The sequence below is a fragment of the Ipomoea nil genome, unplaced genomic scaffold, assembly GCF_001879475.1.
Source record: "Ipomoea nil cultivar Tokyo-kokei standard unplaced genomic scaffold, Asagao_1.1 scaffold0317, whole genome shotgun sequence".
Taxonomy (NCBI): Eukaryota; Viridiplantae; Streptophyta; class Magnoliopsida; order Solanales; family Convolvulaceae; genus Ipomoea; species Ipomoea nil.
The window spans coordinates 3,319,362-3,438,566 of NW_017616745.1; the positions used below are offsets into that span (position 1 = coordinate 3,319,362).

The following is a 119,205-nucleotide window of genomic DNA, read 5'->3' on the forward strand; positions in this document are numbered from 1 at the left end:
TACACGGGATCGGAAGGTCCATTTCCCGAGCATATCTGATCACCTTGTGTTTTGACCGACCCGGGCCTAGTCAGAAGATGGCCCCTTTAGGTTAGTAGAAGGCGCGCTTTGCACCCAGGATAAGATTCCTGATCTCATATGATCTGGAAGACTATCTCGAGCACCGAACCCTTATTACTAAAGGATCAATATAACCCGATTGTTTGCTCGATCACATCATGATAATGCAGGTGTCAGGAATCTCATAGCACATGGAACTATTACGATCGCCCTCATCGTGACCGGTGCATGGAGGACACGTGGTTAACATGCCGGACGTTCGGCATGTATCTCCCTAGACTAGACTTCTATATAAAGTGCATTAAATGCCTGGGAAAAGGATTTTTGGCACTTTACACAATACTAGTTAGATCTGAACTCAGGAACGTCTGATCACATATTTAGCTACTCAAGTCTCCATTTTGTGATCGAGTACAACATATATATACCTGTGTATTTGTCACATCATTTTGACGCCATCTATCTTTTTCTTATATAGAGTGGAGAATTCATGTGAGAATTGAACATGCTCTAAGGTAAAAAGTGAATGGTGATATGATAAATCCATTTAGGTAGATTAACGGTTGAGGGTTGCTGAAAAATAAAGAGAAAATGAGCATGTTTAGTTTTATAAATATTGCGAACTTGAAAGTTTATATTAATGTATAATTGTATAAAAATTATGATGACAATAGGTCATGTAATATCGGGTACCTAATCTTCCTGAACCCTAATAAGATCGGTTTAGATAGTTGGTCGGGTTTAGGACAAGTTCGAGTATGAGAAAGAAAATACTCACAATAAGTTCGGGATAGTAGAAAATACATGTATCTAGTAATATATATAGTATAAAATAATTCAGTCTATATAAGTTTAGCTCATTTATTCACTAGACAGTATTTGAGAGAAAAGAATAAAGTTTAAACTTTGATAATGACCATGTGTAGATTATACCTGTATTGGCAATTTTGAGTTCGTGAATAGTTCAATGGATGGTATCCTATCCGTTACCATCTGTAATAAAAATATCCATTGCTCAAAAGTGTACCTACTTTGAGAATACTTTCCATTTTACTTTTGTTATTAGAACACCTATTTAATTGTCTGCCGCAATTTACCAATTGATGTTCATCTAAATGGATGAGGGTGATGCCACCCACCTACCATACTCACGCAGTATATAATTAGCTTCTACGCATGGGCGTAGCTTAATAATTCAGTAGTAGTATTTAGGAAAATAGATCAAAGTTCAAATCTCAGCGATAACAGTGTGATAATTATATTTAAAATGGACAGATTTCTTGTGCGTATCAGCATTGGCTCTGTCTGTTGAGCCATTGAGTTACTGTGATTTAATTCTCCCGAAGCTCTGTTGAGCCGGGATGTGGAAGCGCTTGGGGTTGGAGATTCAACCTTTTGAGAAAAATATATAATTAGCTTTAAAATTTAAAAGTAGGTGAAAGTTCAGCAGTTTAATTACATTGTAAATTGATAATAATTATTAATTAATAAGTTACACTTGTTTAAAGTAAACTTATATATATCAATTCAATTTAGTCTAATATATATAAGTTTCAACTTTAAATTTAAGACACTTTAATCGTTTTTGCTCTAGAAACTAATAAAGGGACAAGATATGCTTTAACGAGCTGACAAGTCTCAATAATTATATCGTATATCAGGGCGCACAATGCACATTTCCAAAACGACGTCGTTTTGTTAAGTTGTGTGGGGAGTTGACACGACGGAGTTTATGTGTATTCTGTTAAACAATTATGCACATTTTATTATACAATTATGTACATTCGAAACATGAGTTTTTTTTTAAGAGTTAAAGAATTTATGTGTATTTTGTTAAGAGTTTATGTGTATTATGTTAGATAATGTGTATTATCTTTTCAAAAAAAGATTATGTGTATTCTGTTATACAATTATGTACATTCGAAACATGAGAATTTTTTTTAAAGAAGTTAACAGCAGACACGGGAAACAAAATTTCCAAAAACAAAAAGGTACAAAACGATGTCGTTTTGGGTTAGGACGCACAATGCATTATGCATCCTGGTGCACGATATAATTTGCGGACAAGTCCATACACTAGTGCCCACAAGTAAATCATGGGATGTGCTGGGTCGTTATGCTGTGCATCCGTATGCAAAAACAACGTTGTTTTGACCTCTAACTTTAAAAAAAAAAAAAAAAAAAAAAAAAAACAGAATTGCATAACTACACATCCATAATTTCATAACTATACATCCAGAATTACATAACTACACATTCATAATTTCATAACTATAAATCCAAAATTGCATAACTACACATCCATAACTTCATAACTATACATCCAGAATTGCATAACTACACATCCATAACTTCATAACTATAAATCCAGAATTCATAACTACACATCCATAACTTCATAACTACACATCCAGAATTGCATAACTAAACATCCAGAATTTCATTACTAAAAATCCAGAATGAATGAACTAAAAAATGAATAACATAATGTTGTTGCTGGGAATCGAAATTGATTTTTTTTTAAAAAGTAGGACGCGCGTTTTGATGCAAAACGACAAGTCCATACACTAGTGCCCACAATAAGCCAAATCTATACATCATTTGTTTTTAAAAAAAATTCTAGGTAAGATTTGAACTCTACACCTTACAGGTACTAGCAAAGTTAAATTTATGGTCTTATTTTAAATTTGTTGATCAGTACCAATATATATATATATATATATATATATATATATATATATATATATATATATATATATATATATATATATCCATGTACTAATTGATCCCTAACACCCGAGTTAATTAATTAACTAAACCCGTCACAATTTTTATTATTTGCAAGAAGAAAAAGAAAAAAAAAAGAAACTTGAAACAAAAAAGTGTTAACTTAGTTTGTTACACACAAATTAAAGTGATAAGTTGTACTTAGAAAAATGCAGGCAGGGATGATTATTGTGTCGTCGCAAAAGGCTATTAGCATTGAGAGCTGTGAAAAGCAAGATGCAGACGAAGACGATGATGGAGAGAGCAGAGAGTAGAAGCATCAAGGCTGAGGCCGCCATGGATTTCACTTGACGAGCATAGTGTGCTGAAGCTAACGCCAGGAATGTGAGTGGAAATGAATATGCCCACCATGCTATGTTGAATCTTCTCATCGACTTCTTGAATAATGTTGGCCTGCAAACCTGCATGTCCCGAGTTTGCGACAATATGGAGTAAAAGCGAGAAACTAATACTTTAGTAGAATAACTCAGAGTGAAAATATTGTCAATTACAAAAGTCATCGGGCCAAAGTAGAAAAAAAGAGTTAGTACTCAAAATTGTCCTCAATTTTGTCCTAAACAACTTTGGTGAATTAGTGTAGTCTCAGAGTTTTATATTTTTACTTAATTTAGTCCCAGACTTTTGTGTTTTTGCTCAATTTAGTCCCCCATTTGTTTTTCCGTCTATTTGTTGTTAAATAAATAGACAATTCAATAATTTTAATATTGTCATCTCTTTACTAATAGACATGTGAAGTGCAAAGTCTCTTTTTTTTTTACAAATTACTCTCAGAATCACTCCTAAACCTGCGAATATAAAATTTGATTCATAGGTTTGAGAGTAATTCTGGGTGTAATTCGTACAAGAAAGAAGGATTTCTCACTTCGCAGGTTGAAAGTAAAGAGAGATCAATAGTGATATTATTGAATTGCCCCTTTATTTAACACCAATTTGACGGAATAACAAACGGAGGACTAAATTGAGCAAAACACAAAAGTCTGGGACTATATTGAGTCACAAAAGTCGTTTAGGACGAAATTGGGAAAAACCACTATAGTCAAGGACCATTTTGGGTATTAACTCTAGAAAAAAATTATGAATAGTATTAAGGCGATAATCACATATATATAGTCTGTTGACTTTTGTGGCATTTTTACTTGTAATCTTTGACTATCAATTTTTTTTTTTAAATTTTTTTTATCACTAGTTATCCATTGATTTGAAACTTTTTACTATTTAACTCCTTTTGACGAGTTTTCAACCAAACATTACTTGAATTAATTGTTCTATGATGAGTTTTTCACCTATAATCTTTGACTATCATTTTTTTTTATACTATATATTAGTATTTTGACTTTGAGTTTATTATTACTTTTAATTAGTCTTTTGGTGAGCTTTCTAGCCAAACACTACATGTTGATTTTAAGTGATATTTAGCTGACAAATTTGCCAAAAAGATTAGAAGTCATAAGAAATTTAAATTTAAATAAATATTGACAATGAAAAATTAGGGTGTGTTTGGAAAGCAGGAAAATAGCATTTGTAAAATGTTTTCTAGAAAATGAGTCATTTTTCAAAAAACATTTTTCCCGTGTTTGGTTGCATTCAAGAAAACTATCTTAGTGTGTTTGGTTTATTTTATGGAAAATGAGCAAAATTACTTTTAATTTTAAATATTTAAAATATATAATGATGGTTGTGGTGTGGGGGAGGGGGGGGGGGGGGGGGGGGGGGGTCGCGGCAGCGGCCGACGCTGATTGGCTACTCCACTACTGCAGTCTACAAACGGGAAATGACTTCCCCCTCATTTTCTAGCAAATCCCCTCTATTTTCTATTGATAACACATATTTTTCATTTACTTCCATTTTTCTCATCTTTTTTTTTTTTTTTTTTTTGGTGAGTTAAGACCCGTTTACAACGGGATAAGAGGAGCTCCACTACTAGACCCTTGCAGCACTTGCTCCATTTTTTCCCTCTATCCAAACATGGGAAACCCAAAAATTAATTTTCAGAAATGATTTTTCAGATTTTCAAACGTACCCTTAATAATAACCGAAAATTGTAAGTGAAAATTTCACAAAATCGAGACGTTAAAAGTGGGAAAAAAAAAATAATCCTAATGGTATTATTGAAGTTTTAACTTACCAAAGATGTGAAGAGGAACATGGAGAGAAAAAACAGCATTTTGGAAGGCATATCGAAGTTGCCAGAAATGGAGCTCCAAGCCAGGCTACCCATGCTGGGAGCGGTGACGAACAAGAAGAACACCGGCCGGAGAGTGGCCGGAATGCGGTTGCCGCCGGAGAGTCGCTGGTAAAGGGTAATGAAAACCACCAAGTAGTGACATATGCCCAAGGTAAACATACAGACAGCACTCTCTTTCCAACCCATATGACTCGCCGCCCACGCGCCGGTCAAGTTCCCGATCACAGACATCTGAGTCGTCGGATTAGCCACCATCGACAGAAACCGCTTCTCCGTTGTGAACCACTGGCCGTAGATTTTCAGATCAAGAATCACCACCGGCATTGCCATCAACCACCACAATACCTGAAAAACTAAACCCTCGTCATGAATTTGGCAATGATATAATGTTGATTACTTCTTCTTCTTCTGTCTCATTTTACATGTCATCGGCCACCACAATAATCACAATTGCATGCATGCCATATGTTATTATAACATAATAAAACTAATTATGAATTGTATATAGTAGCTAGCTCGTGAGAACTTGTGGATTAATGTCATTCATCTAGCTAGGATGATCATTGACTAGGAATTAATAAAAAATGAGGGAAAATATAGTAACATTTACGTAATTATTACAATATATTTGGAAATGCTTGATAGTACATTGATTTACCGTTACTAATAGTGCACACACGTGAGCACACTATTATAAATATTGAGTCAACTGTCAGTTATCCGCGTATGCACTATCAAATGTTTTGAAAGGCACCAGCGTAATTATAAAAGTGTCATCACATTTTTTCCTCATTTTAGATGAACATATGAGATTAGATTGCACATTCTCACAAGGCTACTAGTTCTTATTTGATACTGACAATATATATATATATATATATATATATATATATATATATATATATATGTGTGTGTGTGTGTGTGTGTGTGTGTGTGTGTGTGTGTGTGTACGCGCGCGGAGGGTTGGGGTTAGGTGAAAGAGCGTGTGTATAACCTAGAAATTCAAATCCAACATAGCCCATCAATCATGTAAAATTTGTAAACACACATCTGATTCACAATCCACCAATGCTCAAAACACTTGCCCAACACTCATCAAAGTTGAAGTGATCAATACCTATATGCTAGGGTAATAGGTTGGCATATACTTAGGGCACCTCAAATAGCTTAGAGGTTTTGGGATGGTTTTTGATATATAGTGTTAAAAACTTTTTTCATGGTTTTTCACAAATGGGGATATGATTCTTGGTTTTTCTTTGTTTGATTCTTTTACAAAGATTTTGGTTTTTGCTGGAGAAAAAAATGGTAAACAATGTGCGCGTCAGCCGGTGGCTACTATGAAATTTTGACTGTTGCATATATATATTTTTTAATTGTCATAATTTTTTTCATTTTCTTTTTCTCTATCTCCTACTTAGCTTCCTAAAAACCAACAAAAAATTATGACAATTAGAGATGCTTCTATAATTGGAACTTATACAATTTAGAATCTTACTATATTGACGTAATTGTTTTTTTTATTTATTTTCTTCACACGCAAGAAATAATAGCAATATATATGAAAAAGCAAAACAAAATTAAAATTCAATACTAGCGTAGCTAGCTATAAAAGGTACACTTGTAACCAGCGATTTGCTGGTGAAAAAATTTGACCTGACGTGAGAATCTTGTATTAATGAGTATCGAATTATTTATATGTAATTTATTTTTATTTTATTCACACACAATAGATGATAATATGAGGAAAAAAAGGGTCAATATATACTAGCTCTAAAATGTAGAGTTGTAATTGGGTGCCATGTTGACAGAAGAATCCCACCTAACATTATAATCTTGTAGTAATGAGTATCTAATTTTTTATATTTAATTTAATTTTTATTTTATTCACACAAGAATTGGAAATATTAAACAAAAATAAACAAAGAAAACAAAACAAAAAATTCTATACTAGCTCCCAAAAGTTGGGTAGTAATTGGTAGTACACAGAAGAATTCTCCCATTTAACATGCTACTGCTACCACAGGTAGATGATCAAACTTTTAATATTGTATCCAAAAGTCAAAGATCGGTACTACTTGACCATAAAGTCTTAGGCATTTGTTGCGATTCTTTGTTTATCTACTTTTTTTTTTTCTTTAATGATGAAGGAAACTCGCAATCACTACTTCATATTCAATAGTGTCTTGTAACCATAGTCAGCAAAGACCATATAAAGTGAAAAACTACTTAATCTGTCATAAATGGCCGTTTCAAATCAAGAAAGTCCATGCAATCTTAAGTGGTGCACTTAGCATGCTTATTACCTCTATTCATTATATTTAATTTCAACCCGGGCCCATGCACTCAACCACCGCAAATTATGCCTGGAAACGTGGTGAACACGGGCCCAAACGGCGCCATTTTTATAGGGAAAAAAAATTTAGTTAATGTACTGTTAATGGCGTTTTGCATTTTATGTTCAGATTATGAATTTACATTTATTAAAATATGAATTTTCTGTTATGAGATTATGAATTTACAGTATGTAATTATGAATTTTCTGTAAATTCATAATCTCATAACAAAAAATTCATAATCTCTGTCATAATCTCATAACAGAGATTATGAATTTTCTGTTATGAGATTATGAATTTACATTTATTAAATTATGAATTTTCTGTTATGAGATTATGAATTTACAATTATGTAATTATGAATTTTATGTAAATTCATAATCTCATAACAGAAAATTCATAATCTCATAAAAGAATATTTATAATTTCATAACTGTACATTCATAAATCTACGCCTACACATTCATATTTTATGAGTGTTGAAGAAGCTTGCGCGAAGAGGAAGTGAAACCGCGAAATGTGAAAATGGAGAAGAAAAGTCGCGCAGTTAATTAAGAGAGAGAGAGAAAAAAAAGAGAAAAAGATAATGGTGTCGTTATTGTTGGGACCGTGTTCACCATAGATGGTAAACACGGTTCCATAGCATAACGATTGCTCAACTACAAAATTTTCATGAAATATGGGCAAAATATAATCCCAAAAATCACAAGATAATCAAAACATGCATACAAAATCGTCGCCATAAATTACCTGGTAATAAGAGGTTGTTCTGAAGACTGCAAATGGGAAGGATTGCAGCAAGAGCAGCCATGAAACCCAGGGAGCAAAGAAGTAGTTGATGCCGACATAGTTACAAAACTCTGCTTTCACCAAGGAGAAGTGGAAAAAACACCTCAGAGCGTAGAGGAATGAGAGCAGAAGGAGGGTGCAGAGAGTGAGGCACCATAGAAGGATAAACGTGGTTGAAGTGAGACTATGGTAGATGTGATAATGAGGACTTGCGGCGGCGGTGGTGGTGGGGGGTTTGTAGAAATGGTCGGTGAGGGTTTTCCATAGAATTGCTTGGCCGCCAAGGGAGATGCTGATTCTGAAATAGCCTGCGTGAAGGTTTGTCAAGATGGAAGGCTTCGTCGCTGTTTCTTCTTTGTCGTCTTCAGTGACGATAATCTTGATTGCGGATTCCGATATTTTGTCGCCCATTTGGTCGAATCGTCTGTCAATTATGATAGGTGACGATTTTTTTTTGGGACGATTCGATGCGACGAATTGAAGTTGATGAATACTTGGTATTCTTATGTTTCGTTTTGGCTCATTGGGTTGCATGCACGATCCTTTGAATTTATAGAGGCTCAAGAAGAATAGTAATTTGTCCATACGATGGAGGGAGGAGTCAACTACTAGTCAAGGTCAAGGAAATGACAAAAGAATAATACTATATCTTAAGAATTTTACTATATGTACTCCCAAATCTTACTCATCAAATTTACTCCCCGATGTGGCGGGATCTGATAGGTCATTTTCTTCATGTGGGCCATTGTAAAAGTGTCTACACCATTATTTTAAATGTTGGAGTAAAATTTAGGAGTACATAATGGGAATACATATAGTAATTTCCCTATCTTAATAACTTCTAGATTGGAATACGTGTACATCGTATAATTCTCATACCTAATCCTCCTAAACCCTAATAAGACCGGTTCAGATAGTTTATAACTGGTCGGGTTTAGGACAAGTTTGAGTACGAGAAAAATAAATACCGGCCATAAGTTCAGATAGTAGAAAATACATGTACCTAGTAATATATATAGTATAAAGTAATTCAGCCTGCATGGATTGAGCTCATTGTTCAGTACGTAGTCAGTATTTAAAAAAAGAGATCAAAGTTTGAACTTCAAACATATCGAATTATGCCCATATCCATTGTGCGCCCGTACTGACACCGACATTTGGTTCCATTTGTCCTATTTGCTGAGCCATTGAGTCACCATGATTCAAAATAATTCAGTTATATATTAGTTCGTGAATAATTTAATGGATGGTATCCTATCCGTTATCATCTTTAATAAAAATATCCATTGAACTGATTGAAGTGTACCTACTTTGAGAAGACTTTCCATTTTACTTTTATTATTAGAACACCTATTAAATTGTCTGCCGCAATTTACCAATTGATGTTCATCTAAATGGATGAGGGTGATGCCACCCACCTACCATACTCACGCGGTATATAATTAGCTCTACGAGTAGGTAAGAGTTCAGCAGTTCAATTACATTGTAAATTGATAATAATTAATAAGTTACACTTATTTAAAGTAAACTTATATCAATTTAGTCTAATATAAGTTCCAACTTTAAATTTAAGAGACTTTAATCGTTTTTGCTCTAGAAACTAATGAAAGGGATAAATCACAAGGTGTGCTTCAATGAGCTGACAAGTTTATATACACTAGTGCCCACAAGTAAATCACGGGATGTGCTTCAAAGGGCTAACAAGTCCATACACTAGCTAGTGTCCACAACAGGACAAATCTATACCTCATTTAAAAAAAAATAAAAAATTCTAGGTAAGATTTGAACTTTAAAAATTCTAAGTAAGATTTGAACTCTATACCTTAGCTTACAGCCTGCTAGCAAAGTAAAGTTTATGGTCGGCCTAAAGAAAGTCTGATCCAATGCTCGGGAACCCACCAGACGGATCCCGGGAGGCCATTTTATTGGGAAAGTATTGGTTCAAGTGGGGTGTCCATTTTTATTGTCAAGGAGCAAAGTAAAAAATGTAGTCACCATAAAGAATCAAACCCAAAACCTCTAGTTTAACATAACAACACAAGTTTAATCCAAACCACCAAACTACCATGCAATATTTTATGTATGAAAAGGTGGGAAGCTCTATTTAACTGTGTGGAGATCGTTGACATCGTCCAAATAGTGGGGGACACGTGTACGGTCAAGATTGAAGGCAATCTGATGCCGTACATTTGTCAATCATTTGGAATGCCCTCTACACTATATAAGACACTCTTGCCACTATTTAAATCATCATCCCTTGAATCATAACATCCTTCTTGGTCCATTAGCTTGTAGTTGGTCTTAACCTTTAACTTATACGGGCTATACACTAGGGTTTGATTCCTAGTAACAATATTATTATTTTTAGTATTCTTTGGGTCGCCGTTTTGGATCAGTATATTAGGCTTTGTACGTACTATTTTGAGCCTAGCGCACAAGCCAATAATACTATTATTTTCCTACCTCGTTCTGTACTTCAATACACGGTTTATTATTATTTTTAGTATTCTTTGGGTCGCCATTTTAGATCAGTATATCGGGCTTTGTACGTACTATTTAAGCCTAGCGCCCAAGCCAATAATACTATTATTTTCCTACCCCGTTCTGTACTTCAATACACGGTTTATGATGGACATGGTCCTGACAAAACCATCGGTATATACCTGCATCAAATTATGACATTTGTACTATTATTATGTTATATTTCAACTCCATGCATTCATACTCACAAATTATATTTGACTTCTGTTAAATATTATGGTCTTGTTTGGTAAAATAGTTAGCTTATCAGTAAATTTTGATTTATTTGACCACTATTAGCTATTTAACTTAGTTAAATAATCAATATAAGTGTTTGGTTAATAAGTTTTTTGTAATTCCAAAATGTTAAAATTAAAAAAGCTGCTCAAATCAACCTTTTCAATTAGTTTTTTTTGAGAAAAGAAATTATGCAAAACAACTATCATCTAACAACTAATTTACCAAACACATTTCTACAATCAGCTAATGTTATCAACTAATTAATTATACCCTCTAACCCAATTAGCTAACAACTAATAATCATTTACCAAACAGTGCCTATATATATATATATATATATATATATATATATATATATATATATATAGGCGAGTTCAGGTGCGACAGTGTCTTACGGTGCGGCGGTGCGGCAACACCAATAGTTCAACAAATATGCACCATCAACGTTAGGAAAATACACCACAAAAAACAGAGTAAACAGAGCCCCGCATCACCAAACACACACCATTAGGTGTGAGTAAAAACACCATACGCTGTTCGTAAATACACCATTGGGGGTAGTGAGTTATATGGTGTATTTTTTTGAGTCTGTTTTGTATTTTGTGATGTTTTATTGCATTTCATTGTGTGTGTTTTTCTTACACTGTTGGTGCATATTGTTAACATTGTTGGTGTATTCTGGAATTCCGCCGCACCGCCGCACGAGAAGACCCCGCCGCATTTGAACTTTATTCTATATATATATATATATATATATATATATATATATATATTGTGAAGGGATCAGGTGCATTTGTTGCTTCCCGTGCGGTTGTGCGGTGGATTAATGTGTGTGATGTTAATATGCGTGAGTTTTGTACTTAATGTGCCTGAGCGTTGTGCTTAATATGCGTGAGATTTGTGCTTAATGTGCGTGAGTAGTTCAGAATTACGAACTCAAAAAGAAGCAGAACAGAAAATCACCATATAACTATGCTACTGAAAAGAGAAGCACCCATATAGTCATGATAAAATGTTTGCACCAGCACCCTTTTCGCACCTTCATTCTTAAGAATCTGAGCTATGCTACTGAAAAGAGAAGCACCCATATAGTCATGATAAAATGTTTGCACCAGCACCCTTTTCACACCTTCATTCTTAAGAATCTGAGCAAAAGCATCAAGGGAGCACTTGTACTTGACGGCTTCACCAGATGTCATCATCATTGGGTAAGAAGCAATATCAGCACCATTTGTGATAACCCATCCGAGAACAAAGCTAGCGAAGAAACTATCCTGTAGGTCTCCACTTTTCTGCTGCATTTTACACCTAGACCTGACAATTCGTGTATACGGGTTTGTTAACGGGTCGACACGATTACGACACAAACACGATAAGACTAAACACGGCCGACACGACACTTTAAGGTTAACAGGTTCAAAATTTTAACACGAACACGATTTGTTAACGGGTTAAACAAGTTGACACGATAGACACATTTTGTTAATGAGTTTCGAGTCGTATTGACAAGATATAACACGAAACCCGTTTAAACCCGCTAACGTAACACCCGATCGAGTTAATTAACTAAACCCGTCACAATTTTTATTATTTGTAAGAAAAAAAAAAAAAGAAACTCGAAACAAAAAAGTGTTAACTTAGATTGTTACACACAAATTAAAGTGATAAGTTGTGCTTAGAAAAATGCAGGCAGGGATGATTATTTTGTCGTCGCAAGAGGCTATTAGCATTGAGAGCTGTGAAAAGCAAGAGGCAGACGAAGACGATGATGGAGAGAGCAGAGAGTAGAAGCATCAAGGCTGAGGCCGCCATGGATTTCACTTGACGAGCATAGTGTGCTGAAGCTAACGCCAGGAATGTGAGTGGAAATGAATAAGCCCACCATGCTATGTTGAATCTTCGCATCGACTTTTTGAATAATGTTGGCCTGCAAACCTGCATGTTTCGAATTTATCACATCATGAAGTAAAAGTGAGAGAATAGAATTTAGTAGAACTCGAGTGAAAATGTTAATTACAAAAGTCAACGGGCTAAAGTAGAAAAAACTATGAATAGTATTAGGAAGTCAACGGGCTAAAGTAGAAAAAACTATGAATAGTATTTATCCCTTGACTTGAAAATTTTTACTATTTAACTTCTTTTGACGAGTTTTTCAACCACACATTACTTAAATTAATTGTTGTCAGATGAGTTTTTCACCTATAATCTTTAATTTGACATTTTTTTTAAAAAAACTATATACTAGTATTTTGGCTTTGAGTTTCAATTCTTATTATGTTAGGGGTGTTTGATTGGAAATTATGAAATTTTCGACTACCTGAAAGTGATTTTAAATCGAGTCGAAAGTAAAAAGTGGTCAGAAATAGCAACAAAGGTTTTTCTGGATACCAAAAGTGGTCGGAACAAGACTTTTGACTTATTTAAAATCACTTCAGGTGGTCGAAAATTCTATAATTTCCAGCCGTGAATAGCTGTTAACTGATTGGGTTAGTGTGTTTGACTAGTTGATACTGCAGAGCCGGTCCGGCCCAGGTCCTAGCCATGTCTGGAAGGGCCGATCCGGGGTCTGACTAGGGCGACTGCACAGGGCCTCAATTTTTTATTTTTTTTTTTGTGGATATAATCTATTATTTTTTATAGTTAATAATTATTATTATTATTTTTGAATTCATAGACTGGTCTTAATTGTAATTGAAAATAAAATTTTAGAAGGAATTGACATCTAAATTTTGGTGAATAATTTTGTATTTAAATATAAACGAAAAATGGTACTTTTAAATTAACTTTTGAATTGTATTCTTTCTTTGTTTAATTTTGATGCATTATACACTACTGGAAATTCTGAAATTTCCGACCACCTGAAAATGATCTTAAATTAAGTTGATACCAAAAAGTTCAAAAAGTGGTCGGAAATAGCAACAAAGGTTTTTACGGATACCAAAAGTGGTCGGAACAAGACTTTCAACTTGATTTATGATCACTTTCAAGTGGTCGGAAATTTCAGAATTTCCAGTAGTGATGTTTGGACAAAAAATTTTAATTACATTTTTATTTTTGTCATAGAGAACAATATGGTATTAAAGGAAAAATTCACAAAATCGAGAGGTTAAAAGTTAAAAATAATAATAATAGTAATCCTAATGGTATTGTTGAACTTTAATTTAACTTACCAAAGATGTGAAGAGGAACATGGAGAGAAAAAACAGCATTTTGGAAGGCATGTCGAAGTTGCCAGAAATGGAGCTCCAAGCCAGGCTACCCATGCTGGGAGCGGCGACGAACAAGAAGAACACCGGCCGGAGAGTGGCCGGAATGCGGTTGCCGCCGGAGAGACGCTGGTAAAGGGTGATGAAAACCACCAAGTAGTGACACATGCCCAGGGTAAACATGCAGACACCACTCTCTTTCCAGCCCATATGACTCGCTGCCCACGCGCCGGTCAAGTTCCCAAACACCGACATCTGAGTCGTCGGATTAGCCACCATCGACAGAAACCGCTTCTCCGTCGTGAACCACTGCCCGTAGATTTTTAGATCAAGAATCACCACCGGCACCGCCATCAGCCACCACAATACCTGAAAAACTAAACCCTCGTCATGAATTTGGCAATGAAATGATGTTGATTACTTCTTCTGTCTCATTTTACATATCATTGGCCACTACAATAATCACAATTGCATGCATACCCTTACCCTATGTTATTATAATAAAACTAATTATGAATTATATATATATATATATATATATATATATATATATATATCTAAGATGTCATCGATCTAGCTAAGATGATCATTGTCTAGGAATTAAGAAAAAATGAGGAAAAACACAGTAGCATTTACGTAATTACTACGGTGTATTTAGAAACGCTTGATACTACATCGATCTACCGTTACTAATAGTGCACACACGTGAGGGCACTGTTATAGATATTGAGTCAACAGTCAGTTCCGTGTATGCACTATCAAATGTTTTCAAATGCACCCTTGATCATTTTAGATGAATATATGAGATTAGATTGCACATTCTCACAAGGCTACTAGTTCAATTCTTATCCGATCCTGACAATATATATATATATATATATATATATATATATATATATATATATATATATATATATATATATATATATATATATATATATATATATCTGTGTGTGTGTGTAAAGGGTGGGTTAGGTGAAAGAGTGTGTATAACCTAGAAATTCAAATCCAACATAACCCATCAATCATGTAAATTTTGTACACACACATCTGATTCACAATCCACCAATGCTCAAAACACTTATACGTCCAACACTCATCAAAGTTGAAGTGAATACCAATATGCTAGGGTAATAGGTTGGCATATACTTAGGGCACCTCAAATAGCTTAGAGGTTTTGGGATGATTTTTAATTTGATAGTGCTAAAAACTTTTTTCATGATTTTTCACAAATGGGGATATGATGCTTGGTGTTTCCTTATTTGATTCTCCTGTAAAGACCTTGATTTTTGCACGAGAAAAAAAAAATGATAGGCAATGTGGGCGTCAGCTGATGGCCACTATAAAATTTTGACTGTTGTATTTTTTTTTAATTGTCAGAATTTTTTTCTTTTTTCTTTATCTCTTGATTAGCTCCCTAAAAACCAACAAAAAGTCTTGACAATTGGAGATGCTTTTATAATGGTAACTTATACAATTTAGAATCTTACTATATTTGAAGTAATTGTTTTTCCTTTTCTTCACACACAAGAAATAATAGCAATATTAAAAAGAAAAACAAAATTAAAATTCAATACTAACTAGCTCCAAAAGGTACACTTGTAATCATTGATTTGCTGGTGAAAGAATTTGACCTGACGTGAGAATCTTGTATTTATGAATATCAAATTATTTATATGTAATTTGTTTTTTATTTTATTCACACACAAGAAATGATAATATGAGTAAAAAAAAGTCAATATATACTAGCTCTAAAATGTAGAGTTGTAATTGGGTGCCATGTTGACAGAATCCCACCTAACATTAGAATCTTGTAGTAATGAATATCTAATTATTTATATTTAATTTATTTTTTATTTATTCACAGAAGAATGGAAAATATTAAACAAAAACAAACAAACAAACAAAACAAACAAAAATTCTATACTAGCTCCTGTGGTAGGGTAGTAAGTGGTGGTACAGAGACGAGAGACGAATTCTGCCACCTAACATGCTACTGCTACCATGGGTAGATGATCAAACTTTTAACATTCTAACCAAAAGTCAAATATCGATACAACTTGACCACAAAGCCTTAAGCAGTTGCTGTGATTCTTTGTTTATTTACCTTTTTTTTAAATGACAAAGAAAATTCGCAATCACTACTACTACGCATTCGATAGTGTCTTGTAACCCTAGCCAACAAAGACCATATAAAGTAAAAAACTACTTAAGTTGTCATAATTAACCATTTCAAATCAAGAAAACCAATCTGTCTGACTAAGTAAAGAATAATAGTAAATATTTGCATATCTTAAGTGGTGCACTTAGCATGCTTATTACCTCTATTCATTATTTTCATGAAATATGGGCAAAATATATATAATCCCAAAAATCACAAGATAATCAAAACATGCATACAAAATCGTCGCAATAAATTACCTGGTAATAAGAGCTTGTTCTGAAGACTGCAAATGGGAAGGATTGCAGCAAGAGCAGCCATGAAACCCAGGGAGCAAAGAAGTAGTTGATGCCGACATAGTTACAGAACTCTGCTTTCACCAAGGAGAAGTGGAAAAAGCACCTCAGAGCGTAGAGGAATGAGAGCAGAAGGAGGGCGCAGAGAGTGAGGCACCACAGCAGCATAAACGTGGTTGAAGTGAGAGTATGGTAGATGTGATAATGGAGACTTGCGGCGGCGGCGGTGGGGGGTTTGTAGAAATGGTCGGTGAGGGTTTTCCATAGAATTGCTTGGCCGCCGAGGGAGAGGCTGATTCTGAAATAGCCTGCGTGAAGGTTTGTCAAGATGGAAGGTGGCGTCGCTGTTTCTTCTACTTCGTCTTCAGTGACGATCTTGATGGCGGATTCCGATATTTCGTCGCCCATTTCGTCGAATCGCCGAGCTAGGAGCAGTGTCGTCTGTCAATTATGATAAGGTGACGACTTTATTTTTTTTTGGGACGATTCGATGCGACGAATTGAAGTTGATGAATACTTGATTACTTGGTATTCTTATGTTTCGTTTTGCTCATTGGGTTGCATGCACGATCCTTTTAATTTATAGAGGCTCAAGATGAATACTAATTTGTCCATACGATTGAGGGAGGAGTCTTAATAGCTTCTTATTTTCGTACCTAACCACCCAATAATCTCCTTCCACTAATTAACTATCAGGATAAAGCCAAAAGTTATAACTAGAAACAAATATAAAACTTTAAGGTATAATATTATACATTAGGGTCATAATGTGGTACAAATTAACTTGAATTGTTAAGTAGTCCAGTTAGATTGAATAACTAGGAGTAGTTGTTCTATTGGGCCTTGTGCCTAATATAAAGACTGTATTGATAGGATACAAGATACTATATATATGTTATCTTAAGCTATGGTACTCATGTTGCTCAGATTAACATTGATATACCATCTAGGATTCTGAGTCAAGTATGAGACGAAATGACTAACACTATGCAGGTCTTCCATTAACTATACCATCTAGGATTTTGCTTCCATTTCCGCTATTAGGTTTCTTGTAGATTTTATTCTATTGTTAGACTATATTTAGATTTAACAATAAATGCATAACTTTATTTTCTTATACTTTATATAGCAATAAGTGTCACGTTTAGATGGCAGGATGCTAGACTGGACTCTCCATGTCGCTGCCCAACACTCGCACAACCTCTCCTTAGGGTTTGCGGGCTATTAAAAATGAAATTTTTATGAAGTTTTTAATTTGTATTTTTTTTGGAGGAAATTAAACATTTCTGAACTTTGAAAATACTCATCCATGAAAGTTTCTGTACATCAAAACTCATAATAAAATTAACTCATTTTTAAACAAATAATGAATATAGAGAGTTTTTTTAGCGAAAAAAATGTTGCCAAAAAAGAGGGGTCACATTGTGTGTGCATGCGTAGATGCTATCCCTGCCAAATATGGACTACAATACACCGCTATAAGTATGATACTTAATGTCCTTTTCGTGACTACAGCAGATCATTGAGAAATCCAATTTTCATCTTATTTTATTCTTTAAAAAAAATAGCTTTCTTCTTCTTTAAAAAAAAAAAAACTTTCACTACACAAATTTTTATTTTTATTTTTTATATGAGAAATTTGCAATCATCACTCAAAAGTGTGCATTATAGAGTAAACTTAACTCGCTCCTGTATAATAGCTTGCAAACTACACATAAGAAATAAATTACACTAGGCAATGCTGATCTCTAAAAAATAAGGGCCTTGCCTAATTGTTTAATTTGGACCATCTTTTTAAAAAGAGTAAAAGACATTTTTGGTCCTAGACTTATAATGGCACAGACAATTTTAGTCATCTTCAAAAAAATCAGACAATTTGTGGACACTCTTATTGTGACGAGGACAATTTTGGTCCTCCGCCAATATTCCTGTTAGATGGCCTGTTAGATATGGGGTAATTTCGTCTTTTTAGACCTCCTTCCTCCTTCCTTCTTCCTTCTTCCTTCTTTTTCCCTCTTACTGAGTACTGACTACTGACCAAACGAAAAAAAAAAATTCATCGTAGAATTGGAGATCTTAGCGACTCACCATTCAATTTCGTTTGTTTTGGTAGGGGTTTAACTTCCAATTAGATTTCTTCCCCAAGCTAGGGTTTTGATTATGGCCAAGTTTTTTGGGTGGAGGAGGCGGGCGAGCGGACGAGAGTGGTGGCGGTGGCGGCAGTCGCAAAGATTGGTCATGCGGAGGAAGGGATGAGAAGGGTGGAGAGAGAGAGAGGAGGTGGCGTCGGCGGAGGCTCAAATCTGTTCAGATCTGGGATTTGAAACGCATCTGCTCGGATCTGGGATTTTTCGCACGTTGAAGCTGACCGTAAACTCCATGGGAGAGGATCTGTTCTGGGCAATCATCGGCGGCAGCGGTGAGAGCTTTGGGGTGATTTTAGCCTACAAAGTTGAACAAGAATGTCAGCATCGGAAACAGAGGTCGTCATTGCCGGATCTGGAGCGCCCCACGTCTACTACGCGCTGGAAAGGACCAAAGGTCGCCAGATCTCGTCGAGGAAGACCGTCGTTGCTGCTGTCGACGAGAAGAAGAGAAAGAGAGGGGAAACGGAGCTCGTCACTGCTAGAGGGACTTCTCTCGTTGCCACTACCGCACCATGTCGCTGCTTCACCGGAAAACCAGAGGACGCCGCCGGTGGGGTGTTGGTGAGCTGTGCTACTGTCGATTTGCCATTGAGAAGAGGGAGAGACGAGAGAGAGAGAGAGAGAGAGAGAGAGAGAGAGATGGGAAGAGAGGAGGAGATGGGGGTTGTTGGTGGATTAAACTTGTTTGTTGTTGGCAAGGAAGAAGAAGGTTGAGGATGGGTGGTTTTGTGGCTGCCATTGTTGTTGTTGTTTTCATGAATAGAAAGAAACAGAGAGAAAATGGGTCTGTTGTTGAAAAGACGCAATTATCCCTGCTAAAACGGGGCATCTAACGGAAATATTGAAAAAGGACCAAAATTGTCCTCGTTACAATAATAGTGTCCATAAATTGTCTGATTTTTTTAAAGAGGACTGAAATTGTCCGTGCCACTATAAGTCTATGACAAAAAATGTCTTTTACTCTTTTAAAAATTATTATATAAGATAATAAGTACAAATATAAAATAAAAACATAATAATTTTTTGTCAAAATATAGTGCATAAAAATTCAACCAAAAAAAATATATAATTCAAAATTTAATTTAAAAGTGGCTACCAGGACTATGTGGTCTAATGGTATCCGCGTTGGACTTCCATTTGGAAGATTGTGATTTCGAGCCTCAGTGGAGGCGTTATTGGCTCTTTGTGTTTCAGTAGGTTGAGAAAGTATGAACAGATACTACATTGTAATAGAGCTAGTAACATTCAAAAAAAAAATTTAAAAGTGGCAATTTTCATACATAATTTTTTTGAAACACTTTTTTTTTTTTCATGCATATTTAGATACAAAATTATTCACTAAAATTTCAATGTCTATTTCTTTTAAAATTTTATTTACAATTATAATTAACATCAATCTGATCTCTAGATTCTAAAAACATAATTATCAATTATAGAAATAATATATTATATATAAAATAAAAAAAATTGAGAATCACGATCTGTACACCACTTTCATTGAGGCTCAATCTCATGACTTCTTATATGGAAAAGTTACTACATATCATCTAAACACAAAGTACTTGACTATATGTAATAAGTTTAATCAAATAAATATTAACAAAAATTAAAGTCGAAGTATTAAAATATTTATGGACTCTTTCAGACCACTACAGTGGGGAGGAGATAATGGGATCCTCAAATGAAATGTCGAGTCAGAGAATGTTGTGTCCAAGAAGGGGGAAAAAGATAAGCCGATAAGGTGGTAGGTTTAGTTAATGTACGACCTAATATTTGCATTGGAGGACAATGTATATATAAAATAATGTATTATATAATATAAGAAGTATATGCAATTGGCTTCTTTCATTATCCTTCAATTATATCTTATTAGTCATTTTACTTTATAAATTTTATCAGAATTTATTCGCAAAACAGAGAATTGAAAACCTAGCTTCTTAATTCTTTGAATTATTTTTCCTCATTAAAGAAAATTTTGACAGTTAGATGAAATTTAAAATATAAAAATATTCGTAACATTTTAATTCTCCTATATTGAAGAAAGAGGAGAAAAGATGGAAACTAGAAGATAGATGAGGAGAAGAAGCATTTCTTTATGGTACTCAGTGGGTAACGATAAAAACTCATACATAGTTTGGATTGTTTCTAAAAAAATGAAAAATCATTATTTTTTAAAAATATTTAGTTTCAAACCACAAGTGGTCAGAAATTAGGGATGGGGAATGCATTGGTAGTCTAACCAATCAATTTTTACAATTACCTTTGTTGACGGTCAATGTTATCAATCATTTTTAACTAGTGGTTAATAATAACTATCAATAATTTTTCAAATTTTTAAAGTAGTTAAAAAGAACATTTTCAATCACTTTACAAAACTTTCAGCTATGTTTATTTTTGTTTTTTTGTTTTTTTTTTTCTTCAATAGGGTCATCAAATCCCTCATGTGCTAATATTTAATATTATATGGAAAGGGTTTTCCTATCCCCAACCCCCCACCTCAATCTCTATTCTGATCTCTGCTAGTGGCTTTTGATTAAAAAAAAAAAAAAAAAAAAGTGTACGTTCTTTTATCATAGAGTGCATACTTGATATATATATATATATATATATATATATATATATATATATATATATATATATATATATATATTGGATCAGATCAAGTGCGAAACTTCTCCCAAGTGAAACATGCGGATTAATCACAGCCTTTGGTCTTGCAAAAATCAACAGCCCAGAATGAAGAACAATTAAAAAAAAAAAAAAAAAAATGCAGTGACATTATGGTCACTTAATTCTGCGTAAGGTCATAGCTTAAGGTGCGTAAATTTAAAGTTTAAGGTGCGTAACTTCAAAGCTTAAGGTACATAAGTTTATAGTTTAAGGTGTGTAAGTTTAATTTATGCGTTAGGTGCGTAAGGTCAAAGCTTAAGGTCCGTAAGTCTAAAACTTTAAGGTGCGTACGTAATTTTATAACTTAAGGGACGTAAGTTTATAGCTTAAGGTGTGTATGTTTAAAGCTTAAGGTGCGTCACTTTATAGTTTAAGGTGCATCAGTTTAACTCTTAAGGTGCGTAAGTTTATAGCTTAAAGTGCGTAAATTTATAGCTTACGGTGCGTATGTTTAAAGCTTAGGTGCATAAGTTTATAGCTTAAGGTGCGTATGCTTAAATCTTAAGGTGCGTAAGTTTATAGCTTAAGGTGTGTATGTTTAAAGTTTAAGGTGCGTCACTCTCTAGTTTAAGGTGTATCAGTTTATAAACTCTTAAGGTGCGTATGTTTAAAGTTTAAGGTGCGTATGTTTAAAGTTTAGGTGCGTAGGTTTATAGCTCAAAGTACGTAAGTTTATAACTTCAGGTGTGTCAGTTCGAGACACTTGATCATTTCCATCCATGTTGCCCGGAAGCTTGTTTTTTTTTTTTTTTTTTTTTTAAATTCCTTCAATTTGAGTCATTGATCTAGATTAAATCAACGGCTCAAATCTCACCCCATTTTTCACCTGGGAGAAATTTCGCACGTGAACCATCCCGATATATATATATATATATATATATATATATATATATATATATATATATATATATATATATATATATATATATATATAAAGATTGTACTCTTTAAGTCTTTATATACCAAACACGCAGACGTAATATGGTTTAATTAAGATAATGTGTACAAAGCCATGCCATTAAGGTTGATGCACAAGTAGTGTAAGACCTAAAAACACCAATTTTGTCTTCATCATTCTCCATTATGGTTTCTTTAATTTTGCATCTTCTCTCCATCAGTCTTCATTTATTATAACTTTAATTTATCTCTGATCTCTCTTGTTGTTATTGTTTTTGTTTTTTTTTTTTTTTTTTTTTTTTTGGTGTGATGAGGGAAACATGTGGGCACTAGATAATGATATGCAATAGATAAACTCATTTCTTGTATAATAGTCCAAAAATCACACATGAGAAGTAAACTACATTACACAAATTAAATTTTGTGCGACAAGTTTGACTAAGAGGGTGTTGGGAAGCATTGAGCTTATAATCTTTGAGTATATATGAGAATCATGCTCCACCCATTTGGTCATCCTTTTCATGGCAACTTTATTTCTTTATTATACCATTTAAAGGAAAATATATATTAGCTAGGGAAGATTATTGGATTGTGATGATGATAATGGAGGATGATTGTGAATAAAGGTACAACTTGGTGTATTTTGCTCACTATTTGTGTGGGCTATGAGTTTCATGAATTTTCAAATGGGAAAATATTATTTTTCGTCTCTCAACTACTTTTTATCATATCCCTTTGAGGTTTGTGAAGTGACTTTTTTGGTCATTGACTTTGTGTGAAAAATAATTGAAAAAATATAGGTCATGTTTGGTAAATGGTTGTTAATTGTTAGCTGATTAGGCTAATTAGAAGATATATTGGTTGATAATATTAGTTGATTGTAGAAATGTGTTTGATAAATTAATTGTTAGCTGATAGTTGGTTAGTATAATTTTTTTCTCAAAAATTTAATTAAAAAAGTTGTTTTGAGCAGCTTTTTGAATTTTAGCATTTTAAAGTTACAGAAAGCTAATTAACTAAATACTTATATTAATTTTTTAACTAAGTCAAATAATTAATAGTGATCAAATAACTCAAAATTAACTAATAAATTAAATATTTTACCAAGAAAAGAGAGAAAAAGTGAATAGTAATTTGAGCAAATACTAGCCCAGTTTATACTATGCTATGGGTGGGCTCACGCCACCCCATATATAGAGATGGGTTAAGTCAATCCTAATACTTTAACATGTGAGTAAAGACCGACCCTTATGGCCTTGTATTAGTTTAGCTGCAAATTATGTTTGCATGGTACACACGGTTATAAAAATAACATATTTTGATAAAACTCGTATCTCACTTTAAATAAAATTCAGAATTGATTCTCGGTAATAGCATTTTTTTGTGTATAATTTAAATTATATATCCATAAATTCATAACTATATATCCACAGTGAATAAATAACACAAAATCTAAAATGAATGAACAAAATATCCACAAATTCAACGTTTTTAGTCAAAACGACGTCGTTTTGCAACCGTATGCACCATGCATAGTGCACAGCATAACTATTGTAGTTTAACCAATCGTTCTTCCAAAGGTGGACACACTTTCACAACATTATTTGCCTAGTTTAGCACATTGTTGCCTCTCCAAGGATTATATGAGCTCTACTAATCTAATAATCTAATAATTACTATATTGCCACCAACGTTAACGTCGGTGTCAAATTCCATGGTAAGTAAATATACTATGCTATACAATTAACAAGTCTCTAAAAGGCTCTTTTATATATATATATATATATATATATATATATATATATATATATATATATATATATATAGTGATGCAAACCTACTTCCCAAATCAATGTGGAAAAATGTTTTTACAAATTTTTTTCACCTTTATTTCCAACTCAAATGAGTCTATTTTAAGAATTAATTTCTCATTCACCTATTATCTGATTGAAGCTTACAATATATCAATCTCTTCGTCTTACTACAAAAATCCGAATTCATTTTGGCTGACCCAAATTGAAAATGGAGCCTGCATATATTTATATTACAAAATAGCCACTTTCTATGTCATCTTATGCTAAAAATTCTAACACATGTCGTGTCCGTGTTTAGCCTTATCGGATTTGTGCGTTTTCGTGTTGACCCATTAACGAACTCGTATACACAAATTGTCAAGTAGGCATATACAATACCAAATTAATTCAATTAATTGATGTATAAGCTCAAATAATATGCAGTCCAATATTATTAGTCAATTTTTTTTTGAAAATTTTCTGCGGTGCTTCATTAGAAAAATGCTGAAATAATGTCTGGTGGGTGAGTATCCCAGTACATAGTATCAGGTTGCTGATAAGCCGTAGTGGCTAAAGCATGAGCTAAATAATTGTCCGATCTAGAAATATAATTAAAAGAACATGAGTGAAAATAAACGGCAATTTGCCTGCAGCTATCAATGGCATAGCCAACGTAAGAGCGAAACGCAGTGGTTGATGATGTAAGGTAGCGTTGTAGTGTCAAACAATCCGTGTAGATCTCAATATTCTGTTCACCTCGATCCTTTAGCCATGATAAAACTTCCTTACACGCCAAAGCCTCAGCCATAAGTGGTGACGTACAGGCCGGTAGCGGCGCGGTTAGTGCCGAGATATAGGCTCCATCTCCATCTAATAAAACGGCCCCTACAGTTGCATTCCCTGTCTCGTGTAGATATCCCGCATCGACCCTGCATCTTCTCACTGGCGGCACAGAGGATCCGGCGGCGTCGGCAGCACCGCGACCGGCGGTGGGACTCGCCTGGGCAGCGTGGCGGTTTTCTGTCGGCAGCGTAGCAGTGGCAGTGGCAGCCACGGCTGGGCGGGACTGAGTCCATGCGGTCTTGGCTGCCGCTGCGGCTCTGAGTAGGGACCCCGGGCGTGGTAAAAATGCCTCCCAAACTGCACCATTTCGAGCTTTCCAAATATTGTATAGAATTGATGCTGCATATAACATTCCATCAGAATCTAAAATATTTAGAAGTTCCCCAAACCAAACATGAAAAATATCCGTGACAATATTGGGGATTGTAAGGTTGGATTGATCCCAAATGTTTCTTGCAAAATCACACAAGACTAATGCATGCATTGTATTCTCATGTGATATCCCACACATAGCACAATATGGGTTCACCTCCACCCTCTTTAAAAGCAAGTTCGTAGTTGTAGGCAAAATATCACAAATAGCTCTCCAGAGGAACATTTTCCACTTTGGTGGAATTTTTAGTCTCCATAAAGCTAACCAATTAATAAAGGGGCCTTGATTATTCTCATAATCTCCCACCAATCGTCTGTACCCGCTTTTCACAGAATATAATCCTCTCGGGTCCCCGTACCAATACCATGCATCATTATAATCCCGGGATACAGGTACTCTCATAATTCTCTCGACATCCGTAGGTTGAAATAAATCTGATAAAATTTCATTATCCCATGTACCAGTTTGTTGATCTATTAGCCCCACTACTCTGGCCTCTCGTAACTGTATAGGCATCTCTGTTTGTATCATAGGGTCCTGGTCATCCAGTAACCATGGATGGGTCCATATAGATGTAGTTTCCCCATTCCCAATTCTTCGTCTGACCCCACTACAAATTATGCTCTTTGATGCCATTATACTCCGCCAACAAAAACTGGGATTATTTCCTACCTGCGCATCAAAGAAAGTATCCCTGGGAAAATATCGGCTTTTGTAAACACGAGCTACTAAGGAATCAGGCTTAGTGAGCATTCGCCATGCCTGTTTCCCCAACATAGCTAGATTAAATGCACGTAGGTCCTTAAAACTCAATCCACCATACTTCTTAGGAACACATAGCTTGTCCCAAGCCTTCCAGTGAACTCGGTTGTCCGTCCCAGAACCCCACCAATATCTATTCATCGTTCTTTCTATAGCCGTGCATACTGATATAGGTAGCAAAAAAACACTCATTGAGAAGGTAGGCATAGATTGTGCCACACTTTTCAACAGTATTTCTTTTCCTGCCTGAGACAATAGCCTTTTATTCCACGACCCAATTCTTTGGCGTATTTTATCCTCAATATATGCAAAAGCTGCCTTTTTATTCCTACCCACAAACGAAGGTAGACCCAAATACTTGCCAAAGTTTGGTGCCTGCTCCACCCCCAAAACTTGGGCCACACTTTCCCTATCCACATTACTCGTATTCCTTCTATAACAAATACTCGACTTGTGGTAGTTAACCACCTGTCCCGATAGATCCTCATATACAGTCAGGCATTTCTTTATCTCATTAGCCTCCTCCACATTAGCCTTAAAGAATAAAAGGCTATCGTCCGCAAAAAACAAATGAGAAATCTGAGGGGCACCTCTTGCTACCCTACATCCATGAATTAATCCCGCTCTGTTAGCCTGTTGTAGTAACAACGAGAGTCCCTCCGCACAGATAATAAACAAATATGGGGATAGCGGGTCTCCCTGTCTCAAACCACGCGTGGGTATTATTGGGTCACTCCTTGAGCCATTTATCAGAATACTATAGGAGACTGTGGTCACACATTTCATAATCAAATCAACCCATCTATCATGGAAACCCAATGCCATCATCATATTACGGAGAAAATGCCACTCCATTCGATCATACGCCTTAGCCATATCCAGCTTAAGTGCACCCCAGCCCCTCAATCCACACTGTTTTCGATTCAGAAAGTGCCCCACTTCTGCAGCTAATAGAATATTATCTGTTATCAATCTATCTGGGATAAAAGCACTCTGTGTCTCAGATATTATTCCTTCCATCAAAGGCTTCATTCTATTAGCCATCATTTTAGCTATTATTCTGTAAATGACATTGCTAAGTGCTATAGGGCGCAAATCAGTTACTAACTCTGGATTACTCTTTTTAGGGATCAACACAATATCTGTCTCATTCAAGCCAGACGGGAGGTCACCTGATTCAAGACAGTTCAGCACAAAACTCGCAACATCCCCTCCTACCACATCCCAGAAATGCTGATAAAAACCCGGATTCATTCCATCCGGTCCTGGTGCTTTATCCGGATACATTGCAAACAATGCATCCTTTACTTCCTCCAGATTAAATGGCCGTAATAGTGAGTCATTCTGCGCCTGTGATACCCTGGGTTCTATCCCCCCAAAAAAATCATCTCCAGTTCCCGGACCCCCAGAGCTGAAAATATTCTTAAAATAGTCCAGAATGCTATCTCTCATGGGATCCCCCTCCAACCAATCCCCATTGTCATTCATTAATCTAAGTAAAGTATTCTTTTTCTTTCGGTGAGAGGCATACCTGTGAAAGAATTTGGTATTGGCGTCAGCTTCCTTGAGCCAGTGCTGATTGGCCCTCTGCCTCCAGTATGCATCCTCCTGGGCCTCAGTGCGACTCAGAAGTTGCTCTATTCGCTGAAACTCGACAAGAGAGGCCGAGTCAGTGCATCCTCTCAAACGTTGTTGATCCCGTTTCAGCTGCACAATCTGTTTCCCATACTTATGGAACCGATCCCCACCCCATCGTGTTAACCGGTTTCCACAGTATTGAACACAACCCTGTAAACCCTGCCCTCTCCCTTCCTGCCACGCCTGCTCCACCACACCCCTACATCCCTCATCATATAACCATGCCATCTCAAACCTAAAACCCCTTCTTCTAACCCCATCCCTCCCTACCTCCTCATGAACTGTGAAAAAAATGGCTGAATGATCTGACTTCCTGGTTCTCAAATTCATAACCTTTACATGGGGAATTATATTGCGCCACTCGTTCGTTACTAGGACCTTATCAAGTCTCTCCTCAATCCAGTTTGCAGTCCCTTTCCCCTTCTCCCAGGTATATGGGTATCCAATCATTGGCAACTGGGCCAATCCACAATCCTCAATCGTCTCCCCAAAACCTCGAAGAAGGCTATTCGGATGTGGATTTCCCCCTCTCTTCTCATACTGGTATAGCAAATCATTAAAATCCCCCACCACCACCCACGGGAGATTCGATTTTGCCGCCAACATTCTCAACAAATCCCATGATTCAGCACGCCTATTACGGTCCGAATAACCATAGTAACACGTCATTCTCCAGGCCGGATGACCTGTCATAGTTACCTCAATATCAACGTAGTTTCTTGAGTAACTAAGGAGTCTCGCCGTATTATTCTTCTTCCACAATAACGCTAATCCACCACTCAAACCATCATTGTCAACATAAAATAAGCCTTCGAAACCAATCGTAACACGAAGACGCTCAGCATGATCTCGCGCTACCTTAGTTTCTATTAGAAATACAAAGTCGGGTTGCTTTTTGGACACCATGTCCACCACCTCTCGAACTGTCCGTGGATTACCCAAGCCACGGCAGTTCCAACTCAGCGTACTCATTGGGTTGGGCGGGTCTGTGATCCAGAACCCGCCGTAAACAAGTTTTTTGAGCCATCCACCATCGTCACATCTGTACCATCCCCTCCATTCTCACGGCGGCGCTTGGCCACTGCCACCACCACCTCTTCGGTCTCGGACCTCTCGGCCTCCTCAACCGGGCTACTCCGTACCACCGGTCGGCGGCTCGGATTCCCATGCATCGGAAAGTCCTTCGGCTTTCCACCGAGAGGAACCAACCAAGGGTCCCCTATCTCCCGTGGCCCTCGGTTTCCTCCCACTCGTAGTTCCGCAGAGTACGGATACTGTTCCACCGGTATTCTTGCTTCCCGAGCCTTTATACAAAACTTATAGGAGTGACCCAGCATACCACAACAGAAACAGAAAGTGTGCAGCCTCTCATACCTGAAGTTAACCCAACATGTTGTCCTATCCCTCTTCAGCAATTTCATCCTTCTCTTAATCGGTTTATCAACCGGTATAGACACCCGAATACGATAATACGTGATCCAAGGCTCCCCAATAAACCTCTCGTCCAGTTTGACAAAAGTTCCAATAAAATTCCCAACCTGCTCAAGAATCGGGATCCCCGTGTATCCCATCGGTAAATCATGCACTTGTACCCAGAGATCAATCGTATCCAGCACAACATCAATCGGCATCACACCATCCGGAACCCTCTTGCAAACTAACGAATGATTGTTAAACGACCACGGCCCCTCTTCCAGCACATACTCCACATCCGTCTCATGATAGAAAACAAAGAGGAACAGATTCGGTTGAATTTCCGAAACCTGAACCCCTCGTACCGGTTGCCAAACGGATGCCATGACTTGCCGCATATACTCTGCCTTAATGATTTTGTTCGTCAGAAAACGGCCCACAACGCCCCACGTCTGCTCCGTCACCGCCTGGCCACCGCCTTCGGCCATCCCTGCCGGCGCAAACACGGCATCCTCCTCCTCGTCTAGAACAATGTCCGCCCACCGTCGTGTCAGCGCCGCTACACCGTCCCCCTCCGTCGCTGCCATACGCACTTGCCCGCTGCGACTAGCGTCGCCAAACAGTGATGATCACCGGAAAAAACGTAGGAAACCGTCGGAAACCTAGCAAACCCTAGGGGAGGAGAAAACTCTAGCAAACCCTAGAGAGGAAACTATATTTCGAATGCTTCAACTTGTTTATTAGTCAATTTAATTCCGTTAAAATTTCTATGTTTACACCAACAACTTTCATTTTCAAGAATATCAAAATTATTTGATCACTCTTAGCTTTATCGTAGGTGTCGCCGGCCGGAGTTGTTGACTACGGCAATCTACAATTCAAGAATTAGATAATTCTTGTCATCATCTTCATGGATCTTAATTAATAGCTACCTCTTTTCTTCTCTCTTGCATGCTTTTGACCAATGCCTTTAACCAAATTAATTACAATGTTGTAACTTATGCCTCTTCATCTTTATTCATTTTAAATTATTATTGAAATACCACGCCAATCATATTTTTTTAATAATATAATTGAGTCTCGATTATATCTGATCTTTTATTTGAAATTCAGTGGCACTAATTTTACGATTTTCAAGTCCTTAAGAGGAGGGAAAAAAATTCTAATTTACAGCAAGTATTAAATAGGAGTGTTATAAGCAATAGAGACAAAGGTGTAACACATTACTTAAATTAAATTCCAATATTATTTCGCCGGCAAAAAACTGCTAGTCAGCTGGTTGCTATTGCTTGAAGGGTTGCTGTGGGTATTGGTGGTGATAATGTGCTGTGAACCATTGATGATGGAGGAGATGGCGGCTGCGAGGGCGGCGGTGAAGTGGGGATCGGCGGCGATGGCGGCCGTGGTGGCGCCATGATGAGCAAAGGAAGGGTGTTGAGGGATATTAGAAACTTGTAGCCCTGAAAACTTTGACTGGTTATTATACAAAGCTGCCTGGCCAAAAACTTGAGGGGTTGAAACATAATGTTGAGGATTTTGAGGGGTATTAGAGAAAGGGAATTGGGGTCTTGGGTAATTAGGCAAGGAATTGAGGGGTTGATGGGTAAGATCCAATGTGATAGTAGGAAAAGGTGCAGAAGCAGAAATTGTAGCAATGCTACCAGATGGAAAGATGGCTCTTCCCATGAAATTAGGGTTCATCATCATATCACCGCCACTCGGCACGGCGCCGGAGAGAAGCATACTCGCGGCGGCCGAGGTGGTCGACGCCATTGCCATGGCGGCCGGCGGTAGGGGATGGCTGTGTGTGCCTTCGTAGGTTGTCTTCAAAACCGCCCGGTCATCGGAACATCTTTGCACTTGTTTGCGAACCGGACAACCAACGGCCATGGTACACCGGTAATAAGCTCGTGGGCATGGGTTTCCTTTCGCCATTTTTTGCCCATATTTTCTCCATTGACATCCATCACTAATCTGCACACACCACCAAGTAGACCAATAAGTTATTTACATATATATAGTTTCAATGTATATGTGTATAATAAGAGTAAATAATAGCAATCATAGGTTGGCTCAATAACACAAAAAGATAGTCGGGTCAAGTTTGGTTAATCACAAGTTTACAAATTGACTCTCAGTAGGGTGATCGATAGACCTTCATGATTTGGACAGGTCAAGACAATTTAACTCTTTATGGTCCTTTGATGAACCATAGGTTTTACCCAACTCACCAATCTAGGCTGATTTACCTTGAAATTTTACTTTATACCACCTTTAAGTAGGTTGATTTTTTAAACTGTCCTCATAAGTACTTGGCGGTTGGCCTGGGAACCTCTAATAATGGGTGATATCGCACACCATTGTCACCACATTTAAGCCAAGGCATAGGCAATGTCGTGACCAACTTAGGCACCTATCGTGCCATGTTGACACTTAACTTAGCTAAGGCATAGCGTTGTTTCCAACGTAGGCACTGTCATGCCCAACCTATGCACCGTCGTGCCCAATGTAGGCACTGTTAAAATTATATATAGATTGATTTACCTTCTTATGGTCTTTTGTTGAGGGTGGATTTTAGTTAATTTACACCATCTATAGTTTAATTTGATGAAACCATTTGAGAATAGCATGCATAAGTTGACAAGTCTTAACATGCCATTGACTACTTATTAGATGAGTTTAGAGAAAAGTATCCTTCTTACTTGCCATATATCTTTATGCACCAAAAGAATAGTAATAATAAGCTGCGTATAGTACCATGGAGGCTTCCGACCGGGCACGGACGGAGACACGGGCTTTCCTCATCGTCACGGCGGCAGAACCAGCAGCAGCTTGATCATCATCATCAACAACATCAACAGGTTTCGAAGGATTATTCAATCTGGGAACTTTGTTACCCCGCCATGTTTCAGAATCTTCGCTTTCTTCCCTACGACGACGACCAACAGACCCTTCATGCGACCTCGACGGCGCCGGTTCTACGTTGTTGTTCCCAGGCGATTCAGATTCCGTTCTCTCTCCCGTCGAGGTACGAGAATTGTGGGATAATGGCTCGTCTGTTCCCTTTCCATCCGCCACCTGAACGTACAACAACGATAAATATCATTCAATCTTTAACCAAATACGAAAATCTCACTTTTTATCTCTAAATTATTGTCCCTTATGAAATGAAATGTAACCCTTCGTTCTCAATATCAAGAAATATTTATCAGACTAAATTGCATAACTAACAATATATTATCCCAATGATTAACATAATTAAGCAGTTAATCAATCAAATCAGCAATTAATTAATTACCTGGTATGTTGTTGAGGTGTTTTGTTGTTGTTGTTGTTGGTGAACCAGTGTAAGAAAATACATATGCAAGGCGCCATAGCTATCAGTTGCTTGAGAAAGCATCCCTTTCAATTTCTGGTTTTCATCCTTCATTCTTTCTACCTCTCCTTGCAATCTTGCCACCTACAGATACAAAATCCTCAAAATAAACGAAATAAGCTATTATTTTAAGCTCTTATGTTTTATTGACACCCCTGTTTAGATTCCGCTCTGTTTTAGGTATTAATGATAGATTCATAATTGTTTTCGCAAGCTTTAAATGTTTTAAAATGATCTTAAAATTAGGAGTGTTACAGTTGATATCAGGAGTGGTGACAGGGATGTTCTATAGCCCAAACAAAAATGGTAACTTATTTCTAGTTAAAATAAGTTATAAGCTCTAAAATAAACTCTACCAGACATATATACCATATTATGACTATTCACTATTCTTGAAAGAAACATTTATATATATATATATATATATGTGTGTGTGTGTGAGAGAGAGAGATCATTCTTACCTCACTCTTAGCTCGCCGTTCCACATCCGCCGCCGCACTGCCATCTACAGTTGATTGGTTCTCGTTTTCACCATTATTAGCAATCACAAGTTCTAACCCAGTCTATATATATATATAAATAAGTAAAAAATAAGAACAATCAAATATTATTCAGGTAAAAAAAAAAAACATTTTTTTTCCAGCTTAAGAACTCACGTTTACGTTCAAATCCGGCCGGGTGTTATGTTCATCATTGAAACCCATCTCCTTCTTCACAAGGACCGCCGGAGCCTCCGCCGCCGGCAACTTCTTCACGGGGAAGAAGTCAACTTCATTTACTGCCACTGCCCGTTTCTCGCTAGCCGCCGAGGGAGCGGCGGCGGAATGATCATCCTTCCGGTTAAGGTTCACCGGAAACATACTAGCACCACCGCCGCCGCCACTCTTGATAGGGTTCAACCAGCTCGGAGTCGAGGTAAAACCAAAAACCGTCGGTTTTTCGATGCTTTCTGAGCTCTTAAGGGTTAGCCCCCACCCTCCTTTCTCCATTAATGGAGATAACAGAAAGCTATCTGAGAATGGAAGAAAGAGAGAAAAAATTTGTATGAAGTGGTTGGGAAGTCTTTCAAAGGAGATATGGGTTGAGGTATAAAAAGGGGAGAGAGGGTGATGGGTTACGTAAAAACAGAGTGAACCGAACTAACACGGGTTGGTAAGTGTACTGCTAATGTAATTATATGAAAATGAGTTTTTGATGCGGATTATGCGAATGCGATAATGCTCAATGTTTAGATCAGATTTTTTTCCGTGTAAAAGTCAAACTTTAGTAAATGAGTTTTTGATGCGGATTGTGCGAATGCAATAATGCTCAATATTTAAATCAGATTTTTTTCTGTAAAAGTCAAATTTTAGTAAATGAGTTTTTCATGCGGATTGTGCGAATGCGATAATGCTCAATGTTTAGATCAGACTTTTTCCCGTATAAAAGTCAAACTTTAGTAACAGAAATATCACATGCTCTGCGTAAAAAATTTTAAAAATAAAAATCAAACTCAAACTCTGTAGAGGGTTGTTTGGTTCAAGTTATATAAGATAACTAAAGTTATATTTGCTTGGTAATATATGTTTGGTTCAGGTTATGTAATTTTTTCTGAGAATATCACATAACTTCCGCATTAAGTTTTTAGCTATTGGAAGGAAATGTAAGATAATCCTCCAATTTCTTAGGTAATTAGTTTTGAACCAAACCCAACAATCTAACATTCCCTAAGGTAAACTAATATTCCGTGAATCAAAGGCTCCCGAAATTAATCTAGATAATAGAGATATTTGAGTGTTAATATAAATTAATTTGATTCTTGCCCACAAAAGAATAAATTTGGATACATCTAATTCAAATAATAAAGATATTTTTGAATGCATTATGAAAATATTAAAAGAAAAATGCTATGGAGAGAAGGTGAGGGAGTTACGTAGAGCAGAGGACTAGAGGAGCGAGGGTGACGGTGGGTTTTGATAAAGTTACGTGAGGTGGTGCGTCACGGTTAGAAACAGGTGGCGGTGGGTCCCAGTGGTGGCCGGTCAAGACTGAGTTTGACTGGAAGGATCGAACGGTGAGAAGCGCATCTGGGAAATCCACTGGCCCGAACGGTGCGGCGCGGCACACGTGATTAAAATGATAAAGACACGGGAAAGTTCGGAGTCAACGATTGTGTTGAACAAGTAATTAGGGTGTAATTTTCAGCTACATGCCACCACAACAATCATATTATGTACCATCATTTTTAGGTTAAACGTGCACCATTATATTTTTCCTTTGAGTTAATTCTAGCAATGGTCCTCCGACTATATTGATTTTTCAAAATTAGTCCTCGATTTTTAATTTGGACACTTTAGGTCCCTTGACTTTCAATTTCTTTCCAATTGAGGTCCTTTCGTTAGAATACGGTTCATTGGACTTTAAATGAAGGGGTAAACACGTCATTTCACCTTCCTATGTATTATTCTTCGTATTTCTCCCTTCGTATTTCGCTGCTATACCTTGTAAACATCTCAATAATGGAGGAACACACACACGAGCAGCTAGCAAATGGGGAACGACGATGAACATTCTAGGGTTTCGACTAAGATTATCTTCATATATATCACGTATACAAGGGAGAAATATGAAGAATAATACATTGGCAGGTGAAAGGATGAGTTTACTCCTTCATTTAAAATCCAATTAACCGTATTCTGACGAAAGGACCTCAATTGGAAAGAAATTGAAAGTCAAGGGACCTAAAGTGTCCAAATTAAAAGTCAAGGACTAATTTTGGAAAATTAATATAGTCGGAGGACCATTGCTGGAATTAACTCTTTTTCCTTTTATGTACTTAAAAATTACATAATCCACTACATTAAAAATAGAGAAAATACCCTTTTTTTTTTTTTGGAAAGGCTGAAAATAGGACTCCAAAATCGAGTAGCTTCCGGTTCTTAAACTGCTCCTGAGTTGCATAGCATCAATCCTATCCTACTCAAGAATTCCACAAATATCACTCAAAAGACTCTTGAACTCGATCCAATCGCATATCTTTCTAACCATAATCTTAGCTAACACATTGACCACATCATTCTTCTTACGAGGAACATGGGTAATCTTGACCTCTTAAGTCCTTTTAAAAATAGAGAAAATATGTTTTTAGTATATAAAGAAAATGTATTTTTATTTAATGCAATCACAATTGTCATCCCTAATTATTTGTGGTCTATATAGTTCTTAATAATCCATGGTAGATTATATACCAACCAAATTTGGTCTCAAAATCCAACTCTTTCATTTTCCATTTGCAATCTATAATTCACTATATCATTCTTGGGATACAATTCAACTAACCAAGTAATCTAAAATATGTTCATAAGTTTTACTTTGCTAATAGCAGCCACATAGGGACAGGGCTTTCCATGCGGTCGGTGCAGATTGTACTATTAAGTATGTATAAATACACTACACAATTATTAAAAATGTATCACAAAACGCACTACACAACAACAACAACAACAAAAAATGCAACACCTAATAATGCATTATCGGACACTTTATGGTGAATTTATGCGAACTTAATGGTGCAAGACTACACGCCCACACAGAAAGCACTGTCTGCACGAGAACCTGAATATATATATATATATATATATATATATATATATATATATATATATATATATATATATATATATATATATATATATATATAGAGAGAGAGAGAGAGAGAGAGAGAGAGAGAGACTGCTACGCCTTACCGACGCCCAAAGTCCACACGATGACCTTCTAGCTGCTATCTCTTATATCTCAATAAAGGGAAATGGTCAAACCAAAACGTAAGCGTGAGCTAATGATGATGCAATGGGTTTCGGGGCTCGGCCCTCAGCACCTTCAATCCTAGGGACTTTACTAAGCTAAAAGGATTTTACTCAAAAAAAAAAAAAAAAAAAAAAAAAAAAAAAAAAAAAAAAAGTAAGCTAAAAGGATTTCTCAATTAAATTAAAATTTTCGTTACAAGCTAGTTTAGCATGTTATGTCAATTCATTTCATCACATAATAAGGCAAGGAGCAAATCAGTAACTTAGAAATCAATTAAGGGATAAGTTGGTCTTGCAAGCTTTGACAAGCCTCTGATGGCCCGATTCAAAACTACTAATCATAATTTTAAAATTATTACTCGGGCTAGTTCTTGAATTTTAGTGAAAATTGTAAGTTACATATACAATATGTCTTAACGACATATAGGCTTCTTAAAGTACTTAAACATTAGAAAATCAAATTTTACACTTTACAATTGCCATCAAAATAAAATTACCAACCTTATTTGAATTAATCAATTAATTGAGTTATATCTAAACCCTAGTTTCTAAGGGCTTTACTAATTGACTTCAAACCAAAATTTTTCGTCTTAGAGATATCATGGCTTGAACCTTCTAGGTAGCTAGCAATGGCTGAGTTCATATATATTCACATTTCACATGCAAAACTTATGATATATAGTCAACAGATGCAGGTAATACGTTGTCAGGTTGTGGGAAAATTTTAAGGATATGATTAAGGTGGCTCTATTTTCCATATATTGTCAAAAATCAAATACACACTTTTTCTTCCGCTCCAACTCACTCTTCAATTCAAGAAATGACCCACCAGATAGATATACGATGCAACCATACAAATAAAAGATTCTCAAAGTTCACATTCGAATAACAGTACAATTACAATATTTTCACTTTTAATTTTTAAATAAAATGATAGACCAATATTAGTGATTCAATTATTTTGTTGTTGCCATCTGAATGGTAAATCGCACTAGCAAGACCCACTCAAAGATGTGCGTTAGAAGAAATTGTACTTGTGATTTTCTAGTACAAAAATCGTACTTTTCACCAACTCAATCACTCTACAAGGGCTCCAATCTTGTTATTTAATTAAATGGAAATATATATATATATATATATATATATATATATATATATATATATATATATATATATATATGGAAGGGTTCAGGTGCGGGTATAGCTTCTCGTGTGGTTGACGCACCTTAAAAAGGAAAATCACGCACCTTAAGTTTCAACAACTACTCACATTAGCACAAAATCCACGCACCTTAAGCACAAAACCCACGCACCTTTAGCACAAAAATCACGCACCCAAAACAAAAAAAATCACGCACCTTAAATTTCAACAACTACTCACATTAAGCACACAACTCACACACCTTAAGCACAAAAATCACACACCTTAAGCACAAAAACCATGCACTTTAAATTTGACCTAGATGCAAAAATTACTAAATTGCCACCGCGTTTTTTTTTTTTAAATTTTTAGTAATCCTAGACATTAATTTAAGAACGATCAATAGCTCAGATTTAACTGTACAATCACACGGGAAACACTCAAACGCACGCTAACTGAATTTTATATATATATATATATATATATATATATATATATATATATATATATATATATATATATATATATAACATGATTACATGAAACGTGGAAGCAAGAAATAACGATAATGTCAAGAGAGCGGCGGATTATTGTCCCTTTTTGAAGGCCAAAATTAGACAAAGAAAAAAACAAAAGGATGTTGGTTTAAGGATGGAGAGAAAGTTGACTGAGATTTCTTTGACTCTATACTCATCCCCACGTGGCACACTGCATTGACGAAGAAAATTAGGGTTTGGTTAGGTTTGATGATTTGATATTCACATGATTTAATAAATAGTTTATAAATATTAATATTAATATCAATACTATCTAGTCTAGAATATATATAAGTGAATTATTTGAAGAGATGGGTTAGAAAATCTTCTGACATTTCACACGATATATACATATATATATATATATATATATATATATATATATATATATATATATATATATATATATATTACATACATACATACATATAACGGATCATTTGAGAACCACATACCTAGGAGAGGAATGAGAACTCATGGCATGCAGCTGTTCATCTGGATAGATATAACATATCAAAAACACTGTTTTTTTAAAAATAATGTGGCATTTTTTTGTAAATAATTGAACTTTAATTTGAAATGTAAGTAAATTATGTTAAAGTGCAAGTAACAGTTTTATAGAGTGCACCTAATAAGTACAAGTAAAATGTATTAAAAGTGCAATACCATCGAATAACATTATTAAGTTCGCATTCAAAAAAAAAAAACATTATTAAGTTCACATAACGTTATCATTAATTGCACCAAATGTTATCATTAAGTGCATCAATGTGAAAGACGTTATTATTAAGAGCATCAATGTGAAAATGTAAATTAGTTGCACTATTAAGAGTAAAATGATTGCATTTTTAAATGATTTTACTTACACACATCGCACTTTCACACTTGAATCTTGTTATGAAATATATAAATATGAATCACTTGCACTATTAAGAGTAAATGATTGCATTTTTAAATAATTTTACTTACACAAATCTTACTTTCACACTTGAATGTTGTTATGAAATATACAAATATGAATCTTTTACATATTGGGAAGCCTAAAGATTAGGGATTTGAGTGGGTATATGTATATGGAAACTTATTTACATATCATAAGTCTTCTAGCTTCAATTCATAGAAGGAAGAGGCTCTATCAAATTATATCTTGGACATTCAATTCCGGATAGTTATGCCATGGACCCGAGTCATCTTGCAAAGTGAACTCTGATCAAAATATACAATTTATATACTGAATGTTTACAATTTAAATTGAGAATATTCAGTATGTAAATTGTGAACATTTAATATATAAAATTATGAACATTCAGTATGTAAATTGTGAACATTTAGTATGTAAATTGTGAATATTCAGCATGTAAATTGTGAACATCTAATATTAAAAATTATGAACATTCAATATATAAATTGTATAATTTTAGACCCAAGTAGAGTCCCGAGTCCAGCATAATTTGCCTTCAATTCCTGGCTAGATTGTGTTTTTTGAAGTCGCCCCCCACCCCTGACCAATTGATTAAAAAAAAAAATAAAAATAAAAAAATCCACTGCTCTCATTTGAATTTACTTATATCTATATATAGCCAAATTAAATGCAATGTCTATTAAGTTCTTGGATAGTATTAAAATAAATAAAATAAAGAATTCTACTTCTTGAATTTGATACAAGAACAATAATATTAAACCAAAATTTCAAACCCTAGCAACCTTATCATCTTATCTTCATTAATTGCCTAATAAATAAATGTAGACTCATTCATTTGTAAAAGATGTTAAATACTTTTGATAAATAAATCCGACCTAACATGCATAGGGCTTTGATTAAAGATCCGTTTAGAAAGCAGGAAAATGTTTTCTTGGAAATGAGTTATTTTTTAGAAAACATTTTTTCTTTCTCGTGTTTGGCTGCACAACAGAAAATTATCTTTGTCTGTTTGGTTCATTTTTTAGAAAACTATAATAGTAGAATTGTATAATTAAACATTTTAAATATTTTATTTAGAATATAAAATTGTTGCGAGGTTCTTGGAAGATTTGCGAAGAGCCACCAAAATGACTACATTTGTCCCCCGTCAACGAAAAAAATTTCCATTAACTGAATTTTTCAATTGCATCCAAATACTGGAATTCCGAAAATCCGAGTTTCCAAACACCGCCTAAATAATTATTATTAAATCAAAAACTCTATAATTTAATAATTAATAACCAATAAATCAAAATATGATACATCATATCATACAAAACTTTTCTTGTGCAAATAGATTTCTTTGTTACAGCTACATAATTTGAAAAAAAGCAACATGCGTGCAGAAATTAATTTTCTTATTTGGAGTAGTAATTAATTAAAGCTAAAATGGGAAAGTAATCCAATTAGGTTAAAGCAAGACAGCATTACCTAACCCTAGTTAATCTTAGTCAGCACAAAGTCTCTCGATGTTTCCAAGATAAGAAATCATTCACATCATCATGAATACATACATGCATGCAATATATAGGTGCAGGTTCCAATAAGAATCATGTTTCTTGTGAAAATTATTCTGTGTAAATATGCATTACGTAATAACAATAATTATAAGTATACTCGATTATATATAAATATGAACTCAAAAGTAGAATTTTACAAGTGTATAGTGCCAACATTACAAGTGCAATTGTTAATACATAATGATACATTGCATGGTAATATATCAACGATTGCACTGTTTTGTTACATGACACATTTAAGTTTGAAATATATATATATATATATATATATATATATATATATATATATATATATATATATATATATATATATATATATATATATATATATTGGCCCGTTAAGGTGAGAATAGATGCCCAGAGGAGGAATGAGAACCAATCACAGCCGTCCATCTGTCCAGATCTAACGGATCAGATGTAATATTAAAAAATATGGTGACTTTTTCGTAAATAACTCAAACTTTGGTATAAGTAATATGTATTGTTAAAAGTGCAAGTAACTACTCCAAGTGAACGAGTAATATTAGGCTAAAGTGTCAAATCGCACCATGAACCAATTGCGATATGTCATGCCGTATTCTGATCTTTCATAACTGCCGATTCGATGCATAAACCAAAATTTTTTTGTCGCTTAGCATTTTTTACAGGTTACTATTAAGTTTCCGGTTATAAATTGCTGATGTGGATATGTTTTTTTATTGACTTGTTCATCACCTCCACCACCGGCTCCTTACTCGGGTCCGCCGTGCATACGAACACGTCCACCTCGGGAAACTCCTCGCTCCGTGCAGGCAGATTCACCGGCCTCACGAACTGCGCCACCGGAACGCCTGCGTGAAAACCCATACTGAGGTGAAGATGAACTCTGAGAAGGTGACGAGCGTCCATGAAAGCCGCGGAACGCCGCCATTGGAGAAGGTTGAGAATCTGTAGTAGAGCAAAGCGAGAATGGCGGCGAAGTGGAAACATGCGTGGATTCTACTGAGTATAGCTCGAGGTTGTTGAACTGTGCAGGTATGGAGGAGGGAAGGGGCGGCAGCGGCGGCCATGGCCATTTCAAATTTACTTTCATCTTTGGCTATTAAGCACTTAGAGGAATCAGATTAAAATCCATGGCTAAATCAACAACTGGACCAATGATGAGCAGAACAGAATATAATTCACGGTATCACTGGTTTTGCTGCCAATGAACTCCTTGTGACCAGAGACGAGGCTTTCTGGAGACAACCGGTTCAGATGAGAGGAGAGGGGAAAAGGGCGGAGCTCATCCCATCGCTGCTTCTAGACGCCGCCAACCACCGCCATCCACTGCTATCATCGGCCCCGTGCTACCATTAACGGGGAAGAGGGGGCGAAGATAAAGAGAGAAGCACGAGAAGGGAGGGGAGCTGGCCATTGTCGCTGGCTACTTGCTTCGCCGGAAAGGAACGCCCGACAACGAGAGAGAAAGAGAGCAAAAGGGATGACAGAGGCGAAGGCTACGATGGTGTCAGTTTTTTTTTTTTTTTAAATAAAAATAAAAATGCTTACATGTCAATACTACCGGCTCATGTCATTAGGTTTACCTGGAAACCTGTAAAAAATGTTAGACGACAAAAAAATTTTAGTTTGTGCATCGAATTGGCAGTTATGAAAGGTCATGGTGCGGCATGACAAATCGCTATTGGTTCATGGTGCGGAATGGCACTTGAGCCGTAATATTACTTAATAGTGCAAACAATTTATCTTTTCACATTGGTGCACCTTATGATATCGTTATGTGCACTTAATATTGTTGTTCAGTGTATATTATATATTTGTACTTGTAATACATTTTAGTTGGCTTTTAATACATTTTACTTGCACTTCGGTGCACTTTATAAAATTGTTACTTGTCATTTTAATACAATTTACTTGCCCTTCAAAATTATAATTATTTACAACACTAAATTTTTTAATTAAAAAAGTGTATTTGATCAGTTAAATATACAAATGGATGGCTGCGATGGATTCTCATTTTTTTTCCGGGGCATATGATTCTATCAGGTGCGAACTGCCCGCCCAGAAAAGAAATGAGAACGCATGTCATCCGTCCACATGTCCATATATAACGGATGAGAAACACTGATTTTTTTTTTAAAAAAATGCGGTAGCATTTTCATAAATAATTGTCCATCGAAATGATAAGTAAAATGTATTACTTGCACTTTTTACTTGCAAAGGTGCACCAACTACTTGCACTCATAACACATTTACTTGCATCAAAGTTTGAGTTATTTACGAAAATGTCACCGCGTTTTTTAAAAATTACATCTGATTCATTGATCTGGACACGTGGACAGCTGTAAATGGTTCTTATTTCTCTCCTGAACAGTCGTTCGCATTAGAGCATGCCCCTATATAAATTGAGCGAAACACAAAAGTCTGGGACGATATTAGGTCACTAAAATCGTTTAGGACGAAATTAAGAAAAACCACTATAGTCGAGGACCATTTTGAGTGTTAAATCATTTAGATTTGTTCACAGATTTTCACGTGAACCTAATTTTGTGTGCGCGTGAGAGAGAAATTGGAAGGTCGTCGTCCATGCAGAATTTTGCGTTCACTTTTCGACACCCGTCCGTGTGCGCTAAATATAATGTTTGACGAGACAAAGAGTGGCTACGTTAGCGTCCAAAACTAGGTTTTCAATTACCTAATCTTCATTAATTAATATTTAAGAATATAATAATGCCAGCTTTCAATTTTCCATGTCTGAAATCACCTTCTTGACTTTACAACTTACACATCACTAAAAGTCTAAAACTTAACCCACTCTTGCATAGTTGCATATTATGATTTTTACTACAGTAAAATTAATATTTCAAAAAAAAATAATGATGTCTAGTATCAATTTATAAAGGTGTCTAGTTAGTGTCACTTAGTACTTGGTTATAATTCTCACTAATTACCTTTGTAGTGATTTAGAGAACTGACGCTAAGGTCTATTTTCAAAATTGATTGGAATAACCAATGATACTATGTACTTAGAATATGTAGCTAGTGTTTAATTTGTTATACCTGTCCATACTAAACCAGTATTTTTTTTGGAGTAATTCAGATTTTTCATTGTCGAACAAAGTGACTAATCCACATACCCAAAACTAATGATAGAACCCTTGATTTTTTTATTTTATTTTATTTTTTTTTGGTGAGGAGAACCCTTGATCTTTGATTAAGGATGGATGATCCCCTTCCCCTCAATCGCACCCTAAGGTTATACTAAACCATTATTAACTGATCACAATTAATGCATGTGTAGTAGAAATAGGCTGAAGTCATTTTTTCACATTTTTAAGTGTTTGGCTAGTAGAAAATGAAGTCCATGAAATTATATATATATATATATATATATATATATATATATATATAGGGTAATGATGGAAAATAGGTTAAAATCTACAATCACTGATAAATTTTAATGATGGACGGTTGAGATCAATCCTATTTTTTATAAGAATTGTTTTCTTTTAATTTGATCATGCGGCCCCTATATATATTGAAGGGTTTGGAAGCTAAAGAGGTTGCAAATTATGCTGTGGAACTGTGTTCACCTTATAAGGTGGACACGATTCTATATTCATAATTACTGAACTCTATGTTCATAATTATAAAAGTCTATGTTCATAATTTTTTAACTTCATATTCACAATTATTGAACTCTATATTCATAATTATTCATAATTACTGAACTCTATATTCATAATTATAAAACTATATGTTCATAATTTTTTAACTTCATATTCACAGTTATTGAACTCTATATTCACAATTATAGAACTCTATGTTCATAACTCTATGTTCATAATTTTTGAACTCTATATTTACAATTATAACAATTTTGTAAGGTGGACACGGTTGCACAGCATAATTTGTCGGTGGCATTGAGTAGTTATGTTGTGCATCCGTATGCACCATGCATGGTGCATACGGTTGCAAAAACGACGTCGTTTTATTAAAAACGCGCGTCCCCCCTTAAAAAAAAAAAAATTCAGGTTCGATTCCCAGCAACAGCATTATGGAATTTTAGTTCATAGATTATGGAATTATAGTCATCAATTCTGGAATTGTAGTTCATCGATTCTGAAATTTTAGTTCATAGATTCTGAAATTTTAGTTCATTCATTCTGGAATTTTTAGTTCATAGATTAGATTCTGGAATTATAGTTCATCGATTCTGAAATTATAGTTCATATGTTGTTGCTGGTAATCGAACATGAATTTTTTTTTTTTAAGGAGAGAGGCGCGTTTGTAATAAAACGACATCGTTTTTGCATCCGTGTACCATGGGTATGGTGCATACGGATGCAGAGCATAATTTGCCGGTGGCATTGGCGTACAAAAACAATTCGACTTGGTTGGGTGATGCGGCCCAATTCAATATACAGACGTTTTTCAACTTAATTATTAGCCCAAATTATAAGTTAAATAGGATGGACCCCATATTGTTTACTAAGTATTCGATTATGTCCTTTGGCAAATTTGCTGGCAAGTTCGATTGTTTCTTGCAAATGTACGTTGAGATGACAATAGGTTATGGGATTTGCACATATTTATAGAGAGCAAACGTAATAAAAGACTTTCTTACTATATTTTTATCATACAAGCTAAGCACGAGAATTTAAGGTGATTGGTACCCTTCAACATATATATTTTCTAGATAAATTTTTAGAATTTTAGCATCCCTTGGTCTAGCTAGGCATGTTGCCTGTTTTGTGTAATTTTAAATCATTTAAACATGATTTCCAGTGGGACAGAATGACTCTTTATGCTTCAGTAGGTTGAAAAAGTAGCTATGAATAGATACTACATTATAACGGAGTCAGTAATACTAAAAAATACAAAAATAAAAATAAAAAAAATAAAAATAAATAAAAAACCCAAAACCCCAAAAACCCTACAACCACAATGCTATTTGGGAGTGTATATATATATATATATATATATATATATATATATATATATATATGTGTGTGTGTGTGTGTGTGTGTGTGTGTGTGTGTGTGTGTGCGCGCATGTGTGTGGCGACAACAGTAGCAGCAACAACGACAACAAGAGTATGCGTTTAGTTAACGTAGTCACTATCTAGGTTAGCGCATATTTGGAAAAATATTTCACAAGTAAATCGCACTATAAAAATCATGTGCGAATTGAACTAGTGACTCTTTAATACAAGAACTATACAAAAATACTTCACACATTTAACCACCCTTTTCTGGACTCATTTTAACTCTTTTATGATAAAACACTATTGTTTTAATCAAATCAAACCGTTGAATTAATCGATCAAATCGTGATTTACCAAATAACACCCCTATAAAATTTCTCAAACTATATATATAATACTTCATTGCTCGCTGCAAACCTGAAATCTCTAAAGCAAAATAAAGAAAAAGCAAAAGAATCAAACCCCCATCATAAGTACTACACATACTTCTCAAAAGAAAAAGCAAGAAAAAAAGTGAAAACTTATTTGTTATTATTACCCTAAAAATTTAAATGAAAAATAAAGATTCTTTTCTTATCAATTATGGCAACCTTTTCTTCAACTATACACATCTTCTTCTCTATCTATTACTATATCATATCAGTCCTCAGTCTTCATCTTCACCTTCCGGCCTTAACCATTATCTATGGCTTCTTCCCCATCTTTCATCGCCGCCATTTTTCTGTTCTTCTCCCCATTTCTGCAGCTCGCAAAATCTCACGAAAATGTCTGCAGAAAATGGTGTGGAGACATTCCTATTCAGTACCCTTTGGGCATCGACGACGGCTGCGGCAGCCCATACTACCGCCACATTATCACCTGCACCGCCGGCGACCTGCAGCTCCGGACACCGTCCGGGAGGTACGCTTGGACCGACATAATTTTGATTTTATTTATTACTGTTCAATGTTAGAACTAAATAATCTAACCATACTGAATAATAGTATACGAGAACTTGATCTCGTATTACTGGAAGCGGTAGCCGTGTTGATCTCCCGTCACAGTTAATGTTTCTGTTGTGTTGCTAGACCGTTAGCCATTATTTGCTTTGTGTTTTCTGGTAATATGACTACAGTAACTGAATGTGTTGTATATTGTAAATCTTCTATCTCATTAATCCAATTTATAATTGGCACAAAATTTGACTAACAATTTCTAGTTATTACACTACTGGAAATTATGGAATTTTCGATCACCTAAAAGTGATTTTAAATCAAATCGAAAGCAACCACTTTTGGTATCCGGAAAACATTTGTTGCTATTTCCGACCACTTTTTGTATCCGAAAAAACATTTGTTGCTATTTCCGATCACTTTTTGCTTTCGACTTAATTTAAGATTACTTTTAGGTGGTCCGAAATTCAATAATTTCCAGCAGTGTTAAGTCTAACCAAACTAGTCTAGTCAACTTGCACTACTGGCCCTAATATTTTATATATATATATATATATATATATATATATATATATATATATATATATATATATATATATATATATATATATATATTAGGGAAATTCTTATCTTCAATAGTTTTTTTATTTAATTAAGCTGATATTATGTCAATTTTGTGCAGGTACCCGATAAAGAACGTGAGCTATTCCGACCCGCACATTCTGGTAACTGATCCGTTCATGTGGAGCTGCGAGGACGGCGAGGATTTCAGGCCGACGAGGCCGTTCAGCCTGGACACGAGCACCCACTTGAGCCTCTCGCCGCAGAACGATTATCTGTTCTTCAACTGCAGCGGCGAGAAGGTGATCGTGGAGCCGAAGCCGGCGTTCTGCGAGCGCTTCCCGGAGCAGTGCGACTCGACGTGCGACAGCGCCAGTTTCCTGTGCCGCCACCTGCCGGAGTGCCCCTCCGCCCTGCGCGGCGGCAGCTCCTGCTGCTCGTACTACCCCAAGGCGGCGGAGTCGCTGAGGCTGATGCTGCGCCACTGCGCGTCGTACACGGGGGTGTACTGGCGGAACCTGGACGCCACGCCGGCGTTTAACCAGGTGCCGGAGTACGGCGTCCGGGTGGACTTCGATATTCCGGTGACGGCGAAGTGCTTGGAGTGCCAAGATGTTACTAAGGGCGGCGGGACGTGTGGGTTTGATATTGAGACGCAGGATTTCTTGTGTATTTGTGACAAAGGCAACAGCACCACTAATTGCTTTGGTATGTGGCCTTACTAAACTTTTTTTTTTTTTTTTTTTATTAATCATGAAAAATCTTATAATTTTGAAAATATGCAAAAAGGGATCTAAAATTCAATTTACAAAAATATTACCATTAAAAGGAATAAAGTAAGAATTCAAATTATATTGTTTGGTATGTCTGCCTTAGGTTCGTGGTTCTTTGTGCCACCGACCTGTATTTCTTCGTTGGTTGATAATTAATGAAACTCCGATCCTATGCTTTTCTCAAAAAAAAAATAAATAAATAAAGTAGGAATTCAAATTATATTGTTTGGTAGGAAAGAATAAAATTATTAGGAAAGAGAAGAGAAGAAGTGATATAAAAACTAAAATGTCCTTCTGTAATAATAATAGTATAATACTAATAGAGGTGAAACTTTGGAATAATGACCAGGGATCGAGTCTCACCAGCGGCAGTGTGGGAGCAACCTCTCAAAGTGAGGGGGGGCTTCTTGTGCGCAGTGAGCACCGGTCTAGCCTCTATGGTTCATGTTCAGTTGAGTCACCATGATTTACATCCTCCCAAATGCTCTGTCGGGCCGGGGTGTGGGGGGCCCTTAGGGTTGGGGTTCAGCCTTTGGAATAATAGTATAATACTAACAATAATCAAGGTAAAAAAGTCATTTTCTCCCATTGAATTGCAATTCATATGGGAGGGTATGAATTGCAATTCTCTCAACCAAACACTGTAATTCGGGTGGCCAAAGAATTATGTTGTAATTGAATTGCATCTACATCCAACCAAATAGCCATAGATTTTGATCACAAGTTAAATTGAGATTCAAGAAAATCAAAATTTAACTCTTTATTCTTCTAATTTTTTACATTTCACATTGATTTGGTACCCTACAATTTTGCAGATACTCGGCACAAGATGTCCAAAGTAGTAGCAGGTGAGGCATGTTGTTTTCATTTTATGTATTAGGATGCATGCTTTAGTATAAGATTAAAATGGTGCATATATGCCCCGAAATGGCAGCTCAACTAGTGGATTATGGTATGAGTGGAGTATAATTCTCATACCATAATCTCTCCTATGTGCGAGGTTTATATAATATACACTCTCTGAGTAATGACTGCAGACCGATTTTCCATGTCATACCGAAAAAAAAAAAATTGCATTTATAGTTTAGAAGTTGTAATTTTTTTGTAACTAAAAGTGAGGTTGGTGGTGCAGCTACAGCAGTATCAGTGGCAGGGGCAATTGGATTAGGAGCAGGAGTTTGGTACCTAAGAAGAGTGAGAGCAAAAGCTCCCGTCACACATGGTGTTCAGACAAACGATAATCGACTTTTTTAATATGGACTTTTTTTCTTTAACTTCCTTTTTAAGGTATCAAGTCTCTTACGCTCGTGAACATTGTTGAGGTTGACAAGCCGTCAATCCCGGAGTGGTTTAGTTCTTCTCTTGTAGTTATTTTTTACTCTTTTCTTGTATCAATAAAATAAAAAAAAAAATTAAAAAAAATTAAAAAAAAAAAAAAAAAAAAACTTTTGCCCAATTAATGGGATTACACTATTTTGTAATCTTATTTTGTCCCCCTACTTTTTACTCTCTTTTTTTACATTTTATTTTTATTGATAATATATAGACCACATTTTGCACTTCAGTTAGATATATGCATTGCTTGCATGACACTCCAGAAATCTTCCTTTTTCTCAATTTTAATGTATATATAACAGTGGTTTCTTAAAAAATGTATATATAACAGTTTTTTTTTTTTAAATGATGCAATATATAAACATTAAAGACAAGATTAAGTGGAATTAATTAGTATATGCAAATATAAATTCTATATATGTATGCAGTAATACCCAAAGGAGAACCGTCCCAAAATATGACCCAACTAATACTCGACTGAATTAAATTGTTAAAATTGAGTATATATATATATATATATATATATATATATATATATATATATGCAGCAAAACCTTAGGGGAACTGTCCCAACCAATATTCACCTGAATTAGTCTCATCTCGAAGAGTGCAGATACAAGTACAATATGAAAAATAAATAAATAAATAAATAAATTGTTTTGTATATATTTTTAATACTTAAAGAATCCCTTAGTAATTAAGTGAATGTATGCACAGAAGGGGAGAGATGAAAGCAAAAGTAATTCCCAGTGAATACCAATGGAAGATCAGAAAAACTGAAAATGCATTGTTTCATTTTCTGTGGGTATAAAACTATCCAAGAGACTACAATTCCTTCCTAATACACAAGAAAGAACCTATGGAGTAAAAGATGCTTGCCACAGCTTGAACATACAAGCTGCGCGATTCTACGATTTCCTAACACCAACTAATTCAAACTGTGTCAAGCTAAACATTAAACATCGGTTCGATTACCTCTAACTCGAATGTTGAACGGGCATTCACACCTCGGGGTCGTGCACGATCAAAACATTACCTTTGATCTATGTTGCCCATTTGGCGTGCAGCGCTGAAGAGCATTGCAAGCAGGCTTCGGGAGATGTCTCGAGAGTGTTAGTAGCGAGGAGTCACTGGCGGATATTAGTGCATTATGGTGGAGGGATCAAACTGGCTAACTACTTCATCACTCAAAAGGCGCATCGCAGCAGCTGGTGAAAACTTTCTCCCGAACAAAAAGCAAGGGACAAATGTATGGTTATTACGGCACCACTCTGTTCTGAACTCGGTGTCATAGTATACGTTGGTGATGTCCTGTTGAATAACGGGAGGGTGTAAGCTATACTAGATGATTAATATGTTGATGGAAAGAATAAAAAATGGTCAAAACACGAAGGATGGTCAGAAATATGTAACATAGACGCACCTTAATTTTTTTAATATTCTCAGATCTTGCATCTCTATAGGAAAACGTTACAGGATGCCAATTTTTTTCTGTTTTGGTTTCAGAATAGTTCCAAACTGTGTATGTTACCGTTCTGCGTTCAAGTTCACCTACAAGTCCAAGCATCTGTATAACAAGGAAGAATAAACGAAATAAAGTATTTGTGGGGAAAATGTAAAGAAAATAGTAAAATGTGGGATTGTAAATTAGAAACGGTCCCTGCATTGGCCTGTTTAAGGATTACTTTTGTCCAGTTTTCAATAGTTGGGGAGCGAAAAGTGGATGTAGTGCTCATCTGGGATACAATTACTCAAATAAATATATCGGTATTACTTACTTCAAGTAACGTCGGCACGTAGTGTTCATCCGAGATACAATTGTGCTGCTTTTGAAGTTTCTGCAACATTTATCATAGGTTAGACGAGATGATTCAAGGTAGTGAAAGTTACCAGCAGTTATGCAAGATACATAAAGATATTTGTATGCTTTTGCAGACCAATCGGAAATGTTTAGAAGGAAAGTTCTTATGTTTACTGCGTAGAATAGTCAGCAAATCAACTTACAAGATTCAGTTTCCCCTTACTGGCCTCCATTGGCGGGCGTCTCTGCATGGCGGCAATAGAATGTAATGCCAGATAGTCAGTTACCTCATTATACACACACACATACAATTCAAGCTGGAAAACCATTATTTCCAAGAGAGTGTGTGTGGATGCCAGGTACCTTACAAAACTTCTCGAAAACTGGGAATATAGCTTCATCATCTGCAACAACTTTGGCATGCTTTCGGATTAAAGTGATCCACTAGAGTAAAACAGTATTACATTGGTTAGTTAGCCGATACGATGTGAATAGCAATAATGATGACGTTGTTTACAAACTATATGTGTGTGTATAATGATGTGATAAGCACATGTCAATTACATGGCTGAAACTACTAGTTACACCTAATAACAGTACAGGTTGCTTCTATTACATCTCAGATCTAGGCAATAGGAAAGTCGGGACTTTTAGAACAAGTTCCTGACCTAAAGACAAAGTTGAATGTAGAAGAAACGGTTTTTGAAATTCCCTATTGTTTGCATTGATCAGGATGTATTTTCACTTTCATCAAGGCAGCCAATAGGGTGATAGATATCAGATTGGTGTTCCAACAGACATTTAAGATTAAAAATTGCTCAAAGAACGGTTATGAGATCATATTCACATTTGTACAACAAGACTGAGATAGTTTACCTGTGATCCTTTCCGCCATTTACTCTTCGGTATAAATGGTGTCATCCATGGGTTGTAGCGACCATCATTCTTATCAATAAAACTAGAAAGACAAGTAGCACTTCTATCAATACAAGATCATTAACACGTAAAAACCCCTGGGTGCAAAGAGTACAATATCCATTCTACCTGTCCACAAAACTCCTGGGAGAATTCACCAAATATTTGTATATATAGCTGAACTTGTGTAAAGGGACACAGCTGCAAAATTTAGTATGCCTTTAAAATCGTTTCACGTTTCAAGTCATAAGCAGCTATAGAGAGCAGAGTCCACGGAAACGAAGGTCATGAATTGATAAACATACATTGCCCCATTTAGTGTTTGCCATCCATACTCTTTGAGGAACGTTTGATATAAGAAGTATTTTAACAAGTTCAAGTCAGCACGCATTGAGGTTAATTACTTCATAAGTTGGACAATACAATCATGGGACATGCATAAACCACAGCACATACAAGTACAAGCCAAAGCACCAACCTGTCTGATAAGAGAACAAATCTTTGATTCCTCGGATCACCAAGAGCTGCCGCAAATAATAACTTCTCCGCTTCTATCATGCTTGATTCTCCCCAAGCTACCTGCATCCACCCTCAATACCAATCAAACAACAAAACTCGGCAGTTTCCATGAAACCAAGCCAGCCATCATCTTAATCGCAAATAATTTACATAACCTCCACAAGACCCAAAAAAACAAAAAACAAAAAAAAAAACAGAGAGAGAGAGATATATATAGCTATTATCTAACTGCATCTAGTTGTATTGAAGCAAAACAAGAAGCACTTTTATAACAATGGTCAAGTAGCATATTTTTCTCAGTTCTAATATATTCCAAAAACCATGTAAAAGGTTAACATTTCTACCTAATCATATTCAAGCTGGGAGCTTTGTAACTTGGTTCCCCGAACTATTAAGCAATCAATAATCACAAAGAATTACCTTAATGCTATTCTTCAACTGCCGATTATAAAAGAAAGCCGATCTTGTAGTAGACTTATCAAACACAAATCCAGGCTCCGTATGTATATAAATTGAAAAGTTAGCAATATCAGCATTCTGCAAAGAGAAAAAAAATGGAAGCATACAATTTGTGAGCTTGACAATTCCTCACTCAAAATTATTCAATTTCAATTGAAATGAAACGAGAAAGTAAAATCTATAGCCATGATCATAAGATTCATAACCATGCTTTTTACCAAGAACCAAACTTTATCGAGATGCTGGCTACTTAGAAAGTTGAAATCAGAATTAACCAACAGCAGATACAAGAAATTTATATTACATTAAAACAAATTCTTCAAGTCCCAAGTTGGTCTCAATATTACAAGTTCTACTCTCAACGAAGCAACCTATTTGTCTTTTTAATTTGAGTCAGTCAATTATGGACAAACTAAACAGGTTTACCTCTTGTGTTCCTTTGTAGCTAAGATCACTATGCCGAGATTTACCCTGTAACCATAAATTACAAGTTTGACTCTCAAAAGAGAGTCCTATTAACTTTTTAGTTTAAACTAGTCAGCTATAAACGACCTGGCTGGTTCAGTTAAGATTACTAGACATGATTTAATCATTCACGCTCTAGTGACTGCGAGTTTCATCGTCACTCAAAAAATAAATTAATTAATTTAATAAAAATAATAATTATTATTATAATAATAATAATAACTGTAACGAAAATCGTCTCACCTCGAAGAAACTTCCCCAGAGAAAATCAAGCGGCAAATTCGTCTTGGCTAGAAAGAGGAAAGCAATCTTAGGATTGCCGCGTAAATCCCCGTCGGGAGTTCGAGATCTACCGGAAGCAAAGGCGAGCTCGGAATCGGACGGGGAGTAGCGCTGCAGCCTAAGGAAAGCTAACACACAGAGAGCGAGTGACAACGTGATCACCAATTTCCACCACACCCACAACACCTGCCGCACCGGTAAAAATTCCGTCGCCGCCGCCTTCGCCGGCGATTTCTTCGTCATAGATCAAAGCTCCTCCGCCTCTTCCTCTTCCTCCTCCGCCTCCTCCTCCGACCGTGAACACTGAATACATCAACAATTCACGCGCAGACGCACTTATTATGCGCGTTACATCATCTATAGTCATAGAGAGAGAAAGAGAATCTGTGCATTGATGCGATGATTCAGATGGCAGGCAAGCTTTCGTTTAAACTCCCAGCTCATATAAACTGTTGTATTGTCTTTTAGGAGGAAGGAGAAGATCAATACGGCGCCGTTTCGATGAGGGTTTATAAGTTTATTGTTTCCTTTTTACCATTCTCCTTGAAACAAATACTGCATGATTAAACTAATCATCAATTTGAATTTTAACTTTTCCTTTGCCAAATTTGGCCCTACTTATTATCTTAAAATTTAAATTTTAAAAACAAAACAAAACAAAAAACAAAATGCAAAATATTTACATTCCGTGATATAAGATTAATACAGTTGAGTTGCTCGATCAGACGTCACACGAGGCACCTCTCTCCAAAGGTGTTGCTCCATTTTGGTATCAAAGTGTTATCATCGTCACTTATTTTCATAATAATGTGTGCTAATTTTGTTTCGAATAGTAAAATCTTACCTAGCTTAGAGAACATTCAAAAATCATAATTACATGCCTCAAATACACAATTTTTTGGATGACGAAAGAAACTCACAATAACTATTGGAAGATGTGTATAGAATAAATCTCGCTCATATGTAATAATTCGCAAACCACATCAGTGAAGTAAATTGCACTAAGAATATCTCCAATTGCATAAATTTTTTGTTAGGTTTTTTGTGCCACATAGGAGGGGAAAAGAGGAAAAAAAATTGCTTGTCAAAAAAAAAATAAAAGAAATGTGTAAATATTAACCTTCGTTGTGCGAAAAGAAGTGAATAAAACATTACTTTCGTACTTAAAAGTTCACTAACTTGATTGTTATTAACACTTCTCAATTAAATTCGTCACATATGATCTTTCTAGTGTTAATTTATCTCTCTTATATAATTTATAATTATAACACAATAATAAAGTTTACAACACCTCTCGATTGATTCGCACATGACCTTTCTAGTGTCAATTTGTCTCTCATATGTGATCTATAACTAATACGGCAAATTATGCCGTACAACCATGAATTGGATTCATAATTTCTATACTATAGATTCATAATTTCTACACTATATATTTATAATTATTGAACTCTATATTCACAATTACAAAACTCTATGTTCATAATTTTCAATCTTCATATTCTCAATTGTTCTCTTATACACAAATCTCTGAACTATATGTTCATAATTTGATAACTATACAGTTTAGAAATTACGAATCTATACTTCTATAATATAGAAATTATGAATCTACAGTATAAAAATTATGAATCTATAGTATAGAAATTATGAATTCAATTGCACCTTGCATGATGCACACGGTTACACAGCATAACGCTCCAACTAATACACAAGAATGAAATTTACATAGTATACAAGAATGAAATTTATACTATATACACTCTTAAATAGTAATTGTAAGTTATCCTCGCCAACCCCCTCCCCCAAATTAAAAAAAATAATAAAAAAATAAAAACACACACACACACAATTTATCCTACCAAAAAATAGGAACCAAGTCATTTCACAATCCATGTATTAAAAGGGCAGACCAACTTCTAGTTTACATCAAAATGGTTCTATGAATACTTTAGTAACAAGGAAGCAAATTAATGAACAGAGTAAAAGAATGAATCACACACTTCCCATTGATGAATTATGCCTTTCCAGTTGGTGAACCAGTAGGGAAAAAAGTCTCCACATGGTGAACCTGCAACTACATGATTATACACACAAAATTTTGAAAGAAAAGCTCTTGCTATAATTTACATGGCGGTGGTACCTAGTATATCACATTTTGCAGTGTATATAAAAAGATCAAGGTTTTTCCTTTTCATGAATCACCTCCACCCGAAACGATGGCGAGGAGCCACCGCTGCCTTTGCTGGGAGCTGGGGTGTTTTTCCGAGACTGACGTTTCGTTTGGACCAGCACGTTCTCTTCGTCCGCCTTTTCGCTGATGCCGTCGTAGTCATACTCGTCCTCGTTGCCTTTGAAAACGGGATGGATATATGCGTCTTGAAGGTACGGTTTTAGGTTGAAGTTCGGTTCCCTTGCTTGTTCTAAAGTGTCTTTCATCTTGGCTTCCTGGAAGAGCCCAAAAAGCGTTGTCATTTTATATGACGTTTGGTTGGCAGGAGGGAATTAGGGGGAAGGAATTGTAATTCCCGAATGAATAAGGTGGAATAGAGTAGGAATTCAAATTCAATTGTTTAGTAGTCAGGAATAGAATTACTGAGAATTGAAAGGCAAGAAGTGAATAAAGACTAAAATGCCCTTATGTAATAATAATAATAATAAGGGCAAAGTTGTCATTTGTTGTGGAATTCCAATTCCGGGGGACCCTAGGAATTGCAATTCAAATTCCATTGTTTGGTAGTCAGGAATAGAATTACTGAGAATTGAAAGAGAAGTGAATAAAGACTAAAATGCCCTTGTGTAATAATAATAATAAGGGCAAAGTAGTCATTTGCTGTAGAATTCCAATTCCGGGGGCCCTAGGAATTGCAATTCCCTCCGACCAAATAATGGAATTGTAAATTCCATGAAATTTGCTAGTAATGGAATTGCCATTCCATCCTACCAAACACCCCGATCACGGAAAAGAGCTTAGAACAAAGGCAAAACCGAGCTCATCAAGTTTAAGTTTTAGTGAATACCTGTAGTGGATGTTTGGTAAAAGCAGATTCGTAGCGCCCTTTGCAGTACAAATGGAACGTGATGGTTAATACCGGAAGGACGATGAGGAATGGAGCAGACTGAGCAGCGTGTTTTGTGCTTAACAATCCCAATGTCGAGACCTGCGAGAAGATTAACGCGAATATGATCCTTCCGTGGACATCAGGCCAGAACGCTGCCGCACTTTCATACTCTTGGTTGTATACATTTATAATCTGCAACGTAAGACAGAAATCGGTAAACGATATTTGAACCCTACATACACAGTTACGAAAGTAAAGAGAGAGTTTCTAAATGTGCTGTCGTATATTGTCTCAAACTGTCATATAGAAAAGAGAATACAAAGCCCTATAAATAGGTGCTAGAAAATTGAAGCATGTACTCCATCTCAACTAAAAGCCTAAGCTAATTGCACATTAATGGTTATATGCTCAACACGCCCCCTCACGTGTGCGGTGGGTTCCAAGCAACACGTGGACCGTAGTCGCTTATCGGCCTTTGGTCTGGCTCTGATACCAAATTGAAGCATGTGCTCCATCTCAACTAAAAGCCTAAGCTAATAGTTGGATTGCACATTAATGGTTATATGCTCAACATAGAATACTACAAATAGGAAACAAGTTTCCATATACCTTACGCCCTTACCTACCTAAATCCCTAAGACTGCCTAATCTATAGAGATTCCATATATCAAATATATATTCCATAACATTAATTATGTCGAGAAACGCAGTACCTGATGCCGAAACACGACGTATGCGAAGGCAAAGAATACGAGAATGAAGGGAAGAAGGATAGGCGTGACAGCAGCATAGACGAGGCCTAATAGGAAGTATAATTGTATTCGAGGTTCGTTAAAATTGAAACAAAGGCTCCCGGGATTCATCGCATCCTCCCGATCCTTTTCGGTCTTAACCAAAAAACTATTCTTCAGATGGAAGAGTATCAACGCTTTCAACCTCAAGACCTCCCCGGCAATTCCAGTCCACCCGTCAACCATTATATAGGTTATGAAAAAAGTCGCTTTCATCGGGATCGCAGCACCAATGGTTTTAGGGATCCTGCAAAATAAAAACTACTGATTTATCGAAACAATTCCACAAATAAAACCAATTAATGGACCGAAATCGAAAGCGTTTATGTTGGAATAACATACTCGTCTGCGGATTGATGGATGAAACTGTTTAATTGTTCAAACGCAGCTCCAGCAATTACGCTACCAAGAAAAACATTCACGAAGTTGAAAATATAATATCGGGACGCGGATCTTCGCTCTAAAGATGATTTGCTCGTAAAGCCTTCAAATTTGGACATCAGCATCAATATAGTCGGTAGAAGTATGAGGAAAATCTTTAAAATAATCCCGGGGAGAAAACCTTGAATGAATGACTTGACGAAAGGTCTGCACGGAAGTTAGGGCAGTATTAGTAAACAAGAAATCCCGTTTTTAGTTTTTCCTATGTAAACAAGAAAACCTTGAATAAATAACTTCACTTACGTGTCGATGATTTCCTTCAAAAATGGTAACTTTTTCCTGATTCCTTCGATATTAGCGAGAGATTGGACAAACGTGATTGGAATCATGAAAAAGAACGTGAGGAAAAAGAAGGCAACTCCGATTATGAGCTTCCTAATCGTCAGTGAAACATAGGGAATCGCCAGGTTTTCCCAGTATACATCACGTGGCTCTGGGGCCCACTCTGTCAGCCACAATGTCGGGTTCCGGGATTGTTGTGTTTGCGCACAAACCGCGGCCGCCCATCGAGTTTTAAAGGAGACAAATGCTACCGGCATGATAGCTTTTGCATCGTTTTTAACCCGATCTCTTTCCTCCTCAATCTACATCCAAAACTAGACTTAGAAAATCCGTAAAAGTAAAGAAACAACATATAAAGTAATTACTTTATATTAGTAAATCAAAGAAAGCGAAAATATTAGTAATTACTTCTTTCGATAATCTTTCAATCTCAGCAATTTGATGATCGATTGCATCCACTTTCTGCCCACAGAGGCCAAGAAAACCAGTCTGCAAGTTCGAAAAGGAAGACGCGAATTTAAAAGCACTGAAGCAAGAAAAATAACACTTCTTAAAAGATCAAGGTTGCCCCCAACTATACCTTCATTCTGGGGCGTTTCGATTGATTCCCTCTCAAATATTTTAACTGGTAATAATCTAGCCAATTTTGATTACTTTTCTTTTGCTCGACCAATTTCGCAAGTTTGTTTGCATTGTATACAACCTGCAGAGATTTTCTAATATAAGAAAACGATGCAAGAACGAAAACCCAAGACACATTTTTCCCTTCTACATAATCGCATCGATGGGAACTAAAAGTCCGAGTGATGCAAAGAGATAAGACGGACCTGATTCGTTAAATAATTATCTTGATGATTAACCAGGAAAAAATGCTCCACCGCTTCACTGACTGATTCATCAGGGTCTGGGGGAACATTCCTCACAAGGACCTGTAAAAAACATAGCGAGAAGTAAGCATATGATGCATATAAGAGTTGCTATCACGATAACAAAGTCATGAACTAATGTGCATAAGTTTTGAAAACGCTACACATTTTTTTTGGTCAGGCCATGAGGTGTCCTGAGCAGACCCTAACTATAGGAGGCACCTTTAAGCCCGTACCATACTCTGACTAATCCCCAATCCCCATTCGCACCGGGATGGCCCAATTAAGGGGCAAAGTGCTGGCCAGATTGGTTTTTCCATATGAGAGGGGGTTCGAACTCCCGACCCTCTCTTAAGGGATGAGAGTGCACGGCCACTCACGCCAACCAAGCTGGTTAAACGCTACAGAATTGTGATACTCTATGGTTAAACCTAAATCCATCCTAAAAGGGATTCGGTAAGGAAACATGTACCATACCGTAAATTGATCAGGGCGGCGCCCTTGCAAAGCTAGAAACTGGAGACGCATATCCGCAACTTTTTTATACTCCATTCGAAGAACATAGCATGTCCAAAACGTAAAAGCATATGCCATTACTATATGAGTCCAAAACCTACATACAACAATATTCTCTGATCATTGTACCGAGCACTTATCTTAGCAAAACTAGAGGTAGACGATCTCTATACATATACAACTTACAACAGTAATACTTGACGAAAACATAATCGAAACACTTGTTTTTTATCATTCAAAAGGTTCTTTGCTAAATGACCATCAACCCACATCAATGACCAAAACTAAATGAGGATCTTTCGTAAGTCTCATTTAGACTGCTCGTTCCTCTTAATTCAAATGTATGAAAGAGTAAATATCTGTTAAAAGCAACACATATGAGTTTAGAAAAAGAATTAAAAGTTCCTAACCTGGGTGATCCAAGTGGAACGTTAGAAATAGAGAGCTTATCAATGTCACTGTGGGTTAAATCCGATCGATTCAAGGTGTTATTGGTCCAGTTAACAGGTACGAGGATAGACCATGAGAGCAATGCCAAAGGAACAAAAATCTTAAGCCTGAAAAAACCGTGGAAACAAAAATTGGCAAAAGCTCAGATAATAACCATAGAGAGTCCAACACAAGTGCTTTGAAAAATTCCGAATAAGATTAAACGCTCCAAGAGCATACCCTAGCAAGTAAATCCTCAAATATACCGCAGAGTCAAGTCCAGCATGTTCAATAAGCTCGGGTTCGGGCATTCTAAGTGCATCGGGCACCCAATTCAGAAACCTCACGTAAGCTCTCCAATCCAAATTGACAAACCTCTTTAACAACGCCCCAGAGTGCGTGGGGCTATCTCTCAACCCCTTGAGATACCATTTCGGGAAATAGACTCTATCGTTAACGGGCTGAAGGCGTATAATTGCGAATGCAACAAGGAATATAAGCGCAGTAAGAATGTTAATAGCAGCTGCAAGCCCTATATCTGCAAACGTCGCCATCTAGCAGCGGCATAAACAACAGAGCTTCTTTTCAGACATTCGGTCTTATAAACAAGCCAAACCAGAACAACCTAGATCAAGATTTAAGATTCATGTTCACATATGGACAATCAATTAACTCCAAAACAAGTTCACAACATTGCTATTGGCTGTACAAAGTCCAGATTACGGTGATTCTTGTACTCTTTCCAATATTTTACCTAAATATTCATGTCTCCATTACAATGCATCTTTCCACAAGTCAAATACATGAATATACTTATATACATACAGAAAAACAAACAATTCATGCATGAGGACCAATACAGAAAAGGAAAAAACCTACCCCCTCCACCCCCCAATCAACAGAGGAAAAAGACACAATCTTTGCCACAGAACATTCATGTTTAAGATGCCAGCTTGATTCCAGAACAACAAATTACACATGAGAACAAGCAAAAAGAGAAATAACAAATAACAGCCCAATTAATCAATGAAAAAGACACCATCTTTGCTATGCTCAATACCCATTAAAAAGAAAGAAAAACCCCATCTCGATTCAAAAGGACACAACCCCATTAACATGTTCTCAAATTACCACTAACAAAGTAGGGGAAAGTTCGTACTTTCACGGCTATTCACTGCGAAGCAGTAAAGGAGGAAGCAAGGAGCGGAATAGAGCCGTAACGAGAGCCCTCCGATCGAAGAGATGAACGAAATCTCAGTGAACCCTCCACTTTGAACTCGAAGCAACGCGAAATACAGCCAAATCTCTCTGTAAAAACTCAAGAAACGAATGGTCCCAACAATCTACTATGGCCTCGTTATCAGCAAAGGAGAAAAAGGAGAAGAAAGAAGAGTGTTTGCTGAGCTTCGAAGAGACTAGAAGAACATGGGGGCGGTGCCGTTCTAAGCGTTTTTCCTGGGGAACTGAATCTTTATCACATATTGACGTTAGCTTACATATATGTATATATATATTGCGCATCCAACGAACCGTAGATTATTGTAATTACCAAATAATCACTTTTAATTAAAAATATACTAATTATATTATTATATTATTATATTATATTAAAATAATAAATTAATAAAATACTCCGGTAGCACTTTTCGTGTTTAAATTATTTTTTATATTATATTAAAATAATAAATCACCAAGATTATGTGGTCTAATGGTACTCGAGTTTGACTTCCATTTAGAAGATTGTGAGTTCAATGTGTCAGTAGGTTGAGAAAATATATGAACGGATAATAATTTTTTAAAAAAAAAAAAAAACTTTATAGATAGTTGAGAGACGAAAGTAATCTCGATGTAATTGAGTGACAAAAATGATATTTTTCTATAATTCAGGAGTAAAAAAGTATCATTTTTAAAGTTAAAAATAATATAATCTGTAAGGTATATAAACATATATGATTTATTTTCAAAAAAATAAACATATACTCCGTATGATTTATGTTTTAACACTCAGATAATGTACGGTGTGCATTATAAAATACAATATCGTCATTATACTTTTCGTTTGACAATCTTTTACTTTATTTATTAACAAAACACATGATACATTTCGTCGAGCATATTATATTTTATTTATATTAGTGGATGTTCTTAAATAAAATGTTGCTTTTATTAAATTATTATTATGACTTACAGATGATAAAATAATAAACTGATCACATTAAAAATTAATCAGATAGAGTTATATGGAATAATATAAAATTAATTAAGATTATATTGTTTTGTACAAATAACATTGTTGGTTGTAAAAACAATATTTAAGTGTAGATTGATATAACTACTTTGAGCACCAATACTTGTACTAAATTATTTATTTTTAAAAAATTAATTTATTTTAAATTGTAATTTATTAAATCTTAATTATTTTACGTTGTATTAAATTTTTTCCATTTTTTATAAATAACTAAAAATAAAAGTAGTGTCCATATCGTGTTTAATTAGAGTTTCTACTTTTAAGTCGGCAACCATCACTAATTCATTATCAATACTATAGCACTGTAACGGCTACTTTTGGTGGGACCATCCAGCAGCATCTATAGGCAATTCTGCGAATTCTGGTGGGCCATCCCAATCTCTGTTCAAGTCATATATTATATACTGCCGAAAGAAAGATAGTTTGAGCCTTGCGAGGTGTTGTTTAATTTTGCATCATATATTTTGGAGTGGATAATAAATTTACATTGCAACTAATAAATAAAAAATTTATAAAAAAAAAAAATATTTGTCTCTGTCGGAGACGAAGCGGCAGGCAACGTCTCAAGCTATTTCCCCAGTCATGGAGACGCCTTGAGACAAAGCTGCCCCTTCGTCTCCGAAGGAGTTTCTTTTTTTTTTTCTTTTTTTTTTTAAATAAAAATTTAAAAATTATTTGATTTATAATTATTTACAAAAATATTTTTAAATTCGATAACCGTCATGTCATCATGTTTCCAATTGGGTTTAATTGCATGAGTTTGCATTGTTAAGATGCCCAATTGCGTTTTTTTTAGTTCAATTATCGAATTGCAGTTTGGTGTGCAGTTGAATGGCCTATTTGACTCTTATTCTTTTTTTCTTTTTCTTTTTTATTAGATGACCTAATTGCAAATTAGCGAGTAGCTCAATAGCATATTTGAGTCTGATTCCTTTAAGAAATGAAATTAAATGGAACAACATATTCTATATTCTATAATATTAACCCCAACTAAATATGTTAATCTTACATTCCAACAATCTCAACTAAATACATAATTAATGTAGTCTTATATTCATGTAATCTCACACTATCTTTTTGTGGCCACAAATCCTATTACCCCAATACAATTTTATATTTTGTGAGCTAAACACCCTTTAAGAATATAAATCAAGTTTCATATAATTCTACAAGATTTTATTTTGTTGATTGTGACATTAAAAGACCCACTAATTTAACAAACAACTAACTAAAACATATTATCATCAAACACAACTTAACTGATCAATAAATCTAAAATAAATTTATAAATTTTACTTTACTACGAACCAAAAAATCCGATAGGAAGTTAAGTTAATTAATTGAAAATGCTTAATGGTACTCTTATTTTCTATTCTCTATATCTCACAAATTTTTAATTGTAAATATTTTTATTGAGTCTCATATGATAAAAATAACATATCATTATTCGTCATATCATGAAGTGAAAGTAAGAGAGTATAATTTGAAACTACATATAATTTAACTTCTCAAAAAAAAAAAAAAAAAAAAAAAAAAAAAAAAAAAAAAAAAACATGTTGGACAAAGCCTGTCACTTTCATACTTTTCACAAAACTCTTTGTTTGAAATAAACTTTTCACAAAATTAATACCCCAACTTTGTTAATCATCGTACGTATGGCGGTATGGGGCCCACATCACCACCGGCTTTTTATAGTTTGAGCCGCGTCAATTTTGTGTGTGAACCGTGGCTACCTATCCACATATTTGATTTAAAAAAAAAAAATAAACAAAAACAAAACATCCACATATTTGATGTTTCAATCAAATTGTGAAATTGGAATACCTAAATACCTAATAATTAGTTCATTCAATTAGTAGTGCTAATCAATTAAATGGTAATAAATAATAGCTTTTATTTCAATTCTTTAATTTTTTTTAAAGATATATTTTGTTTCTTTTACTTAATTTTCTATTATTCTTAAAAAAAAATATTTTACCACTCAAAAATCAATGGTCTAAGTAATATTGTGAATACAATTATTATTTTGAGCATTATATATATAAAATAAGATGCCAAATGAAGATAGCTATAATTGTTTGACAACCGCCATGGCGATTTGAATGAGGATGGAGGAACAATTTAATTTATTTCAATTATTGTATATAAGTGGGCTATTAGATAGGGAAGCGGATCGTACTATGAGCAAATTATACCATGAACAAGATTTCATCTCGCATTATAAATTGTGGTTAAAAATGATATTCAAATTATATATCTGCAATTAAGCACATAATATGTTAACCGTAAATAAATAATATGTTATAAACATGTTATGTTTATGTAATTAACAAATTATATACATTCAATTTATTTACAGATATATATAATTTATTAACTGAAAACACATAATATATTAACTAGGAAAACATAATTTTTAAATGAAAATCCATAATATAATATGTACTTTGGTCCATGATAGGAAGTATAACAATTGCTTATTATGCGCATTCTCTCAGATAATTAATGGCGGTGGAATTTTCTCGCAATTAAAAAAGAATGCCGACAGCTTACATGTAACATGTTGAATATGATTCTTGCTTACCTTAAACACATGCATGCATAATAAGTTTAAATCAAGTTTTCAACGGATTTGACATTATGGGTAAACTCCAGTGTAATAATAAATATTGATAATATTATTTTAATATTTAAAATGGTAGTAAAAACTGAATTCATAATGTTCTAATACGTTATATATACTCTACCCACTACTAATCACAGTGACTTAATGGGTTCAGCGGACATGGCCAAATGCCGATACGTACAAGAGATCTGTCCACTTTGGACATAATTCTCACACTGCCGCCGCCGAGGTTCAAACCTTGGTCTCTTCTCTCAAATATTGTCCACTGAAATCATTGAGTTAAGCCCGTGCGAGCTCAACATATCCTTTCTTAAATAGTTGATAGTTGCAAGTATCAAACTGCAAAACATATCATATATAAACAATAAATATGTGGTTCAATTATTAATTTAAAATTTTAATTAAAACAAAACACATTTTTTCAATTTAATACAAGCACAAGATTGTCTACACATGTGAGGATGCGTGACAAATATGCACTCCAACTATTTAATTGGGATGAAACACATCATTCAATTGAAACATTTCTTTTTCGCCTGTGTAAAATTATTTCATGTACTATTTGTTACCTTTTCTTTTTTTGGCAGAGAAGTATATGTTCATTTAAAAAATTTTGGCAAAAAAATACTTTGTCAAAATGTTAGTTAATCAATTTAGCTCACTGAAATTTCTTTAATTTATTGAAAAATATGTAATTACTACATGAAGATATGTTTTTGGTGAAGTTGTCTTATAATCTTAAATGACAAAGAATTACAATAAGATAAATTAATTAATTTATTTGATCTATAATTAACTCGCTCAAATCCGGAATGGAAATGTACAAAATTTCTATTCACCAAACTTATGGACGAAATTTTAGGTGATCTAGTGATTGACTTTATTTCTTTGAAAACGTTTCCATTTCGTGGCCAACTAATAGGATGGGAGTTCATTAATTGCAAGCTACCGAAAAAAGATGGGGAGAAGAAAAAATAAAACAGAAATAATTAAATTAATTACTAAATAATTATATATATATATATGATAATTAATGCTGCTGCATGGACACGTTACATATGACATGTTTATAGGAATGGTGAGTGTGATGTGAAAGTTCAAGAGAAATAAATAAAATAAAATAAAATAAAGATTTGAGTTATGTGATCAAGAAATAGGCTTTGTCATTTGGATATAGTATCAATATGGGCACTTTTTGTTTTTAATATTTTTTTATGTGATTTGAAGATGACAACTATATCTAGAAAATTGCATGTAATAGTGAGTTTAAGAAGGGTCATTATTTTTACAATTCCTGATCAAGACGATACATGGTATTAACTCTATTACAATTTACAAGGTAGTATCTGTTTTATATTTTTTCTATTCAAAAAGTTAATATCTGCTGCCGTTGTTTCTCTATGGAAGAAAATTTATCAACTTATCAAAAAGCTCATCTTATCAAACACTTTCAAGCATAACAGCTAATTTAACAGTTCTTCAATTTTCATCTCCCAGCTAATAGCTTTTCAGCTCCTTTTAAGCTTTAAGCTTTCAGTTACCTTTTCAACTAGGTTTGCCAAACATAATCATAGTATCAATATGAGCAATTTTTTTTTATGTGATTTGAAGATGACAACTATATCTAAAAAAATTGCATGTAATAGTGAGTTTAAGAAGGATCATCATTTTTACGATACCTGATGAAGGCGATACATAGTATCAACTCTATTACAATTTATAAGGTAGTATCTGTTTTATATTTTCTCTAATTGTTGCAGTTCAAAGAGTCAATATTTCACCATTGGGGTTCGATCCTATGAGTCTATGACCTTTTTTCGATGAGAGCCACATAACTATTATCTGAGCACAAGATGTCTGGCATGAGAAAATATATATATTTTGATTAGTTGACCCTTGGCTTGGATTGCAAACATTTTCTCCTCATGATGTGATTAGCCGTTAGATGTATCGCTATTGTTGTGGGTGTTGAGTGCTTGAGATTTATTCTAAAAGGTGTGACAAACACAATTAAACATGTTTTAAGACTTTTTTTTCATTCTATTTTCTAGACATCTTTAATGTCTCCCTCCTTAGCCATATAGTTACACAATAGACCAAAGTAAAATAAATACTTGTTAAATGCAGACAGCCTAAATGTTAGTTTGAACCATGATCTACAGACTACAATAATGTAAGGTAGATTCTAATTCATGGTATAATTTGCCTAAATTGCTTATTGTTTAACACATTTACAAACGAGAATTCTCCTCAGGCAAATTATTCTGTGGACTCGGGTCCAAAATATATAATTTACATACTGAATGGTTACAATTTTGTAAAAGGTAAATTGTGAACATTCACTATATAAATTATGAACATTTAATATGTAAATTGTGTATTTTGGATCGGGTCAACTACCTTGCAATGTGGACCATGGTCCAGGGTATAACAATTGTTCTCCTAAAGCACTAGGTAGTAAAATACTTGTTTAAATATTTTCTTTAAAGATTTAGTGATTGAATGAACAGTAATGGGCCGGCCCATTGGAATCATTATTGGGCTAAAACTTCATCATAGTCCATGATATACTAGCCAGCCCAATATACGTGGCCCATGCATCAAGAATCGGCAAATTATGCTGTGGACTCGTGTCCACTATGCATTGTGGACACGAGTCTAAAACGACGCCGTTTTCAGGAAAACCGACGACATTTCAATTTAAAAAAATGATTTTGTCTCGCCGTTAAGGCGTTAACAACTTTATTCGTTTGTGGAATTATGAATGTACAATTATGAAATTATGAATATACAGTTATAGAATTATGAATGTACAGTTATGAAATTATGAACACAGTATTCTGACATTATGAGCTTAGAATTATGAACATATAGTGATAAAATTATGAACATAGAGTTTCGAAAATTATGAATGTACAGTTATTGAATTATGAATGTACAGTTACGGAATTATGAATGTACATGTATGAAATTATGAATGTACAGTTATGGAATTATGAACACAAAGCTCTGACATTATGAACATATAGTGATAACATTATGAATATAGAGCTCTAAAATTGTGAACATAGAGCTTCAAAAATTATGAATTTACAGTTATTGAATTACGAATGTACAGTTATGGAATTATGAATGTGCAATGTGCAATTACCACCCTTTTCCGATGAACGTGCCGTCCGGCATGACGTCATCTTTCAGGCAGGCCTTCGTGTCCACCGGCACCGGCGGGTACAGCCTCATTGCCTCCGAGATCGCCGCCTGCAGATACTGCATCTCTCGCCGTCTTTTTCGATGTCTTTTAGGATGTTTTGTTCCACGTCCGACCATGATGATAGTAGCCAGAAGAACCATGTTAGTGCCGACGATGACCGAAGATTGATCGCTCCGGTGCCCAAGCACGAGGACTACACCAGCGAGGAGGACGAGGCGCCGGCCGGTGATCGAACAATTAAAAGATGTAGAACTTTCTTCTTCGGCCGGTGATCGAACAACTTTCTTCGTTCTTCTTCTTCTTCACCGCATTATGGCCAAATGATCGAACAATTAAAAGACTACAAGTATTGCATTTCAATACGATCAATTGGGTAGTTGAATGCGTTGATTCCATTTGGCCATTAATATGATTCCATTTGGCTATAATGCGGTGAAGAAAAAGAAGAAGAAGAAGAACGAAGAAGAAAGGGAGAATGAAGAAGAAGGGAGTGAAATAACGTTTTTACCCTCATCACAAAATAATTCGAACCATTAAATCATTTTTTGGTCAAAATTGGCCGGCAATTTGGTCCGGAGGACCAAATCTGCCAAAAAATGCATAGTTAAAGGTTTAAATTGGGAGTTTTGAAAGTCACGTATTCAAATTGCCAGTACCCTAATACTCACACGACCAAAAGTGCAATTTGTTCAGTGATAAAATTATGAACATAGAGCTCTAAAACTGTGAACATAGAGTTTCGAAAATTATGAATGTACAGTTATTGAATTATGAATGTACAGTTACGGAATTATGAATGTACATGTATGAAATTATGAATGTACAATTATGGAATTATGAACACAGAGCTCTGACATTATGAACATATAGTGTTAACATTATGAATATAGAGCTCTAAAATTGTGAACATAGAGCTTCGAAAATTATGAATTTACAGTTATTGAATTACGAATGTACAATTATGGAATTATGAATGTACAGTTATAAAATTATGAATGTGCAATTATGGAATTATGAACACAGAGCTCTAACATTATGAACTTACAATTATAACATATAGTGATAAAATTATGAACATATGCTTCTATAACAAAGCGGTCTGAAATTTTTTTTTTTAAAAAAATTAAAGATAACGGTGCCACTTACGGCACTGTTCCGTATCCACAATGTATGCTGGACACGGATCCATAGCATAACGATTGTCAAGAATCAAAGACTTTTTAAAAAAAATTAAAAAATTTAAAGAATAATGTTTACTTCCCGACATCATTTTACCGATAGAACAATGTTATAAAATGATCTAAAAACTTTCCCTCATGACATCATCTTATTGGTAGTTAAATTTATTTTTTTAATTAGTGATGGGGTAAGCTAATTCATTGGCACCCAATGAGTGAAACTACATCATGGAGAAAATCAAGAAGGAAAAAAGAAAAAACATTTTCCTTACCAATTGAAAAATTTAGGGTTGGAAGGTTAAATTTCTAACTGTTTATATTCGTGAAGGAAAAATCTACAAAAACTAATAAGATTTTGAATACCATTAGACTTTTAGAGACTTATCTGAATCGAATACTAGTATACTTTTAAAACCTCTTTAAAAGTATGAATCAAATACCAAAAGACTTTTTAAAAAGGTTCAAATATAACCAATCTCACAAAATAAAACTAATTGAGTCTAGTTAAACCGGGTCTATCCAAGAACAACAATGAAGATATTTTAGCAATAGACTAGAGATATTTTCATTTGCTTCCATAAGAGTCTCCAACTATTATATTCCCAGCAAAGTGTTAAGACTGTACTAATCCATGGAGTCATCCATCGTCTTCACTATCTCTCGCCTCTCCCTTTCTCCTTCATCAAAGCCTCAAGCTCTCCCATTTCAGCCATGGAAGCACAGAACTCCGCCGCCGCAGCCTCCGACCCGCGTCCATTGCCACAAGATGTACGTCCCCGGTCACGGAGCTTCGCCGGAAAAGACAGCGGCGAAACACCTTCATCATTTCTTCAACTTCGTCGCCGTTAAGATTGTCGCTGCTCAGCTCCAGGTTCAATTCAATTCCTTAATTTCACCATGTTTTGTTCCTTTAATCTGTCGTCGTTTCCAAACATATGTATAATTACATAATTGAAACATGTGTTCCATCTCACCTAAAAATTTAAACTAATAGTTAAACGGCTTATGACACCATAAAATTTAAGCTGATAGTTGGATTATATATTTAGCTGATTAATTGATAACATTAGCTGATTGGAAAAATGTTAGGTAAATTAACTGTTAGCTCATAGTTGATTACATGTAAAATGACTTTCTCAAAAAATTGATTGAAAAATCTGCTTTGAACATTTTTTGAATTTAACATTTTAATTTGGAACAATAAACTGTTACAAAAAAACTAATAATCAAAAACACTCATTGAATGTTTAACGAAGTCAAACAACTAATAATGATTAAATAGTTAACTCAACATGTGTTCCAGTGACGTTGAGATTCGAACCCATAACTTTTGGTCTAGCTCTGATACCAAATTGAAGCATGTGCTCCAACTCAACTAAAAGTCTAAGCTAATAGTTGGATACACATTAATGGATATATGCTCACACCCTTGCCCATAGGCGATAAGGAGTTTCAAACCCATAACTTTGGCATAAGACTTGATGTGATATCAAATTGAAACATGTTTTATCTCAACTAAAAGTCTAAACTGATAGTTGAATTACACATTTATGTTTATATATATTATATATATGCTAAACATACGCACTAAGGTTTGGAGCATGTGTTGGGTGCAGAGTTACAATCCTGAGGCGTACGAGGAGCTGATGGAGTTTGTGGAGAGACATCCTTTGAATGATGGAGATAAGTTTTGTGCTGATTTGATGCGTGAATCGTCAAGGCATCAGAAATTAGGTATATATTCATATCCTTTTTGTGTTTTTTGGACCGATAAATTGATAGGGTTTGTTTAATTTAATCATTTTACTATTTTCTTCTCCCAATCATTTTACTATTTTATTATCATGCATGATAAGTGTGTACATGTTACCTTTATTCTAAAATTATTGTGGTTTAGAAATACATGCATGTGCACTAATTAGAGACTAAAATAACAATAGATTTTTTGAATTCATGCTAAAATACATGATTTGATTTATTTTTTATACTCAATCAGTTTAGATTTTTAGTTGAGATGGAGAATAATTTTTAATTTGATATCAGGCACATTATGCTAAAAGTCTACTATTATGTAATATATGTGGCGCGTAAAAATACTTTTAGTTAAAATAATTTAGGGTGACATTTGTTCAACATTACTTTATGATAGTTCAAGACTAAAACAACCAACTCTAATTGTACTATTGAATGGCCGAAATCACACTTTCCTTATAGCACTCTACTTTTGATTAAGCGCTAAACTACAAAAAACGAACAAACTCTCCCAATCTTATAAGTATATTATTCGTTCATGAGTACGTCTAGAACTCGAGATCTGTTTAAAAAGAAACCAAACTTCTCCAACGCGTATATATATATGTATGGCCTACCTCATCACATGAGAATAGTAGTCATGCATGTAAGAATACGTTGACTTATCTCATCTGTTTATCTATTTTTTTTTTTTGAAAATCATCTGTCTATCTAATTAAATACACTTTTTTACATGAGTGTTATACAATATGTACCAAACCAAATTCTAATCTCATGTTTGCTTTGCTTTGCAGCATTGAGGATAATGGAGGTGAGTTTAATTTCAATTAATTTCTTGACATTTTCGCTTGCTTTCTTGAGATCTTCGTTCAATAATCCATTTTTGAAACTGAGATATATGGGTGCAATATGTATGAATGAATGAAGGTTCGTTCAGCATACTGCAAAGAAGATTTTGAATGGGACAACTTGAAGAAAGTAGCATCTAAGGTGATGAAATAATAATGATGATCATATATCATATGTTCTTCTCATCTTTCTTTCTCAATTATTAATTATCAATTAATTTTCTATCACGTTGAAAAAATCACTAGGTGCCCTCTATGCGCCTGAGGACCGCCTAGACGAGCGCCTAAAACGCCTAGGCGGGCGCCTAGAGCGTCTATGCGGACGCCTAAAACGCCTAGGAGGCCGACCGCCTAGCGCCTAGGCGCCAATTAATCGGCGTCTAGACGCAATTTTTGCAACACTGTTTTCTATCATAACTTATATATTTAATTTATTGCAGATGATGGATGAATCTAATACAAGACTTTTGAGGAACTACATTATGGAAACTAGTTGCTTGGATAAAGTCAAATGATTGCTCATTCTACTTCAATACTACTTGTCTACTATATACTATACATATACAAGTTTTATATGTAACATATATAATCATTATTATGTTACAAAAATACACATTACTTATGTATATATACATGTGTATATATGAATATACCTACATTAACTTGCCAAAAGATTGGGCCTAGAAAATGCTAACCCATTTTGATAACTCTTGTCTATAAAATGCAAAATTTTCTCTTCTCGAGCCTCCACACTCTTGTCCATAAAATAGTGGAAAGGTAAATCACAGTGATTCAGCGGCTTATTAGGTGGGAGGACTAGTATTTGGTATCCATCAGGGTAAAACTGTCACATTGCAGCTACCGTAGCCAGACCTATGGGTTCTACGTCACCCCAGTGTGCAATCCAACTATCAGCTTATACTTTTAGTTGAGATGGAACATGTACTTCAATACAATTTTGACAACTCTATTTAGTTCTACACTTGTCGTTGCCGCCTTTTGGTTGTATGTCAAGCTCCTACTTATAGAAAATTATATCATAGACTAGGGTTCACCTTGCACAATAGATCTTAGTTTAAAATGACATTCAAATTATGTGTCTATAGTTAACCTATTATGTGCCTACAGTTAATAGATTATGTGCCTGTAAATAAATTGAAAACACAAAATATGTTAATTGTAATAGATAAATAATTTATTAATATTTGAATTAAATAAAGGGAAAGTGGCACTTCTTCCCCCTAAGTTATATACTTATAGCACTTTCTCCCCCTGAATTATTCAAGTGGCTGTCTTTCCCCCTGAAATGTTAAATGGACATATTTACCCTTAAAATAAATATTTAAAATAAATATTTCATTTATTTTCCTTCTCCAACAAATTATGACAATAATTTGGTTCAAACCAAACAAACACTATAGCAACCAAACCGAAATATTCCAATTACAATTTAGAATCCAAATTCGATATTTAGAGTTTATTAAAATCGCGAACCGGAACGGACGATTCATGTACCGAACTGAAAAAATAAAATACATTTATTGTTGAATTTAGACTATTTAAAATAAAAAATAAAATTTTAAAATAAAGACGGTTCAAAATCGCGAACCGGATCCAGAACCGCCGATTCACAGTTCAAGATCCAATTTTTTTATTCATAATTTTAATAAATTGAAATCTAAATATTAGGTTCTAGATCTGAATCATAACCGGAAACTTTTAATTCAATTGCTATAGTGTCCGGTTCAGTTTGATCTGAACCGTGGTCATCCCTATGTATACGCAATAATTTGTTGGAGAAGTAAAATAAATAAAATATTTACTTTAAGGGTAGAAATGTCAATTTAATATATCAGGAAAAAAACCATCACTTTTAAAATAATTGAGAGGGCTAATATGCTTACCTAAATAATTGAGGGGGAAAAATGACTATAAGTATATAACTCAGGGGGAAGAAGTGTCATTTTCCCTTAAATAAATCTATAATACAAAGGGGATCCTTGTCATCATGGTATAACAGTTGCATATTTATGTCACTCTTCTATGAAGTACAAACTCCATTCGTGTGGTGTACGATCCATCTTATTAAGCCCAACTTGATCTTAAAGCCCATATCAATAGTGGTTTTCATCATCAAATAAATAAATAAATAAATACCAAGTGGCTTGTGGTTCACTGATATCGGATTGTTCCCTTATGTGGGAGGCCTAGATTTTGAGCTTCAGTGTAGGCGTATATTGTATGGATATCCCCTTTCTTTGTAATAACAAAAAAAAAATATATATATATATAGGGGTGTTAATTTTGAATCAAATTATAATAATATATTATATATATTTATTTATTATTAATTCGGTGAATTTCGAATTTTATTAACCATTAATCAGGATATGTTTTATCCTAACTAAAAGACAAAACTAATAAATGGACTACACATTTTTGTTTGATATATTATATGCTCAATACTTTCTTAACCTAAGAATCTAAGATGATTACAATACGTGAACCATAATCATTTTTATTAGGTGACGAAACAAAATTGAAGGATTCTTGTATTCCATCTAGACATCTACATTAAAAGTCTAATTCCACTGATAAATGGAGTACGTACATATTTATGTTTTATATATTATATGCTCAACAATCGAACTGAGATAATTCAATTACTGAACAAATTAGTTTGGTTAATTGAACACTCCTAGATATATAAATTTATAGAGAAATATATAAGCAGTATAAAATTATAATTAAAGACTTTTAAAAACATACTTTACAGTGTGTGAATCATATTAAACTGTGACTAGTAGGCATCATCATCATGGGATCAAATGGCCCAAATTATGAAGTGCATGGTTTTGGTATATTTAAATTAAGTGACAACAACAACAACAACAACAACAACAACAACAACAACAACAATAATAATAATAATAATATTATTATTATTATTATTATGAAAAAAAATCTTTAACTTGGTGTGCAAACAAGGTAAACTATCACGTTTGTATAATAACCGCGCTAGAAAGACTTTGGTCCTATTTGGTAACATAGTTAGCTTATCAGTCAATTTTGACTTATTTAATCACTATTAGATGTTTGACTTGGTTAAACATTCGATATGAATATTTGATTAATTAGCTTTTTGTAACAACTTATTGCTCCAAAATGCTAAAATTCAAAAACTGCTCAAAGTATCTTTTCCATAAATTTTTTGAGAAAGTCATTTTACATGTAATTAGTTATCAGCTAACAATTAACTTACCAAACACTTTTTTACAATCAACTAGTCAAACTCACTAACACAATCAGCTAACAACTATTTACCAAGCACGCACTTTATGTGATAAAATACTGACAAAACTTAAACCTATGACTTTTAAATACGAAAATAATGCTTCACTAACTTAAACATCTTTTTCGGGCAACAAATTCTTTTGTTCTTGAAAGGTGAAAGCATAAATAATGGGTACTATGATGACCTGCATGCACCAATCGAAAATTGAAATATAAAAACGACAGAATTGTGCTGTGGTCTGTGGAGTACATTATTGTGTTAAAGCTTATATGATCTGAGTAGATAAGAGAGAGAAAAATATTTATTTTAGAAAGAATTCACAAAAAAAAAAGGTTATAAAATTTTAAAAAATATATATATCTTTGTAATTCATTATAATGAACAACTCTAATTATGAAATATGAAAGAGTTATTGTTAATTGGAAAAACAACATTTTTTGTTCCTAGTTGGAAAATGGTAAAAAATTTCTGAGCATCAGTGATTTTTTTTTTTTTTTTTTTTTTAAATAGTCATGGTTGTCTACAGAAAATATGTTTTTGCCAGAAGTTAGGAATAACAACAGGTTTCTAATACAAGTTTTTAAACTAATAATTTGCATGCATATGAGATGAAAAATAATGTTTTGCATATGCATTTTCAATAGAAATGAATCAATGACGCAACTTTGCTTCGCTAGCAGCTTCAGAGTGTAGGTTCGAATACTCAAGATTTAAAAAAAAAAAAGGTCAGTATTTGATAGGAAAAAAGTTTAAATTAGCCACCTAATTACTCGTTATTCCAAAAGGCTGAAACCTCAACCTTAAGGGCACTCCACACCCCGGCCCAACAGAGTATTTGGGAGGATGTAAATCATGGTGACTCAACCGAACATGAACCATAGAGGCTAGACCGGTGCTCACTGCGCACAAGGAACCCCCCTCACTTTGAGAGGTTGTTCCCACACTGCCACTGGTGAGACTCGATCCCTGGTCATCCAACCTCGTGAACCTGCAATTGGACCATCCAACCTCTTCCCCCCACCCCGTCCTCATCCAAAAAAATAATAATAATAAAAAATAAATAATTACGTGCTAAATTGTTCAAAATTATGTAATTTGACCAAATTTGATATGTTTCTCCCTTATTGCTTATGTGTTAATTATCCAATTAAAAAGTTATTAGTTTAAAATTTATTTAAAATTTGATATGTTTCTCCGATTATTGCTTATGTGTTAATTATCCAATTAAAAAATTATTAGTTTAAAATTTATTTCAATAATTTTAAATAAAATAATTTAAAAAAAAAAAAAAATTCACCCCTCCCGTCTTCGTCTCTGGCTCCGGCCAAATACAAATTGAAGAAAATTCTTCTTCGATCTCCAAGTCAGAGACGAAGAGCTTTCTTCGTCGGCCGGAGACAAAGACGGGAAGGTGATGAGTTTTTTTTTAATTAAAATAAATACAAAATAATAAATTTTTAATAGGATTATCGTCACATCAACGATGACCGGAGGAACATGTCAAATTTAATTAAATTACATAATTTTGGACAGTTTAAAACCTAATTATAATTTTTTTTAGTTAGATGTTCCAATTACACTTTCACGTGTAATTCAGTAACTAATTTAAACTTTTTTTTTTTTTTTTTTTTTTTGTCAATTTGATATTGTTGTCCACACAATATACCTCTTTCACCGATCTCCAAGCAAGAAAGGTGAGAGGCCCATAGAGATTCAAACTTATATATACCTCTCATCATCCAATAATGTGCTTGTAAACTAAAGCCAGCTAAGCTAGCTCTTCAATTCATCATCATCATCTCAGTATATATATATATATATATATATATATATATATATATATATATATATATATATACCAGGACTATGTGGTCTAATGGTATTCGGGTTGGACTTCCATTTGGAAGATTATGAGTTCGAGCCTCAGTGGAGGCGTTATTGGTTCTTTGTGTTTCAGTAGGTTGAGAAAGTATATGAACAGATACTACAATGTAATAGAACCAGTAGCTTTCAAAATATATATATATATATATATATATATATATAATATGTATGTATCTCTTTCTCATCTACCTACAAAGATCAGATTAGATTACATCACACATAACATTTTTATGCTTATGAATAGGTCATCATGAAATGACAAAGTTTGGTGGATATCTGACCCATCTGTCCCTCCCTCACTACAATTATATTCTTTCAATTGTCTCTACTTCCTTGACCATATTATGGCTATAGTATATATATGCAATGGTCTCTCAATTCAATGATAAAAGTGAATTTTATTGTGACTGTATATATATCATTTTAATCTTTATTTATTATATCGATCTCGAGAGCTAGTGACCTTGTGGTCTAGTGATACCAATTAGTTACTCTCTCAGAGGTTATGGGTTCGAGCATATATAGTGGGGGCGATATTGACTTTTTGTGCTTAGTAGGTTGAGAAAGTAGTTATGAACCGATACTGCATTGTGACTCTATCAAACTCGAGATAAATTATTAAATATTAATAAATAGGCGTCTTAATTGTATTGAATGGATAAAGTGTGGAACACTAATCAACGATAATTAATGTATTTTTGATAATCTTACTTATTTAATTGGCAATCATGCTGAAAATGGCAAGACCTCGTCATAATCATTTTTGTTGACATGATTGGCATTCACAAAATTAGAACTCCATTCCTTTCAAAAAAAAAAAAAAATTTAAAAAAGTAAAACTCCGTAAATTGCAAGGGTGAAATTTGTCACAAGAGATTAAAGATTGAATCACATCAATAATAGTCTAGGGTGGGCGATTCCACATTTTATTACAACATTAAACAAAACGGGTTGAGTAATTATGAGCACAATATACAGGTGAAACACACTCGGCTAGGTGGTTAGAAGAGCACAACAGACCGATGAGCCGAACACTCGGCTAGGTGGTTATAAAGAGATCAGACAACTAATTCAAACTAAATTAAGGTCAGACCAATTATGTTACTCAATTGATTTAAATATTAGATTAATTGGACGTATATATATATTCACCAATATAATCAGCGTATATATTGCTATTAATTACGGAGTATTAATTTGTAAAATTGACAAGTGTATTATTGAAACCCTAAATTATTATGATATCTCTGTTATATATAATTAACAGATCAATTAGAGTATGAAGTTATCTGTTTAGAGATTCCATTATCAGAATACAAAGTAGCTATGTGAAGCAGTTTGGGTGGCATGCAGTGATGATGCAATAATTATTGAGTATCAACAAACCCACACCAACTCCCATGCACAAGGGTCCACTTGGTTTTTAACAATTGAGAGTACTTTGTTTTATTTTATATTATTTTTCCTTAAGAATGATGAAGTATTATTCCTTCAAAATTTAGAATATATGCAATTGTACAATTATTTACAATATATATATATATATATATATATATATATATATATATATATATATATATATATAGACTCATGATTAAATGAGTACACCTATTCTTATGAGTTTGTGTGAACAGATCTTAATCCATTAAAAGTTAGAGATTAATGGTAAAATTTGTTCAATTATCAACCGTGCAACTGCGCAACTACAGTTACACAGTAGCACAGTAGCACAGTTGCACCGTTAGTTGAATAATTGAACAGTTAATACTAGACCAGATCTGACCATTGATCTCTACCTTTTAATTGACCAGATCTGTCCACACAGACTCATGGGAAGGGATGGATTATATATATATATATATATATATATTCTAACTTATATAGTTATATGAGAACTAAGCTTTCTTTGAAAATTGTGGACAAATGCTTTCTATCGATCTCATAGATCTAACGACTAGAAAATAAGAAAAAAGAGAAAAAATATGGTGATATTTTGTAATTATTACAAATTTCCTTTGTGCATGTGAGAAGCTTGTGAATTGATAATGCATTCGCGGATAAGTAATAGTGTACTCAAAACTTGTAAAAATGCACTCAAGTGGAGTGCATTAGTATTGTCCGCAGATGCACTATTATCCCTTTTTAACTGCACTGATGAAGTTTTTAATAATTATAAAAATATCATTGCATTTTCTTCTTTTTTATTTATTTATTTTCCAACCGTTTGAATGTTAGATCTCCAAGATGGACATATGTAATTTGTCGATACTTTTCACAAAAAGTCATATTCTTATTTGTAATTTGATATACATAATATATTAGAGAATTCAGGTGATGAGAACATGCTCAAGTAAAAGTGAGGTCTGATATGATTCATTCATTTTGGTATATCAACAGTTGAGAGTTGTTGAAAAATAAAAAGAAATGGGTGACAGGAAGTAGTCATAAGTTTTTATAGGAGGGGTTGTTTGGTAACTCAACTGAACACAGAGACTAAACCTTTGTTTAGGGCGCACAAGGAGCTCCCTCACTTTGAGAGGTTGCTCCTACATTGTCGTTAGTAAGACTCGATTTCTGATTATTGTTTCTAAATTTCATCGCTGTGACCAATTAATTAAATTGTACATGCGGACATGAGTGTGCCTTACATGCCCTACCTATAAACTAACCCACGCCATTTTAGTTGAAATTAATAACCCACGGCCACTTCCCCACAATGCTATGGTACTTGTGTGCAATTTATTTCTAGGGTACCTTGTAGGCACAATCTACCGACATGGTAATACTAGCTTCATTGTCATATTATTTTCTAAATAACTAGAGAATACAAAAATATTATCACTCCAGAAATATTGTCACACATAATAAAGCTTAATATACAAACGCGCATGCATTTTTAATCTCCAATAAATTTCATATATAAATTTATTTCTCAAATAGATAAAATTGGTTCTTATGAATTAATGGCGAGGGGTTCTCATAGGATCGCATCCCATAGTGTTTAAAATCATTGAACAACATATTTATTTTTATTTATTTTTTTTTTTTTGGGGTGAGAAACCAACATCTACTATATGAGGGTGTGCACTAGGTAAACATTGTTTATGTGTTTGTAAATTACAGAAAAGTCAATCACAATAGAAGAATCATGTGTGACGAATTCGATAAAAAAGGATGTTGATAATAATTAAACTCGTGACAAAATGTATGAGAAAATTAAAATAATTGTTTTCTTTCTTTTGAATATATGAATTTACATATTTAATTTACATCAACTTGCTCACTATACATTTTGTGATCGAAAATTAACATGCATAATCCAGATAGAGATTGAGTTAATTACTTTTCACATCTTCTAAAAATACATTCCAAGAACCAAGAGAATCTAAGACAACTCAGAATAGAAGGGAATATAATATAGTATAATATAATATAAATATATTATATTATATTGTTTATTTAATTTGTTTTAACTTCATCTAATCTCTAGCTAGTCAACCAAAAGCTGTAAGCTAGGCACTTATTATAGCTACTTGTGTTGATTTTCTATGCTAGCGGCTAACTGCTAAGTGCTAATAATGCAGAATAGAAGAAAAATGTGATTATGATTAAGACATTTGCTTTATCTTAATTAATTAATTAGTAATTATAATTGAATTTATTATTGGATTTTTTAACAACTTTATATTATATTAATTCTTCTTCATATTTTTTTATCTGTAGTTTCATGGGGTGATACTATACACACATCAAATGTTACAATTTTTGTTGAGGACTAATTGGTTGACTACGTTTATTATTTCACTTTTGATCAATTAATATATAATTATATTTTGACTTTAATCGGTTCCATTTCTATATATAGATGTTAGAAGTTATATTTTTAATTTAAAATGTCTATGATAATATTAATTATCTTAAATTGATACTTGAGGTCAAGATATGTAATTGTAAGCAAAATATAATATTTTATATATGTGATTCTTATTATGGAAATTTGTATTGAAGTTTAGATGGTTAGAAAACTTTCGAATTGGTGAGTACATACTAAGAATGTTATAGATTCAAAGTTGGTTTTTATAGTGTTGGATCAGGAAACACTAGTCGAAGTTTCCATTGACGAAGCATATGTAGGACTCACTTATAGGTTAGTCAGGTCGGTCGTGCCATGTGTCAGTCTGAAGAGATTTGGACGTGTGGTTATTGAAAGGACGTTTCATGCATGTGCTACATGTTTTTTTCGCGTTGGGTCCACTTATTGGTCTTGTAGGTCGGGAATTCGAACTACACTATTAGGGCCGAAAAAGGGTAAAAAATTGTCATATGCACTTTGTATCAATCGTTATACCATACACCACGGCGCGCGTAGCATTGTGCGCCGCGCGCCTCCCAAAACGACGTCGTTTTGGGAGGCGCGGTAGGAAGTTGCTATGATTATGTGTATTTGTTCACACAATTATGTGTATTTGTTCACACAATTATGTGTATTTGTTCATACAGTTATGTACATTTTTTATACAATTATGTACATTCTTTTTATACAATTATGTACATCCGAATCAGAAAATTTGTGTGTATTATGTTAAGAGTTGATGTGTATTATGTTAAAAGTTTATGTTTATTAAGTATTATGTTAGATTATGTGTATTATCTTTTAAAAAGAGTATGTATATTTTGTTATATAATTATGTACATTCATGTATACAATTATGTGTATTCTAGTATAACATTATGTACATTTTTGAACAACGGATTTTTTTTAAAGAAAAAATTACTGTCATTCACTGGGGCGGAAAATTTCTAAAAAAAAAAAATAATTTAGAACGACGTCGTTTTACATTTGGGCGCATAGTGCAACACGCGCCGTGGTGTAGGATATAAATTGCCCACTTTGTATATCCCTATTAGTGTAAATTGTAAATAGATGCAGTACGACGAAGATGTTAACATTGTTGGGAAACTAGGGTATTTTGAACTAAAAGTTAAACCTTTAAAAAAAAGTTTATGACAAAAAAGTGAAGCAAATCAAGGTCGATGATTAAAACTAAAACTGAGTATATGACTACAATCAAGTGACTAAAAGTAGAATAAACTCTTGAATGATTATTTAAATTAAATATTTAATAAATAGATGTGACAATCTTAAATACTTTTTATGTCAAGCGGTCTTTCACTTCTTAAAAGAAGAAAAAATAGTAATTAAAAGTAAAGCAAAATATGGATGTCAAGAAGTAGAGTCCTACTTATTTAGCAATTATCAAATTTGAATACATTTATGATTACTCAAATCATCTTGAATTTGAATATATATATATATATATATATATATATATATATATATATATATATATTACCACTCATATTTTCATTCCAAATCTGTTTGACACTACCCGCAATGCATCCAAACCCATTTAATATATTTACATACTATATACACACACAATCGAGTTTAGACATTTAGTATTGTCTAACCACTTGCCATCCCTAGAGTTAATGATCCAAAATGTGAATTGAATATGTCAATATAGTGCACTGACAAACATATAAAATAAAATTTTCATGTCAAACGATATTTCATAAGAAGAAAATATATCACTATAATCAAGTGACAAACATAAAATAAACGCTTCACGTTAAACGAAATTTTATTAGAAAAAGAAAGTAGTAAAACCAATATGTAATCTTACTAAATATTACCCCAATAAGATTTCCCATCTTCTTTATGGTAGAGAGAGTCCAATGATGTTTTAATTTTTTGCCCACTAAAAAGTGATCAATGATTAGATGCAGAAGGATATGGAAAGTTGAAGTCAAAAAAGTAATGGACATAAAACAAAACACTCTCATACTTCACATTCATACAAAACTACAAATGGGTCACTTTCACCAAAGCTAAAACCCCAAAACTAAAGTAGAATACCTTGGATCTCCATGATTCTCTCTGCCCCTTCCACTTTTGTATCCACCCTAGATGGTAAAAGGACTCCCCAAATTCCCTCCTTTCCATTCTAGTATTCTTCCATGTATGTATAATGTATCTGCTCTAATATACATACAATATATATATATATATATATATATATATATATATATATATATATATATATATATATGTAAAGATTGATGCAACAGTTTAGAGCAATTGGTAAATGAATTATTAATATAACTGTAAGGTCAGAAATTTTATTCACTAAGAGATTTCTTCTCTAAGTTAAAGGAATAGTGCTTTCACCCCTCAATTGTTTGCGAAATAGTTTTCTGTAGTTAAGTTTTGTTTGAGTTGATTTTTTTTTTTAAAGAAGAAACTATTTTTGCACATGGTTAAGAAACACAAAGTGATAGTATGTATAGTTGAGAGATGAAAATAACGTTATTTTCTTATAATTCAACAACAGAAAAGTGTCATTTTTTCAATACAATACAATGCTATAGTTCTTATACATGTCGCCGGGCTATAGATATTGTCCAAATATAGCAGTTTTTTTTTTTTTTTAAATACCATTTGTGCTAAGTGTGAATGGAAAAACACGCGTTGAGCGAGTTCTCTCAAAATGATGTTAATATTTTGGTAATCGTGGACAAATCAAAGTGATATTGTTCAACTCATAAGAGGTCATTTAAGAGAGTTTGACCACGCTGCCAGACATGAGGCTACAGTTATACTCGAAGATGTGATCTGTGATAGATTTAGTCCAAATTAATCCTTAAAAAGTGTGATGGACTTAAATGCCGCAATCAAATGAATTCTCGATAACAATCTCAAGTTTTCTGGTCCTAACTCGGTCCCACTTATAGACCGAATCCAATTATATTCAACAACTGATTGTTTAAATTTTTTATTTTTTTCTAAAAAGGAGAAATTGTTGTAATTTATAGTAGATAATAAGAATTTAACATAACATGAAAAAATAAGACTTTGGAAAGTGAGTGTGAAAGCCTCTACCGGCCTTCTACATACCAAACTTCTCAAACAGAAAATTTTCTCATAAAGATTATATAAATCTTTTCCAAATCTTCGCCGACACCGATGAATGTATGAATGTACACACACCCATGACCCATCACCATTCACCCATCTGCAGGTATTTGCTATTTCTCTCTCTCTCTCTCTCTCTCTCTTCATAAAACTCTGAAGCTTCGAATCTCAGAGCCCCCCTCCCTACTTTCTACCGTTCCTTTATCGATGGCGACACCTACCCCAAACTCCCCACTTTTCAATGCCCGTTCTTCCCGCTGTTCGTAGCTCAGCTTGAACGAATCTGTGGGGAAAAAAAAGTGGGAGAGAGAAAGAGGAAAGAAAATGGGGAGGAGCAAGAACGGTGCTTTCTTGTTCACTGAGGTTGTTCTAGTGATCGCCGCTTTGATTTCCAGATTGGGTTTTGTAGGAGCTGCTACTGATCCTAATGATTGTAAGTTCTTTCAAAACTTTTTTTTTTCTTTGTTGTTTGAATTAAAGTTGTGTTTCAGAGTTAATGGTAGCTGAGTTTTTTTTATGGAATGTGATTTTGTGTTCTTTAGAATGTGTAAAGGAAGAAGCTTTTTGGAGTTTGTGATCTGGGAAGATTTGAATTTGGAAATGCATGCCCAAGATTATATGATAGTTGAATTTGGAAACATGATTTTTCTCACTGGTTCTAAGTTTCTCTTGCCTTTTCTGGATTTCTTTTGGAGTCAATGCAAGTCAATGGTTAAATTTTTACTATAAATGCAGAATCTTGATTGTTGAAGATTAAAATTGTTATGTTATAAATGCATAATCTTGAATGTTGAAGATTAAAATTCTTATGTTATAAATGCATAATCTTGATTTGGTGATATTTGTATGGATATAGATGAGGTAGTATATATGTGTGTTCCAACTCTATATGGAAAAACCAATATGGCCAGCACTTTGCCCCTTAATTGGACCGGCCTGGTGCGAATGAGGATTAGTGTATGGTTTGGGCTTAAAGGTGTTTCCTACAGATAGGGTATGCTCAGGACACCTCATGGTCTGGCCAAAAAAAAAAAAAAAAAACAAACTCTATATGTATACTTGGTTGTGTGATGTATGGAAATGATGATCAAGTAATAAGCTAGGGAGCAGTTGAACATGTTGTGAGTTAATATGCATTTGTGTTTAATGTGCTCTCGGTTAAGCGAAATTTTGACAAATGGGGGATTCAATTCGTCGAATTGTACTTTAATTTGCAGTGCAAGCGCTTGAGGTTCTGTATGGTTCGCTAAACAGCCCTTCGCAACTGAGTGGTTGGAAAGCGAGTGGCGGTGATCCATGTGGTGAATCGTGGAAAGGGGTTACTTGTCAGGGCTCTGCTGTTGTCTCGATGTAAATTTATACCGTGCCTTTAGACACTTTAGAGCGTTCCTTTATCTATCTATATATGCGTAGTTGTTTCTGGTTGTGTATTGATGGAATGATGGGTCTTTTATTGGAGCAGTGAAATTCCCGGGCTGGGGCTGAATGGAACAATGGGGTATATGCTCAACGGTTTTACATCGTTAAAAGAATTGTAAGTTTTTATTATTTGGTCTCGAGGGGTTAAAGTTGTTTTGCGTTGTCTTTGTGACTAGCTGACTTCTCGGGATTTTACTGTGTTTAGGGATTTGAGCAGCAACGAGATTCATGATCTTATCCCGTATCAACTACCTCCCAATCTGACAAGCCTGTAATGTTCAACGTTACAATACGTTTGTTTGTTTGTTTTAATTGTATTTGTTGCTTAATTCTCTAAGCATTTACTTCATATTGTTTTATTCAGGAATCTTGCGAATAATAATATAACAGGAAGTATTCCTTATTCCATCTCGCTCATGACGTCTCTTAATTATCTGTGAGTGTGGACGACTTTTATACGTGCTCTCTGTAATTGTAATATATACGAAGATGTTATATTCTACTGTAATATATTCGAATGTCTTAACCCTATCTGAAACCCGATTTTTGTATAGGAATTTTAGTGGTAACTCTCTTGCGCAACCTATTGGAGACATGTTTACGAACCGTTCTGATCTCACAACCTTGTAAGGCATCTTCTCGACTTGTGACCCTTCATTGTTCTTGTGAGACTATTTCGTGAATTCCGTTTTGATTTATGCAATAATATTCTCGTAATCTCGTCTGCAGGGATCTTTCTTTCAACAATTTTAGCGGTGATCTCCCCGCTTCTTTGGGTTTGTTGTCAAATCTCTCGATGCTGTGAGTGTGATAAGTTTGTTGTGTTTAATAAAAAACTTATTCTCTGTTGTTTGACTAACTTATGACGTTTCCCGTCACTATGGTAGTCGCGTGCAGAACAACCAATTGACCGGGAGTCTCAATGTCTTGGTCGATTTACCTTTGACTGACTTGTAAGTCTCGACTCGTACTAGGTTGTTAAATTTGTGCGTTTGATGAATGGTATTGTTAAAAAAAATGCTCACAACGACCTCTCGACAGGAACGTAGCAAACAATCGTTTCAGCGGATGGATACCGAACGAGCTCATTTCGATTCCTAAGTTCGAGTAAGTATTGGACAGACTAACTATATACACTTATAAAGTTATATATATTCGCGCCATTTATTAATCTGTTATTTGATGTTACTCCTACTGTGGAACAGATATAGCGGGAATTCGTTTTCCAATAGTCCTGCTCCTCCCCCGCCACCATTCACCCCGCCTCCTCCCGGTAGACCTCACAAAAGAACCAACCACTCTACACCAGGGTCGCATAAAACTCCGGGTTCTGATGATAACCATTCCGATCACGAGAATGGGAATGGAAATGGAAAGAATGGCGTGAAAGCTGGAGCTATTGTAGGCATAGTTCTTGGATCTTCGGCTGTGGTTCTCTCTGCTATCGTTGTGATCGTTTATTGCCTTCGGAGGTGTAAGAAGAAGGAATTTGCTGCAAGAACCTCTACGGGAAGTCTTCCTCTCAGCACAGATAAAGGTACTTCTCTCTCTCAAAACTAGGGTGTTAAGAGTCCCGCATTGATAAAATAATAGAGGATATATGAGTTTATAAGGCCATGGGGTTAGACTAGCTAATTGGTTGGATTTAATCTTTTAGTGTGGTTTAGCCCATATACATGGAAGGGACTTTGTATTTGGAGCAATTATTTTGAATAATGGCATGAAAAGCGGTTCGTTTCTCACCCGTCTTCACTCCTACTGAATGCAGAGGTGCTCGATCAACGGGCAAAGTCCACGGCTACCGTAGTGGACTTGAAGCCCCCGCCATCTGAGAAAGTGACGATCGAAAGGATGCAAGGAAAGAATGGTTCTCTCCGGAGATCCCCAATAACCGCCACTCCTTATACCGTGGCGGTACTTCAAACAGCAACAAACAGTTTTAGTCAAGAAAACCTTGTCGGTGAAGGTTCCCTTGGCCGTGTTTATAGAGCAGATTTTCCTAACGGGAAGGTTGGTTCTCGTTTCCTAACATTTGGATTTCATCGGATAATACTGAGAAAAACTCTTTGTTAAGAGTCCACATTGATAAAATAAGAGAGAACATATGGGTTTATAAGGCCATGAGTTAGACTAGCTAATTGGTTGGATTCAATCTGTAGGTATTGGCCATTAAAAAGGTCGATAGTGCAGCGTTATCACTGCAAGAAGAAGACAATTTTCTCGAAGCCATTTCGAACATGTCGAGGCTGAGACACCCGAACATTGTCCCGCTTGTCGGGTACTGTGCAGAGCACGGCCAACGCCTTCTCGTCTATGATTATATCGGAAATGGTAGCTTGCACGATATGCTGCATTTTGCTGACGAGAGAAGCCAATTGCTTACTTGGAATGCGCGTGTTAGAGTAGCGCTTGGCACCGCTCGAGCCCTAGAGTACGTTAAACGAGCGCAATTATTTATATATTTAGCGGATTAATTCGGTTCACAACTAAACCTCGGTTTGTCAGGTACTTGCACGAGGTGTGTTTGCCGTCCGTTGTGCATAGAAACTTCAAATCGGCAAACATTTTGCTCGACGAGGAGCTCAATCCCCACTTATCCGACTGTGGATTAGCGGCTTTGACACCAAATACCGAACGCCAGGTTAGTTAATTAGTATCATTCTGCGACTAGAAAACACGTCTTGTCCACAGCTGCTAAGACTGTCGGGTGTTTGTGATAATGTGTACAGATTTCGTCGACACATGTGGTCGGTTCATTTGGTTACAGCGCTCCCGAGTTTGCGTTATCTGGAGTATATACTGTGAAAAGCGATGTGTATAGTTTTGGCGTGGTTATGTTGGAATTATTGACGGGAAGGAAGCCACTTGACAGGTTCGTTTCAATATATCTATCTATCATGCATATATATATATATATGTGTGTGTGTGTGTGTATGAATATTCACTTTGTCAATATTTTGTTTATAGCTCGAGGGAGAGATCAGAACAGTCGCTCGTTAGATGGGCCACACCTCAACTTCACGACATAGACGCCTTGTCAAAAATGGTTGATCCCGCTCTGAATGGCATGTATCCCGCCAAGTCTTTGTCCCGTTTTGCTGATATTATCGCCCTTTGCGTTCAGGTAACGCTTTTCTCACAACTCATGAGTTAACATTTCGTTTCACGTAGCAAAATAGCAACTCATTGTTGATCGAACATTTGAATGAGACGATTATCTGACATGACTGCCTATTTTCTAGTAAAAACTCGTAACGTATTTTTGTCATTTTGCGATTTGTCACAGCCCGAACCGGAGTTCCGGCCTCCCATGTCGGAAGTCGTGCAGGCGCTAGTCCGGTTAGTCCAGAGGGCTAGCGTGGTCATTCGACGGTACAGCGACGAGTCGGGGTTCGCGTACAAGACGCCAGATCACGACGCCGCCTCCGGGGACCCGCCGTACTACTAGCCTTTGCAATTTTGTAAGTAACTTGAGCAGAGGTGATGACTGGTTAAAGTTGAAGAGAGACAAGATATGGCTATATATATTATATTTATATTTATATATATGGAAGTATAGACAGTGAATTTTTTGTTTGAAGTGTAATTATGTTGACAGTTTTAACTCATCTATTGGAACAACTTGAAACACAAATAATGGCCATTTCATAAATGTAATATACTTGTTATTAAGATGAATGAGTTTAAGTATAAATCTTCTAAAATTAATGTGAGATTGGGAAGTTCTACTTGATAGGGAAAAGTACAAGGAAAGTGAAGATTCATTCATTCGAATCTCCCAACACGTGGATAGAGATTCCTATTTATAATGGTCGAGCAAATAACATAATGTTGGAATCTTGTTGACGGTCCAACATGGTAGCGGGTGTTTGGGCTCTCGTCTGCAGTAATGGTGACGAAATTTATCTGTCTTGCTAATGACACTTAGTCTTAGTGATCGGTTTCCCAACCATAGAGGTGGGAAGCATCCAAATCGGGTCGAAACTTGGGTTGTTGTACCAATAGACCTGTTGTATACCCATCAAAGGTAAATATTATGCATTTATGAGGGGAATAAGAAAAAAAAAATAGTATTTTGAAAACTAATCTCATTCAAGTCTTCCTAAGAAAAATAAGATTTTTTTTTTTTTTCTAATTTTCATGTAAGAATTCTTATATTTGTCCATTATTTTTGTTGTGCATGATTGCTTTGTTATCTTTAATTTATACTTTATTTGTCTAATTTATCTTATTGATCAAACAACCTTATTCTTCTTCGCTTATTTCTTTAATAATTTTTAATTTTAGTTTTACGTCTTGAATAATACGTTCAAGTTTCTAAATATTTAGGCATTCACTCTTTGTGTTTTATTAAATTGATAAAAAGACAGATATTATATTGTAATAGAGTCAGTATTACCCCAAACAAATAAAATGAGATGGAAGGGACATTAATTTGTATAATAAGGGTTGTATATGTACAAAAATCTCATAAATTACATCAAAAAAAAAAAAAAAAAAAAAACATTAAATCTCATCTAATGTGGAAAATGTACACTACAAGTCTACAAACATTGGAAATCAAACTAGTTAATATACTTTCTTTGTAAACAAGTGTCTGAGATTAACACGTACCGGCCCTTCACCGGAGACTCCACCGGCGGCGGCGGCAGCGGGGGATGCGTCAGTGGACATGGAAGCATTCATGGTCAAGATTCTAGCTTTATGCCAATCACCACCGCCGCCATCGACGGCGGCAGGTGACACTTTCCGCCACCCCTTGTTTCCTTCCTTTCTGAAACTTCTCTCAACGTAGCTCCGATCTTTTCTCGGACTTTTATCGGTGGGTTTCGTCAGAAACCCGTAACTCCGACCGCCGACACTCCGGCGGGCCGGCCAGACCAGGCTGCTCCGACTGGGCGATTTCTTGGACTTGAAGTCGGCGGGCGAACTGGTTCCGGAGCACGGCGCGCTGCTGGCTTTCGTCGGGGAACTCAACGGCCGAGCGCCGCCGCCGTTGCCGGCCGACTTGGTTCTCCTGAACGGCCAGATATTGATGTTCAGAACTCGCTCCGCCGCGCTGGCGCCATTACTACTACCTCCAAAAATGCCCCCGCCGCCTTTCTTGTCCTTGTTCACTTTCTCCCCGCCGGCATTCTCTCTTTTCTTATTATTATTACTCCTCTTGAAAATATCTCTCCACCGCTTGGACGAACTCAACGCCGCCGTCTCCGCCGCCGCAGCAGAAATCTCCGGGCCAGATTCTGCTCCCAACTGGGGCTGCTCTAGCTCGACCCTGGATTCGTCCGGGCGATGGGGTTGTTCCACCACGGATGACGATGATGATGAATCCACCTGGTTGGGTTCCGGAGAATGATCGGAAGGGCGGTGGAGGAGGTGGAGGGGGAGGAGGACGCCGTCGGAGAAGAGCTGATCGGCGGATAAAAGATTGGGTTTTCGGAGCACACAAAACTCGAAAGAGCTTGAACCACTGCTTCTCCTTCTTCTCCTTCTTGCTCTCCCATTTGAAGATGACGAGAGAGTTTGAGGTATTGGAGCCTCCACTTTTGCTTCTTCCATTGTTGAATGTTGAGCTTAATTATATTAATTATTGTGTTATGCAGTGAAGACTGAACAATGAGTTGATGAAGAAGACGACTCATATACTACACACTACAGAGGGTTGTCAAATTTGAATTGCCATCTTGGCGCAAAGCAGCAATCAACTTTTTTCTTCTTCTTCTTTTCCAGTTATTAAAGTAGTACAAAACTTTTGGCTTTACCTTGAGAAATGACAAAGTTTTCATGGCCTCTTTAAGATCACAGTTTTCAACCTCCATTTTCAAAATTCTAAGATTTTTAACCATAGGTAATTAATATAAATAAGTCCAACAAAATTAATATTGTTTTTATTTGAAAAAATTGCATGTGTTTGTATAATTCAGGACCTAATTGCATATTTTTTTAAAAAAATTTGATGATTTAATTACAATTTAGTGTTAAGTGGCTTGTTTGACCCTTATTCACAAATTATTCTGTGGACCAAGTAAATCCAGATCTAAATGTTCACAATTTACCTTTTAAAAATTCACAATTTGTATACTATGAAGTATGAACACACAATATTAACATATATAATTAATTACATTATTTTGTATTCACAAATAACTTTCAAATACTACACTCATAATATTAACACAATTTATACGTCGTCTAGGACCAGGATCCACTTATTCATATAATTTATTATATTCCACTAATTGTTCATCTCCGGATCTGGACCTCGAAAGTCAAAAACAGTATATTATTTTGTTTACCCAAACTTACCACAAACTCAATTATTAACTACTAAAATTATCCTAATAGAGTTGGAAAAAATCAGGTAACCAATATTAACCATAACCATTGTCACCCCGACAAATTATTGAATAAGAGAAAAAGGCAATCCTGCAGATAAGGTCCCTACAAAGCAGAAATCGTAAACTATGGCAAAGGCTGTTTGAATACACTACTCTACTGCTTTAGAAAAAGTTGACATACAGCAAGAAAAGCAAACAACAATTCTCAATGCCCATAGCTGTTGGCATGGAAGTCAGCCCCATAAAAAACTGATCCCACCCCAACTTTTCCTTCACTGTGATCACAGTTCAAATTTAAAACTGGGAGTAAAAGCACGCACCGCTTAATTAATTGGCTTTTGAGAGCTCAAAACCGCAACCACTGCTGAAATTGTTTGCAAAAGTTTACATCACAAACGATTTATTAGAAAAAGTAAAGGCAGTAGTAAGGTGTGATTTAGTGTTCTCTACATCAAAAGGCCCTCGTTCTGGGAAAGAGGACCATTTACTGTGCCTTGATTCCCTTATGATTCTGCGCCAAGCTCCAACAGTAAGGTGTGATTTACTTTATCTGCAATTGGACCCACGAATTGAATGGGACCTGCAATTCAAAAGAAGATAATAATAGTTGATACATGCATGATCTTGAATTGATTCCCCTTCCCTATTATGATACCAGATTATATGTTGAGGTAGTATAATCATTATATGATTGCATTATTACACACTAGTGTCATGTATCATGTGGGACTCTTTTCCATTGTACCAAAAAAACAAAAAACATGTGAAGTCACAGTTAGGGAGCATGTGTACAAACTTTTACACCACTAATGTAATTTACTTTAAATAGGTGAACACATACCAGGACTCAGATAACGGTTCTTTATAGCCCACTCTCCCCGCATTGATGCAAATTTCTTAAATGGTGCACCTGATAATTCATGATGCAAACAAAATGAGTCAATTTATAATTGCTTGCAACCTAGTGGGCACACTGGCCTTCCCTTAGAATGTGAAATTATTACTATCATTTTATGAAAGGTCTCACCATCAAGTTCTACCATAGCTTTCTTTATCACAGGCTTGTATTTACCTACCAAAAAAAATAATAAAGAAAAATATATTAGATAAGTAATCTAGTTTCCTAGATGAGTTAGACACAATTGGAACACTCCAGAAAAGAACCCGCCAGCATATCAATAAATTCTTTAGACAAAATTTCTTCAATGATTCAGCTTGATGACCATGGAAAAGAAAATGCATTCGTAGAGTTTTACCATGTCTTCTCTCAACATCCATCATTGCTGTTAGTGCTGTTCCGCCAACAGTCCATTCTGAAACTGGGGCAGCCAAGTTCCCAACCTGAAGATGTTAGCCAATGTTAGATGAAACATCAGACAAATGAAGACCAACCTATGAAATCTTATAATAACAATGACCAAGTAGAAAGGTTAACATTAGAATGCAAACAATAATGAGAGTAGACTGGACAACAGAGAAAAACAGTAGAGGGAATAGCACAAACCGATGATATCAATCCTGTCTTCCCACTCTGAAGCAGTGCCCCCGCACCATAACCCAATGCATAACAGTATGTGGCATCAAAGTTGGACGGCATGCCACACCTTCCTTCATAACTAAGAACAAAATAATAAAGCCAATATGCAAACAATGCTAGGTGCAAACAGTAGGTAAATGGATACAGCTTGACTTGATATATGACCCAGCAGAAAAGCCTATGGAGATAAGAAGTACCCGAAAAAGTGTGACTGCCCCTTAAATTCGCAATTATATTGACCAATTTGTTTCCTCTGATCCAACTCGGTCTCAACCATTTGAATAAGCATTTTTTCTGTTTCAATTTTGGCAACCTGCAGGCATAGACCACAGTATTACCTACTTTGTCCAGAAGTGGAGAGTTGAACTAGAGTATAAAGTGATATTATGCCATATAAAGACCTGGACATTGCCATGTGGATCTCTCTCCAGCAGCAATTGCTCCCTAATAGCTTGAGGTAATATCTCAAAAAGCTGTAGACATTGCGGACTCAATTTCTTTTTCCAAACACCAGCTTCATCTACAACATCATGAGCCAAAATTTCATTCAGTTCCGCAATGAGTTGTTGGACCTGCATAGTGGGACAACAGACATCAGGATGAGATTACGTATGTGCCAATACATATATTGGAAGTTCTGAGCAGGATTATGCTACATATATAAGACAGAAAGATAAACAAGGAAATATATGGATTTATTAACTGTTGCTGTTACCTCAGGAATGAAATCTATGAGCCCTTCAGGTATGAGTATGACTCCATAATTGTACCCCAGGTCTGCACGTTTGCAGACCACATCAGCGATGTAGCTTGTAACACTCTTTAGAGTTTGTTTCTTTGCAAAAACCTGCATTCAAAATTTCAAGGTGGAAGGCAAATAATTATCACTTACTAATTTTTTTAATCCCATTGTTGTACTTCAGGTCATCAAAAAGGCTGTCCCCAATCAAAAGATATAGAGGCACAAAATGATTGTGTAAATTTCCATAAAACTATAAAAGCCTCATACTTATAATTAAATGCATACAGAAGATCAAAATTAAATGTCATTAACTAGAGGCTAAACTATATGCATAGCTGAAGGGGAGCTTTGACCTGAAATTGTCACTGGAAATATAATAATCTTTGGAAATACTTAACATACTATGCAGATGAATAGTGAATGTGCAAGACTGCCAATAAAGACTAAATGATGAGTAATACCTCTTCTCCAATCATAGTGACATTTGGATGAGTTTGCAAAGCACACTCTAAAGTAATGTGTGACGCAGCACGCCCCATAAGCCGCACAACTGCAGTCAAATAGATATTAGCATGACCCTTGACATTCAGATAATAGGGAACAATACTATTAATAGGAAAATTTTACTTACAATGGTAGTATTTTCCTGATGACCTTGCATCTATCATGACATTTCCAATCATTTCAGCATATATCTACAGATAAAAACTGGATTAATGACACACATATAATAGAGAAAATGGGAATGTGTGTTAATTAATGAAACCTTAGGATTTGGAAAATCTTCAAAGTATTTCCCATACCCCCCCCCCCCCCCCCCCCCAGAAAAACACCCAGAGGATGATTACGAAGAAAATTTCTAGAAATCTTAAGATGTACAGAAATCAGCATCATGTAGTATGTAGTATATTATATGGGTAAATTTTCTACAGTGGGCAGTATTCCATTGTTCACCTATCAAAAAATTATGCTATAGGAATAACTAAAACTAACAATGCCCAGAAACTTGAGAACTCAACCATTGAAAAGTCTCAATAAAATTCTATTTGTTTTGGATTTTTTTCTTTTTCTTCCTTTGGTAGGGGGTACATATAAAGGTCGCAAATAGATAAAGTACTAACTATGCATGCCCATTGACTCTAAAAAAAAGAATGCAAGAGGAGAATCTATACAGAACAATGAAAAAAGAAAATTAAGTTCATAGACCCAAAAATATGTATAGCCAATTATTTTTTCCACTCTTTTAATACACTGAACTACCTCCAAGCTCTCTAAAGAATGCAACTGGCAAGGCATTAAAACAACATGGTAGACCCAATTACCTTGCATGCTGTATCAAACCCAAAACTCACAGGAACCTCCTTGCATTTCAAGTCTCCATCAATGGTTTTTGGGCATCCAATCACACGAGTTTTCATATTTTTACTCCTGACATCAAAAGGAAATTTCACAGGAAACATTGCAACAATATTACTGAAGGGTGCATAAATTTCAGCAGGGTAAGCACGCATAAAAAAGCACATCTTTAAAAGAAGTTTCTTTCTGAATAGTGGGGTACCTAAAGTTTTCAGCAAGAAGACAAGCATTTGTATTTGAGTCATCTCCACCAATCACTACAAGGCCATCCAAATCAAGCTTCTTTACTGTTTCTTCAGCTTGTTTAAACTGAAACAATTGGAGTTGGCCATTCCATTAGAAGTTCCAGTAAAAGCAACAAATAAGTCATTGACAAGCCTAGAAAACTTTAAACAAAATCCAGTATATACCTGCTCTGGAGTCTCAATCTTGTCCCTTCCACTACAAATCATATCAAATCCACCCTGGACAAGAAATGAAATCATAAGGCATGACCCACTAGTTTGAACCCATGTGTAGAATATTTAAACAGTGACTCATCATTGTTTTTTCAATCAGATCAGTACTACCGAACAAAGTAAAATACAAAATGACTTAAAGAATTAAATTCTTGCATGCACAGATTGTTTCTTTTATGGCCAAAGTTGTAATGATTTATTTATTCTTTAGGAAAAACTGTTCACATATACATTACAGTAGCTGAAACCTTAATGCAAAAATTTACAAAAGAGCAGAGATTGATCTGTATTTCAGTATCCCCACATGGCAGCCACACTAATTATAAAATGTATCAACAAGTGCAAAAACATAATAAGTCACAGAATATCAATTTGCCAATGTGCACTTTTCCCAATATTCGTATCAATGAAAATTAAATTGACAGTAGCATTACAATGCCTAAAGGATCCAGAAAGAAAGGAGCATGTTTTACCTGATTTCTATATGGGTAAATATATTCTGGGGTCAGTACCACATACTTGCACTTCATGATCCCAGCTGGTCCGCCCCTGAACCCATATAATGTGCTTCCTTTGCAATATTTCTGCAAGTAATCTGCCAACCAAAACACACATACTCAAAATGAAAAATATAGATGATATAATCTGCACCAATTAAACTCAAGTACAAATCAAGATCTAACCAAAAATTCCAGAGATAACATTATGTCCTCCAGGAGCTTGGCCTCCAGATAAAACCACCCCAATCTTCAAGCTCTGGCCCATTGCAACGTCACCTGAGTCATCCGGTACCAATGCTGCTGATGGTTGTCCAAATAGGCAAGGAAACAGCTTTGCTATCTCCTCTACAATAAACAAGCCAAGTCTATTAAACTTTAAGGGTTCAAACCTCTAGTTCGATAAAGGAAAGTAACAAAACATAACCAAAGGTTTGTCCTTCCAGCAACCAAAATTGCTTGGATAAACATCTGTGTATATTTTAGTTTTGTGTACAATCTACATCCTCTTCAAATCCCAAACACATAAACTTTTATGTGCAAAAGCCCTCAACTCTGTCAATTAATACTGTAAAAGTTAGAAATGATAAACTTGCAATTAATATTCACTCACTTTGTACATGCAATCATTGTATGTTTTGAACAGAAACACAAGAATTTTTATCTTCATCTTCTTCTATCACATAATAATTCATCTCATATTCGCAGGCAGCTTATGTGTATATATGATCAGACATTATTCTTCTAATAAAAAGTGTACATGCACACACATACTATGGTAGAAAACTAAAAGTCCCCTTGTCCATGTGTGCATATACAGAGGTGAAATTTTGCACCAAATTACTGACAGATCAATTAGAACATAACGATTCATATTCGCAGGCGGCTTATGTAGACAATATTCTTCTGAAAGTGGATATGCACACAACATACTATGGTAGAAAACTAAAAGCCCCATTACTGTCCATGTGTGCATATACAGATGTGAAATTTTGCACCAAATTACTGACAGATCAATTAGAACATAACGATTCATATTCGCAGGCGGCTTATGTAGACAATATTCTTCTAAAAGTGGATATGCACACAACATACTATGGTAGAAAACTAAAAGTCCAATTATTGTACATGTGAGCATATACAGAGGTGCAATTTTGCACCAAATTACTGACAGATCAATTAGAACAAGGCGACTATATCGTTCTAGGTAACTAAACCGTCAAATATACTTAAGTACAGACAAAATATACACACAAACCTGCATATATGATATATCAGTAAAGAGAGAGAGAGAGAGAGAGTAAGGAAGGATACCAGGGTGGCCGGCGGCAGAGCTCGCGGGGCCATCGACAACCTTGAAGGGCTTTTTGAGGACGGAAGGAAGAGGGAGCGGGTGATCGAGACGGTTATTCTGAACTTCACTGTAAACGGAGGCGTAACGACTTGTGAAACTCTTCGCCGAGACAGTACCGCCGTTGGTGAATAGGGAAGTTGCCGCCACCGCCATGGATTGATTTCGCCGAAAACAGAGAGAGGGAGAGAGAGAAGAGCTGAGTGATAGAGAGAAGTTAACTGCCGGAACTCAAAAGCTGATGTTTCCAAAAGTAGTGTCCATTTTAAGTATCCGAGTCGGCAGTGGGCGGAGTGGAGAGGGCAAAACCGTCAGCTGGAAACTCCACCAAAATGCGCTCCTTGTTTGGTTTAGCCGGATAGGTGTCAAGTGATTGCGGCATACAAATAATGTCAAATATTCGCCCCTACAAATACGTTAATTATCAATGTCACACAAATTATTAATAGTGTAAATATTATTTATCAATTTTTAAAACGTAACATATATTACTCTTTCCCTAATAAGAATAAGGAGAAACATTATTGTCGGCGAAAGAAGAACAAACAAAGAAAGAAAATTGGAAGGAAAAAATATGGTCTTTGAAAAGGAAAAACGACGAGTAACCATATTTACACCACTAATAATTGAGGGAAACAATATATATCACGTTTTGAAAATTGGATGGCAACATTTACATCACTAATAATTCAGGAGTGACATTGATAATTGACATATTTGTAAAGAACATAAATTATAAATTTTTTCTTAGTTTTATTTACAAAGAAGTCTGCATTCATTATCAAATATGAGTTTATGTGAAATTTATTTTGTAATCTAACCAGTAAAAGATTACAAATATATAAATCAGTCTAAATTATTCATAACTAACTAGTTCAAATCAAAAAAATCTCCTATTACTCGACTAAAGTTATCTTCTCTTCTACTTATGTTAGTTGAATTATAAGCTCTGACTCATTTTATATGTCTAATTTAATTAACGGAACATAACTCATTCAAATTTTCACAGTTCACACACTCACAATGTTGATATTTTGTAAGTTTTAAATATTTAATTAGTACACATAGCCACAAAGTCAGCTTAGGGATGACTGATTAGTCATTATTATTATCTATATCCCTCATTGTGGACCCCTTTTGTAGGTTAGGTTGATGAAATTGTGAAAAACACTGGGGGTGAAATGGTCTATTCTACTTTCCAATGATTTTATCCCAATTATGTCTATTCTCCTTTATTTTATCACTTTTAGCACCACAACAATTACCTAATTAAATCTCGAGAGAAAAAAAATGTCACATTTTTAGTTTAAAATCATATTGAAACGAACCGTCAATTCTTATGAAAAAAATGTATAAATACTATATATACATAATACAATCCAACATGCAAGAATGGCACTTGAAATGTACACACACTGACACACACACACACTTATTCATTCATCAACTCTCTGAGCATGAAACAATGGCTGGGGCTGCCTGAAGCTGCAAATGTGAAATGACTCTATGAATCGCAAGTCGGACACCCGAGCCTTTGCAGCAGCGAATCTCTGGTACTCGTCGAAGATTGAAGTGAGGCACCATCGCTGCAGTTTTCTCAAGCACCCCACGAGGCACCCGGTCCTGTGCTGCACATCAGAAACGATAGTTCAGTCACAAACTCACATTATCGCCTCTAGTTATGGTGACCCGAACAATGGAGAGCATATAGATGTGCGTTTACTGACTGGAGAAATGAAAAACCGGGGGAGGGGGAACAGGAAACATAGGATTGAAGTAAAACGTATAGCAACCTTTCCTCGTTTGCAATGGATTAGCAGTGGATGGTTCCTTTTATCTGCAAGGGTAAAGCAGAGGTGATTGAAGAGTAGAAGAAAAGGCTATTCGGATTTCAGATTTTCAGATCATATGAATATTAGCATACCAAGGACAACTTTTAGTGCTTCTCTAATCATGTCTGCCGGGATGTTTACAAATGGTTCCTGGACAAAGAATAGCTAGGTAAGGCTTATAACACAATGCCATACCAGATGCAGCTAGAATCATGAAGAGTCAGAACTCAAAAAACGATATTACAAGACATGCCTAAATATAAATGTGTAGTCTCGGAACTTTTGTTAAGACGGAACACATCCTTCAATTTCTACTATGTATTACATTTCAGAACTAGAATCACGAGGAGTCAGAAGGCGGGATTGAAGCACGTTGTTTGGGTTCACCCAAAGCACAAGACTAGTTTGCAAACTCAACCAACACAACAATGTCCTTGAAAAACCAAGTCAGTGTCAACAGCCAAAAAGATATCTTTTTGTTTTTATTTTTTTGGGTGACGAGGGAAACTTACAACTACTAGATTAGGGTGTGCACTGGATAAACTCCGCCTTGTGACCCTAGCTGTCAAAGGACCACAAAGAGATAAAAGCTGACCGGTTCAAATCAAGAATGCCAAACCAACTTAGCTTGGGTGTCAAAAAGATATCTTGGCTGCAGTTAAGCTTTCCACATCAATCAATCATCATTAAGCATCATACTTCACAACTTACAAAGGATTGCACCCGAATCCTAAGAACTCCCACCTATCCCCGTCCTAAAGCCTTAACTAGTAGAAGGGGTAAATCGCAAGACATGACTCAACGATTTGTGCCCTCGATAAGAATCGGCATCAGGCATCTACACTCTATGTTTGTCACTTTAAATTGGTCAATCAGATAAGCTATGCTTTGAGATACTTCAAAACTTACAAGACACATGAGCAAAGGAGAGTCAAGCTAAAGTTTTGCACTTTCTAAATAGGGCATTCAATCATTCATCAAAACAAATCTTCCCCAAATCATTTCTTGTTTCTTTCTAATCATCAAGAAGATATACAACCATGGCCCTCTAAGGTTTTCTAAAATGATTGCAGCAAGAACACTATCACATAACGTTAACCAAATATTCTCATAACTCACATCCTTAATTCCAAAAACGAAGCTATCAACATCAACACCATGCTTAACTTTCCAACAAGTGTAAGGCTTCCCTTTTTTTGAGCTACGAGGGAAACTCAAATCCACTATCCTAAGGTATCCACGGGATAAACCCTATCTCTTGACTCTAGCCAGTAACAGACTACAAGGAGGTAAACCAAGATTAGGTTGCACATAGCTGATCAGCTCAAACTAAGAAGGCCAATAAGCCACTATTGTACGGGTTGAACTTGTAATCTACCAACTTGATTGGGGTTGCCGGGGTTTGTGCACAAGGTTGTATGACATGATTACAACATATGGAGATGTGTTTAAATATGTAGTACTGAAATCTATCTTACATTCTTAGTGCAGGAACAAACAAATTAACAAACAAGCAAGAAAATGAAACCTTGGATCCGTCGATGCCAAACTGAAAAAGGCGGATTCCATTTGCATTGAGGAACTCAACATTAGCTTGAGGGTAGGGCTCAGGGCACAAACATCTATATGCATACAACAATCCATATCAAATTAAACACCTTATTACAATTATTGCAAGTTTAGTTTAGATTTTAGAAGCGCCAAAACGGGAAACTGGACTCACATGATCGAACGGAGGCCGAGGGTCTGCAGGAAATCGAAGTTGTCAGTGTCGGGGAAGCCGGAGCGGAAGACGCCGTGATCGACCATCGCGAAATTCAGCGGCGGCACGAAGAGCTCGTCGCCCTCGTCTTCGCCGGCGTGACACACCGGCGGCTCGTGATTCTCCAGCTTCATCGCTTTCGCCCCCAGAGAAATGCTCCGCCGTATACGACGGCTTACGGATACCTACGCCTGCTTGCGAGCTTGCCGGTGTTGTGAAAGCACAAGTATGCGCAACTTATATATATGTAGGAGAGAGAGAGGGGAAAGAAGAAGGAGATGAACAGATGAAAATCGGCGGCGGAATCGAACCTTGGAGCATACGAGAATCCCGCCGAAAGGCGGCTGGTTAAACGGGGCGGTGAAGATTGGATGGAGCTATGGAAGATGTCAGGGAGTGTGATGGATATATGATGAAAGGTGAGGGCAAAATGGATAACTGTTTTGAGTCGATTGACTTCACTTTGACAGTAACGGAAACTGTGGAAAAATAATATTCTCAGCATATTCTTACACTAATTTTTTTTTTTCAACTCATTTACATTAAATTTTATTTCATCTCCAATTTATTTACACTAAATATTCATACACTAAAATAATTTGTATTCTTATAATTTAAAACTTTTATATATATATATATATTACTGTTTCCGTTACAATGCAACTATTGTCTTCACTACTTGAACCCGCAACCTCCCATATGAAAGAGCAACTTGATGCTACTAGACCACAATGTCCTTAGCTTGTAATTTAAAACTTTAATTTTATTTACTTTAATTATTTTAATATAAAATATAATTTTGATATAAATAATAATATTTTAAAATAAAATTTATGTTTTTATGTATTTAAATTTTTAATTATTTTATAGTCAATATTAATATCGTTTTAAACTTCTCATTGAGATATTTAAATTTTTATAATTTAATTTTAATAATATAAATTTTTAAAAGAAACAATTGACAACAAAATTTTAAAAAATTTTACAATAAGGTGTAAATGAATAGTGTTACGCCATATTTGGTGTAACACTATTCATTTACACCATTTTAGTGTAGAATTTGGTGTCTTCCTTAGAAGAAGGTTGCACCAAAATGATATTTTGGTGTCTTCTTTGGAGATGGTCTTACAGCACGTTTGGTTCACGGAATGAATTTTGAGGTAATAGGAATGCTATTCCATAAGGAATAGAATAGGCAAGGAATAGAATACGATTTGTATTCTATTGTTTGGTTCGCGGAAGGAATAGACTTTAGGAATTATATTACAGTGTTTGGTTGATTTAAGGAATAGAAATGAAATATGTTTTAAAAGACATAAATACCCTTATAAAAATATGTAATGGTGGCGATGGTGGCGGTGGTGGCGGTGGCAGTGGTGGGGGCGACGGTGGTGGTGTTGACGGTGACGATTGTGGCAGTGGTGGTGGGGGCAGCGATGGTTGTGGCGGTGGTGGTGGTGGTGGCGGTGGCGGTGGTGCTGCTGTGTGGTGGTTCTGGTGGCGGTGGCGGCAATGGTGGTGGCGGTGGTGGTGATGGTGGTGGTGGCGGTGGCGGTAGTGGTGGTGGCGGCGGTGGCAGTGGTGGGGGCGGTGGCGGTGGCGGTGGTGGGGGCGATGACGGTTGTGGCGATGGTGGTGGTGGTGGCGGCGGCGGCGATGGTGGTGGTGGTGGCGGCGGTGGCGGTGATGGTGGTGGCGGCGGCGGCGGCGGTGATGGTGGTGGCGGCGGTGGCGGCGGTGATGGTGGTGGTGGCGGCGGCGACGACGGTGGTGAAATAGGATAAATTTATATATATGATAAAAAAAAATTAGGTTAAAGAAAGGGGTAAAAAATGAAATAGATTCTAAAGTCTATTCCTGAGCGTTCAGTAATAGGCTAATACCAGGGGGCCCTAGTAATAGCTATTACCTTATTTGAGGTAATAGGCTATTACCAGGAATATTATTCATGGTAATAGAAATGGTTACCGAACAACAGAATAGGCCTATTACTGGGAATGCTATGCCATTCCCGGCCTATTCCGTGAACCAAACGGGCCATTAGTCTAGGAATATTCAAAGAGTTAAATCACAAATCATCCAAGTCCTCAATTTTTATCCTTACCTATTTTTGATACATTAAGTTTCTTATTTTATGCTAAACTAATTCTAAGCCTTATAATCCTTGTCTAAGAGCGCTGAAGGGGGTGAATCACAAATTACCCAATAAATCATTTGTTTCTACCCTTACTTGTTTTTTTGTTTTTTTTTTGTTTTTTGTTTTTTGTTTTTTTTTTTTGTTTTTTTTGGGGGGCGGGGGAGACAAACAATGTCACTACTCAAGTGTGTGTACGAGTAAATTTTACTTCTGACTCATCTGTAATGACATATATGCAAATTGACTATGTATAGAGACATGCAAATCACACATAAAAAATTATAATCAAACTCATGACTTTTAAGTATGAGAATCATGTTCGACTTACTCAGACACACCTAAAAGGTATCAAATTTTAGTTTTGATTGTATTGATATGAATTAGTACCAAATGATTAAAGAAAGTGAAGATAACAAGAAAATGGTTGTATACTTGTATGAGGCAAAAGTATTGATATTCATATATGCATTAGTATAGTGCGTTGCCTACTAGATAATTGTATGAATATAAGGTTGCTCCTATCTCTGTAAAGATAGGGCTTGTAAGTTCACATGGCAATTTCTTTTTTTTTTTTTTTTTTTTTTTTTTTTTTTACTACTTGGCTTGCAAGCTTGCTAAGAGCATTTTCAAGCGATGCATTTTTTTTTTTTTTTTCAGAGCCAGTAGAAAATAGTGGGAAGGAGAGATAAAAGATGAAAAAAAAAAAAGAGAAAAGCAAAAAGGCTAATGGCATCCGAGTTGGACTCCCATATGGGAGGTTGTGAGTTCATACCTCAGTGGAGCCGTTATTGGCTAGAGTCAGTAGCATTAAAAAAAAAAAAACAATTAATGAGTCTACTTTGTTTTTTTTTTTTTTTGTTGTTGGGAATGCTCTAATTTAGCAAGGTTGCAAATAAGTAGAGGTGTCAAAGTGGGCCAGCTCGTCACACTGTGGGCTTAATTTTTCGCAGATTTTTGCTAATCGGCCTGTGGATCGGACTAGAGTTCATGTGATCCTAGCCCGCCCCACGCGGGTTGGCAAGCCTCGTGTTTTTTTTTTTTAAATTCTTAAATTAAATCCCTTGCACAGCAGACCCCTTCGCCTTACTGCTTTCTTTCAAATCAATTCAATCTCAATCCTAATTCCTAATCACAAATTTCAATTTCCTAACAGATCCAGAACAAAAGTATGATTCCTTACTAAATACTCATAGTTATGTTGTTTGAAGGTTACAAATATTAGGGTTAGGTATCCATCAATTTAACATTATTCAAATATACGTTATGAATTCATCTAAAATGATATATGTATCAATATCAATTTCAATTTCATTTATCTAAAAAGAGTATACTCTATAAGAGTTGCATGCTTTTTATTATATACTCCGTATATCTATTAGGAAGTCTATACTTCTTGTTAACAACTAATGTCATAAGAGTTGTATTTTTTTTTTTTTGAAAGTCATAAGAGTTGTATTTATGTCATGTAATCTGTGTTTTTCTTTCATCATATCCCTCTTATAAAACTAAGACAAAAAAAAAAAAAAAAAAAAAAAAGACTGGATTGTTTTGTGTAAATTAACATGAGTATAAAGATATAGATATATGACAAAGTATTTAATGTGACAACTCAATTGGAAATATATATATATATATATATATATATATATATATATATATATATATATATATATATGAATCCTTTTCAGCTATAATCAAATGAAAATGCACTATTATTGATATTGTCTAGTACTTGTACAAGTAAAGAGACTAAGTAATGGATATCATAGTACTCAAAAAAACAAAAAATAAAAAAGTAATGGATATCATATTGAGATATTGGTAGGCCGATTGACTATCTACTTTGTTTGGTTAAAGTAAAATTTAATAGTTTGATGATTTTTTATTTATAATTCAGAAAATGTAGACAAACTCTTCAACTTGTCTTGACAAGCTAACTAGGCAACATGGTAGGCTAACTGTGTGGTTAACCTGTCAAATGTAGTAATGAGGTGTGTCACATGTCTAGACTTAGGCCTATTGATCGGTGAGCTATTGAGCTCAATTAGACAAACCTAACCCAGTGAACGTTAGATCTCATAGTCTCTTTCTCTTGGATGGCATATCTCATGAATTAGATACCTTATATGTAAAACTCATGAACTAATCATGTTTAGATATTAAACACCTCATAATGAGTTAAGCTTAATAATTCATCATAAGTAATGCTATTTAGCTCAAAAAGGTCCATTTTTTTTTTTCATTTTGGTATATAGTTGGAGGGTCTATTTAACCCTTATCTTTTTTTTTTCTTTTTTTTTTTTTAAAATGAAATAGAAAACAATTACTAATTAATGAGCTAACACATATAGAACAAAAACTTCATTCTCGATTCTAGTTCATCATCACATTGAAAAAAAAAAATTATGTCTCTAAACAGCCAACTAAAAAAATGCAATTAGGTCCCTCAAACTATCTAAAATTATGCAATTTGATTAAATTTGACATATTATCTAGGTCATCACTAATGTGGTGGTCATTCTATTACAAATATTTTTTTAAATTTATTTTAATAATTCTAAATAAAATAAAATAGAATTTAAAAATAAAAAAAAAAACAAAAACAAAAAAAAAAAACCTCACCCCCTCCTCGTCTTCATCTCTGGCTTGGAGGGGAAGACGGAGGGGAGGAAGGTTTCCTCTTTTTTTTTTATTTGGTATTTTTAAAATTTTATTTTATTTAAAATTAATTTTTTTAAATACTTTTTAATAGAATAACCGTCGCGTCCACGATAATTTGATGAACAAGTCACATTTAATCAAATTACATAATTTTAAATAATTTAAAAATTTAATTACATTTTTTTGAGTTGATTGATCTAATTGTACTTGTACGTATAATTTAGTGATTAATTTGAATTTTTTTAATAAATAATTGTGATCAATTATTGAGAGTAAACAAAACAAACCAAAAATAATAATAATAAAAAATCCATGCGTCCTATTACAGTACATAGAGCCGCAAAAGAGATCCGACCTTTGAAATATTGGCTCAACAGCGCGATGCCACCTTGACCTATCGCTATCAGACGCGTGCACCCAACGCCAGCTGACTTTTGACTCTGCGATGGATATGTATTCACTTCTACGTGTAAGTGTGTAACTATTTATTTTAATATATAATTTAGATTTCTCCTAATATAAATTATAAATTTGAATTTTGTTTTATTAAAAATGTTACTCGATTTAAGTAATTAATCACTCTACCGGGTGTTTGGTTGGAGAGAATTACAATTTCATTCCCACCTGATTTTTACATAATTACGAATGCAAGTAAATTCATTCGTTTGGTTGGAGTGAAATGTAATTTCATGAAATTAAAATTCCCCCATTTTCAAAGATTAGAATCCCATGCCCTTTGATATTTAAATTTAATGAATTTTAGGAAGAAAAAAATAACTTTAAGATAAAAATCATCTTCCTCCTTTTTAACCTAAAATTGATATTTGACCTCTTTTTTTAATTATAGCTTGTCGTCTTCTTCTACTCTCAACACAGAACGTCAATTAGCAGTCCAACCTCAATCAAATATGTTTGTCCAAAACTCTCTTATTTATTTTATTGCTTTTGTTATGCAATTTTCTGATTTTTTACAAGTGTTATATAAAATTTCACAAGCAAAGTTTGAATTTGCTCATTTACAATTTATATTTATAATAATAATAATAGTAATAATTTAAGGAATTGATAATTTACAATTAGCCCATGAACCGATTTGATAATTTATTAAGGAATTAATTCTATGTATTAAGGAATTAATGTACCAAAATAATAATGATACATTAACATAATTGACGAATATAATTGTTTTACTTACATTTTTCTTTGAAAAAATCATACAAATTTACACTATATTCTAAATGGATTGAAAATATTGACTTGTGACCGTGAAAACAACAAAACAACTTCAATAACAAACATTGTATATAATGAAATTTTTCCAAAATTTATAAAACTTTAACCTTATTATATTATCACATTTTAATATTATTAATATCATTATTATTATTTTTTTTAACTTTCTAACACAAATGTACAAGAATAGTAATGAAATTCTTCATCTTTTAATTCCTAAATATTTTTAATTCCATACTGCTACCTAATTTTTTTTTTCCTTTGAAACATATTTATTTTACAATAAAAAACTTACCTAAATCAAATACGGGATCAAAACAATTCTAAATCCAGAGATTTAATTCCAATTTTATTTCACAGCTTAATGTATTTTCAAAATTATTTTCCTTGTTTTCCATATTTATTTTAGTATTAATATAATTGCCTAAATCATATCATAAAACTGATTTTTTTTTCAACATAATTATAGACAATCAAGTCATATATTATTCAATTAATTGGTGATACTTTTGCACTAATCTTATAATCAAATAAATCTACACTTTCAAATATTAGAATTGTTAATAAAATAATTATCCGTGCATCACACATGTCATTTACTAGTTATTGTTAATGTGTAAACAAAGAAATTCTACAGAGAATGTGCTAACAATAATTAACAAAGAGGTTCGACAGAGAAGATGCTCAATTACTTTTTTCAGCACAAGTAATTAAAAGTTCTTTTGAATCTCCAAGAAATTGTTTATTGAACTTCTTCTGATTAATGCGAATAATTTAGATTGATTTAGTTTTTCATGTTTTACATACTAGGTTATAAAATGAGCTTTCAAATTACAGTTTCAAATAGTTGTAAAATTTTCTGTAAATAAAAGGAAATATAATGTGATTAATTGTCTGATTGATATCATTGATTAAATTATGATGAAGGAGAGGCTTTGAAAAAGAAGAAAACTGATTTTCAATTAACAATGGAGTATTATAGCATTAATTATCAATCCAATTCACCCATCGTTGTCAAGGCGTATTAGATAATGATTGCGTGTTCAACAATACAATCGATGTCCATTTACTATAATCATCTCTGTTTGTGAAGCGATCATGTACAGAAACCCGGAGAAGGAGAAGCCATGGAAGAAGGAGCAGAGGTCCCTCTGAGGATTACGACGATCAAAGCCTCATCACCACCGTCACTGCCATCGGAGCACTCCGCCGAATTGAGGAGCTTCAAATCCGATCTCAAATGGCTGTTCCTCGACCAATCCAGCGTGTACAGCGCCGCCCTTTCCTGGTCGCTCTTCTTCATCTTCGCCATAGCCGTCCCCCTCGTCTCTCACCTCGTCTACGCCTGCTACGGCTGCGATACGGTGCACCAGCGGCCGTTCGACGGCATCGTGCAGCTGTCGCTCTCGGGGTTTGCGACGCTGTCGTTCATCAGCCTCTCCGCCGCCGCCAGGAAGTATGGGCTCAGGAGATTTCTGTTTCTGGATAAGCTGTGTGATCAGAGCGAGAAGGTTCAAGAAGGATATACTAATCAGATTCATGTAAGTCCAATCCCAGCCTGGTGTTGTATTCTCGAATTTCTTTCTTTAGGACATGCCAAATTGCCAATCTTATCTGTTTTCTGATGAAAAAATTGAATGTTGATTATTTAAGTAATGATATAAATTTTTTGGGGTTTCTGTGTTTCAGTTATGTCTGCATATAAAAGTTGTGTTACAAGTGTTCTGCAGCAGATTTTGTTAGAGTTTAATCCCTGCACTTTGATCCATTGATGAAATTTGAGTTTTGATTAGTACCTGGTTTTCATTTGTTGTTCTCGTCTCGTCTCATATGTACGGGAGGATGATAGTTGTTGGACGGAATCTATCTGGTTACATTTTTACTCTTTTGTTGCGTATCATGGGGTGGGTCGGGGCTGTCCCCCCGGGTAGTTTTACCTTGTCTAGGGCATCATATAAATATGGTGCACCTAATTCTGGATGTTCTACCATCACAATTAATAAAAGAACTGCCGTGAATGTGGACAAATTGTCAAACCACGTAAATCTTGTTTTCTTTACTTTTTTGCCATTACTTTCGATTCTTGTTCTTGTTAATCACAACTCACTAATGTCAAGATTCCCTTGTTGCAGCAGCAAATTTTATTAGAAGTTAATCACTGCCCTTTGAGGCTTTGATCCAATGATGAAAATTAAAATTTGATTAGTTAACTAATGATCTAATTTTCTGGGATTTCACTGATGTCAAGATTCCCATGTTTTCATATAAAAGTAATGTTAAATGTGCTTGAGGAAATTTGATTAGGATTTAATCACTGCGTTTTGATCCATTGATGAAGCAGGCATCAGTGAAGATCCTATCAGCTTTTGTTCTCCCCATTTTCGTAGCGGATTGTGCCTACAAGATCTGGTGGTTTGCCTCAGGAGGTACCCAAATCCCGTACTTCTATAACCACTACTTGAGCAATGCCATTATCTGCATACTGCTGCTGTGTTCATGGCTGTACCGAACAGCGATTTCGCTCTTTGTCTGTGTCCTGTTCCGGCTGATATGTTACCTCCAGATACTAAGACTGGAAGACTATTCTCGGGTTTTTGAGAAAGAGGCTAATGTTTCTGCAATCTTGATAGAACATCTTCGTATCAGACGAACCCTTCGTGTCATAAGCCATCGCTTCAGGTTCTTCATCTTGACGACTCTTATACTAGTCACAATCAGTCAGTTTATGTCCTTGCTTGTTACGATGGAGTCTAGCACCAATACCAACATCTCTACAGCTGGAGAGCTTGCGGTATTAACTATCCCTTCTGATGAATCTGAATCTAAGCCTCCTACTGATAGTTTTTCGTGTTGGGACAGACATAATCACATAAATAACAACATTTGACTATTTGTGCAGTTATGTTCGATTACTCTGGTTACTGGGTTGTTCATATGCTTGAGGAGTGCAGCAAAGATCACACACAGGGCCCATGCTCTCTGTTCCCTGGCGGCCAAATGGCACGCCTGTGCAACTCTTAGTTCATTCGAGTTTGACAATGAGACTCCCTTGTCTCGGACAGAAACGCCTCCGATGATATCTCAGGCGAGTCTCGCAAACTGGGACAGTGATAAGGAGGAAGGATATGAAGACGATGAACTGGATGACACCAACATGATGGCTGTTAATGCCCATACTGTATCGTACCAGAAAAGACAAGCGCTTGGTGAGTACCGGGAACACTATTACTACACATGAAATTTTGATGTTAGAATTGGATGTTTACCGAATTTAATTTGGATTCTGTGTGCAGTGACATACTTTGAACACAACAAAGCTGGAATCACTGTATATGGGTTCATGCTAGATAGGAGTTGGCTGCATACAATATTTGTGATTCAGTTATCTCTTACGCTTTGGATACTCAACAAGACAATTGGTATTTCGTGATTTCCCCTCAATCCCATGTATGCTGCATCACTTTGCATGTATATATATATATATACAAAACCCATTACGTACATTGCGTGATTTGCCAAATTTTGAAAGCACTTGCTGTATTTGGTATATGGGTTTCTTAAAGTTGGAGTTTTTGGAGTCAAGATATGGAGGTATTTGCACTAATGGAGTGTATGTGTATTTATATCAGTGTCAAAAGTTGCAGGGTTGTTTTTTGGCTTTTATACGCCTTTTTTAAAAAAATAAAGATTTGGATCATTTCTCTATTTGTGCTTGTCATCATTATGTGGGCATGCTAATATTGGATTATCTCCAGCTTGGAATACGTTTCCACTCCACATTCATCACACATATTACAGACTGTGATTTTACTCGAGAAAGAATTGCAAGGCTGAAAAAAGTTGAGAGCTTTTTGCAGAAAAAAATAAAAAAAGCACTAGCATAGCAATCTGCATCTTCTAATTTGCTGCGTAATGCTTCTAACTTAACAACGATCTATGATTAGCGGGACAGAATTGAAAATCATACATTCATTCATATATAAATACATATATAAGGCAATTGCTTGCTCAAATACAGACTTCTATGAAATGCAAATATATATATATATATATATATTGCATTTCAACTTAATTCTTATTATGATTATATCGTCTTCTTGATCTCCATCTTCATGTTAGGCTACCTGATAAATCTTCGACTTTAAAAGATTCTGCACATTAGAAAAACTGCAGTTATAAAACTATCAATACGTGTAGAAGTGGAACCGACAACTTGTACTCTAAAGAGAGTTTGGTTCTTCTTAAACAATGTCTCGGATTTGAGTCTTGTGAATAGAGGGAGCTATCCCTATACGGGGGTTACTAGATGTTCATGATACTAGGAAAAAAGAAAAAGTGAGTCGAACTTGAGTTATATAGAAATATAGAATAGAATTGTGTGTGTGTGAGATGTTGATAAACTTGAAAGGGGAAAATTTATACTTGCTGCAATTCACGTCTGGCCCGGTGAGTATAGGTGAATAGGTGACATTGCAGGTATGAACAATTTGAAAGGCTCGGTCAGCATCAGCTCCACTTTGAGTCCCATCTTTCTGGAGGCACTTGCAAAGTGCTATCTTTTGCTTCCTGTTGAACTTCAGGCCTATCACGAGTCTTTGCAGTGACAGACAACCTTGGCAGCAATCGTCTGGGATGAGCTCGGTTACATTCACCAAGAACGCCTTGCAGGGCGACAGGTAGTTGAGAGCTGTCTTACATGTACTGTTTGCATCCACAGCTCCCGTTACAATCACAGCCATGATCACCACCACCCCCCATACCTTCATCACTCCCATGATGTTTCCCGAGGTTTGCCCTGATTTTGGTTTTTGTTGTGGTGCAGCCATGCCTGTGGACGGGTATTTATAACAGATGAAAAGGCGGTCAACACGGGTGCAGTGAGTGCAAGAATGGAGTGGGTTGTTTTGTTTTGACATGATAGCTTCAGAATGAGAAGAATGAGTGGGAATATAATCATTTGGCAGTGTACCTGTCAAGATAAGAACAGAAATGGAAGACTTCTTCCCTCACTCCCCCATTATGCTCCACCTTCATTTTTGTGGAGTTTCCACCTTCCATTCTGAGATTCAACTTTTCTTCTCTTTCATGGCTGCTCTTCTTCCTTTTCACCATGGATGTTCCACTTGTTTCTCGTCTCGAGTTTTCTTGCTCGGGGCTCGGGCTGCCATTCTGTAAACCAGAGGGCATTTGATGCTATTGTGCACTCTCTGTGTCTGCCATTGCCTCTCTGGTTTGGCCAGGAAATATGGGGTTGAGAAATCTCTGTTTCTTGATGAGTTATGTGATGAAAGTGAGAAGTTTTGACAATGATTTTCTTTCCCCTTTCCTGAGGTTATTATGTTTTTCTGCCTAGGTTATTTTGAAAAAGTATTGATGCTAATCAAGATTCAAGAATAGACTTTAGTCTATTTCGACAATAACTTTCTTGTAATGTTTTTAAAGGTGATTTTTTAACTAAAAATTTCACCTAGTCTATGCTAAATTTAGTAATTTTTATCTTAATATCACATCATAATCTAGTGGCATACTCCATACTTTTTCCAACTTTTAATATGCAATATTAACCTATGGTCATGTTTGGTAAAATAGTTAGCTTATAAGTCAATTTTGACTTATTTGACCACTATTAGCTTTTTGATTTGGTTAAAAAATCATTATAAGTGTTTGGTTAATTAACTTTTTGTAACTTTAAAATGCTGAAATTCAAAAAGTTTCTAAAAACAACTTTTTTAATTAGCTTCTTGAGAAAGGAAATTATACAAAATAATTATTAGCTAACAACTAATTTACTAAATACTTTTTTACAATCAGCTAATGTAATCGATTAATTATACTCTCTAATTAATCCAATCAGCTAATAAGCTATCAGCTAACAATTATTTATCAAATAGGGCCTTGTATTTCTTTTAAGAAACCATTTAAACCTCAACTTTTTCATTTCTCATTAAATGTATCGAAATAATTTTTTCTTATTTGGATTCGAGCTTCAGTAACAGTATTGACTCTTTGTATTTCAATAGGTTGAGAAAATAGTTATGAACAAATAATATATTGTAACATCAGTAGTACCCAACAAAAGTTAATAATATAAGAAAATTTACGGTATTGATCAGCGCTAGTGCATCTTGTACGAATTTAAAAAGTTTTTACATTTGTACTTATGATGCACATTAACTTAAAGCATAATGTTATTCTAACTCAAAGATATTATCTTACTTCAAAAGTTTCATTATTCTAACACATAATGTACATTATTCTAATACATAAAATACGTTATTCTAATACATAATGTGTGTTATTCTAACATAAAAGTACATTATTATAACTCAAAATATACATTATTCTAATTTATAAAATTCAACAACGACGTCGTTCTGGACCATGATCCACGCAATAATTTGCAACAGACATCTCGTGCAAGAATATGCACGACACAACCTGCAAACCATTAAATAAAAGAGAAACAGATACATTTATTAATGCAAATTTCTACTACACTTCAACTTAAACATTACAACTACTATTTTGCGGTCACAATCCCCATCCTTCAAATTAGGGCATCTCTTGATACTTCATTAATCCTCAGCTTTAGAATATTCTGCAAGCCACAAAATTAAACCACAGTTATATATATATATATATATATAGGATTCCGTTCAGGTGAGAATGCCTCGTCCAGGAGAGAAATTAGAATCACTCACAGCCGTCTACGTGTCTAGATCTAACGGATCAAAAATACTGCTTTATAAAAAAATGCGGTAACATCAAAGTGCAAGTAACCGTTTCATATAGTGCACCTAAGTGCAAGTAAAATGTATTACAAGTGCCATCAATATTAAGTGCACCTAAGTGCAAGTAAAATGTATTACAAGTGCCATCAATATTAAGTGCACCTAAGTGCAAGTAAAATACATTACAAGTGTCATCAATATTAAGTGCACCTAAGTTCAAGTAAAATACATTACAAGTGTCATCAATATTAAGTGCACCTAACGTTATAATTAGTTGCACCAGACGTTATCATTAAGTGCACCTATGTGAAAGACTTTATCGTTAGATGCACCTAGGTAAATTACTTGCACTTGTAAGTGAAATTAGTTGCACTTGTAAGTGATTTTACTTGCAAACTTGCACCACTTACTTGCATTTGTAACACATTTTACTTGCACCAAAGTTTGAGTTATTTACAAAAATATCACCGCGTATTTTTTTAAAATTACGTCCGATTCGTTGAATATGGACACGTGGACGGCTGCGATTGGTTCTTAGTTACGTTCTCTCCTAGGCTCCCTTTCTCACAAGAGCGTGCCCATATATATAATATAGACTTATGCTCAAATGCGGTTGTACCTTCCCGTGTCGGGGTGTGGCCGCTTGAAAAATGCACCAATAGTGTTAGAAAAATGCACAACAATAAAATGCATAAATACACCAAAAAATGCACGACACACCTAAAATAATGCACCATAACTCCCCACACCTAATTGTGCATTTTCGAACACTGCGTGGTACTTTTATGCATACCTAATGGTGCATTTTTTGTGATATGTACCTAATTTGTACATCTTATTGTTGTGCATTTTCTAACATTGTTGGTGCATATTTGCATAACTATTGGTGCGGCCGCACTGACCACACGTTAAGGCACGGTGCACCTGATATATATATATATATATATATATATATATATATATATATATATATATATATATATATATATATATATATATATATATATATATATATAGCATCGCGTTTAGGTGAGAACGATGCGTCCAGGAGAGAAATCAGAACGCATGACATCTGTCCACATGTCCAGATCTAACGGATCAGAAACACTATTTTTTTTTTAAAAAATGTGGTGGCATTTTCGTAAATAATGAACATCGAAGTGCAAGTAAAATGTACACTGAGCATCAATATTAAGTAAACCTAACGTTATAATTAGTTGCACCTAACGTTATCATTAAGTGCACCTAGGTGCACGAATGTTAACAAGGTAAATTACTTGCACTTGTAACATATTTACTTGCACCAAATTTTGAGTTATTTACGAAAATGCCAATGCATCGTTTTTAAAAAATTACATCTGATTCGTTGATTTGGACACGTGGACAACTGTAAGTGATTCTTATTTTATATATATATATATATATATATATATATATATATATATATATATATATATATATATATATATATATACACACACGTATGAAGACGACACCGTTTAGATGTTGCCTAACCCTAACCCTAATCCTACACACTTTCGGATTTTTGGACGGGTCGGTTTACAAAAACCTTCACCAACCCAATGAAACAAATCCGACCATCTTAATGGTTTGGGTCGATCAGTTTAGTGAGATCGGGTTGGGTCAGGTTAGCTTACAACGGTTAGCGGGTCGATCGGGTTCGTCGAGTGAATTGATATTTGTTCAGCCCTAGCGACTAGAGTTATAAGATAAATTTCTCTTAGAGTATACTTAGAGTAACAGTACTCATGGACTTTTCCGTAAATGAAAGAAAATTAAAGGTAAGGAAGGCATGCATAGAGGGGAAATATATTTACTTGGTACAATCCACATCGGGGCCTGTAAGTATAGGCGCATAGGTGACATTACAGGTGCCAATAACCTGAAACGCTTTATCTTCATCAGCTCCACTGAAACTCCCATCTCTCTGCAGGCACTTGCACAGACCAATCTTCAGCTTCCTCCTGTTCTTCAGATTCCTCACAATCTTCTCCAGCACCAGACAACCTACGCAGCATGTTTCTGGGATTGTCTCCTCCTCAACATTCACCAAGAAATCTTTGCAGGGTGACAGCAGGTTCAGAGCTATCCTGCACACTAAACTGCTGTCATCTGCACCACCTCTTGCTGCAATCACAGGAGCCATGAGAATCAGTAAACCCCACACCTTCATCCCCTCCTTCATCTGATCTTTCCAAGTTTTGGTTTTGAGTTTAATTTGCTGTGGTACGGTGTGGCCATGGCTGTGATCTTGGGTTGTATTTATATCTGATCATGATGAAGAAGAAGATGATGATGTAAGACTAACTGCAGTTTGATTTGTGGGTGTGGCACTAAGACAAAGTAAATTACCCAAATGGTTAATCGAGACCCTAGTAATTTTACCAGGGAAATTACAATTTTCGTTCATAAGTTATAGGGTAATTGTAAATTAAATAGCACTTCTGGTCTCTAAGTTATAAATGATTTTGCAAATTTCATCATTTTTCTAGCGGGTCATGCTCACTTCTCGTCTATAAGTTATGATTGACGTTGCAAATTTCGTCCCTTGTTTTGTTTGAAAAAATGACAAAGTTTGCAACATCAGTTATAACTGAGGAACAAAAAATGGGCACGACCAACCAATGTTGCAAAAATTCCGCCTAGGCACCGATTAATTGGCACCTAGACACTGGCCAGCTGTTTAGCGTATCACCATAATTGATGGTCAAGGCGGCTGGCCGACTAAGCGCTGATCGCCTAGGCCACCTAGGAACCAACTAGGTCGTATGTCGGCCGATTAGTTATTGTTTTTTTTTTAAAGGGTTATTTCACTCAAAACGACATCGTTTTGAACAAAATAAGTCTAAATTGTTCAGACTATAAATGTTTTTTAGGTTAATATTTTATATTTTAGTGTTAACTATTAAAGTATTAAATACTTTATAATTATCAAGTCTTAAAAAATTAAAATTTTTTAAATAAATAACATAAAAAATACACGGGCTCCTAGGCGCTGATTAATCCTCGTCTAGGGCGTTTGAGGAGCGCCTAGCGATTTTTTCAATCATGCGACCAACGAATAGGGACAAATCCTACAATTACCCTATAACTTGAAAGCGTAAAGTGCAATTTTTTCTAATTTCACCAATTTTAATTTTTTAACTATTTCATCCAAGTGTAACTATCATATTTGTATTTTTTTTTTAGCCATTCCGATGGCTAAAATATGCAACAATTTGAATGAAATAGTACCTCCAAATGATTAAATAAGCATGTATCTGATAGTTAAAGACATCATTAAATAAAATTTAAAGTTGAGAATCAAATAGTATACGAAAATCACAAAATATCAACAGATTTAACAATGAATTAAATAGCTTCAACTTAAATATATACTTATAGATTTAGTTTTTTTATTAACAAAAATCTGTTTATAAATTAAATACCTATGAATTTAAATAATTTACCTAAGAATTTTTTGTTAGTAAATTTTATTTTTCTTGTAGTGAAAATAGTGAAATTAATATAGTTACGAGATCATTTTGAAAATTTAACCTTATAAGAATATATATAATGGATAGATAAAAATTTGGATGAAACAGTACATCCGATCCAAATGATTAAAATAGGTATATAGTTGATAGTTAAAAATATTATTATTAAACAAAATATATCAAAAAAATAAGAATTAAAATATTGAAATCAGTATAGTCGAGAGACTATTTTAGTCATTTAATCCAATAAGAATATAATGGAGGGGATTATTTTGAGTTGGTGGTAGCTAAGTGGGTGTATAATCATTAGTTGTGAGCTTGTCAAGGAAAAATAGAGGAATGGGAAACTTTGATATATATCATATCCCTCCAATCCCCATCCCCCATCATGCTCCACCTTCAATTTTCATGGAAATTATTCAACTTACCAAAGTGATTTTATTGGCTAGAATCATAGAATGCAAATCAGACTAAGGTACTTAAATGGGTTTTTCAAATGGAGGTTATTACAAAAATGTCAAGTTCAAGAGTAATTAGGTAGTGGTTGTGACGAGGAAAATTCTCAGCTGTAGTCACTATCTTCTGTGTAATAGCTTAAAAATCACACAAGAGAGGTAAATCACATTAGAAAGACTTTATGTGACGGACTCAATCAAGATCGAGTATGTTGGTTGACAAGAATCAAATTCAACTCATGACTTTATAATACTAGAGTCATGTTTTACGTACTCATTCACCACTTTCAGGTAAGAGATCATAAGTTTTTTGTCCTTATTTATGTGGGATGGGGAGACAAGGGAAGACCAAGGGTTTTGAGTGGTTGACCATGTTAGATCAACTTCAATTTTGCGGCTTGCCTTAGCTTGTTTCAAAGAGGTCTACATTTTCTACTTGGCTTATTATTTTGTCTGGGTAATTGAATGCCCTATAAGTTGTGACTACTAGGCCTATCGTCCATGGCGGTCTACTCAATTATGAGATATTGACTCAAGAGTATTATTATGATTATCATTTTGATATTAAAATTTTATAGTTCACAACATGTCGAAACGAAAGTGTTATTAAGGAGGAAGTTAATCACAAGTTTACACTTCACGAAAATTGTTCGGGTTTATATGGGCATTTTATTAGAAGATTTATCACGATTTTTGAGGAAAAAAAAAAGATAAGGTAAATAAGAGAGTGTGAAGAGAGAGAATGGGTGAGGTTCTCTTACAAAAATAGGATTTTTGGCCGTGAATGGACCTCACCACTGAGGAGAAGAGTTACACCTCAAAATGCATGAGGCGCAACCTCGCAGACTGGGTGCGCTTGGATGTGTAAATCTCTTTTTTATTTTTATTTTTATTTCTATTTTTTTTTCTCTCCTCCCATTTTCTCTTTCCTAGTCATACTTGTAAAAATTTCTCAAAAACCTCGCACTATTGAGGATGTTGTAAGTGATATATAGCGTTGATGGTGTTATGCAGTAGATTTACTAGCACAATAACCCAGGCTCCGATCACTTTTAGGGGTGTTTGGTTCAAGTTATATTGCTTGGAATCATGTTTGGTTTAGAACTTTAGATTATGTAATTTTTCCTAAAATGTAATATAACCTCCATATAAGGAATGTGAGATACCCTCCATTTTCTTAGGTATTCTTACATTCCCTTGTCTTATTACTAATTTTGCAATTTTATCCATTGATTTTCCTCCAACCTCAAGACATACAATGTTTTTAAACTTCATACTCTTAGTTAATTAATTTCAATTCATTATATATTTTACCGTTAGAGAAAATTATATATAATTTATACTCCTCACAAAC

At 35.0% G+C, this 119,205-nt stretch overlaps 14 protein-coding genes across 19 annotated transcripts; 4 read left to right on the forward strand and 10 right to left on the reverse strand.

Annotated features, from left to right (window-relative positions):
* Positions 1–2,920: 2,920 nt before the first annotated feature.
* On the reverse strand, positions 2,921–8,565 carry LOC109164693 (S-type anion channel SLAH4-like). The gene is made up of 3 exons (XM_019313234.1): positions 8,116–8,565; positions 4,973–5,377; positions 2,921–3,248 (listed from the first exon to the last, which is right to left on the reverse strand). The coding sequence occupies exons 1-3, from the start codon at positions 8,563–8,565 to the stop codon at positions 2,970–2,972; spliced, it is 1,134 nt and encodes a 377-aa protein (XP_019168779.1). The 3' UTR covers positions 2,921–2,969.
* Positions 8,566–12,570: 4,005 nt separating this feature from the next.
* LOC109165975 (S-type anion channel SLAH4-like) lies at positions 12,571–16,985 on the reverse strand. The gene is made up of 3 exons (XM_019314873.1): positions 16,542–16,985; positions 14,085–14,489; positions 12,571–12,849 (listed from the first exon to the last, which is right to left on the reverse strand). The coding sequence occupies exons 1-3, from the start codon at positions 16,983–16,985 to the stop codon at positions 12,571–12,573; spliced, it is 1,128 nt and encodes a 375-aa protein (XP_019170418.1).
* Positions 16,986–30,241: 13,256 nt separating this feature from the next.
* LOC109164646 (probable WRKY transcription factor 31) lies at positions 30,242–33,627 on the reverse strand. Its single transcript, XM_019313172.1, has 5 exons — positions 33,146–33,627; positions 32,951–33,052; positions 32,412–32,573; positions 31,871–32,191; positions 30,242–31,087 (listed from the first exon to the last, which is right to left on the reverse strand). The coding sequence occupies exons 1-5, from the start codon at positions 33,476–33,478 to the stop codon at positions 30,359–30,361; spliced, it is 1,647 nt and encodes a 548-aa protein (XP_019168717.1). The 5' UTR covers positions 33,479–33,627; the 3' UTR covers positions 30,242–30,358.
* Positions 33,628–46,024: 12,397 nt separating this feature from the next.
* LOC109169718 lies at positions 46,025–49,256 on the forward strand. Its single transcript, XM_019318610.1, has 4 exons — positions 46,025–46,298; positions 47,013–47,599; positions 48,480–48,512; positions 48,797–49,256. The coding sequence occupies exons 1-4, from the start codon at positions 46,084–46,086 to the stop codon at positions 48,916–48,918; spliced, it is 957 nt and encodes a 318-aa protein (XP_019174155.1). The 5' UTR covers positions 46,025–46,083; the 3' UTR covers positions 48,919–49,256.
* A 508-nt stretch (positions 49,257–49,764) lies between these two features.
* Positions 49,765–53,979, reverse strand: LOC109169706. Of its 2 annotated transcripts, XM_019318588.1 has the most exons (10): positions 53,402–53,979; positions 52,655–52,771; positions 52,194–52,294; positions 51,845–51,916; positions 51,677–51,758; positions 51,164–51,244; positions 51,004–51,045; positions 50,778–50,837; positions 50,423–50,566; positions 49,765–50,310 (listed from the first exon to the last, which is right to left on the reverse strand). In XM_019318588.1, exons 1-10 carry the CDS (start codon positions 53,681–53,683, stop codon positions 50,140–50,142), a joined length of 1,152 nt encoding a protein of 383 aa, XP_019174133.1. In that variant the 5' UTR covers positions 53,684–53,979; the 3' UTR covers positions 49,765–50,139. The 2 variants fall into 2 exon arrangements, with proteins under 2 accessions (XP_019174133.1, XP_019174142.1); XM_019318597.1 differs by lacking the exon at positions 51,004–51,045.
* Positions 53,980–55,416: 1,437 nt separating this feature from the next.
* On the reverse strand, positions 55,417–61,305 carry LOC109169690 (calcium permeable stress-gated cation channel 1-like). 3 transcript variants are annotated; one of them, XM_019318578.1, is made up of 12 exons: positions 60,987–61,305; positions 60,068–60,381; positions 59,809–59,955; positions 59,360–59,495; positions 58,844–58,945; positions 58,597–58,719; positions 58,425–58,505; positions 57,978–58,318; positions 57,636–57,881; positions 57,216–57,540; positions 56,461–56,694; positions 55,417–55,888 (listed from the first exon to the last, which is right to left on the reverse strand). In XM_019318578.1, the coding sequence occupies exons 2-12, from the start codon at positions 60,379–60,381 to the stop codon at positions 55,619–55,621; spliced, it is 2,319 nt and encodes a 772-aa protein (XP_019174123.1). In that variant the 5' UTR covers positions 60,987–61,305; the 3' UTR covers positions 55,417–55,618. The 3 variants fall into 3 exon arrangements, with proteins under 3 accessions (XP_019174123.1, XP_019174104.1, XP_019174112.1); XM_019318559.1 differs by having other exon boundaries at positions 60,068–60,388; XM_019318567.1 differs by having other exon boundaries at positions 60,068–60,452.
* Positions 61,306–69,657: 8,352 nt separating this feature from the next.
* On the forward strand, positions 69,658–72,431 carry LOC109169755 (chaperonin-like RBCX protein 1, chloroplastic). Its single transcript, XM_019318653.1, has 5 exons — positions 69,658–69,961; positions 70,707–70,824; positions 71,637–71,653; positions 71,770–71,832; positions 72,131–72,431. The coding sequence occupies exons 1-5, from the start codon at positions 69,722–69,724 to the stop codon at positions 72,203–72,205; spliced, it is 513 nt and encodes a 170-aa protein (XP_019174198.1). The 5' UTR covers positions 69,658–69,721; the 3' UTR covers positions 72,206–72,431.
* An 11,437-nt stretch (positions 72,432–83,868) lies between these two features.
* On the forward strand, positions 83,869–88,938 carry LOC109169727 (protein STRUBBELIG-RECEPTOR FAMILY 8). The gene is made up of 16 exons (XM_019318619.1): positions 83,869–84,278; positions 85,063–85,195; positions 85,308–85,379; positions 85,470–85,535; positions 85,629–85,700; positions 85,819–85,890; positions 85,994–86,065; positions 86,152–86,217; positions 86,306–86,371; positions 86,470–86,801; positions 87,033–87,274; positions 87,424–87,695; positions 87,770–87,905; positions 87,994–88,136; positions 88,232–88,388; positions 88,551–88,938. Exons 1-16 carry the CDS (start codon positions 84,170–84,172, stop codon positions 88,710–88,712), a joined length of 2,172 nt encoding a protein of 723 aa, XP_019174164.1. The 5' UTR covers positions 83,869–84,169; the 3' UTR covers positions 88,713–88,938.
* Positions 88,915–91,159, reverse strand: LOC109169746. Its single transcript, XM_019318642.1, has 2 exons — positions 89,879–91,159; positions 88,915–89,271 (listed from the first exon to the last, which is right to left on the reverse strand). Exons 1-2 carry the CDS (start codon positions 90,821–90,823, stop codon positions 89,179–89,181), a joined length of 1,038 nt encoding a protein of 345 aa, XP_019174187.1. The 5' UTR covers positions 90,824–91,159; the 3' UTR covers positions 88,915–89,178.
* Positions 91,160–91,895: 736 nt separating this feature from the next.
* On the reverse strand, positions 91,896–97,785 carry LOC109169738 (pyrophosphate--fructose 6-phosphate 1-phosphotransferase subunit beta-like). Its single transcript, XM_019318630.1, has 16 exons — positions 97,507–97,785; positions 96,379–96,540; positions 96,169–96,290; positions 95,648–95,701; positions 95,440–95,546; positions 95,204–95,309; positions 94,513–94,576; positions 94,343–94,431; positions 93,855–93,986; positions 93,541–93,711; positions 93,337–93,452; positions 93,107–93,218; positions 92,859–92,943; positions 92,630–92,674; positions 92,444–92,512; positions 91,896–92,182 (listed from the first exon to the last, which is right to left on the reverse strand). The coding sequence occupies exons 1-16, from the start codon at positions 97,697–97,699 to the stop codon at positions 92,106–92,108; spliced, it is 1,704 nt and encodes a 567-aa protein (XP_019174175.1). The 5' UTR covers positions 97,700–97,785; the 3' UTR covers positions 91,896–92,105.
* A 1,095-nt stretch (positions 97,786–98,880) lies between these two features.
* LOC109164608 (probable tyrosine-protein phosphatase At1g05000) lies at positions 98,881–101,582 on the reverse strand. 2 transcript variants are annotated; one of them, XM_019313138.1, is made up of 5 exons: positions 101,099–101,582; positions 100,904–100,997; positions 99,468–99,525; positions 99,337–99,380; positions 98,881–99,166 (listed from the first exon to the last, which is right to left on the reverse strand). In XM_019313138.1, exons 1-5 carry the CDS (start codon positions 101,269–101,271, stop codon positions 98,987–98,989), a joined length of 549 nt encoding a protein of 182 aa, XP_019168683.1. In that variant the 5' UTR covers positions 101,272–101,582; the 3' UTR covers positions 98,881–98,986. The 2 variants fall into 2 exon arrangements, with proteins under 2 accessions (XP_019168683.1, XP_019168675.1); XM_019313130.1 differs by having other exon boundaries at positions 98,881–99,171; positions 101,099–101,579.
* Positions 101,583–108,154: 6,572 nt separating this feature from the next.
* LOC109169764 lies at positions 108,155–110,875 on the forward strand. Of its 2 annotated transcripts, none has more exons than XM_019318668.1 (4): positions 108,155–108,709; positions 109,510–109,959; positions 110,068–110,374; positions 110,462–110,875. In XM_019318668.1, the coding sequence occupies exons 1-4, from the start codon at positions 108,296–108,298 to the stop codon at positions 110,596–110,598; spliced, it is 1,308 nt and encodes a 435-aa protein (XP_019174213.1). In that variant the 5' UTR covers positions 108,155–108,295; the 3' UTR covers positions 110,599–110,875. The 2 variants fall into 2 exon arrangements, with proteins under 2 accessions (XP_019174213.1, XP_019174207.1); XM_019318662.1 differs by having other exon boundaries at positions 108,161–108,709; positions 109,507–109,959.
* A 233-nt stretch (positions 110,876–111,108) lies between these two features.
* Positions 111,109–111,984, reverse strand: LOC109169779 (non-specific lipid-transfer protein-like). The gene is made up of 2 exons (XM_019318675.1): positions 111,591–111,984; positions 111,109–111,319 (listed from the first exon to the last, which is right to left on the reverse strand). Exons 1-2 carry the CDS (start codon positions 111,941–111,943, stop codon positions 111,310–111,312), a joined length of 363 nt encoding a protein of 120 aa, XP_019174220.1. The 5' UTR covers positions 111,944–111,984; the 3' UTR covers positions 111,109–111,309.
* A 1,632-nt stretch (positions 111,985–113,616) lies between these two features.
* LOC109167195 (non-specific lipid-transfer protein-like) lies at positions 113,617–116,162 on the reverse strand. The gene is made up of 2 exons (XM_019316165.1): positions 115,738–116,162; positions 113,617–113,766 (listed from the first exon to the last, which is right to left on the reverse strand). The coding sequence occupies exons 1-2, from the start codon at positions 116,103–116,105 to the stop codon at positions 113,757–113,759; spliced, it is 378 nt and encodes a 125-aa protein (XP_019171710.1). The 5' UTR covers positions 116,106–116,162; the 3' UTR covers positions 113,617–113,756.
* Between the last annotated feature and the right edge of the window lie 3,043 nt (positions 116,163–119,205).

Bases quoted from the DNA above. Each gene is read 5' to 3' on its own strand.
- LOC109164693 (XM_019313234.1), bottom strand. From the start codon at position 8,565: ATGGGCGACAAAATATCGGAATCCGCAATCAAGATTATCGTCACTGAA. The intron at 5,378-8,115 runs GTAATTTATGGC...TTAGTTTTTCAG, and splicing joins GAACAACCTCTTATTACCAG to GTATTGTGGTGGTTGATGGC. The intron at 3,249-4,972 runs GTAAGTTAAAAC...CGGGACATGCAG, and splicing joins TGTTCCTCTTCACATCTTTG to GTTTGCAGGCCAACATTATT.
- LOC109165975 (XM_019314873.1), bottom strand. From the start codon at position 16,985: ATGGGCGACGAAATATCGGAATCCGCCATCAAGATCGTCACTGAAGAC. The intron at 14,490-16,541 runs GTAATTTATTGC...TTAGTTTTTCAG, and splicing joins GAACAAGCTCTTATTACCAG to GTATTGTGGTGGCTGATGGC. The intron at 12,850-14,084 runs GTAAGTTAAATT...CGAAACATGCAG, and splicing joins TGTTCCTCTTCACATCTTTG to GTTTGCAGGCCAACATTATT.
- LOC109164646 (XM_019313172.1), bottom strand. From the start codon at position 33,478: ATGGAGAAAGGAGGGTGGGGGCTAACCCTTAAGAGCTCAGAAAGCATC. The intron at 32,574-32,950 runs GTAAGAATGATC...TTGTATCTGTAG, and splicing joins AACGGCGAGCTAAGAGTGAG to GTGGCAAGATTGCAAGGAGA. The intron at 31,088-31,870 runs GTACTATACGCA...TGGTGTGTGCAG, and splicing joins CCCGGTCGGAAGCCTCCATG to ATTAGTGATGGATGTCAATG.
- LOC109169718 (XM_019318610.1), top strand. From the start codon at position 46,084: ATGGCTTCTTCCCCATCTTTCATCGCCGCCATTTTTCTGTTCTTCTCC. The intron at 46,299-47,012 runs GTACGCTTGGAC...AATTTTGTGCAG, and splicing joins CTCCGGACACCGTCCGGGAG to GTACCCGATAAAGAACGTGA. The intron at 47,600-48,479 runs GTATGTGGCCTT...ACAATTTTGCAG, and splicing joins CAGCACCACTAATTGCTTTG to ATACTCGGCACAAGATGTCC.
- LOC109169706 (XM_019318588.1), bottom strand. From the start codon at position 53,683: ATGACGAAGAAATCGCCGGCGAAGGCGGCGGCGACGGAATTTTTACCG. The intron at 51,046-51,163 runs GTACCTGGCATC...GCCGCCATGCAG, and splicing joins TTTTCGAGAAGTTTTGTAAG to AGACGCCCGCCAATGGAGGC. The intron at 50,838-51,003 runs GTAAGTTGATTT...TAAATGTTGCAG, and splicing joins GTAAGGGGAAACTGAATCTT to AAACTTCAAAAGCAGCACAA.
- LOC109169690 (XM_019318578.1), bottom strand. From the start codon at position 60,381: ATGGCGACGTTTGCAGATATAGGGCTTGCAGCTGCTATTAACATTCTT. The intron at 58,720-58,843 runs GTCCGTCTTATC...AAATCTCTGCAG, and splicing joins ATAATTATTTAACGAATCAG to GTTGTATACAATGCAAACAA. The intron at 56,695-57,215 runs GTACTGCGTTTC...CTTACGTTGCAG, and splicing joins ACGTCGTGTTTCGGCATCAG to ATTATAAATGTATACAACCA.
- LOC109169755 (XM_019318653.1), top strand. From the start codon at position 69,722: ATGGAGTCATCCATCGTCTTCACTATCTCTCGCCTCTCCCTTTCTCCT. The intron at 69,962-70,706 runs GTTCAATTCAAT...TGTTGGGTGCAG, and splicing joins TTGTCGCTGCTCAGCTCCAG to AGTTACAATCCTGAGGCGTA. The intron at 71,833-72,130 runs GTGATGAAATAA...AATTTATTGCAG, and splicing joins TGAAGAAAGTAGCATCTAAG to ATGATGGATGAATCTAATAC.
- LOC109169727 (XM_019318619.1), top strand. From the start codon at position 84,170: ATGGGGAGGAGCAAGAACGGTGCTTTCTTGTTCACTGAGGTTGTTCTA. The intron at 85,701-85,818 runs GTGAGTGTGGAC...ATTTTTGTATAG, and splicing joins ATGACGTCTCTTAATTATCT to GAATTTTAGTGGTAACTCTC. The intron at 87,696-87,769 runs GTACGTTAAACG...TCGGTTTGTCAG, and splicing joins GGCACCGCTCGAGCCCTAGA to GTACTTGCACGAGGTGTGTT.
- LOC109169746 (XM_019318642.1), bottom strand. From the start codon at position 90,823: ATGGAAGAAGCAAAAGTGGAGGCTCCAATACCTCAAACTCTCTCGTCA. The intron at 89,272-89,878 runs GTACGTGTTAAT...GGTATACAACAG, and splicing joins GAGTCTCCGGTGAAGGGCCG to GTCTATTGGTACAACAACCC.
- LOC109169738 (XM_019318630.1), bottom strand. From the start codon at position 97,699: ATGGCGGTGGCGGCAACTTCCCTATTCACCAACGGCGGTACTGTCTCG. The intron at 92,675-92,858 runs GTAAAACTCTAC...TTTTTTTGGTAG, and splicing joins GGATGTTGAGAGAAGACATG to GTAAATACAAGCCTGTGATA. The intron at 92,183-92,443 runs GTATGTGTTCAC...TTTGAATTGCAG, and splicing joins GAACCGTTATCTGAGTCCTG to GTCCCATTCAATTCGTGGGT.
- LOC109164608 (XM_019313130.1), bottom strand. From the start codon at position 101,271: ATGAAGCTGGAGAATCACGAGCCGCCGGTGTGTCACGCCGGCGAAGAC. The intron at 100,998-101,098 runs GTGAGTCCAGTT...GTATGCATATAG, and splicing joins CTCGGCCTCCGTTCGATCAT to ATGTTTGTGCCCTGAGCCCT. The intron at 99,526-100,903 runs GTTTCATTTTCT...TTCTTTGTCCAG, and splicing joins TTGGCATCGACGGATCCAAG to GAACCATTTGTAAACATCCC.
- LOC109169764 (XM_019318662.1), top strand. From the start codon at position 108,296: ATGGAAGAAGGAGCAGAGGTCCCTCTGAGGATTACGACGATCAAAGCC. The intron at 108,710-109,506 runs GTAAGTCCAATC...CCATTGATGAAG, and splicing joins GATATACTAATCAGATTCAT to CAGGCATCAGTGAAGATCCT. The intron at 109,960-110,067 runs GTATTAACTATC...CTATTTGTGCAG, and splicing joins CTACAGCTGGAGAGCTTGCG to TTATGTTCGATTACTCTGGT.
- LOC109169779 (XM_019318675.1), bottom strand. From the start codon at position 111,943: ATGGGAGTGATGAAGGTATGGGGGGTGGTGGTGATCATGGCTGTGATT.
- LOC109167195 (XM_019316165.1), bottom strand. From the start codon at position 116,105: ATGAAGGAGGGGATGAAGGTGTGGGGTTTACTGATTCTCATGGCTCCT.